Source organism: Chrysemys picta, chromosome 1 (genome assembly GCF_011386835.1).
Source record: "Chrysemys picta bellii isolate R12L10 chromosome 1, ASM1138683v2, whole genome shotgun sequence".
In the NCBI taxonomy this organism is placed as follows: domain Eukaryota; kingdom Metazoa; phylum Chordata; order Testudines; family Emydidae; genus Chrysemys; species Chrysemys picta.
In genome coordinates, this window is record NC_088791.1 from 201,210,435 (window position 1) to 201,354,613 (window position 144,179).

Here is a 144,179-nt window from a genome sequence, read left to right on the forward strand (position 1 = left end):
TCAATACAACAAGTGTCCATGAATAGTTATTATGAAATTGCACTAGTCCATTTAAGCTTTCCCTGTGGTTAACTTATGTAGTATGGGACGGGGGTCATCATAACTGCAAAAGAGACTGAACAGACAACTCTATTTTGCTCAGATATTTAAAAAAGTAGAAATAATTTCTCACCATGAATTGACAGTGAAATGTATTTGAAAGTAGAACTTTTAATTGGCTTCTCTGAGCCCATTTTTGATAGTGGCCCTCTTGCTTTCAAACAGGATTTATGATGCTGGATCTATGGAAGTGTAAAGAAGCTTCTATGCTAGTTCAATAAACACAAAAAGAACAGGAGCATATTGGCATGTAAGCTTTCCAAGATGCTTTGTGTCAATGTCCTCCAGACCCTCTCTTTCAAATGAAAGCTACTAACATTGAAAGTTTTGCTGCTTGAGTATACACAGTGTTTCCTGAGGACTATACAGATAAATAAAAGGTAAAGACACTTTAAAATGGATATAGAAGGTACATGTATCTCAGGGATGTTCTTAGAACTTCAGGGTTCAGAGTGGTAGCCATGTTAGTCTGTATCAGCAAAAAGAACGAGGAGTACTTGTGGCACCTTAGAGAAAGGGGTTAGTCATATGAGTGGTACAGGTGCTACATACACAGAATGGCCCCTTCAAAATGTGTACAGCTCTTTGCAAAACTTTTTTGAAACTAGAGGTGGTGACAAAACAGGTTATTTCCCCCAGGGAAAAATTCAACTTTTCTGCAAAAAATCAAAAACTGAAATATTTCTACCAACAACCAAAGTAATTTGATTAGGAAATGCTGCTGTGGGGAATGTTTGAATTGTTGTTTGGGTGCCTCATGTTCCCATTTTTCTCTATAGGCTGGGCTCCATGATCAGACAATGTCTCCTGTAATACCCCATGGTCTTCTTCCCTCCTGCTGAAGGAAGGCAGTGCATTATGGGAATCTCATGATTGTGGTGCACCATGGGAACTGCAGTCTCACCCATGGAGAATACAGATATGAAGCAACTGAACTACAGTGCCCATGAAGCACTGTGGTGGCAGCATATCAGAATAAAAAATATTTTTTTTTGGCTAAAATATTTCAGGTATTGGCCAAAAATCAAAATCTTTTTGGATTTAGGCTGTCCAGTTTTTTTTTATTAAAAATTGAAATCTGCTGTGGAAAGCAGAACTTTCTGCCAAAAAAAAAATTAGTCAAAAATCCAAATTTCTGTGGAAAAACAGCTTTGACGAAAAAGTTCTAGACCATCCATATGTGAAACACAAGGACAGACAGGCCGTTCAGCTGCTGCTTTTCTGGACTATGTTTTGGAGGTGCACTGGGCATCCAGAATGCCCTGAAGAGGGTGTCCTATTTACAGGGGGAAATTAAACCTTCCTTGGACACTATCAGCTTAGTTTGTGCTCAGAACCCTGCTCGCCACTACTTATAGTGAAGTTCCTGAGTAAAACATTATTATGATGTTTTTCTTTTTAATTTCAATGAAAACAGTTTAAAAATGAGGAGTCCTTGTGGCACCTTAGAGACTAACAAATTTATTTGGGCATAAGCTTTTGTGGGAGCTCCCTGGTCACTCAATTACAGACCTAAAAGTCGCAATACTCCAACAAAAAAACTTCAAAAACCGACTCCAACAAGAAACTGCTGAATTGAAATTAATTTGCAAACTGGACACCATTGAATTAGGCTTGAATAAAGTGGATTGATCATTACACAAAGTAAAACTATTTCCCCATGCTAATTTCTCCCCCTAGTGTTACTCACACCTTCTTGTCAACTGTTGGAAATGGGCCATCCTGATAATCACTACAAAAGTTTTTTTTCTCCTGCTGATAATAGCCCACCTTAATTGATTAGGCTCATTATAGCTGGTATGGCAATACCCATTTTTTCATGTTCTCTGTGTATATATATCTTTCGACTGTATTTTCCACTGCATGCATCTGATGAAGTGGGTTTTAGCTCATGAAAGCTTATGCCCAAATAAATTTGTTAGTCTCTAAGGTGCCACAAGGACGCCTTCTTTTTGCTGATACAGACTAACAGGGCTACCACTCTAAAAAAAGTTTTAAAATGTTTACATATTACCATGTAATCCTGGAAATGCAAATATCGGGGCATGGGACAAGTGCATGGGAAGCAGAAAGTGAAAACCACTGAGCTAAATTTCATGCACAAGTACTCCTGTTCTTTTTGCGGATACAGACTAACACGGCTGCTACTCTGAAAAATAGTCAGAACTGTGTAACATGCAAGATCAAACAAAAAAGTAGGAGATTCTCTCTTTAGGCCAGAGGGTGGGTTTTGCACCTTCCTAGGGACCACGTTTCCAAGCTTTTCTCCACAGTCACCGGGGAAAGACAGGCGGAAATGCCGCCCTGACCCCCTCACTCCAGGAGCTGGCGCTTTAAGGGAAGCACCCTGCCACCCGCTACAAACCCCGGGGAGTCCCCGGCCCGGGGAAACGAACAGCGGGAGCCCAAGCGGCTGAGCACCGGGTCCACATGGGCGGGGCAGCCCGCAGGCGCACGTGCAGTGACTGCCCCGAACCTGCAGGGGGCAGCCGAGAGCAGGCACTCATCGGCCGGGCCCCGCCCCGATGCCATGACACCTCCCCCTGTGATGTCAAACGCACGTCTCTAGGCAACAGAATCCCAAACAGCGCGTTCACGTTCCCTCTCCGCCTGGCAGCGCGCGGGGCGCGAGTGGCCCGTGTCCGGGCAGCAACACCAGCCCCGGAGCGGCGCCGGGCTCGAGACCGGCACGAGCATGGCGCTACCGCTCCTGCCCGGGAACTCCTTCAACCGCAGCGTGAGTGACAGCGGCAGCTCCGCGCCAGAGACCCCGCCCCCCGCCGCATCCTGTGCCCCCCGCCATCCGCACAGCCGCCTGCGCCCCCGCTCCTAGCCCCCCCGTCCTTTGCCATCCCCACCGGCCCCTGCTCCTAGCAACCCTGCATAGCCCCCCTCTGCACTCACCTCCCCTACAGCTAGCCCCCTTGCACCCCTCCCCCTCCCCATAGCAACCCTGTGCATCTCCCCAGCCACCCCCTGTGTCTCCCCAGTGCCCCTAGTACCTCCCACCCTGCACCCCTTGCATAGGTCTTTCACCAGCAACCCTGCATAGCCCCCTGGCAACCTCACATAGCCCCTCCCCTGCACCTACCACTCTGCAGAGGCCCTCTCCTGCACCACCTACCCCCTGTACCCCCTTGCACTTAGCAATGCCTGCCCCAGAGTTCCTTGTATCAGCAGTCCCACTCAGCCCCTTTACCTGTCACACCTACCCTTCACAGAGTCCCTACCCCTGTCCCAGCACACCTAGCAACCGCATAAGCTCCTTGGTCTGCACCAGAGCCCCGTCTGCACTGCTTCTACCTTCTGGTACCCTCACACACCTCCTTGTAGCTCCTGCACCTAGTGACCCACCCTGCAGCCCTCTCCTGGCACTTGCCCCATGAATCCAACAACCCCCAGATATTCTTTCTAATCACCCCCCACCTACCCACACACTCCCAGCTCCCCCCCCCCCGTTGTTCCCCTCTATATGCTCCTTAGGTATCTCCCCAGCATACTGCCCAATCTACCATGCAGGTGTCTGATGCCTTTGTTTTCTCATGTGCGGGGAAATAAGGATAATGATACTTGGCTCCCTTGGTAAAAAGCTTTTGAGATCTACTGACGAAAAATGCTATGAAAGAGCCAAGTGTTGTTGTTGCTCCCCTTCAACGTATCTCCCAAGTGCACCCTAATGAACCCCAGGCTTCCCCAATATCCTCCACAACATACCCTTCAGCATTATCACTTCCAGTATGCTCTCTCAATATACACAAGTATAGCTCTTGATTGAACTCAAGATGTGATTGCTTCACCCTATCTCTCTTATACTTATCATGTTCCTAGAAACCCATACATTTGAAATGACTGTGCTTATTCCAGGGGAGAAGGGAGGGTAGGTCTAATTTTCAGAAGATTGTTCAAAAATAAATGTTTATTGCCGACATCAGGCGTTGGCAGTGTTTGCACCTGATGAACTGCTGCTATGAACATGGTCTAGCAGCAAGTGTAGATGAGGACAAACACAACATGTGTCCTTGTCTATACTTGCAGGTAAATCATGTTTCAGCTGTACCTGTTGTCAGCAATAGTTATTTTTCTCTTGTGTATATGAGGCTTTGCTTCCAATACACTTATCTTCACTGGCATTGTCTGCACTGGAGAATTATATAGTGCGTGATTAAAATATTAGTCTTGGCCCACATGTAAGTGGTATACTAGTATCCACACTATCAATAATATTTCACTTGCACTTATCTCTGCATCCACACACAGCTGTAAAATAAGCACATTGCCCTCAGGGGTCAGTGATGGGAGGACTAATTGTCATATACAAACTAGTTTGAGTGCTTCTCATGTTCATGAACACTGTAATATTGAAAGCTAGCATTGACTAAGAATAACTCTATTCAGACTTGCTTATAGTAGAGCAAACAAAAAAGATATAAAGCATGCCTTTAAAACATTTGTAGCAAATCTGGGACTTTCTGGAGGGGGGAACTGACCTCTAGTGCATCAAAAAAATCTCCAATGTAGGTACATCATGGGTGCTTTTTTCTGCTTCCATTGAAGTCAATGGCAAGACTCCTATTGAATTATTTGGCAGCAGGATTGGGCTCCACAGTAGTTGTGACAAGCAGAGTTAACTTAAATTCTGGAGTTTGCCACCTCCCCATTACACATTTATTGAGCAAAAGTGAAATGGTGTTACATTTATAACATTTCTTCTTTTTGAGAGCTTAAGTCAAAAATGAATATATTTAGCAAGCAAGGAAGAACTGAGTAACCAACCAGTAGTTTTTAGGACAGTTTGAACTTTGTTTATTTATGTAACAAAGGAAAATGGAGAGACAAATACAGTTAAAAAAAAATCAAAACAAGGACACTTCAGGGATAAACAAAGTTAAGAACGATAATTCATCAGTCATAGCTGACAACAGCATTCTTTATATAGTTCCATAAGTATTCATGGCTGTTTGTAAATATGTAGAAGGACAAGGTTCTTACCATGAACTCTAAAATAAAAGAAAATAGAGTTTAGGCAGCCACCACTTTTTCAAATCTGCCCATTAAGGATGGGAAAATTTAAATAATATTTGTGCTATTCAGCTAATTTATTATCAAATATTTTTGAATATCAGTAGGTGAATACTTAGAAGTGAGTGTAACAAAATGAAGTTCAGGTTCAAAGGCTAGAGAAAGAGTTAAATCTTTATGAGAATATTCTACTCAGTCATGTGGCCTCATTCATCTATTTTGTAATCATTCTTCAGATATTTTGGGTGCTGGTTGTTATTTCTAGCTTGTGCTGTTCGCAGTGCCCTTTTCTCGGAGAAGACTAGGAGGTGGGACGGGGGTGGAAATCTCACTCTAAAATTTTTGTCATGAGCCACTTTATCTCAGCTGCTACAGTTGTTGGCCTATTGTGTTTAATTTTGTAATGAACTGGCTGATGTGTATATGATTCCTCAGATAGTCTGGTGATGAGTGCATTCAGAGGTGCTGGTGCACCCCGTGGCTTGAAGTGATTTCCATCAAATACAGGCTTTACAGTTTGTTTCAATGGCTCTCAGCACCCCTATGATGCAAATAGTTCCAGCAACCCTGGATGCATTAGAAATACCTACATAGATGTGTACCATCACGATCCACTGGACGGAAGCAGAACTGCTCAATTGTGTGCTATACCTTCTTTCTAACAGAGGAGCTCCTTTTAGCTTAATCGGTAGAGATCTCTGTTTTGGGGGGAGAAATGTTAGGAGTTGTCTCTATTGCTTCTGTGAAGTTTTGAACAGACTTTGAGAACCATGAAGGTTCTACTTTATCACAGATTAGATACAATACTTGGCTTTATATACTAGAGGTCCAGATAAGGAAAATAAATAAATAAATAAATATGACTTGCTTATAGTAGAAAAAATATATATATATCGTGTTTGTGTGAATATAATATATACATATGGTTAGAAGTTACTGAATTATATATGCATGTATACATGCACACATATATATAGTCCAGAGAGAGCTAATTATAGGCACCATTTTCAAAAATTAAGTCACAGTTAGTACAAGACAGTACAGAACACAACAGAGCCGGACTGTACCATGCTCATAGCACCAAGGTGGTCTTCCATTGCTATGCTTGCTGTAGTGTAGCAGTGATGTCCAGTTTTGCTGGGAGGCATGTTTGTGGAGGTTGCTGCTTTTATATACTTTATGCAGACTAACAAAAAGGTTTGGACCATTCCTGCCACAGCTGCCTTCCATTCTCTTATCTTCACCATGAGAACAACAGGTGCAGAGCAGCAGCAGCAGTGTTCTGGATGTTTGTGGAGGTCACTGCTTTTATATACTGGAAAAAACAAAAGCCACATTGGTTACCACTAGGAGCACTGCCACCAGTGTCTCATCTTTTGTGGAGAAATCTAGTTCCAGCAATAGCACCTACAAAGCAAGAAGGATTAGTGGCCTTGTCGTTGCTACTCCTGTTAGCACTTGGCTTATTTTCCCCCCTGCTGTTAATTCCATCATTGTGCTTCTTGTTGCTGTTGTAAACACTACTACAACCACCATTCTTTTCTGTTCCCACTGCTACCGATCTGTCAGTTACTATGCCTATGTGAAGGCCAAGAAGAAGTGTGGATGGAGAGGTGAAAGTACCCATTTTATTTCATTTGTACATGCCTAATCAGGAAATTTGCCTAACTGGGATGTCTCTCAGGGGTACTGGTTGAACTTTGTGATAATTTATGGCAATTATTCTAGCTTAGTGGAGATAATGATTTTGTTAAAATTGGGGCTTGTAAAATGATTTCATGATGCTTAGGTCTTTGTGTATGTCTCAGTCTCATTCTGGTTCTGTATTTGTCAACATTTATCTACCAGCAGCATTCAGTCCCTCCTTAGCTATGCTACATCCAGAAAGGTTTAATCTCTGCTTGTTTCCTCTTTCCATATCAACTGTACACAATAGACTGCTAAAATGGACATCTCGCAGCTGCCCCCGTTGCTGGCACTTGGTAGGTAGCAGTCTGTCTCTGTCTGTCCTACTGTACATAGTGCCTCCTCCCAACTTGGCAACTTCCTGGAAAACAGTATTACTACTGAAATGGCTTATTCTGTTAGTGGCCATTCTACTTAATTGGGACCAATGTCTAACTATTTGGGCATCCCAGTTAATTAGACTCAAGGATTATATATCTATACACTTTATAAATACCTAAAGATAGATTTTACTGTATCCTAATGCCCCCTTTTCACCGGATGAAACAGCAGAACTAATAGAAACAGTGCAAGTTTTGATGTTCCAGTTGCTGCAGAGAGTAGGATGATTTCTGGTAGAAATGGATCAGGAGGCATCGGAAGCTTGAAAAATTTACTGCTTGCAAAGGGAAAAGGGAGGAACTTTTCTCCCTGCCCCCTCCTTCTTCTCCTTTTTCTTTTAAGGCACTTATCATACCCCATTGAAAAACAGGGGAAAATATATTGTGCAATTCCATTTTCCTGATCCTACTAAGGAGGCCAGGATTAATTAAGAACCAATGGTGTCTTAGTAGTAGTTATAGCAACAGGACAAGCAAGCACAGCTTCAGGAGCAGGAAGTCTCAAAGGCCAACTAGCATTGCTATTGTTAATGTGGTGGTTGATTTTTAATCCATGTAGAATGGCAGCATTTTGAGCTTCATATAGTCAGTGCCACACAAGCTGTAGGCACACGCTTTAGGAATGTTGTTTGCTGGGACAGAAACTTGTGAAGCCTGACAACTATGATCCATCTGTTGAATCATCTCTGTAATGGATGTCCCAATTCAGAGCATGAGAGGTATGCCCAAGTACAGCAAAAAGAATGCACAAGCTGTTTCGAGTCCAGAATGGGTAAGGAAAGAGGTGCGGTGGCATGCCTGGCACTATCTCCCTCTTCCTTCTCTGTCATCCTACTCTCCTGCTATTGGTACTGTCCCATCTGCCTCCGCTCAAGGTAGCAGTACCATCACTTGTATTCTCTGTTCTCTTCTCCACTGGGGCTAAGGGCAAAAAAAACCCATCCGCAACCTAAATCGGTAGTAGCAACATGAATGCCTATTATTGTTCCAATCATGCAGTTCTTTAATACCAAGATCAAGCACAGTTCCTCTCACCCCACCATGCAGCAGATCACACAGCTGAGATGATGACAGTGGACATGCAGCCCTTTTAAATTAGTGGGGTGAGGGAGAGAATGCTGGCTTTTAGCTGACCAATGAATTTTTGTTCCAAAAGTTTGAGATCCTGTTGAGATGCACCTTTTCTCAAACAGTTCTGCCTGGTACTTCTCAGAAGATCTGAAAGTGAGTTTACAGACCTCAGAAGAAGGTGACTGTGGAGGAAGGTCTCATCTTCTGTGCCACTAATGTTTGGAGCAGCTGAAATTCCATGCATGCACCTCTGACTTCAACAGCTTACTGGAATTACCCTCAACGATGCCGAATGTTGCCAACCTCAAGAGATCAAAAGTTCCCCCCACCATCATGAAATTAAAAAAAAAAAAAGATTACATTGTGTAAGGGGCATTTTGGACTGTCTTGATTTTTGAGCACCCCCTGCCCATCTCCAGCGTGTCTGTGTGACAATTAGTGCTGCCCACTCTCCCACATGTACTGGGTAAGGGGATTTTGGCCCCTGCTGCAGGAGCTCTCACCTCCACATCTGCATATCCCGTACCCAGCGATTAATCCTGTCCCCCCCAGCCTCACCTCTGGTCCTTCTCTTCATCCCTCTTTTCCAGGCCTGCGGGGTGGGGACCCTCTCTCCCTTCCAGGCTGTTGGGGCAGGTCCAGGGACTCTTCCCACCCCTCTTCCCCTTCCCAAGCTGGGTGCTGCAGGGGGAGGGGGAGGATCAGAGGCGCTGTCCTGTCTGTGTTTCTCACAGTGGGAGGAGGGAGAGGAGCAGCATTGAGCTGCTAGGCTCTTTGTTCCCTCCTTCCTTCACCCCTCCTGAGAGTCCAGCGAGTGGAGGGGTGAGACCCTGCTGGCTTCCTGTAGGGCTGAACTTCACAAGGGGGCTGCAGCTTCTCACGTCATCGTGAGACAAGCGTTGGCAACACTGTAATCTCCAGTCAGTGCCACCAGAACTAGTGCATCACTGTTTCTTCATGTGATTCTCCCCAACAAATACCACACATCCCTAAACATAGTGGATAGTCTGCAGGAAGTTTTGGATGGTACATGGCTAGAAAATGGTCAACTTAAATTTGGCTTCTTTGTTATAGCTGTAAGGTCTAACATGGTGAGAGAAATTGCCAATAGATATTGTGGCAACTTCTGTTGCTTTGCTCATCCCTCAGTTTCTTGGTCATCCATTATTTCCAGAGAGAACCTGAATGTCAGAGTGACGTCATTGCCACAGTGTACACCATAGGTATTCACTTCCAGTGTTTGGTCAAAGCAACCAACAAACTATATGTGTAAAGAGATCTTTGTTCTTTTCTTCCTTTCTTACTTAAAGGAACTTGCTGGCACATACACACTGTTTGAAAAGTTTATTGTTCGCAGAACCTTTTAAGGTTAGTTTGCTTCTAATAATGATTCTGCATATAACCATTTTTAAGTGTTCTTTATGTAGAACCCTCTACGATTTTGCAGCAGATAGTGGAAGATTCTTGATGGAATTTAATTATTGGGCCATTTGGTTTTCATATAAAAAGTTACATTTCCGGAAGAATTCCTATGGGAGCAAATCTTGATCACTTAACTTAACAATTTAAGACACAACTAACCAAAATAAAAACCAGACAGAACAACAGGAAAGCTGTCTCAGGACAGGCTTGAGATACACAACACCTGGTTCTGAGAGCTGTTTTCCTTTACCTAGATAAAATACTTCCTTCACTTATTGGCCACGCTTTTGTCAACTGCCTTTTTCTCCCTAGCTATTGCTTCAGTAATAGATGGGGAAAAAATAAGAAATATTAGATGTGTCAAAACTGGTGCTATTCTGTAGAACCCTTTGGTATAAATCAGCCATTTCTGCCTGCAAATTTCTCTCTTTAAATTCAGCTTTATTATATTTATTTCCCATTTGAACTCAAATATAGGAAGTTTTCTCCTGCTCTGTATCCTCCACACCACCTTTCCCAGGTTGGTGAGGAGCTGCTAAGGTAATAAAATAAGGAAACGGAACAAGAGAGCAGTTAACCAGCATCAGAAAAAAAAGACGGAGAACAAAAGTAGGAACCCCCCAACCCCAAACCTTTTACAAATAAATTGTCACACTGGATCAGACCTGTGGTTTACCCGATCTAGTGTCCCATCTGTGAAGGTAACCAGCATCAGATGCATCAGAGGAAGATGCACTGTGTTATAAAGTAGTACTTCTTTAGTTGCTTTCATTCCTTGACCATAAACATGCTCCTTATACTCTTAAACAACACTTCACTTCTCACTGAACATATGGGCGTACATTCCTATTGCCAGAGGCAGGGACAGAATGGAAAGGAGACATCTATTCACCCTTCTACAGGCATAGGGGCAACTGCACACAAGAAGATGAGGGAGGACCAGTGGAGTAATTTTTGTCCAACAGTTGGACGGAACAAGGAGTTGGTTCCACAGATGAGCACAATTCCCCCTCTCCCCAAATCCCCTCACTAAACTATGTCCTACATTTATACCATAAAAGTTTGTGTGTGTGCGCTCAAGTATGTCAAGGATACAAACAACACAAATATCCCTATTTGTAAGATGGGCATTGAGAATTGACCAGATGGATTGGTTCACTCGACTGGCAGCATTCTGGTTATGATATATTTTTAGAATTTCCATTTATGTTAAAATTAATTTGAGGGAAGTTTTTAAGCTGTTGATTTAAATACATCTTTTTATGATTATTTAGCAATGCCTTATTCTCTTTTTTCCAATCTGTTTACAGCTAGGGAAAGAAAAGTTCCATAAGTCTCAGCATTGGGGTTACTGCAATAAAATTGCTATGTTGGTGGCAGAAGATAAACCTGGAATAGGAGGTGAACCTTTGCATGGACAAAAGCTGAAACCTAAATATAGTGTGTTTCCTAGAGGTGTGGGAATTGATGCTCCTTCATGGGTAGCATTTGATAAACGGGTATGTAGAAGTTGATCTCTGTTATAAAAGTGTTTTTACAAATGGTTAATTTATGCTAAAAAAGTATAAGATAGGTAGAACCCAGTTAAAGAAAAAGAAAATATTTTCTGTGAAGCAATGGTTAACATTTATTTTTCCATAGTATTAAGTATAGTTACATTGATCAATATACTAACTGCAACTGTCTAAATAGTCCACCACAAAGCTCCTAACTGGGGATTGGAGGGTATAGTGTGACTTCTGTAGGACATAAAGTATAAGGATGGACAATGATATATTTATTTTTAGTGAAATATATGGGGACCAAGAAATTATCTGGTTATTTTAAAAAACATCAGTGGAGCTCATATATGAAGAGTTACAAGATGTAATTGATAACTTCTATCCCTGTCCAGCGGTGAGCTGTGTGTGGCTCAGAGACCCACTGAAACAGAGTTGAGGCTCTGATTCTACAAAATAATCTGCCTATCTAGACCTTTATGCCTGTGCGAAGCCCCATTGGGACTCCAGATGGGTGTAAGGGTCTGGTTGGATTGATTCGCTTTGTAGGTTTTGGGATTTAAACTATTATTTTTGTTTTTGTTTTGTAACGGAGTAGTGACATCCTTCAAATTAGCAAGTTATTGAAAAACCATAATATTTGACAGTGTTACAAAATCAAACTGTCATTATGTTTGATGTTTAAAGTTGTTATGTTAAAGTTAGGTTCTAGTGACAAAGGTCATTTTGCAGCATTTTGCCTCTTTTTAAAACAAATGGCACAGAAATATTGTGTGACAAAACTATTGTGGTGGTTAAGTATTTGGAGGAATTTCTAATCTTTCAATTTCTGCTTTAAAATAAGTCATACAAGTAACTACAGTTAAAACACATATTCATCTTTTTGGTTAGCCTGCATCAATTATAAATTTATGCAGGGCCTCATCTGCAAACGCATACAAAAGCAACTTTATGCACGTTAGTTATTCCTTTGAAGTCAATAACACTGCTCACAAGTAAACGTACTAATATGTAGAAGTGTCTATTGGTCCCTTAGTTTGTGAAAGTACTAAGGCCTCAGTCAATCCTGCAAACACCTATGCACATACTTAACTTAGTGCATGTGAGTTGTCCAGATGATTTTACTGGTACACCTCTACCCCGATATAACGCTGTCCTCGGGAGCCAAAAAATCTTACCGCGTTATAGGTGAAACCGTGTTATATTGAACTTGCTTTGATCAGCCAGAGTGCGCAACCTCGCCCCTCCCGGAGCACTGCTTTACTGCGTTATATCAGAATTCGTGTTATATCGGGTCGTGTTATATCGGGATAGAGGTGTACTACACACGTGTGCATGTATGCAGGCTTGAGACCCAAGTTTATGAAATAAGGCTGTAAACTACATATTGCACTGTAGCTCACATGCAGGGTGAACACTGCACCATTTTCAGACTCATGGTTAAATAAACTAGATAAACTATTTAAATTTTGACTTTTAATTTTTTGGTTTAAAATTATTCCGCTTTTGCCCATTTCTTCTTGTTTAGTAGCTTTCCTCAAGATCTAATAATGCAATTAAAATGGAAAGAAGGGAATGTATAGTACTTCATTTAACCAATTTAATAGTGAAGAAACAGGTTTTTATGGTTTTCAACATTCAGTAGGAAGTAAGAGATTAAATGTTCACATAAATGAGGTAAGAGTTCACAAATGAGACATTTTGTGCTTGAAACATTACTCATAATTTGTCCATCTAACTATACTATCAGGTAGGCCAAACTAAATGATGTTTCCAGGTGCCCCACAGAGTTTGTTGAATCTCTGTTCCTGGTTGTTGTTGTTGTTTTTGGTATAAAACTTTTATTAGTTTTAATTAAAGAAAGAGGACAGATACTCACTAAATTCATATATTAAACAGGAGTCTGCTGTTATATTGCTATCAGGAATATAAAATTCCCCAAAGTTGAGGGATTTGGAAAGGCAGATGTGTATTATCCTCCCTTTTCCTTTGGTATTGTCACAGCCAGGTCATGCGCAGCCAGACCTAGTAGTCAGAGCCAGAGTCCACAGTCGTGAGACAGGAGTTAGCTGGGTCAGAATACCATAAGATCTGAGGTAGGAGACAAACTGGAGGTTAGAACCATAAGGCAGGAACTAAAGTCAGGCCGGGTCAGGATACCAGGGAGTTAGAGGCAGGAACCACAAGTCTGATACCAAGAGTCAAGCTGGGTCAGGATGCCAGGAAATCAAGCCAGGGTAGTAGGCGCAGAAGGCACACAGTCCAGAGAAAGGGGAACCCAGTTCAGACAGCTTCCTGTTCCTGCTGCTGACTTAGGGCCAGCGGGCCAATCGGCCTTCTGGGTTGGAGCCTCATAGTGGGGCTGGGCTTCATGGCTCCCAGGTAGGTTGTTGCCAGCAGGCTGCCAAGTGGAGGGTTAGAGCATGACTGCTCCCATAAACCTTGCAAAGCCCCGGGGGTCATGACCGATATTATCAGTTGTATGTTTCCATTTCTAAGTTACTGGCAGAATGCTTTGCTTAAGCACAGTACATTAAGTAAACTGAAACTGCATCCTAGTTAATGGGTAAAATAGCATACGTGTCACTGAGTATGAATTTCACGCTGCGACTGCAGATTTGTAGTTCACTTTTATAGCTATTGTGTGTATCACTGTGATAGATTGACTACCAAAATATTTTAAGACCTTTAATATCCAATAGAAAAAATTATTTGATTTGTCACCCTAAATTGTGTTTATTCTTAAAGCGCTTGTGATTTTTTTTTTTTATTAAAACATAACTTGTCATTTTTCAGTTTAAGGCAATCTCCTTTTCTCTTCCCCTCTACCCTCCTTTCTAAATGATTTTGCATTATTGAAATGGATGACTTAGCAATTACATATATTTCAGTCTTACAAAGCATAAGCATATTCATATACAAGGGTATAAAGAGAAACAATGTTTGTGGAACAAAAAGCTTAATTGATCAAACTATTTTAACAAAGTAAAAAAGCAATTGGGCTTATGAGTACAGTAATGAATCGTTATTTAGGACCTGATCTTGCATAGAGGTCCTTGCATGTGGGGTCTTCCATCTAGACAGATTCCCATGGGGGTCCGTGAGATTCCATTTGGGCATAAGGGACTAACTGCATGGATTCCTGTGCGGATCAGGGCATTAATGTGTAGAGGTGTGTCAGCACATAATGCATCCCATTATTATGGGGCCATGACTGTGCCCCAGAGGTAGGCTTGCAAATAGTCTTCTCATTATAAACCCTGTACTTAGCCTAATCACATCTGTTTAATCAAGAAGCTGAAAATCTGACATGCTTACTCTATGGCAAGAGGAGTTTATTTTGCCAAGTGTGAAGGGTCTAAAGAAAACAGGTTTTCAGTAAGAAGCAAGTAAAAATTCCCTCTACTTTTATAATATAACAAAAATAACTAATACTTTTTGGAGTGCCTATAACGGAAATATTAACTTAGTTTTGCTCCTCCCTGGAACAATGATGCTCCTGGGGGTTGGTAGTGGAATGTCTCCTTTGGGCACTTACAAGCTCTGAGAAGAAGGGCGCTCTGTAGAAATGTGCTGTCCAGACGGGGCGGAGGGGAGGGGATAAAATCTCTCGTCTGTTCTCCATGCTGATATGTCTGAAGCACCATGCCTCCAAAAGTCTCCTCATTTAAGAAGCAACTTTGTCTCAACAGGACCCCTCCCCAAAAGGCAGATAATTCTTTGTGTACCACTCCTGGAGGATTCAGCAAGTAAAGGCAGAATCTTTCTTTGCCTTATGCTATTACCAACCTTTCCTTCTTTAGCTGTAGTTAATGGAACATTGTATGACTTACAGGAAAAAATAGAAAATGATGGAACCATGACTTCAAAGAGTCCCATGACAGAAGTACTTTTCTACTAAATGTACGAGACAAGGGTTTTTCTGGCACACAGAACACTCTACTGTGTAAAGAACTGAATGGGATGGGAGGACATACCAGCCACTGGCAGCCTCATGGCCCAGGCGCCCTGCACAATCAACTTGGTTCCAGCTTTATTTAAGTGGAAGTACAAGCACTGGTTTTCTAGAGAAGCTTGAGTGGAGAATAACCGAGGTAGAGAGGCTTGAAGGCTTGGAAAGGGATAGGTTCTGGAGGGCTGTAGGGAATGGTCAGGAATGAAGCTGGGGATGACACTTCCTCCAGGGAGCGGAAAGAGAGGATGGGGGAATAGTATCTACCCAAACCATTGTCTGGTTCTTACCTCTACCTCTTCCATCCTTGGAGGAATTCTCATTCATCATTTAACATGCCTTCTTTGAGATGCTAGCTATACATATGTCAAGCAGCCCAGTCACCTCCCATGTTATTCTTGCTACAGAGATAAGATTTAAGCTTCTACAGAATTAAAAATACCATATATACTCGTTCATAAGCTGAATATTTTTGGTAAAAAAGTGACCCATCAAAGAGCTGAAGTCGGCTTATAAATGGGTCTACACCAAAATTTGATGATTTTAAACTCTATGGAATTGAATATCTAATACATTGTCGTTTTGTTTACCTGGAGCGTCTGCAGTCATGGAGCCCCTCAGCTCCCATTGGCTGGGAACGGCGAACCGCGGCCACAGGGAGCTGAGGGGCTCCATGCCTGCAGACACTCCAGGTAAACAAAACGTCCTGACCTGCCAGTGGCTTACCCTGACAGACCTGGAGCCAAAGTTTGCCGACCCATTTATTGATGTCAATACCACTGCCTTTTAAAGTTGCAAAGGCTTTGTTTAGTGGACTAGATTGGCTTGAAAGGAATACTGAAAGAGCAGTGCTGCAGATCTGCATGACATTTCATAGAATCATAGAATATCAGGGTTAGAAGGTCATCTAGTCCAACCCCCTGCTCAAAGCAGGATCAATCCCCAGACAGATTTTTACCCCAGTTCCTTAAATGGCCCCCTTAGGGATTCAACTCACAACCCTGGGTTTAGCAGGCCAAAGCTCAAACCGCTGAGCCATCCCTCCCCATGCATTTTGTCCCCATTTGACCCATGCATTTTACAAAATGCTATGCCTTACAAGACAATCAGAAAAATACAATGAACGATAGTACTATAGCACTGGTGTCAGTCCGCTACTGTGTAATTTGATCTCTTCATGCATTTCTACCAATGGACCTCATAAGTCTTGAGCCAATATGAAAATATAATGTGCAGAATAGATGGAATCTGTAATAAAATTGAAATAGTCTGTTATCCCCACAGACATGCCAATCTACAGGGATGCTTTGAAATAAAGAACAATAATAATTTGACAGTGATAAAGCAGGTGACATTCCTATATGAAGTCCTACAAAATCTAGAACTACAATAATAATCTATTTTCATACTAGTATTTAAAATGAACAACGGTGAAATCAAAAGAAAAAGGTCTGCTTATCATGCAGTGTTCAAACTTAAAGTTGTCCAATATGCAGAAGCAAACAATAATTGCACCGCTGCTCGTGAATTCTGTATCAATGAGAAGCAAGTAAGAGAATGGCGAAAAAATAAAACAACACTAAAAGACATGCCAAGAGGCAAGAAAAAATGTCCGAGAGGTGCACTTCATTTCCTGAGCTGGAGAAAGATCTCAATAATTGGGTTGTTGAATGTCGACAAAATGGGTACATTGTCATTAGAACTGGAATTTGTCTGCGTGCTCTGCAAATGTCGAAAGACGACAAATACAAGTCAGTAAAGCTGTCAATGTTTGTCGCATCAGAGGGTTGGTTGGTGTACTCACTTCATGAACCGTCATGGTCTCTGTCTTCGTCAGCGAACAAAGATAGCGCAAAAGCTGCTGAGAGAGCTGGAAGATACAATCGAATCTTTCCAAAGGTTTTTTATAAAATATCGAAAGGAATATGCATTTGAACTGTCACAAATAGGAAATATGGACGAAACACCGATGACATTCAATCTCTCGAGCAACAGAACGGTAACCAGTGTTGGTGAAAAAACAGTTTTAATTAAAACCACTGGCCATGGAAAAAAAACCATTTTATGGTAGTTTTATCCTGTTTGGCAAATGGATCAAAGCTCCCTCCTGTTGTTATTTTTAAAAGAAAAACCTTGCCTAAAAACATGAAATTTCCTGCTGGTGTCATTGTATGTGCACACGAAAAGGGATGGATGGATGAAAGTGGGACTATTGAATTGCTGGAAAAAGTGTGGAATAAGAGACCAGGAGCACTTTTCAAGAAACCTGCTATGCTTGTTTGGGACATGTTCAGGGCACACAAAATGGATGAGGTGAAAAATGTGACCAAAAATATGAAAACTACTTTGGCTGTAATGCCTGGAGGCTTAACTTCAGTTCTACAGCTGCTTGATGTCTGCCTGAACAAACCCTTTAAAGACAGGCTACGCAAAATGTGGTCTGAATGGATGTGCTCAGGCATGGCGAAGTTGATAAAAGGTAGGAATCTTATGAAGCCCGAAATCAATCTGGTCGCCCAGTGGATCAAGGACGCATGGGTGTCTATTCCTTCGGAAATGATAGAAAAATCATTTCGGAAAAGGTGTATCAGCAATGCATTCGATGGGTCAGAAGATGATGCCATATTTGATGATGACACAACAGAGGCTGATGATGAGAAGGAATCTGAGTCTGAAGACGACACTGCCGACATCTACGATGACAATGCAGGTGCAGCTGTGACTGAAGCCGAGTTTAATGAACTGTTTGGTGAATGAGAGACTGATTCGGACTTTGAAGGATTTAAAGACTCTTTAGTCTCATATTGTTCTAAGTTACTTGTTTTAAATATCCATTTACTGATTTTAAATATTGACTGTAATTTTGAAGGTGAATACATATTTGTTCAGTTATTATAACAACAACAGTTTTTTTGTTAGATTACATTAAAATAATTCTAGCAAAACTTTTGAGTGTTTCCTGTGATGCCAGCTTTTAAAATATAGCAGGGGTTGGCAAACTTTGGCTCCCGGCCTGTCAGGGTAAGCCTCTGGCGGGTCGGAATGTTTTGTTTACTTGGAGCGTCTGCAGGCACAGAGCCCCTCAGCTTCCAGTGGCCGCGGTTTGCCGTTCCCAGCCAATGGGAGCTGCGGGAAGTGGTGCCACTTTCCACAGCTCCCATTGGCTGGGAACGGCAAACCGCGGCCACTGGGAGCTGAGGGGCTCCGTGCCTGTGAACGGTCTAGGTAAACAAAATGTCCAGGCCCGCTAGTGGCTTACCCTGACGGGACGGGAGCCAAAGTTTGCCAACCCCTGAAATATAGGGTCAGCTTATGAAAGGGTCATATAGTTCTTGTTATTTTTACCTTTCCATCTTGGGGGGTTGGCTTATAAATGAACAGGCTAATGAACGAGTATATATGGTAAGTAATAATCAAATGGTGTTTATATAGCATTTGCATGAAAGCGCTTTACAAATGGGTGGGCATTAGTGTCCCCATATGGGAAAACTGAGGCACAGCGTTGAAGAAAGTTGTCTATGGGCACACAGCCAGTCAGCAGCAGAACCAGGAATGGAACAGGTCTCCTTGTCCATTGAAGCACAATACATCCAGTTTTATTAAGACTTAAGGAATTTCATCTGAAGTGGTTGATTGTTGAGGGGTGTTGGGCAAAGTTAAGATTGTTTATGTTGACTTCGCTGACCACCAAAAATTTTAGCCAGTATTTTCATATCTGGGTGCCTAAGGTTAGGCACTTAAATCCATGTTTAGAAAACTGTAAATGCCCAACTTAGGCACCAAGAGTGAGAATTTTGGCCTTATTTTTTAACTATATCAACTCTAAGTTGATTTGAGACTATATTGTACTATATAGACAATCTTAACTGATAACTTACAGATTTGTTGTGATTTTAACTCCTAATGTTATTGTACTGAAGCTTAAGTGTTAACTCACTTGTTAACTTGCAATCAAAGTTACTAAAGTTCTTAAGTTTTTTTGTTTTTTTGGGGCAAGGGAAGGGTGGAAGTTAGAAGGGCATTGCCATATACTGTTCAAGTGCTGAAAGCTGCCCAGGTCTTTGTTACTTCTGGGTAAATTTTAACCCCTTTTCTGCAGGGCTGCCCAGAGGATTCAGGGGGCCTGGGGCAAAGCAATTTCGGGGGCCCCTTCTATAAAAAAAGTTGCAATAGTATAGAATACTATATTCTCGTAGGGGCCTCTGCGGTGCCCAGGGCCTGAGGCAAATTGCCCCACTTGCCCCCCCTCTGGGCGGCCCTGCTTTTCTGTAAAGAGAGATTCTCCACTCTTGTAGTTACATCCTTCTTCAGCAGAGCAGGAAGGACAGCCCAATTAAGAAACAGGACTGGGAGCCAGGAGATCTGCCACAGAACTTCCTGTGTGATCTTAGACAGTGCACTTGGCCCTTCTCTGCCTCAATTTCCCCAGCTGTAAAGGTGGATATTGATACCTGCCCAGGGATGTGCTGAAGTCTACTTAATTACTATTTGTAAAAGTACTTTGAGAGTCTCTGATGGAAATGCTAAAGAAAGGCAAAGTATTAGCAACTATGTGTTATGTTACGTAGAGAATTTTGACATCTTTAAAAAATTTCCAAGCCTACTTCTGTCAGACACCCATCAGTACCTGTATGGCATGAAGAATGGATAGCTAGAGTCTTTCTTCCATGGTCAATTTTATCTATGGAATCCAGATTAAAAATACATTCTTTCATTATGTAAATCTTGAAAATATAATGATTATGAAAGAGGTACTAATTAGCACTGGTTTGAGCCGGACATGGTAGGGAAAAGTATGCAATTTTCCTTAGTGTTTTCTTGCCTGTTTGTCTATGCCTACTTTCCTGTTGGTTTATATACAAATATTTTTTACAATTTTCCCCAAGCTTGACCTCATGAATAAAGACAATAAATGGTGCCAAATTGTTTAGTAGTTTTGCTATCAGGGCCGCCCGGGGGGGAGGGGGGGGGATGGGAGAAGTGGGGCAATTTGCCCCAAGCCCTGGGCCCCACAGGGGCCCCCTGAGCCTGGCCCAGCGGCGGTCCGGTCTTCGGCGGCGGGAGGCCCTTCAGTGCTGCAGTGCTGCCGAAGACGTGGAGCGACTGAAGGGCCCCCCGCCGCTGAAATGCCGCCGAAGACCCAGACCACCGCCGGGTGAGTACAAGTGCTGCAGCTCCTCCGCTTTGCCCCAGGCCCCCTAAATCCTCTGGTCGGCCCTGTTTGCTATGTGCACAAATGAGTATTAGTATGCAAGAGCAAAACTCACTAGTACATGTCACCATATGGAAGATGTCAGGGTCTCTAGAGGTGAAAGCTGCTGTAGTAAACTACTGAGCAGTGCACCCACAAACATTTTTTTTTCTAGGATTACTACTACTGTAAGTTATAGTAAGGGGGGATCTAGATTTGTGTTTGGGGAGGCCAGGCGCAGCCTTACCTGGTGTTGTGTTTCAGTGAGTGTGTGAATCTCAGGGAAGTTTTGAAGTGATTATTTTGTATAGCCCTAAATAGCACCCAGTTATAGGAAGCTGATATTGGCCTTCTCTGTGACAGTAGCCCGCTGATAGCTTAATATTTGATTTTTTTTTTTTTTTTTAACTGGAGTCTTCTTTCTCTACTCAGATGTGGTGATAAAAAATGCCATCCAAAAGAATATAAAAATATGCAATTTCATTTGGATTCCTATTCTTATATTTCTGAAAAGTAAATCTACCTGCTGAAATCCACACATTTGTTATTTTTATAATTAATTGTGCATCTGTACAACTTTCCTTTATTGACATCTTTTGTATTGCAAACACACTGGATGAAGACTTTGCTTCTTTATATTTCTTTATTTATGCTTTTTTGTAGGTATTGTCTTTTGATGCCTATTTTGATGAAGAAGTGCCTGAAAAAAATCAAGAGCTATATAGAATAAGACATTGTAAAATATACTTCTATCTTGAAGATGACACAATTCAAGTGGTTGAACCCCAAGTCAAAAATAGTGGAATACCACAAGGTACCTATTTATAATAGACCTTCCTTTGTTTCTTCATCTCTGATCTTTTCCTCATTGAAGTCTTTCTCCATCTAAAAGGATACCTAAAGCATCTGCTTACATAGGCCTATTCTACACTACAAAGTTTTGCCAGCATAGTTATGTCCACTAGGAGTGTGAAAAAAAATCACATCCCCTAGCTGACATAGCTGTCCTGACAAAACCCTCCTGCTGTGCTGACAGCGGAGTGCTTCTGTCAGGATAGTTAATGTTTGTGTAGATGGTGCAACTATGCTGGGAGAAGAACTTGTGGTGGCTTACTCCACATCTGTACTAGGGGGCTCTGCTGGCATAGCTATGCTGGCCAAGTCTTTGTAATGTAGACAAGTCCATAGCGTAGCTAATTTTGAGTACAAATCTATGACAAAGAGTATAGATAGAATTCTATTTCTTGCCATGGCCATTAATGAGTACTTCCTCACAGGTTTCAGAGTAGCAGCCGTGTTAGTCTGTATCCGCAAAAAGAACAGGAGTACTTGTGGCACCTTAGAGACTAACAGATTTATTAGAGCATAAGCTTTCGTGGACTACAGCCCACTTCTTCGGATGCATACTTCCTCACAGGCTTCAGTTTAGAGGATCCAGGCCTAGGCGACGAACCTCCTGTTTTTGAAAGAACATTCTGTGACCAAACTGCTGGGCAAAGTCCCTATTTTTACACAGCTATGATTAAAATTACATGATTATGGGTCTGTCAGCACAGTCGGGTAAACTCTTAGTTTTCCAAAGGCAAGTTGTATATTATAGACTTCCACTCTTGTCTTGCTGCCGCTACCTTAGAACTGGTTGTTAATTTCTCTATAGAATTCTAACGTTGTTTATTGCCCACTCGGGCAGCATGTGCCTGCCTTTGGTGAGGAGGTACAGCAGCTTTTAGTGCCTCCAGCTGTCAGTTCCTTTATTACTAGAGCTTGTCTTAGCATTTTTTGATAGCGCCTGCTAAATAATTTGTCACTGACACCCCCAAATTAACTGACTCCTGTGCACTGTGTTGACACCAGTATGCACAGGGCCAGCGTTTTGGGGGAGGGCTAGTGAGTGGATTTTTTTTTTTTTTGGAATACCCTCTAAATCTAATGGAGTGGTTTTACATAAAAACTGTGTGATCTGCAGACCATTGCTCTGCAGCAGAAGTGTAGTGCAGCTGCAGGTCCTTGGCGTTTATGGGGCTAGCTATATACTTCCCAGTATTTGAAATGTTTGCAAAAGATAATAGTACAAATAAGCAAGAAGGCTGGGGACCACTATGTCTCCCCTACCACTGGAGCATTTTGTGTATATTCTGATGAATTTTAGTACGTACATCGATATGCACACATTAACTACTCAGTCACCACAGTCCCCTTTGAGGTAGATAAGTATTATTAATTTCCCCATCTATCAAACAGAGATAAAGCAGAAATGTTACCTAACTGGTCAGTAGAGCCCTGCAGATATCCGCTTTATATCCATGGATATCTGCATCTGCGGATGCAGAGGTGGTTGTATTGTTTACCATCTTAGATGCAGATCCCATTTTTTGTATCCATGCAGGGCTTTAACAGTGAGTTAGGGTGCTGATGCAGGTGCGGATACATATAAAAAGTGGAGTGCAGATCACGGGTTGGATACAAGTTATCACAGATGCGGATTCAAATTTTTATATCTGCACAGGGCTCTACTGATCAGTGTTAGAGGTGAATTAAGATCCAGGAGTCCCTTTTCCTTAAGACAGTGCTTTGTGTACTGAATGACCCTGCCTCTCTTGGTGTCAAATGGCCCCTCCTTGTGGTCAGAGGTCTCGCTGGCTGTTCAGTAGGCACTCCTAGTCCTACCTGGACAAATGCTCTATCAGGCTCTGGATGAAGGCTTGTCAAATCTCTGATTCTCTTAACCTTGGAAAATATGAAGAATTTAAACCCTCCATCTGTGATTGGAGATGGCAGCAGCTAAAGCTGTTCCTTGGTTTTTGTGATACAGAAATGAGAGAAGCTACTTCTGGGTTAGATGTTCACAGCCTTTCTTGGCTACTAGAATGATCTTCAGCAGCTGGTGCACCTGAAGCTTGAGAGCCTGCAATACAACATAGGGTGCCACTTTGGAGCTTGTTGCAGGCTTGTTTCACTAAAGCAAGATAGAGCAAGACCATTCTCCATTCCATGGATTTGGGTGTTGGACAAATATTTATCCCTATTGCCCGTGTAGTGGTAGGAGATGGAGAGGCTAGGCTGCTGGGCTTAGAGTCTCACACAGTTTGCTCAGGTTCCAGTGGAGACTGGAAGGTTCTGACTTATCTCTTACATACTTGATTGAAGCTAGTGCTGACGGCTATTGGAGTACTTTATTTTTTTTCTTTTGGTTCTAGATACTGAAACTTACCTTGGACATTATTGTAGAGAAGCAAAAATACTTTCAGTGCACTATACAGGTGTATCTGGAAGAACTTTATGGCTTATACAACTCTGTCCTGATTCTTTACTACAAAATTAGCAACTATTCTTGAGAGACAAGGTGGGTGAGGTAATATCTTTTATTGGTCCAACTTCTATTGGTGAGAGAGACGAGCTTTTGAAAGTTTGTCTCTCTCACCAATAGAAGTTGGCCCAATAAGAGATATTACCTCACCCACCTTGTCTTTCTAATATTCTGGGACTGACATGGCTACAACACTGCATACAACAACTCTTGAAGCATTAAAATTCATTCAAAAGGACTACTCTGAGATTTTTTTAAAAAACAATCCAACTCTCTGTTGCCACTTGGATTGTTGAAGAGGCTTTATAATTTCAATGTGTCTATAGCAGAGGTTTTCAGACTGTGGGGTGTGCCCCCATAGGGGGCCATGGAGAAATATTCAGGGGGGCTCAGGCCAGCCCTGTGTGGGTGGGGGTGTGTTGGGCATGAAGTGCCACCTCTACCCATGACTCACCTCAGTAGGCCACCTGGCCTGTAGGTCAGTGTCAACATATGCATGCCCAGTGCTGGCTCTACCCCCAGAGACCATTGTATGCGCCTTCCCCAACCCTGAAAACCCAAGAGGGGAGGGGTAGGTATCGGGGGGGGGGGGGGTGCAATCAAAAATTGTAACTCAAAGAGGGGGCTCAGCTCAAAAAGTTTGAAAACTGCTAATCTGTAGAGAGATGATATGGATAGAGACAGCCTCTTCAGCCAAGCAGATTACAGATTTCAGCCATGTCATTTGAATAAAATGGTCCATAAAGACAAAATGAAGATTTTAAGTGTTCTAAATTTCATGGCGGCCAGTGATCTTTCAGTTGCCTGATGTAGGTAAACTGTAAAATACAATGTGTTATAAGGAATTTATATTTTGTGTTAAATAAATACCCAGGAAAGGTAAGAAGTATGCATTAACTTGGCTTTTCTAAAAGCCAGGAAACTAGATTTTACAGAAGATTTTTAACTCTTTCACACAGTAAATGACAGTAAACTTCTATTACTGATATATATGAAAACGTCTATTGCGGGTGTATTGTTTAGCCTGAGCACATTAAAAGTACTCAAGCAAAGACAACATTTAAAAGCACTGTTTAAAAAAAAAATTCCAAAATCACTAGTTGCCAAGTACATTCAGTTGTAGATACAACAGTGGTCTAATGTTGTTAATATTATTTATATTCTAGTAACCCTCAGAAGTCCCATTCAGGACTAGGGCCACACTGCATTAGATACAGTATAGATATGAGAAAATGTAGTCCTCACTTAGAAGAGCTTAGTCTTGAAAAGGAGGAGGGTGGGAGAACAGACAAAGGGTGTGGGAAAGAATTACAGCAAATAAGTGAAGAGATCAGGGTAACAATGGCTCATATGTTTCACATAGTTATTTTTATACATTTATTTTTGTTCATACTTACATATTCTCTTTCGAGTGATTGTGCACTTATACTGCAGGTGTATGTGCACCCAGTGCACTCGAGTCAGAGACTTTAGCCAGTAGTATCACTAGGTGCTGCATGTGCCCTCTCTCATCTTGTGCACCGAGCCAAGGGCATAAAAAGGGCTGATCCACTGCCTCCCTCAGTTTCTTCTCGCAACCCGTGGCGAAAGTTGGAGCTCCCCATATCTTTAGCTTAGGTTTGCCAGCTTTCTAAATAATTGTATTGTATATAGTTATGTATAGTTAGTTCTAGTGTAGCTATAAGTTAGTGTAGTTACTTAGATCTAATTTAGGAAAAAACTGGTAATTTGGAATGAAGAAAAATCATCAGGATTCAGGCAGCGTACCACATGCAGAGCTATTTTCCTTGTGACAGGCAGGCATAAAAGCTTTTTGATTTGGCTTGGTGAGGGACACCTGCAGTATTTGCACTCCTTCCCTACCAGGACTAAGAGACTGAGGGATTTCCGCCTCAAAGCCCTGATGAAGCAGGGTGATGTGCCCCTTTTCCTAACTGGACCCCAACAACAAAATAATGAAATCAAGTCAACAAGAAGTGCTCCTACTGCTACCTGGGATCCCAAGCAGAAGTCGATGGGAAAACATCACTCTTCGCCCTCTTCCCCCAGCCACCTCAGAGCATTCCCAGCATTCTGACTCTTCATCTCATAAGAAGGCTTCCAGTAAGCACTCCAGTACTGGTTTGAGGCGTCACAAGCATAAGCACTCACTGGCACGATTTGAGGTGACACTGTCAATTTTGGCTCCTTTGGGGCTATTGAGAGCAGTGTCTTCATCCTTACTTGATACATGGTCAGTACAGCTGATTCAGACCCTATTGGCATTGCCAGTTCTCCAACTATCCTACTTGAAGACTTACCTGTCTCAGTCGTGTTGACTCCTCAGGCATTCCTGTCTGCAAGGGAATTTCTGTGCCTCCTCTTACCGGACTTTTCATTGTTATACCTGGCTCCAGTTGGGGCAACTCAGTGTCTTTGGCACAGTTGATACTATCAGCACCTTCAGCACAATCAGCACTGCCGGCATGCTCAGCAATGCCAGCGCCTGTGACGTAGTCTGGGCAGACAGCGTGTCTCTCTACATTATTATGCCAGCGCCATTGGTACTGCCAGCACCAATCACCTTGTTGGTACTCCGGCCACCTTTCCCCTTGGTTTCTTTGGATCTGCTGGTGTCTTCCATACCCTGACCACTGCAGACTCCAAGGGGGACTGCCCCTCCCGTTTCTGAAGAAAGCTACATTTCTTCTTCAGACTTTGAAAGGGAGGAACTTGTATCACTTCGAAGGTCTTTTAGATCACCTTATAGACCTCTTACCAGGGTTATGGGTCCTAAGAATCAGGACTGGTTTTCCACCCTGGGCTACTCAGACATTGCAGTATCCCTTCTAGCTTTACTAATCTTGGGCTGCTCTGAGGGATTCTAGACCTCCATCACAATCACAATCTAAGGGGAGGATTCCTCCCACTCCAGTACAGGAAACCTCTGGTCAGGCTCCTGCTACCATCCGTTCACTTACTGTATTCGACACAATCGGGAAAGGATAAATAATGGAGGAACCCCTAGATGTTCTCCTCCCTCCCCCAGTATCTCATCCTCTTCTCCTGATGAAGTCATCAGTCCAGATTCAACATCTCTCCCCAGAGGACTTCAAAGTTATTAACCTCAACATTTGTGAGGTGCTCAGATACTACCATGGTGGGGGCAAAACAGTTACTTACCAGTATGTTAACTGTTGTTCTTTGAAATGTGTAATGCACATATACATGCCACTGTGGTGTGTGTGCACCAAAAACACTTGAGTCAAAGACTTTTGCCAGCAGGACCATTATCTGGCACATGAGCCCCTGCTCTCCTCATGCACCCAGCTGAGGGCATAAAACAAGCTTGTCTGCTGCCTTCCTCTTCATTCCTCCTTGCTGCTGTCTAATGTCCAAAGTAGAGGGGAAGGTGGGAGGGTTGTGGAAAGCACATGTGTACAACGCATCTTGAAGCACAACACTTACTGCACAAGTAACCAACCTTTTTATCCTTCAAGTGATTGTGCACATGTACATTCCACTGCAGGTGACTCATCAGCAGCTCCCTTACAGATGGAACACATTCGGATCACCTGAACAGAGACTGTAATGCTGACTTGCTGGAGTTAGCATCATCACAAGAGTCTCTGGGCCCTGAGCTCTGGGACCCTCCCACCTTGCAGGGTCACAGAACTCCTCTCCAGTTCTACACCACAGTTAAACACTGCCTTAGCCTGAGCCCGAGTCGGTGGGCATGGGCCAGCTGCGGCTTTTTAATTGCAGTATAGACATACCCTACTTGGCCTTTAACTCTCACAGCATAGGCTACAAAAACCCTGGGAGAGGCTCATAAGGATCTAATATGGTCCAGGTAGAACGCCAAAGCTCTACAAACATCAAAGGTGTGGAGTCTTTCTTCAGCTTTGGAGAAGAAGAGGGTTTCGGAAAGAACAACAGAAGGTGAAGATTGGTTCGGGTGGAAAGCTGACACTATCTTTGGAATAAACTTGGGGTGTGGCCTAAGGGAAACTTTGGCTTTATGAAAGATCATGAAAGGAGGGTCAGCCAGAAGAGCTTGAAGTTCTGAAACTCTCCTTGCAGAAGTGATGGTAGCCAGAAATGCCATCTTCATAGACAGTAGAGGTAGTGAAGTTGTTGCCATAGGTTCGTAGGAGGATCCCATTAGTCTGGAGAGTACTAAATTGAGATCCCATACAGGTAGGGGATTAGGCACAGGCGGGTAAACATTCAGCATACCTTCTAGATATCTGGAAACCAAAAGGATGAGAGAAAATAGAAAATCCATCTATTGCCGGTTGTAGTGAGATATGGAAGACAGGTGGACTCTCCCAGAACTAACTGAAAGCCACATGATTTCAGGTGCAACAGATAGTCCAGTACATGCCTAAATTCTGTTTGATGGGGCAATAAATGTTGTGATTGCGCCCAAGTCATAAACCCAAACCTAAACTTTGCTACATACATGGATCTTTGCTGCATCTCTACTGGATTTTTCTGTTGTTTAACAAGATGGTTTGACTATCCTGGGAGCACGATCTCTCATGAGTGTTCAACCAGGGATCATCCATGAAGTGGGGAGACTGGAGGTTGGGATGTAGAGACTTGCCCTGGTTCTGAGAGTGGTGTGAAGTGGATAACAGATCCCTCCTTGACAGTGCTGAGCACCTACTTGTCTGATGTGATGTCTTTCCAAGCACAGTGAAAGAGAGAGAGGCGTCTTCTGAAGGAAGAAGATATGGTCAGTGTGCTGTCCTTGATCAAGCAGTCAAAATGAATGCTTGGAAGTTGATGTCTGGTGAGAAGGGCCAGCTGTAGACAACGTCGACTGGCAAAATCAAGCTGGTCTAGACCTTCTCTTCATGGAATCCCGTAATGTTCATGAATCTTATAGTACGGGTGATGTTGAAATTGTTTCCTCTGTCACTGGTGTGTAAACTCTTAGCGTAGGGAGCGTTACATGGGAGCCTTTCAGGCTGTGCATAGCACCATCTGTTTTTCGGGGGAAATAGCTTAGACCCTATGAAGGGCAAGTCCTTGATTGTATTTTGCAGCTCCTTTGGAATGCCAGAAGTCTACAGATAGGAAAAGCACTCATGGAGATGGAGGTGGCCATAGAACACAAGATCCCATAAGCGTCATCAAGTGGTGGTGATCAGGGTGTGAGATGTCCTTTTGAAACCAGAGCTAGGAACTGTTCCTTATGTTCTTGTGGCAACTTGTCATGAAATTTTGGAAAAAATAATAAAAAAAAATGTAGAGAAGAGAACTCGATAGTTGGCCACTCTCATTTATAGAGTAGTGGTAGAATAAGCCTTCTGGTCATATAAATCCAGTCTCTTGAACTGCTTGTCGTTGGGAATAGCTTTAAGATGGGACTGTCAAGAGCAGCCATGATCACCAAGGAATTGGGAACTGGTGGGGTAAAAAAGTAATTGAAGTCTGGATGAGGGACTTGACAACATTTGTCCACCCATTTGACTATAATTGGTATAGAGGTGAGGCTCTGCCAGATGGTTTTTGTCAGCTCCAACGAGGCTTCATTAATGGGAAAGGTAATTCTTTCTGAGGCAGGAGTTTGTAAAATATCAAGGAGGCTGTGTGTATTTTCTTGCACAAGCTCAGCGTGCACTCCTAAGGAAATGGCCACTCTTCTCTCAGGTTCTCCCTCCACCCCCAGAGACGTCCAGTGTTAATGGATTTAACCTCTCAATTCCTCTGTTAAGAAGGGAAGTAAAATTATCCTCATTATACAATTGGGGAATTGAGGCACAGAGATTAAGTGTCTTGTGCATAGTCACACAGGAAGTCTGGCAGAACCAGGAAGTGAACCCGGGTCTCTAAATCCCAGTCCAGTGTGTAAACTACAAGAGCATCCTTCTGGTGCTTTTTTTTAAAAAGGTATTTAATTATTACTGAAAATTTATGGATTTTTTGAGGGCGAGGGAGCTGCGCTCAAGGTTGAATTTCAGGAGAAGGGATTGTTGGAGTAAGGGGAGTGGATTAAGTGAGAGGACAGCTGAGCGGGGGGAAGTTGGAAGGGTGAGGGGAAAGAAAGTAGAGTGGGTGTAAGAAGGATAATAGTCATGGAGAACCAGGTTGGGTAGCTAAGGGGATGCAGTGGTAGGAAAGGGGCAGAATCAGGGAGAAACAGTGAACAATGACAGTAGAGGTAAATGAGGGGAAAGAAGTCCACGGGCCAAGTGTCAGGGTTGATAGAATGGTGGTAGAAGACTGAGAAGGCTCCTGCTGACTAATCCTATTTTTCATTTGGAGAGGATATAGGAGAGTGATCCAGTGGGTCTTTCTGGGTGTAGTACTGCTGAGGTGGCTGGAGGGCCTTGACTTATCCCCTACTCTTTCAGCTGCAGATGGTTGCTTCAGTGAAGAGGCTTGGGTTTTCTATTGTCCATTCCCTGTGAGATCTCTCCAGCTTCTGCTGTATCCCATGTAGTGTAGATAAGGGGTGATGTCCTGTGTGGGTCTCTCTGGGCATGGTGGGGTCATGAAAGCTTGTGAGTTACCCAGTGTGCTCTCTGTTGTGGCTAGTGCTGGCTGCTTTGGTGACAGAGTATTATATAGACTCACATACCGAGAGAATACTCCAAGGTAGACACAAATGAAAAAAAGTTTTTCTGAAGCAATATTGAGTTTACAAATGTAAAAGAATTAGCTTATAAACAAAATGAAAACAGCAGAAAATGTATGTTTACCAGTAATCAAAACCCCCTAAGAGTAAAGGATCTCCAGAAATGATTTTCAGAGACTTGAAAAAAGTTTCTGTGAAATTGGCAGCAATATAAGGATGTGAATATGTACAAAATATAAATAAGGCTGCTGTGAAGGAACTAAAATTGTAAACTACATTTAATGCTAGAAGATGAATTGCTAAAATTTGAACTTACAATACTAAAGGAGGAAAAAAACTTTTGGGCTTGTTTTACACAGTGGGGTAATGCGCTCTGTGGAGGTGTGATTTCTAAAGCTCACTAAAATGTTGCCCATTAAATGGTTCATATAGACCCTGCTGGTGCTCTTTAACATAGTGCTGTTTGAAGCAGAACTGCATTAAAGCACATTAGGGAACCTTTAGTGCACACCAGCAGAGTCTATGTGGACCAATTAATACACAACACATTAGTGCTTTGTAGAAATCTCACTCCTGTAGAGTGTTACCCCACGGCGTATACAAGCCCTTAGAAGTATTAGAAGAAAGCTCTCCAAGCAGAGAAACAAATACATTCATTCATGTTTTGCCAGGCCAATTTGAAACTGACTTTGGAGAAACTGGAACCAAAGCTAAAAAATACCAGGACAATCAAAATACACAAAATTAAGTAAGGCTATGGGGGAACAGAGTGAAGGAGAGATCAGTAACCTTGAAAACAGATAAAAACTCCACCTACATCTTTCCAGGGTCAGAGTGTTACTGCAGAACAAAAACAAGAAATCCTCCATGTGCAGAGGGGACAAGTTAGGGTGATTCTAATATCCATTTCCTAATCCCCAGCTAACTGAACCCTGGCTAGCCGACACTCTCTGTTATGAAAGTCATTTATGTCCCATGGGGTTAACTGTAGTTTCTAGTGCAGCCTAAGCCCCACAATCTAGAGCACAGTTAAGCAGCTGGCTGGCTTCCCCAAGGTCAGCCAGCTGAAAAGGAGAGCGGAGCTGCCTGCTGGCTGGCTTCCCCAAGGCCAGCTGGCTGAAGAGGAAAGTGCAATCAGGCAAGCGAGGTTACAGTTAGCTCCTCCAATTTAACTGACTCTGATTATCTAAAGTTTTATGATGTTTCCTGGAACATTTAGATAATCAGGATTCTATCATGTTTATTCAGGGCCAGATCATGCTCTCGCTGCATGCTCACACAGGTGAGTGGATATAAGGAGCCCTCTTACTCCTTCATGCTTGCTTTTTCTATTGTGGGGTGAGCAGAGGCTCCTGGGGTGTTCTGTGAATGTGGGCTTTGAATGAGTAGAGCAGGGGTAGGCAACCTATGGCACGTGCGCCAAAGGCGGCACGCAAGCTGATTTTCAGTGGCACTCACACTGCCCGCGTCCTGGCCATTGGTCCGGGGGGCTCTGCATTTTAATTTAATTTTAAATGAAGCTTCTTAAACATTTTAAAAACCTTATTTAGTTTACATACAACAATAGTTTAGTTATATATTATAGTTTTATAGACAGAGCCCTTCTAAAAACGTTAAAATGTATGACTGGCACACGAAACCTTAAATTTGAGTGAATAAATGAAGACTCGACACACCACTTCTGAAAGGTTGCCAACCCCTGGAGTAGAGTGAAGGCTTCACTCATTTCCCTCTGCCTCCCTTTACTCAATGCATGGGCCAACACAGCTCAGACATTGTGTACGGAAGGTAAGATATACCAGGAAGAGTGCTGGTGCTGTTTACTTTCCCTGTGGAATTAGGGAGGAAGTGGAGACTCAATTTTGACATAATTTGTTCCCTGGTCTGCTCAGCAAGATTACAATCTAACATTAAACCTTCCTTGCATCCCTTTTTGGTATTAAAGATATCTTGTAAGATGCCATTGGACTTGTCCAAATCAAAAATAAAAGCACACTTTAAAGAGACACAGGCAGGGGTGCTCTATAAATATATTAATAACTTCCTGTCGCCCAGACTCCAACGAGGATTGTGGAGAGTCAGTCCACCAGTCATGCCAGAAAAGATAACATGTTCTGGCTCCTGGAGTAAGCATATAGTGAAAATAAATGCCAGCACCACAGGCTGGTACAGAAGAGAAGCTATATTCCAGATAGCAAAATGAGTATAATGAAGAAGAGGGTTGGCCCTACTGAACAGAAGGAGATAAAAAAAAATCAGTAATGTAGTAGAATAGTCTGTTGGATGCTGCACTGTATGAAGTAACATCTACTTAACGAGGTGAAAGAGGTGTTAGAATGTTCACTCATTCTGAGTGATCTGATTAGCTGAGCATGCATACACAGGTCCTCTTATAATGGATTCTTATGGCAATTTTTTTAATGCGGAAATGGTCTCCCCCTGTCCCCCCCCCGACGAAAGTAGGATAATAAAAGCCTAAACTGTGCTGAACAATGTCTATTAAATCTCAAATTCACCAGTCTAAAGTTTATCATCTACATTACATTTGACGAAATGAACTTGATCAGGCATAACAATAACTCATTTTTTTTAAAAGGGTGCTTTTGACACCCTCTGCACAAGACATTTTCCATTGGCAAAGTAATTCTTACCTACCTAGCACCAAGATGAAATGTGTATCACAATCAGACACAGTATCCATGAAAAATTAGTTGAAACCGACTCTTGGGAGTTTTTGTCTACACTGGGAAGATGCATCATGTTACAAAACCATTAACTAATGTATTTTAACTAAAATGATAATTAAACATGATTTTGCCTCTTATATGGGTAAGGAAAGTTGTGTTTAAAAATATGTAGCAGGTCATGGTTAACCCAGGGGGAGACCTGTCAGCGCGATCACTGGGTGACTCAGTGAGGCTGAGGTGGAGCTGGTTAGGGCACGTGCAGGTGGATGCTGGTGTAGGGCCAGCTGGTGAGAGCAGGCTGGAAGCCTGAGGCAGGAGCGGTGCAGGCTGGAAGCCCAAGCAGTCAGTAACACCACAAGGCAGAGGGAGAGTTCCCAGCCAAGTGGTGACGTTGCACAGACTGGCTGACTGCTCTTTCTGTGGGATAAATAGCTGCCCATGGGGGTCATCTGACCTGGTCCTGGCTTCTGCGTTGGCTATTGCAGCATGCCCGAGGGATGAGTCATTTCAGGCTCTGGCTGAGGGATTACCTCACAAGACCCAGGTGTTAACCATGACCAGCTAACACGTTTTTAAACACCACCTGTGCCTGTGTACAGTTGGTGCTAAGTAGTGTTTTACATCATGTTAATTAGAATGTGTTATGATTTGTTGTCTTAGTGGAGACACGGTCTAAATGTGCACATAGATAGTACATTGATACATCATAAACCCTGAGGAGAATCTTTGCAACTCATTGTATGGGTCCATAGAGCAGGCTTTGTCTATCGTGGGTATCCAGACCTGGTGTTGGACTAGCCAGATAGTAGCTCATAATTATTTTCCAATGAGAGGTCAGTGACATAGATATGATATATGTGTGACTTAACTGGGTCTTAAATTGTAGCATGAAAGTAGAGGGCAAACACAGTGGGAAATGTATTTATTTATTTGGTTAACTACCCTGAAAATTAGAAGAAATTGGCATCTTTTCCGAACAGGAGTGAATATTTGACAAATAACTCTGAGAATACAGGGCTGGAATGTAACCCATCTAGAGCCATTCCCCAGGGAAATAAGATATCCAATAAAGAATTTCCATGGGTTAACTAAGAAACAAGGCAATTCACACTCCAAACAGGAATACATAAGAGGAATCCCAGCAAAATTACCACTTCTCAACATTGGAGAAATATCAAAAAGGGATTCAGGTGGTACCAAGTAGAGTGCAAGATGCACAGTTGAAAGATATTGGGAAGAGACCTCCTACTTGGGTGAAGAGTAGGGACAAGACCCCAAAGATATTGTATATGACACACACTTACACGGTACTCACTTAAGTACTAGAACTGTTTGAATATTGTTACATCTTTATTAGTATTGTATGGCACATTGGAAACCGTTAGTGGTAAAAGAACTATGTAGCTGTAAGTAGTGATTATAACAGTTTACAATTTTTGATTGGATGAGTTGGTGATATTATTCCAATCCTAGCCAATAGATGTCCTGATTGCAAAATTATTGCCACAAAGTGGTACCTTTGTTGGTAGGCTCCTCAGGGAGGCAAAGACTGAAAGGACATGAAGGCTGAACTACCTTCTCATTCCCTAGAGGTGGTTTCTCAGTAATGGGTTGAGAAACATTGGTGTGGGAAAGCTTTCCCTTTTACTGTTGCCCATGCTGGTGTTCCTACGTGAATAAATCCTTGGACTAAAGTCCTCTGTTGTCTTTTCACCACTTATTATAAACACTAAATTCACTCTGAAGAGAAAAATAATAATTGTAGGTCCTAATGTGTACATGCCTAACTACAGCACATTACTTGAGCAGTAGGCTACAAACTGCTTCTGAAGTACTGTGAGTAATATGTAATTTTAAGGCATTTATCACTACAATGCTCAGTGCCCAATTCAGCAACGTACTTAAGCATGTCTAACTTTAAACAGGTATAGTCCCATTGAAGACAATTTACGCCCACCTTAAAGTCCCTTTGTGCTGCTCACAGTGTAACAGTGCATTAGTATAAATGAGACTCGTATACCACAGGACACCATCTGCTGTTCATTCCACCCTTTCCCTGAGAGTCCGGTTTTCCAGGCAGACATATCAAAAGGAAAAAACAATATAAGACTTGCAGTGTGATGGATGTAAAGTTTGTCATTCTCAATGCTGGGAGTGCCTGTTGGGAATGATCAGCCCCAGAAGGACAAGTATCCAGTCAAGAGATGGAAGAAGGGCTACTAATTCATCAGTTCTCTTCCTAAAGTCAAATATGCAGACGTTTAAAAAATATTATCTGTGAGGGCTTGGAGGTGGCATTGTCTGTTATCAGTTGTGTCTGTTTTTTGACTTCCATGATTCAGCATGGAGAGCAACGGTTTCTAAGATAGATGCTTGCAGGCACCCATGGGTATAGCAAAAGGCTGAAATATGACAGAGTTTATTTTGGGGGGGTTAGACTTGTAAAAGCAAAACTAAGGCTGCTGTGGATGGGCCAGCTATTATTAGGCAGCTGGTGTGTTGTGACCACTGCTTATTGTTCTGTATTTAATTTGTCTCGTTACCTGGTGCTTCCCCCACCTGGTGGTTGTTTTTGCTTGTTATCGCTCATTTCATAGTTAGATTGTAAGATCACTGAGGCAGGGACCATTTCTTTGTGATGTATTTGTACAGTGCCTAACACAATGGGGTCCTGCTTCCTGATTAGGGCACCTGTGTACTACATAATATAAATAATAATGGGTAATTGGGCAATCAGCTGATTATGGCTGGCTCTGTGTAACAAGAAATAGGGCAACAAGCAGTTTGAAGGGTAATAGGATTTAATAATGTTCAGAACCTCTGGAAAGAGATTCCAATAGTTAGTAACCCCAGTCCTCCTGGCGTTGTATAAGTCAATGAATGCCCTTGTCTCCTTATCTTATGGCTGCAGCACAGGACGTGAACTCAGGAGTTCTGGGTTCTTGTCACAGACTATCTGTGGGAAAACTGAGGCCTCAGGAAAGGTTAAATTACTTTGTTTCAGTTGATGGATATTAATTCTGTCTACTTCATGGGTGGGGTGGTGTTTACAAATACTAGTGAATTAACCCGAAGTCTTTTGAGATGCTCAAAGTGCTATGATTGTGAATAATAGTAAAATGTAAGATATATACTGATCTCCCAGTGTCTGGCTGATAAAACAATAGTGGTTTCCTTTCTTAAGTGTGGATATTAGTAATAGATTATAAAGAATAAAATTAAAGCAAGTCCTAAATTTGTCTAGATTCAAAGTGAAGTTTCTTTTTTTTCTATTAGGGTTCTGGTCCCTGTCAGATTGGTGAGCCCTGAGCCTCTTCTCCAAGTCAGTGGTCTGCATTTCCACACTGGAAGCCAATATTGCCCCTGCTTTCGACTTACTACTTAGTGACCTTAAGATGAAGGCCCCTCCCTCCATGCTTGGAAGTTAAGGCAGTTTCTCCTGGGCAGGACAGTTGTCCTCTCTTATCACAGTGATGGATTACTGTTCTCACCCTGTAGAGTGTTGTATAGGGACATCCCATCTCTGCCATCCTTTGTTTCCCAAACTGTGTCATCCAGCTTTCCACCTCCGTAGAGTTTTAGCCATTTGGTTTTCGTGTGACTTTTCAACTTTCTCTTTAGAAAATAACTGGTGATAAAAGGCAGTAGGGGCTGCCATAGCTTCTCAATAGAAGTGGCAAAGACCGCCCTCCCCTTTGGATGGTCATCCAGTTTAGAATGCTGCTAAGAGAATACCTGCCAATCATGTTCTGAGATCTAAGGGCCCCAAGCTGGGAATCTGTTCCAATAACATACTTGTAAATCTTGGTCTCAGAAGGTAACGATTTTCTTTACTTGCGTCACAGAGGTGTGTTTGACCTCAGTATTTGGAGAGTGATTTGTGAACTTCTGAAGGTGATGAATGCCAAGTGTTGTTGTTGTTAGAAGAAGAAAAAAGATCCCTCTTTACATATAGTTATGTGCACGATCTTTGCTGAACAAAGGAATAGTTGTCTCACTTTTGCTGATTTTTTATTTTATGTTGGTTCTTCCATTTTTTAAAAATAAAACAAGCCTACTAGGTTAATGTGAAATTTGATCCTTGGAGCAAAAGATACTTACCTTATCTTTTTGATACAGGAACTATTGTCCGACGTCATCGGATTCCACTTCCGCCTCCTAACGAAGATCAGTTTTATACTGTAGATTATTTCAACATCAATACAGAAGTAATCTTTTATGCCCGAAGATATAAGATTGTAGATTGTGATCAATTCACAAAATGTTTTTTGAGGAAGCTGGGAGTCAGATTAAATCCTCCAGCTTATCATCCAGAAGACCCATACACCAGAGGCCGGCAAAAGGTAAGGCAAAACAGTGATGGTGAAAATCTAATTTTACAAACAAAAAAGCCTCTGTGAATTCATATGCAAAGAATATTACATAAGAACATTTCTCCTGCAGCAAATTAAAAATGTGTCCAAGTAACTATTTTAATATATGTCAATTAAATTTGGAATTAGTACAAAAAGAATAAAGCAGAAAAGAAAATACCCATTTGGTTTACTTTGACTCACTATCAAAAGCAATAGAACATAATATAGTCCCAGACAGGTCAATTTTCCTGTTGATGTGCACATCTACTTTGAAGCAGAGGGGAAGCATTTGGGGAATAGCTAGCATGAGAAATTCTTACGATAAAAGCAATATCTGTTGTGTGTATTTGCTTGATAAAACAGTTCTTATCTGTTACTAAAAATTGTAAGAACACAGAAGTGAAATTGTCTTCAATGTTTGTGTGCATGTAACTGCACAATATTACATTTAATATCTGTATGTATAAAATGAGTTATTTCCAGCCCTACATGTGGTGAATCAGATTTATTGAGACAAAGTATAAAAAACGAGGTTGTCTCTAATAAATCTGATTCACCACATGTAGGGCTGGAAGTTACTCTTTTAATATATATATTAACTGTAATACTTTGCTAGCTGTTCCCCAGATGCCTCCCCTCTGCTGCAAAGTAGCAAGAATTCCTTATGGTTGTTTCCCACATAAGAGCTCAAACGGGGAGAATTCAGTAGATGATTGGGGATCTTCTCAAATAGCAAACAACAGGGGAGGGATCAGATGAGCCGAGTGAAGCGGGCCCTCAGCAATAAACTTGAAAATCCTTTTCAGGGTCTGGTTGAATTGTTCAACCAGACCATCCATTGGTGGATGATAGACAGACATATATAGAGTCTTTCGATTTAGTAGATCACACTTCAGTAGCCAAGTCGTAAAGTTGGTGCCTTGATCAGTAAGGGTCTCCTTAGGTACTCCTTACTCTGGCAAAGATTTTTAGCAGTTCTGCTGTAATAATCTTTGCATTGGGGACATGCAGTGGGATTGCCTCAGGATAGCGGATGGCGTAATCAACTATAACTAGTACATGTTTGCACCCAGCTGCACTTTTTTCTAAAGGCCCTAGGAGTTCCATCCTGTGGCTTTCAAATGGGATGCTTACTGTGGGGAGTCAGACCAGAGGGGCTTTTGTCACTCCTTTAGGTCCTACTTGTTGGCATTTGGGGCAGGAGCCTTTAACTTCTTGGTGAATTCTGGGCCAAAAAAAGTGATCCAGAATCCTGACAGGGTCTTCTCATGATTGAGGTAACCCGCAGAGAGGGTATTGGGAGCCAGTCGCATAACCTTGCACCTATGAGGCCAGGGAATGAGGAGTTGCAACTGAACTTCACCTGTCAGTTGGTCTTTCTCCTACTGGTACAGTTGCTTTGCCTGGAGCTCAGACCAGGGGTACTGCTCTGCTTGTTGAGGGTCTATCACCTCCCTGTTCACCACTGGCAGTTGGTCATAAATAGGGCCCTACCAAATTCACAAGCCACTTTGGTCAATTTCACGGTTATAGGATTTTAAAAAATCCTAAATTTCATGATTTCAGATATTTAAATCTGAAATTTAATGGTGACGTTTTAGTCATGGGTATTTTTAGTAAAAGTCACGGATAGGTCATGGGCAGTAAACAAAAATTCACGGCCTGTGACCTGTCCATGACTTTTACTAAAAATACTAGTGAATAAAACTTGGCAGAAGGGACTGCCTGGGGGCCCCACGGGCGCTGGGGGAGGGCAGCCCGGATGCTTCGGAGGGGGGGACGGGACACGGCAGCACGTGGCCCAGGACCCCCGCTGGTGCTGGGGGGGAAGTTTGGTGGGACCAGCAGGCTCCCTACCTGGCTCCCCACATCCCCCCCACCAGCAGCAGCAGAGTTTGGGTATGGGAGGTGGCAGGGGGTTGGGGCACAGGATGGGGTGAGGTGGGCTCTGGGCGGCGCTTACCTGGGGGGCTCCCCGGAAGCAGCAACATCCCCCTCGCTCAGCTGCTGGGCGGAGGTGTGGCCAGGCAGCTCTGTGCGTTGCCTCCGCCTGCAGGCACCACCCCCGCAGCTCCCATTGTAGGGGACTCACAATATTGCCACCCTTACTTCTGCGCTGCTGCTGGTGGTTGCGCTGCCCTCAGAGCTAGGTGGCTGGAGAGCAGCAGCTGTTGGCTGGGAGCCCAGCTCTGAAGGCAGCGCTGCCATCAGCAGCAGTGCAGAAGTAAGGATGGCATGGTATGGTATTTTTGTGCTGCTGCTTTCAATGCTGGGCACCCGGACAGCAGCCAACCGCTCTCTGGCCACCCAGCTCTGAAGGCAGCGCAGAAGTAAGGGTGGCAATACTGCAACCCCCCCACAATAATCTTGTGACCCCCCCCCCGGTGGCCCCCTTTTGGGTTGGGACCCCTAGTTTGAGAAACGCTGGTCTTCCCTGTGAAATCTGTATATAGTATAGGGTAAAAGTACGCAAAAGATCAGATTTCATAGGGGAGATGAGATTTCATGGTCCGTGATGTGTTTTTCATGGCCATGGATTTGGTAGGGCCAGAAACCTTCCCTCTGATTCTTGGTGAGGTCAAGTCCCTCTAGTTAGAATGTCCCCTTCCTGTTAGGGGGACCAAGATCACTTTGTTGTTTGGTGGCCTTTCTCACTGAGATGGATCCCCCCTCTCCAGGGTCCTGCTCCCCACCTATACCTGCCAACTTTTCAGAGTTTGAGATCCCATCTCCCAAGGCACCCTTAATTAATTCCTCTGGGGCAGGTTTAGACTCCCTCAGTACCTCAGAGAAATGCTCCCAATCCCACCCTCAGATAATGGGGCAGGTTAGTGTCGAGGTGAGCCCCACACAAGGGACTTCATGTTTTCCTCTGTAGTCAACTGCACGTGTACATTAGAATAGGGATTAACGTCTCTGTGAACATACTGTAGAAAGATAGACTCCCTGGGTGCTCAGGATTTGGGACCAAGTCATCCTGGACCAGGGTCTGCCCACACTGGGAATCCATCAGACCCATCATCTCTGTACCGTTTATCCGAACAGAGACCATTACTTTAGCTGGTGTTTGCTTATGGGCACAGTTATCTGCCTTCCACAGCTATCCACAACCACACTCCATGTAGCGGCACTTGTGATACCGATGACCTGGGTGCCCACATGAAAAGCAAACTCCCACTGCTGGCTCAGTGGGCACTGGCCCTAAGCCTAATGTTTGAGATAGCCTTTCCTTATGTGGCTTGTCTGCTTCCATCCCCTGGCTTTCCTGCAGAGGAGTCCATGTGGCCCCCACTGACCTTTGTTGGGGCTGGGGCCTGAGATGCTGGGGTTTCCCAACAGGGACAGCCTGGGGCCCTTGGAGGCTGGTGCTTCTGAGACCATACTGCCTCATCGCCAATACCCCTGGTGAGTCGAGGGGCTCCCTTGGCGTCAGGCAGGTTCTTGTGTGATGCTGCCAGAGCCACTTCAGCAGCTAGATCATCTTCCATCAGCCATACAACATCGGCTAGGGACTCTGGCCGGTGTTTGAGTACCTAGTGTCTACCCTGAGCTGAAGGCATGTGGGCAAACTACTCCACCCATGATGAGCTCAGCCAACTGAACTCCTGTCCAAATCTCTGGCTTTAAACACCTTCAACATAAGTCTCAATTTCTGGGCAACCATGCAGGGTCAGGCTCCCTGGGGGAATTTCTCCCCATGGAACCTCTGTCAGAAAGTCTCCTCCATGATGTCAGGGTAGTCGAGTACAACTGCTTTCACTTGAACATCCAGCCCCCAGTATGTAGCCTATGCTGGTCCTGTCAGGTCAGGTGCCAACAGGGTAGCTCACTGGTCAGGTGGCTACTGGGCTGCTGTGGCTACTCACTCAGACATTACTAGGAAAGCCTCTGGGTCCATCCTCAAGTCTCCTCTTAGTGAGTTTCACTGACAGGTGAGGCCTATGGGGCCTGGGGGGGAAACCCCTGGGAGACCCTGGGCTGCATCAGGCCCTTAACTGTTGGACCAGCCTTTGCTGCTGTTGTGCCTCTAGGGGCTGGGCCAGCTGTTGCTATTGGGCTGCCACTTGCTGCAGGAGTTGCAGCTGCTGCAGATTCTCTGTCATGCACTTGAGAAGATTCTTGAGATCCATGTTGTCTGACCTACCAACTCAGACCTGTAGAAGTGTAGGGTGTTTGGCAATCTGGGTCAATCAGTCTTCACCCTCTCCAGGGGTGGGAAGAAGTCCTGCATTCTTCACCAGTTGTGAAGGGGTTGACTCACTGATGATGCCTCCTTGTGGTGAGGCATGGCATAGTAGCTCTCTCCCCGCTGGGTATCTCCTGGCAATGGTTGCTCCTCTGTGGTGATCTGCTTCTTCCTGTGACTTGGTTCTCCAGCCAGGTCACTTCACAGTCTCTTCACTTCTGGGGTGGTCCATGAGCAAAAAACGAAGAGAATTAATGCAAATAAACAGAATAAGAGACAGAGGGGATTGTCTCTATCTCAGAGTATGTCAGAGCCTGGCCCTCACTTCCCTCAGGGAAGGCTTCAGGCAGTGGTTGTCGGGGAAGCTCCTGCCGTCAGTCAGCCCTTTTCTCAGGGGCTGAGCGTTAACAGTCTGTCCTCTTCGCAGGTATGCCACTAGTGAGCTGCTGTTAAGCTCCTCCTTCAGCCTGTGCATGCTTTGCAAGTATAGCGGGCAGAGCTGCCTGAGCCCAGAGCATGTCTTTAACCCTTTGTTGTCCAGTGTGGGGTTTGTATACCCAATCACAACATCCTACTTATGATATTGCGTAGGCTGAATGAATACTAATAAACCTATTAGTCCTCATCCTCAAAGGAAACCTGCACAACACTTTCAAAAGACGAGCCTGGGAGCTTACATTCAGAACTCTGGTAGACACTAAGGAACATGGACTACATAGAAACATTGGATTTATGGCTTATTACAACAATCTGTAACCCACTAACAACCCACCCCCTCAGCTTCCTCCTCCTTCCCCTTCCACTTCACCTTTAATAGTCCCTTGAAAAGGTTAACTACTTGTTCTAAACAATCTGTTCCACTTTATATTTAACTGTGACTCTCGGAGTACATTTCCCAGACCTGAAGAAGAGCTCTGTGTAAGCTTGAAAGCTTGTCTCTCTCACCAATAGAAGTTGGTCCAATAAAAGATATTACCTCACCCACCTTGTCTCCCTAACATTTTTAAAGGTAGATTTAATTGGGCTCATGGGGGGTTACCAATACTTTGGAGGATAGAGCTAAAATTCAGAGGGATGTTGATAAATTGGAGAACGGGGCTATAGACGACAACATGAAATTCAACAAAGACAAATGTAAGGTGCTACATTTAGGGAAGAAAAATCAAATGCACGAATACAGAATGGGGGATAACTGGCTTGGCAGCAGCACTGCTGAGGAGGGTCTGGGAGTTGTGGTGGATCACAACCTCAACATGAGTCAGCTATGCGATACTGTTTCAGAAAAAGCAAATGCAGTTTTAGGTTGCATTAACAGAGGCATATCATGCAAGTCCCGGGAGGTGATAGTACCACTCTACTCGCCACTGGTTATATCTCCGCTGGAGTGCTGTGTCCAATTTTGGTCACCAGTGTATATAAAGGATGTAGAGAAACTGTAAAGGATCCAGATGCTAGCAACAAAGGTGATCAAAGGGATGGAACACAAGCCATGTGAGCAAAGGCTGAAGGAACTGGGTATGTTTAGTTTGGAAAAGAGGAGATTCAGAAGGGGACGTGATAATGGTCTTCAAGTACTTGAAAGGTTGCCAAAAAAAAAAAGATGGAGAAAAGTTGTTCTCTCTTTCTACAGAGGGCAGGACAAGACGCAGTGGGTTCAAACTACAGCATAGCAGATTTAGATTAAATCTCAGGAAAAATTTCCTAACTGTAAGAACAATATGGCAATTGAACAGACTGCCCAGGGAAGCTCCTTCACTTGAGGTTTTCAAAGGGAGTTTGGATAGGGATCGCCATCTGTCTTGGATGTTTTAGACACAACAAATCCTGCATCTTGGCAGGGGGTTAGACTAGATGACCCTTGCAGTCCCTTCTAACTCTATGATTCTATGGTCCAAGCACATGTGTGACTGTAGACTCATTCATTTGGGCACTTTTCTATGTCCTCATTAGTCCCTACACCCTCTGCTTATTAAAACTATGTTACATCAGTGGTTCCCAAACTTGTTTTGCTGCTTGTGCAGGGAAAGCCCCTGGTGGGCCGGGCCGGTTTGTTTACTTGCCGTGTCCGCAGGTTCGGCCGATCGTGGCTCTCAGTGCCCGCGGTTCGCTGCTCCAGGCCAATGGGAGCTGCTGGAAGTGGCGCGGGCCGAGGGACGTACTGGCTGCCACTTCCAGCAGCTCCCATTGGCCTGGAGCAGTGAACTGCGGCCAGTGGGAGCTGCGATCGGCCGAACCTGCAGTCGCGGCAGGTACACAAACCGGCCCGGACCGCCAGGGGCTTTCCCTGAACAAGCTGTGGAACAAGTTTGGGAACCACTGTGTTACATGAAACAAATTCTTGCATCCCCAAGGTCCCAGTCGCACCCTTGCCTGGCATCCACTCTGTCTCACAAGCTTCCAGTTTCATGTGCACATGCACACATCCCACCAAGTCTCCCTCCCTGTCAGTTCCTAAACACTGTATAGATTTTTGTTTTCTGCAGGGTTTGGGATCTGTCTCCCCACAAATCAGGGAAGAGCAGTGGGAGTAGCAACAAGAGATTTTTCCCTGGTCACTTTCTTGAGGGCCATGTCTCCTTTTCTTCCTCATCAGCATGGAGGAGAGGAGGCATTGTGCTTTTTTTCTGACCTGCCCTTAGTGGGAGTTGTGGTCAGGGGTTTGCAGACAGTTGTCAGGGGTCCAGCCAGCATCCATGGAAGCAGCAATTAGTACAGACCCCACATGTCTGTCTCTCCCTTCCTGTTGTTGAGGCTCCTCTGTGACAGTGACCAGCAGTGACAATGGGATTTAACACCCCATAAAGATCCATGGGGCAGCCTGCACATCTTGGAAGCTGTGTCAGGCTGTCTGCAGTCTCAGGCAGACATCTGTGCATTAGTTGTCCTTTGTTGATGTTTTCAAACTTTTCACCATAACTACAAGGGCTAGAAACTTCCTTTATTTTTTTTTGTCAAATGAAAACTGAAATTTTGAACTCATCACATGACTTCAGGTATTGGGCCTATCCCTTTGTTTTAATCTGACTCTATAGAATACACTTGTGTGAAAACACACCCAGGATGAATTTTCCTAATGTTGATGAGCTCTTAGTTGGTAATGGGTGTCTTTGCTCGATAGCTTTTATTGCTAAAGGTCAATCCTATTTTTTTTTTTTAAGAAATGCAAAATAAACTCACTCAAATGGGGAGAGAGAGAGAGAGAAGAATGAAAATGAAGCTTCTCTCTTTTGGTATTTGCAGTTCAACTACTGGAAAATCATACACACAGCTGTAGTGCAAATTCCAGCCGGTTTTGTGGCTCTTATTTTTCTGTGACTAGTCAGTGGAAGACAAATCTTTTATTTTACTATGATTGGGCTGCTCAGGACCACTTTGAACAAGGTGAAGCCTCTCTTGGTTGGCTAAACCAAGCTCTAAATAAGCACACGGCAAAAAGAGAAAGATGAGAGAGAAGCAGGAGGAATAAGGTGGGGGTGGAAAATGCTACACAAACAAGGTGCAGTAGGAACGTTAGATTCACATCTCTGCAGTTGCTCAGACACCGCCATGGAAAAAGTGATGTTGCCTAGTTCCCTCTTCTTGTTTAGTCTGGTCACAGCACCTTGGAGGTCTAGGGAAAAGAATGCCAAATTGTGTGATGGTAAATCCCTGCATTCCAACGTTGGGGGAGGGTGGTGACTATGATGGAAATGCTGGTGCTGGTTGGTTGTGACATGGATGTGCAAAGCTTAGGATCACATTCTAGAAAGTTTTCAAGTTCCCCTTAAGGAGAAGAAAATATCCAAAAGTTGTCCCATCTAAGTGCTATAAAGGTCAAAGGATGCGTCCACATGTAAACCATCAAAAATTTGTCTCGATTGATCAAGTTTAGTCTGTTTCTAAAACAATTATGTAAGCTCCGCAGAAGCCTTGAAAACTCCAAATCAACAGTTATTTTTTAATTTCAAACACCTTGGTTTATATCATCTCTTTGACTGCATCCTATGCTTTTTTTCAGCAACAATTTTATATATTTTTTGCCAGTTAAAATCACCATTCTGCCATCTTTCATCCTCTTTGGACAGTGCAAGTTCTCAATTAAGCAAAGCATACGTATTCAGGACAGCATTAAGCATGTGTTTAAAGTTAAACATATATAAAAGCTGTCCTAAATTGGGGCCTAAAACTTTAGCCCAGGGTAAGATATAATGCAATACTTCTCCATCCTGGAACTTCCTATGACTGGAAACTGCTGCTTTTCAGATCTTATACTAAATGGGATATATTTTCATTTTGAAGCATATGTGTAATTCCTATTTATACAAATGAGTGCATGCCAAGAAGGGAATATACCCCATTCAATAAGTGTAAACCACATAGATCACTTTGTAGCTCAAGGTTCCATATAACCAAATCATTATATGTTAAATCCTGTAAAAAATTTTTTTTAGTTTAAACTTTCTTCCACAATAATTAATTACTGATATAAAATATCTTCAAAGAAATCAAAGAGGGTGATTAATATCTTATCGTTAAAAACTTGCCAATTTTTTGATCAGAAGGACTGTTTATAGCAAGAGAAACAAGGATTTAAAAGTCTAAAATAATTGATCTTTTCAAAAATATACCGAGAGTATCTTCTTTTTTCAAATAGTGCTTTGGCTATGTTGTGTTTGATTTACTGTAGCTAAATTACATAATTTGAAACCCTTAAAACTAATCTGAGAACATGTCTTTACCCTGTTTTTTTTCTGCACTTGAGAACATGTAATTTTAAAACTCTCTTTCATTTCTCCTTGATCTTCAGATAGCAGATAGTATGAAGCCCTTGCGCCCTTATGAGCGCTTTGACACTCTGAAACAGTTTCTGGAGTACGATGGACACGTTTTACGTTTTTACTGTATGTGGGATGATACAGAATCCACGTTTGGGGACCCACGAGAACTTATTCTGCACTATTTTTTGGCTGATGATACTATTGAAATAAAAGAAGTGATACCAGTAAACTCAGGCCGCGATGCTGTTCCACTTTTCCTCAATAGGAAGAAGCTACCAAAGGTGAAGAATAAAAAATACAGCATATTTTAAGTTCTTTTGCCAACTAACAGCTTAAATGCATTATTTTGAAGTGCCTGTATTAGGAGTATAATGATAATTACAGTATATTATCAAAATGACTGAGAATAACCACAATTATGGGATTTTTTTCTTGCCTACGTATTTGATCACACAATAGGTACAAAAATTATAAAAAAATAATTAGGCTTGGGCATGCTATACTTAATCAAGAAGAGAGAAAATTCAGATGGGTGAAGTAATAGGTTTGTATTCTACAATTTCCTTTTCCTTATAATTTTATACCAATGCAGAAATTTAAGTTTAATAGTTTATTACTCCAGCACACCAGTGTAAATCAGTATAAGTCCATTGAAATTAGTGGAGTTACACCATCATAAAACTGATGTGCATTCAGAATTGGGCCATGATTTTTTCCTAAGTCCTTAAAAAAAGTCTAGTTTCAAGATTCAGCAATGTAAATTGTTGCTAGCAGCTACAGTATCATTGCTTTAACTTAATTCAAAGCCAGCTGAAGTCAATGGGAGTCATTCCACTGACTTCAATGGATATTAGATCAGGACCTTAGAGAGGGTCTACTAATTAGTTTAGTCCTCCATAACTTATTTACCATTTTAGAGTTTGAATACAATGTTTTTGTGTCATTCCATTTTTAAACTGGTGATAGACTTGAACCATTATAAGTCTGGAGTAATGCAGTGATGAATTATTTCCCCCCTCCTTTGCTTTTAATATTTGTTATAATATTTAATTTTGTAAGCCATAGGTGTTTATAGGCCAAGTTAAAAAATAAACAGATCCCTGCCTTAAAGAGCCAACAGTCTGGGACCCTGATCTTGCAATGAGCTCTGACTTAGCAGACCCTGTACCCATGCACTGCTCATTGAAGGACTGGGATTCAAGGGTCTATTTCTCTCTGAAGTCAATGGAAGTTAGAGAAAGGGGCAGCAAAGGATTACCCAAAATGGGGATGGTATACAGGAGAGACTGGGGTTACATTAAAGATAATGAGATCTGTTTTAGTTATACGCACATCTAGTTGATTCTTCATCTAAAAATGTTTTGTATTTTTTTTTTTTTTTGGTTATAACTAGAATAAATTACTAGTATAAATTAAAAACCTCCTATAGGAACATTCATCACAATAGAACAGGCTGATTAGCTCTTTTCTATATTTGTACAGAACCCAACACAATGGGGCCCCAATCCCGTTTGCAGCTTTTACATGCTACAATAATATAATAACTACCAGCAATAATAATAAGATATGCAATACTTTAGTTGTGCCAACCTTTGCTTTCCATTTGCTTCAGAGAAAGAGACTGTGCCCTTGGGTGCACAGTAGGACTCTGAATGTATAGTTTGAACAGCAGAGTGGCTTTGGAGGTCAGTAACATTAGCACACCTCAATATGGTCACTAAAAATGTTCACACAAAAACAGTCACATAAAAATTGTCTCATACAACTACTGGTTTTGTTTGGTAACTGAAGTCTCTGTTCTTAAGCGTCTGTTCTTTTTCCTTGCAGTATGCTCCAGCAGGGCTGTATCAGCCTGGTGCAATCACAGATCGCACAGTTCTCAATGTGTTTGGAGGCTTAGTAGGAAATAAAGGCCGTTACATTCTGGACAATCGTAAGGTCAGATATTTTTGAATACCTCAGGCCATCTAATGTAATTACAGTTGTTTTATCATTTCTAACATCCTGCTTATTTAAAACAAAGAAGGTTATTTGTAAGAATGTTGGTGTCACTGTAGAACTGCTTAAATGAGCAGTGTTGAAATTTAATATGCAGTGTTTGTGAAAATGTTTAGAAAAAGCTTTAGCTTGGAGTGGGAGTAAAAACATCTAAAATGTGAAATATGGAGGTTTTTTTGTTAAAGATCAAATATTTATGTAAAATTTCAACAGTTTTTTTTTTTTTTTTTTTTTTTAAGAAAGTTCCATAGAGGTGCTTCTTAAATGTTTTTTTCTTTTATTAGACAGGAACTGTGCATCAGGAATTTTACAAAGACTCTGACCTGACAATAGGGGCAGTGATCAATGTTTGGGGAAGGAGGGTAAAACTCTGTGACTGTGATGAATTTACTAAAGAATATTATATGACAAAGTATGGAATCAGTAAGTAGCTATATTTATCCTTTTCTGTGCCTGCTTTTAAACTTTGAATTTTTAAAAGGTTATTCTCTATTAATAGAAACACTTTTATTTATTTGAATTAGAAACCTGGAGCAATATATAATCTGCTTTAAGTAGCTAACAGCAAAATAGTAGTTTTGCAGGGGTCCCAGTGGAGTTGTTATAGAGTTAAGGCCAGAAAGGACCACCCGTCTGACCTCCTGCACATCACAGACCACTAAACACCACCCAACCACATCCAGACCAAGCCCAACAACCAGAATTAGACCAAAGTGTTACAGTCTTCAGGAAACTGAACTATTGTGTGCCAAAGTCAGTGAACAGGACTGAGGTGCACCAATGCAATGGCAGGGAATTGATTTAGTAAGATATACCCAGATGTTCCTAGCAAGTGACGTGTGATCCATGCTGCAGAAGAAGTCAAAAAATGCCCAATATCTGTGCCCATTTGACTTGTGGGAATATTGCTTCCCATCCTTGGATATGGTGGTCAGTTAGACCCTGAGCATATGAGTGAGACCCACCAGAAGCCCCTGAAGTGTGAGATTTTAGGAACATAAGGCATGAACTGTAAGAGCTGTCCAGAGGTGCCTAGCCCAGTCCTCTCTCAGTGCAGGCAACCCTGTCATACAGTCCTACTTCATAAATTATCTTAAAGCTAATTAGTTTGTTTGCCTCTACAGTTCCTGTTGGGAGGCTGTTCCAGATCCTCACCCCTCTGATGGTTAGAAACCTTCTTCAAATTTCCAACCTAAATTTATTCATGGTCAATTTATACCCATTTATTCTTGTGCCAACATTGTCCCATAGCTTAAATATCTCTTCACCCTCCCTGTATTGAGGGAGAGCAATTATATCCCCTCCCAGCCTTTGTTTTGCTAAACAAGCCAAGCTCTTTTAGCCTCCTCTTGTAAGGTAGGGCTCCATTCCCCTCATCATCCTAGTAACCCTTTTCTACACCTGTGCCTGTTTGAATTCATCTTTCTTGAACATGGGTCATCTATCGTGATCTATTTAAGACCAACCCAGATTTGCATGTTGTGCCCTTGACTGTTTTTATTTCAAAACCAGGACAATAAAATGATCCTACATAAAGGCTGTTGATTCTTCCACCTCCCTATTCCGATATCCCTATTCCGATATCCCTACCTTCAGTCAGAGTTTGAACAAGAATGTACATCTGAACATGTATGTACATTGGCTTCAAGACTAAGCTTGCTAAGTTTATGGAGGGGATGGTATGATGGGATAGCCTAATTTTGGCAATTAATTGATCTTTGACTATTAGCGGTAAATATGCCCAATGGCTTGTGATGGGATGTTAGATGGGGTGGGATCTGAGTTACTACAGAGAATTCTTTCCTGGGTGTCTGGCTGGTGAGTCTTGCCCACATGCTCAGGTTTTAGCTGATCACCATATTTGGGGTCAGGAAGGAATTTTCCCCCAGGGCAGATTGGCAGAGGCCCTGGGGTTTTTTTGCCTTCCTCTGTAGCGTGGGGCACGGGTCATGTGCTGGAGGATTCTTTGCACCTTGAAGTCTTTAAACCATGATTTGAGGACTTCAGTGGCTCAGATATAGGTTAAGGGTTTGTTACAGGAGTGAGTGGGTGAGATTCTGTGGTCTGCGTTGTGCAGAAGGTCGGACTAGATGATCATAATGGTCCCTTCTGACCTTAAAGTCTATGATTCTATGATTCATATTCTTCTCATCACAATGCATTTTGTAAAGATGTCAGATCTATTTTCTGAAAACTGTTGCTGAGTTTAGGTGTTTGAGATGATTCAGTGCATCCTCACAACAAATGCTGGCAAATCTACACTTAATGCTCTCTACTATACAGAATCTGTGCAGTTTGGATCATTACAGCAGGTATCCCATAGTGCCTCAAGAATTGCAAACTGGAGGACTGAATTTTGGAAAACAATCAGCATTTGTCTCCAAGATGGGAAAACATTCTGGGAGTATGGGATTTAGTTTAGCGATCCCAGAATTCCCCAGTCAGAATCAGAGCTGTTTTTAGTATGGGTGTCTCCTTGGAAGAGCAGTTTATCCTACCATCGATTTTAGTTATCCAGTGAATAGAAACTAGTGAGTATATGGACTGCTCAGAAGTGGTGAGAAAAGTACTGCTACAACCCTTTTCTGACATGTGAAACAAGATATCTGGGTAGACCTGTTTGTGACCCAGACTCATGACCAGATGGAACACAGAGTTTGGACCAAAGTCCAATTAACTCCTTGGTGGAATGAGGTACTGTAGCGCTATAGAATGAAAGCAATGAATGGCTGAAAAACATCAGAAGGAGGAAGGCCACCATTTTATTTCTCTGGAGGCCCAATGTTACGGTAGAAGCCTTTATTGAAGCTAACTACACATATTGAATACTGCTTCTTGTCTCACTTGTTGGCATTAGAAGAAAACAGTTGGAACAATACTGGTGCAAATATGCCAGGCATTAAAAAAGATCCTGTCAGAACATGTTGTTAAAGTTAAGAATGTCCATACTGTGATTACTGGAATGGTGAATGGGGCTTCCGTAATTGGGGTGGTGTGGTAAGTGGAACACACACAACCATTATCTGCCCACCAAGTAATACAGCTAAATATTACGACCGCAAAGGTTGTTTCTTTAGTGTAATAGTGGCTGGTTGACTGCGGGTACTAGTTTATGGATATTAACTTCAGCTAGTTGGGCAAGTTTATGAGAGGGCAGAATGGCACAGTGTTTCCCACACACACATCAGAAAAATAAATAGTGTGTAATAGGGTGGTAGGATCTATAATTCTATGTAGAAATGCAGGCATCTTGATGTGACCCACCTTGTTAACAGGGATTAGAACCTTGCATAAAGCTGCTAAGTTCTGCTGATTTACTGTGACATGTGTTAACCCCCTGGATACCCTATCAGGATATAAAAAGGCGTGACCTTTTAGTCAGAGAGGACTAAAGGTAGAGACAAGGAGGTCCTGTGGGTAACTCTTGGAACAAGTAGGGTTGGGGGAGAAAGCTCAAGGTTGGGGTTTATGTTTTGTTGTTTGTGAGTTACCTATAAATTCAACCCCCAGGAAAAGGGTATGTTTGTCCTCCATGGAGCTTGTGCACTCTTTATTTGGAGCGGGCAGAAATACCATGTACTCTCTGTGGGCTTGATCATGCAATGTGCTCAGCACTCTGTTCCTGAGCCAGCAAAGCACTTAAGCAGGTGCTTAGTTTTAACTTGTCTTCAGTAGGACTGTGCCCTTGGCAAAGATTAAGCACTTGCTTAAGGGCTTTGTTAAATTGGGACCAGAATGCTCAGCACCTTGCAGGACCGAGCTCACTGTTGCTGTTGTGATTTTGAGTTACTCATCTTACCCCCTGTTGTTCTTTGTACAAGCATTTATTTGACTATATGGCTTCAGCAGGAGTTGTATGCTGATAGAATTGCCTTTTAGGAGGACGAGGAGATTTCTCTTGAAGTGCAGTGGTTATGCTCATCAATAGGTTTCCAATGTTTCTGCCTGTTTTCCTCGGCATAATATTTGTGAAAGCAAAGGGAAATTTTTCAAAGGACAGCGGCTTTGTAAACGATAGCTCATGCCCTTCAGCAGGAAGCCTGACATTATTATGGATGAATGCAGCACTGATCTGAATGCAAGGGAAAGACACCTTAATGTGGGATATATTCTGCCTAAATTTTGCTAATGCAGCTGCACAGAAAGAGAAGGATGATCTGAATGCAGCAATGGCCACATATACATTATAAACAATGCATACCCAAATGAAATGGGAAATTTACTCATGAGTATGTCTCTGAGGAGAACTATATTTATCTCATCACAGCACAGAAGTAGAGTAAGAAGTGTCCTTTCTTAAATACCTTTCTATTATTTATTAATTAAATATTATGTGGAGGGGGAAGAGGGATTTCTTGTGAGCCAAAATACATAGGGTCACATTTTTGGCTGCACTGCCAACCATGTGACAAATAGGTGCTCTTGTAATATTCCTTTTGGAAGGCAGGAGAAAAGGAGGTGTTACCTCCTTGTTTTCCTTGGTAGGTGAACTGTGAAGCAGGATCCCATTTCACTAAAAAAATAAAGTTGGAAACTAGGGGAGGCCTCTTCTATACCTGTTGGTTGTTGGCAAACACATGAACCAAGCATTATGTCCAGCGCTAGTCATCTGTTTTCAGTCCAAGGGAATTGCAAGTACCCCTTCACTGGTACTTTTAAAATGCCATTGAAATTGGAAGCAAAAGATGAAATCTCAAATTTGAAAGCTGATTTCTTGCTAGCATAATGCTTTTGCTATGCCACCGAACTGGTCCTTATCACCATTTTTGCTACTGAGAAGACTACATAATATTCAAGTTTTTTTTTATTCTTAAGGGGGACTGGATGGCTCTGGGGATTAATAATGGGCTATAAAGTTTTTCGCCTTTATGTTGCTGGTTCAGATCTTGTTTTGTGATTGAAAGTGGTTAGAATGTAGTGACTATTCAGTGTGTTATGTGAAATGAATTTGATGGTGTCAGTGGACAGGTGTTCTGATCATAAAAAACAGCACCACAGTAAGGCTCCTTGAATTGCTCTGGAGACTGAACTGCTCTCTCATGCATAGAGTATATCTTCACTACACAGATAACTCCAGCTCTTACCTGGGTTTTAGCCCGAGTTCCCTAATATCTAGATAGAAAATCGTCTGACTCAGGTCTGAGGGTGCTTTAAGCCCAGGCTAGGTTACATTGCTCAGCTGGAGGTATGGGTTAGACCCCACTTTCACTTAGGCTAGAACCCACCCACTTTGCAGTGAAGATGTAGACAAAATCACTCATGTTCTAGTAGTCCTCCGATGCCCTTCCCACAGTCCTTCCAGACAGACAAATTCTCCCTCAACTGACTGGGAATGAATTCTACAGCAAAGGAGCATGGGATATACTTCCCTCCCATCCCCCCAGACATGCATGTCCGAAGGCAGAAACAGTGAGAACACATTAAATAGGGTAGGACTTTGCAGATGGGGCACTCACACTTGGGCACCTAACCCAGGTGCTCAGACCCAGATACCAATCACCCAGGTTAACTGTGGGGTGAAGACATACCCATAGAGATGATCCTTCAGTTTCAGGATTGAGGTGCATTGATGCAGCATTGTGGAGAAAACTGCCAGTGCCTATGGTGTACCTGTCCTGTCCATGAATAGGATTTCATTACCCACGGCTTTCAATACCACAGTAAATTCACATTAAAATGTTGGCAGGAATGGTAGAAGGTCATTGTAGTAGGGGGCGACCAGTGAGGAGATGGATAGATGTTGTGCAGCAGATCATTGGGAGATCAAGTGCTGTGTGCGAAAAGTTAGCTATGGATTGAGAAGGCTTCCGAAAATACTGCTATGGTATCACTAGTATTCAGACTTAAATAAATGAACTTCACTTACTTTATTTTCTGCATTGTTCCCTAATGATTTGCAAGATGTTTTTTGGGAAGAACATATAAGAACATTGGATTACTCTGCAGATTGTTACAGCAAGGGACATATTTATAAATGTTCAAAAAATACTTCTGCTTAACTGTTTTGTTACAGACTTTCAGGACTTTAATAGAGATAAAATATGAGTTCAGGGATAACACATCATTAAATTGTTAGGAATTGGTTCTGAGGGTCAAAGTTAAAGACCACACATAAATAGTACATAATTACACAGAGCCCAATCTAGATTGGCTTTATGTAATGGGGCCTGGGAAGACAAAAAATGGACACCTAAATACACAGCAATTGAAAGCTATGGTATTTTGTTGATATAATGACTTATTAGTGCTATATTAAGCATGGTTGATTATAGGTATGACTGACGCATTAAAACAAATGTACAAATGCTGAGTACCAAGAGAGTAAAACTAAATGGAGCAATTATCTTTGACTTGTCTACTAGACACACACTAGGTGGCACTGTTGGAGTGCAAGAAAGATCTTAATCAGTGTTCCATTTGTTATGTAAGCCCCACAAATTAAAGCTACCGTAGTTGAGAATAATCAATATTATAAATCTGATAGTTCTTTTTCAAATAGAGAATACATGTGTGATCACCTTGTGATTCAACATACAAACTCATAGGGATTCCTCCCCCTTCTCAGTATGCAGAGACTTATGTACACAGTGTTTGTTTTTTAACTAGAGTCGCACATGTAACTCCTCATGCACTATATTGAAATTGTTTAGAGGATCAGTATTGCCAGAAATAATGTTTGTTTTGTCATGTGTTTACTTATATGATGCTACTCTGTTACAGTGATGGTTTTTGGTGTAAAATTTGAAAATTTCCTAGCAGGAGACTTCTTTTTATTTATTGATTTAGTATTTGAGCCCTCCCAGACTAGTTGCGCTATATCATGGAAAGGGCATGTGTAACTTCTGAGGGAAATACATTGGCTGCTTTGTTTTTATAGAAACTCCTCTTGACTGGTTCAAGAGGAGGCATTAGCTTTTCCATGAAGAACTTATTCTCAACAGGATATGTTGCAGTAGAAGTAACTGCTGAAGGAAGGATGGAGAAGGTGCTTCTTGTGTTTAGGACTTTACTTAGGAGAAATTCTGACATCTGAATTCTTGCTGTACTTTTCAACAACAAACCTGTCTTAGATAAATCTGAATTTAAAAGAGTAGGTTGCTGTGATCTTCGTTTATTAGCGTGTTCTAAATCACCGGTTCTCAAACTCCATTGTGCTGCGACCCCATTCTGACAACAAATATTATTACATGACCCCAGGAGGGGGGACCAAAGCCTGAGCCCACCTGAGCTCCCCAAAGCCAAAGCCTGAGTCCCACTGCCCCAGGCAGGGGGCCTGTAACCTGATCTCCATTGCCCAGGGCTGAAACTCTCTGGCTTTGGCCCCAGAAAATCTAATGCCAGCCCTGGCGACCCCATTAAAATGGGGTTGTGACCCACTTTGGGGTCCCGACATAGTTTGAGAACCCCTATTTCAAATAGATATGTAGACTGAAAAAGCACTTCAGGAAAAGTTTGGATTGGCCCAAATTTCACTCTTTTCCTCTACATGGGCCGAAACCAAACCTACAGTACAATAATGTTGGGGATGTTTCAGATAAAAAATGCATTATTCATTCAATCAGTTTTTCTTCCTATAGAACTATGTGTAAATTTCACCATTTTCACTGGATACTTTTGTTTTGGTGATGAAAAGGGAAAAAATGGTGAATTAAATCTCTCCCACTCCAGGTAGAAGATACAATGGTTGGGAAGGAAAAAAACCCATTCTTCTTTGTGGCCATTGTTGTACACTGCCTTTCTGAGGCCCTCAGTTCTTTCATGGACCGTGGATGCTGTGACATCCTTCTGGCTGGTGCTTTGCCTAGTGTGTTGTACTTTTATTTTCCAGCATCTATCAGTGTTGCTTCCACGTTAATAAACTTTATTTTCAGGGAATATAATCATCAAGACTGTATCTATCTAGGTTCTTCTGTTGGCTGTAAGCCTCAATAGCTGATGCAAGTTGTAATACTGGGAAAAACAGGTTCAGGGGAGCAACTATGGCACACCAGAGCAGCAGCTGACACTGGGGCAGCAGGATTTTCGCTAGATATAGGGATCAGAGTGGACCTTATAACAGCTTGTTGAGTTGACAAGCATATGTGAAGAAAGGACAGATTGGTTATTGGTCATGTTCATATGGAGAAAGGGATCATAGTTGTGGAATAGTGCTGATGAGTGAGTCTGGAGCTCAGGCAATATTTAAGAGTAGGGTAGGGGAAAGACTATAAAAGTAAAGCTTCAGAAAAGGTGGATGTATTTGGGATAGGACTGAATTTATTGGCAACTTGCCAAGACTGACATAAACATTTGAGTTCTTCCAATACAAACATAGAAATTGACAAAAAGCAGATCAAAAAATATCACAAGCAAGGAATTTGAATTGTGGAATGATCCCAAGGGATAAGAGTTGAAAAGTGGTTTTAAAATTTGGTTCTTCTGTTTAGGAATAATATTTCCCTTACTATTGACTGATTTCTTCCAAACATTATAGGGCATGGGCAAAATCCTGGCCCCATCGAAATTATGATAGCAGTTTTGCCATTGATTTCAATAAGGCTTGCATTTCACCCTATAAATAGTGAAGCAAGCATGATTTAAAGCAGGGATCTCAAACTCAAATCACCACTAGGGCCACATGAAGACTAGTACTTTGGCCCGAGGACTGCATCACTGACACCTTTTTATACAACGATACAAAAGTATAGTCAAAAATTAAAAAAATGAAGAGTAATATAGTATGCTATTAAAAGTCAATGTATTGACTTTTTAAAAACTGTAATGCGAAGAAGGGTTTTAATAAAATATAAACACCTGTAACTATTCCTTATGTGGTCAGTAACACTGATGATGATCTACATGAACAGTCTATCAACATAGCTTTAATGGCAGTAACTTTTTAAAGTAACTATTCATACAAAATACGTTGCCACTTTTAACAAACATTTTTCCCAACTACTCATAGCAAAGAATCATACATGCTGAACTTTGTACCCCAGACTGCTCATCTAGTCCATGAGTCCCTGCCCCTGCCCCACCTCCTCCCATCCCTTCTCTGCCCCTATTCCAACCCCTTCCCCAAATCCCCGCTCCAGCTCCGCATCCTCCCCTGAGCACGCCGCGTCCCTGCTCCTCTCCCCTCCCTCCTGGAAAGTCCTAAGTGCTGCCAAACAGCTGTTTGGTGGCAGGAAGCGCTGGGAGGTAGGCAGAGGAGTGGGGAAGCAGCGTGCTTGGGAGGTGGGGGGTTGAGGATGGGGAGGGGGAGCTTGGCTGCCAGTGAGGTCGGCGCCTATGGCAGGCCGCAGGAATTAACTCCGCAGGCCACATGTTTGGGACCCCTGATTTAAAGGGAGAGGTTCTGCTCTGTTACACGAATATATTAATAGACATCTATACTGAAAATACAATATCTTTAATAAAATAGCATGATCTGAAAAAAAATCTTGCTGTCTTATTTTCTTATAGAGGATTTTACCCCAATTCCATTCAAGGCTCCACCTCCTTCAAAAATAGAAAAGAAGTTTCCACCGTACACTGGATTTGGTTCTGAAGAGGATTCTCTATGCTCCTGCTTGAGCCTTCTTCCTCAACCTCCCCAGAAAGATTTCAAGAAATTCATGGAGAAAGACAGGTATTTTAGTGAAAGATAATCCCAGTTAATTTTTTTAATTCCTGGTTGCAGGGGAGAGGGGTGCTAGGTGAAATGTCAAGGTTACCTTACTTAAGTGTCCGGGTATATTAGGACTTGGTTAGCAACATTGCATTCGGCATTTCTGTGAACGAGGCAAATACCGTCTTCTGTGAAGTTAGGGTCTAATCTGATTCCCATTAAAATAAATACAAGGACTCCGTTGACTTTATTTGGCGTTGGATCAGACTCTGAGGGTATGTCCACACTTGGAGCTAGGATGTGATTCCCATCTCTAGTAGACATACTTGCACTAGCTCTCATTGAGCTATCATACTAAAAAAAAGTAGTGTTGCTGTGGTAGTACATACATGCAGTGGTGAGAGGTGGTTGTGGCTAGCTGCCCCAACTATGACCCAACCAGACCCCATGGGTACATACTTGGGGTGGCTAGCCTGTACTGCTGCTGCTGCTCCCCGTGTTACCATTGCTCCACTACTATTTGTAGCATGCTAGATGGATGAGAGTTAGTGTGAGTATATCTACTTGAGCTGGCAATCACACCCCTGGCTCCAAGTGTAGACGACTAAAAAGAATTTCAGAAGATCCACAAATATGATATAACCCCCGTTTGTTTCTCTTGAGATTTCCTGACAGTTCCTTTCTTTGTTGGCTGGTTTTCATGCACAGTTGTACTATAGCAATATGAAAACATTAGCACCTTTTATTTCCATTGTGGGTTATATAGATTGTGCCATGATTTATGAATCCTGAGTAAAAAGCAAAGCTGCATTGCAGATCTGAGGTCCATTAACCCACATGTAGAGCCTTCAGAAAAGGAGAATGCTTTTAGAAGACTTTATTAAAATTGTAATAATTTATATAACCATGGTACATTTTGAAATAGTAACGTCTAAATCAATAGATTTACTATTGTTGAATTCATGCAGTTTTCACATTTTAAAAAATAGCCACGTGGAAAAAGAATCTGATTGGCCAAATTTCCTGGAGCGGGTCCTGACATGTATTTTGATTTGTATTTAGGTTTGAAATTAATACATCTAAAAAATGTTTTTCCCCCCAATGAAATTTCTGGAAATAAACTTTGAGCCTGATTTGCAATTGAGATTGAATACAAATGTAATCAGAATCTGTAATCAGAGAACCAATTGTGCCCGGAAAAATAATTCCTTTCTATCTGGCTGACCCTGCTTGGCTTTGTTAACCCCATCTGAAAATTATTTTTGAAAAAATAGGGAACTTCATTCCATTTCTTGTCCAGACCAAGAATATGCATTTTGTTTATTTCACAAAATACATCTCCAAGTAATGAAAAGTTTCATCATACTGTGTACTGAATTTCTTGCCACTTCTTCTGCCCTCATAGAAAAGGCCTCGAAAGTAACCTGCTGCGCTTTCTTGCAAAATTTATTACTGATAATCCCATTGACAAGGATCGGCAGTTCATTATTTCTTATTTTCTGAGTGATGACACAATTTCAGTGTTTGAGACCCCACAGCGAAATACAGGTAAGGGATAATAACCCTCTGGAAGTAATTCCAAGAGTTCTGCTGCTTTGATTAAACCCTATGGCCGAACTCAGTCCTAATGGAAGTCTGTGCAAATCCTTTTGAATTCAGTCAGATCTACATCTGTTTCTTTCAGGCTTGACTGAGGTCTACTGTTTTACCTTAATAGTAGTTTGCTGTGCTAATTTATAATCTGTGATACTCAGAATGAAACCATTTGTTGTAAGACAACACTTCACAACATTTAAAGTTATTGGCTCCTAAAGATGGTGGCACATATTCTATTTGCAAACCTTACCCAGGGGAGCTTGCTTTTGTTATAAATAACGTATAGAAACTGTATTGTTGTCATTGATGGTAAATAGAGATAAACCCATAGAAAACTTAACACATTGGAAATCCTACAGTAAGTTCTATGTTTTGCAGGATCAATATTATTATGCTAGCTACTGTATATGTTTTCCATTATGTAGAGGCACAGTATAAAAGCAAAATCATTGTAATCTATTTTAATATACGTAACAATATCTTAAACAATACACAGTTTATTGGCATTCGAAGGGTAAATTTGGTCTTGTGCCAGTAGCTGTCCTAGTGACTTGCTAGAGTGACATTGATTTGAATTCCAGGAGACAGCTCATCCAGGCTTTCTAGTGATGAACGGTCTGTGCTTCAAGTCCTTGTCCATATGTATTTCACTGTTGGTGAGCATGCATCCAATACAATTAAGTCCAGATACTTTGGGCCAGCAATGTTCTTTGGGGACCATGCCTGCGCCCTGAGTATTCCTGTGCCTCTGAGGGCAGAAAGGGCAGGGTGACCCTACCCTTCATTTCCTTCTCCCTTCCTCTGGGTATGGGTTGGAACTTGCAGTGTCCAAGCTTCTTAGCTCATTATGTGGCCCATTCTTTGTTAGGTAAATAGTTCTGGATAGTTAGGTACTTAGTAGTTAGTTAGTTAGTGTTATTGTTACAGATTTTTGATAGTAATTCCTTTCTTCCTTTTAGAAGGAAATTCACTTTTTTGTTTTCCCGTGAGTTAGCTCTGGAACTGAGATCAGTCATAATGGCTGAGCAGAAATCTCCAGGCTTCAAAAATTCCTCTTCCGGTGAGGCTGTAGTGCCTTCCAATGATGGGCACACTAGATGCTTACTGTGTTTGGGTGAGGTGCACATAACAGAATCATGTACCATGTGTAAATCAGTTTCTATGAGAACCCAAAGAGGTAGATTTCAGAGTAACAGCCGTGTTAGTCTGTATCCGCAAAAAGAAGAACAGGAGTACTTGTGGCACCTTAGAGACTAAGTCTCTAAGGTGCCACAAGTACTCCTGTTCTTCTTTTTTCAAAGAGGTAGAGAATCTCCTCTGAAAATATTCTCCCTGGAGAGGTCAGTGCATCCCTTTCCAAACCCCAAGACACCTGGAGCAGCAGTTTCTTAATACTCATCATCTAAAAGTGCTCTGGCTGCCTCCTTAACTCCTGGAGTCAAAGTGGGAGCAGAAGCAGCCAAACTAGGGAATGCTGCACTGGGGGTGGGAGAAAATGGGGCCTCATGGGCCATCTCTCACCCCAGCATCTCCTTGAACCCTGAACTGAGACTTCCCCCTACTCTGGACGCACTAGGACCCAGGTGGTGCCTCCCCTCTTCCTTTGCCATGTGGCCTAGCTGGTCAGAGTCTCCAGCTGGCTGGAGTTGAAATGGCCAAAACAGGGACCTCTGGACATTCAGAGAATTTTCTACAGTTTTAACTGGACTTTCACTGCCCTGTGTTTGATTGGCTGTTCGTTCCAACACACCCCTCTCCCTCCCTCCCATTTTTTCACCTCAGCTTCACTCCACACCTGCCCCTCTTACCCTGTCTCCCTCATGCCCTGCCCTTCAGTGTCCCCTCTCCATTCTCTTTTCTTTCCATTTAACCAATCCCTTCCTAAGTAAATCTACACCCTAAAACCCCCACAAAAAGTTAAAAACTTGTGGAATTAGTTTGTTAGCTGCTATCACACTTTTCACTCTGCTGTTGTTAGAGACTCCTCACACCCTCTGTCTGTCTTGTCTATTTAGACTGTAAGCTCTTTGGGGCTAGGACCACTTACTACTCTGGGTTTGTACAATGTCTCGCAAAGTGGGGTCCATTCTTTGTTGGCTATTAGACACTTCAATGTCGTATTTATTTATTTATTTATTTATTGTAATATATATATTTTTTAAATATATGGAGATATCCTATCTCCTAGAACTGGAACTGGAAGGGACCTTGAAAGATCATTGAGTCCAGCCCCCTGCCTTCACTAGCAGGACCAAGTACTGATGTTGCCCCAGATCCGTAAGTGGCCCCCTCAAGGATTGGACTCACAACCCTGGGTTTAGCAGGCCAATGCTCAAACCACTGAGCTGTCCCTCCCCCCCCATTTATTACTGTAGCACCTAGGAACCTCCGTCATAGACCAAGACCTGATTGTGATAGTCACTGTTCAAAATAAACATGATTAATAATTAATAATAGCAGCTGCTCCTAAAGATCCATCTTTCTAGTTTGGTAAAATCTCAGGGTACAGAGGAAGGAAAGAGCACTGGACCCACAAAGGAAAGAGATCTCTGTCCTCTTCCTCAAGGAACCATAAATCCTCTCAAACTTCAGAAGAAAAGGCACCCAGTCTGGCACCGTTCACAGTGCCTCCCTTGGTAACGCGTAAATCTCTCAGTACAGAGCTCTCAGCATTGAGGCCCTCATGTCTCTCATACTAATAACCCTGGCACTATGACCATCTACTCACCTGTCTTTGAAACCAACATAATTAGTATAGAAATCCTATATAGCATTGAAAGACCTACTGGTCTCTTCAGTGCTGGACTCTCCACTATTAGCAGTGATGGAACTGCCTCCTCCAGCACCGACTGCTGCTCTGACACTGGTACTAGGTACATTAGTGGTACCAACCAGGGCACAGACTAAAGGTGCTCCTAGCACACCAGCTGCTACAGCTCCTCCTCTCCAGGAGGACTATATATTCTCCTCCTCGGGCTCTGCAGGCAGTAGGGAAGTTGGCCCACTTTGTTCCCCGGGGTCTAGATATTCAGGCAGCATACCACGGAGAGGGAGTCAAGGGTTGATTTCTATTACCCTCACATAGAAGCTCAAAGAGGGATAGAATTCTCTGGTATCCTCTCCCTTGGCCACCTGTGTCTTGTGCTTAACAGTACTTTTATCTGTATTGGGCTGTGAGAGGAAAGCATCAGGCTAGAAGGCCAGTCTCTGCCTCCCAATCCAGGATTAGATCCCCTTCTTCACCTCCACCAACCCAATCTGCTCCACTCCCAGCTGAACAGACATTCATGGTTCCCGGTGAGGAATCCCAAGCAGAAGCCATCTTAACCCAGTTTCACATGTCCTCATCATCCCGGCATGAAACTGTTGTCCCTGAGTCATTTACCTCAACCCTAGAGGGCTATGAGTTGTTCCAGGACTTGTTATGCAGAATAGCTGACACGCTGGAGATTCCAGCTGAAGCAGTACAGGAAAAATCGCAGAAGCTTCTGGACATCCTACACAGGTCCATACTGGGATCTCTTGCAGTGCCCATCAAAGATGGACTTCTAGAATCAGCTAAATCGCTCTGGCAGACACCTGCCTCTTTGGTATGAGCATCAAAGAGCTCAGATCATCATTGCCACCTAGTGTCTTCCCAGGGTATTGAGCAATTTTATACACGGCTGGCATCATGGGTGGTTCTTGTGGTGAATGAGAGAGATCACGTGGAAGGCAACACAAAGCAACATCAAAAGACAAGGAACCCAAATAATTAGATTTATTTGGATGAGGAAAATTATTCCACATCGAGCCTGCAAATGAGTCATTAACTACCAAGCCTGGTTGGCAAAATACAATTATCTGAAGTGGGATTACATGGCTAAATGTGTAGGCAGGCTTTTTTAAGACAGTAGGGAAGAATTTAAGTTGCTCGTTGCTGAAGGTGAGGTGGTTATGCATATCACTCCAAGCAGCCTGTGATGCTGCCGGTATAGCTTCTAGATCTATGGTAACCTCATTTATATAAGTTTCAGAGGGGTAGCTGTGTTAGTCGGTATCATCAAAAACAACGAGGAGTCCTCATGGTCTCTTAGAGACTAACAAATTTATTTGGGCATACACATGCATCTGATGAAGTGGGTTATAGCCCAAATACATTTGTTAGTCTCTAAGGGCCACAAGGACTCCTCGTTGCTTTTCATTTCTATAAGGGATCCTCATGTCTCTGCTCTTTAGGGATCTCTAACGAAATTCAAATAACAATGGAGGATCTCCCATTCAAGGGATGCGAACTCCTCAGTGCTAAAGCAGATGAGGCCTTACACTCTCTGAAGGACTCACATACTACACTGAGATCCTTAGTGGTTCTATATTCCTGCACCATTGCATTTATCCTGAGTGTTCTCAGGACGTTCAGGCAAGATGCAGCCAGTATGATCATAGTTTCAGCATGGCCAAGACAATTCCGGTACTTTACGCCTAAAGAATCTCTCCATCCAACCTTCAATTCAATTGCCTCTCCAGCCAGATGTAATATTTCAGGCACTATGAGATTCTCCATCTGGATCCACATTCCCTGCACCTTAGGGCATGGGTGCTGGCTAGCTGACCTGAGTGGAAAGATCCTATTACCCTGAAGTACAAAACATCCTAATCTGCAGTAGAAAAGATTCTACAAGGCATACTTATGCTGCTAAATGGAAGAGATTCATAATCTGGGTGCAGCATCAGTTATTTCCATCCCTGGAACAGATTCCAGACATACTGGACTACTTTCTATCTTTAAAGGACTCTGGACTGTCAGTGAGTTCCCAGAGGGTTCACCTAGCAGCCATCTCAGTTTTCCACCCTCCACTTCAGTGATATTTTACATTTCCACACCCTACGGTAGCTAGGTTTATATATCCCCCCAGTCAGAGAACCTCTCCCTCTTCGGGATCTAAATATTGGACTGATTGGGGCTAATGGCCCCACCTTTTGAGCCAATGGCCATATGTTCTCTCTTTCCACTTTTTATTAAAACAGCTTTTCTGTGGCAGTAACACTGGCCCAAAGGGTTGAGGAGATACAAGCACTTGATGGCAAGGCCCCCTATAAAGACAGGGTGTCCGTAAGACCTCACCCTAAATTTTTACGGAAAATGGTCTCTGTCTTTCACTTAAGTCAGGTCATCCCTCTACCTGTTCCGCCCCCTCCCTCCCCCCAAAATTCACATTCAGATAAAGGTGAGGTGAAATGAACTTTACAGAAGTTCTTAGTCCTATCTACATAGAAGGAGAGCACGCTAAGTCATTCAGGATATCCCCAAGATTATTGATATTTTATGTAGACAGGGTTAAAGGACAAGCCCTTTCAACACAGATGTTCTAACTGGATTTCCGCTTGTATCAAGTGATGTGATGAATTAGCTAACATACTCTCATAGGTGGGTCTACATCTCAGTCTACCAGAGCACAAACAACATCTGTTGCTTCTTTGATAAATGTTCCCATACTTGGAGATACTAAGGTAGCTACTTTGGGCTCAATACACACATTCACCCAGCATTACTCCATAGTGGAAGCATCAAGATCTGATGCTAATTTTGGTAGGACTGTCCTACAATCATTGGTTAGGTAGACTCCTAGCATCCACCTCCTGTATCCTAGGTCATTGCTTGTGAGTTACCAACAGTGAAATGTTTATGGACAAGCTCTCAGAGAAGAAGAAATGGCTACTTGTACTTTACAGTAATTGGTTCTTCAAGATGTGTTGTCTATATATGTTCCATGACCTGCCACTGTCCCCTCCCCCCTGGAGTAGAGGCAAAAATTGAGTGTAGAAAGGCGCTTCACCTGTGTTCCATAGCTTCTAGCTTTCACACTTTTACTGTTCCATCCTACGTATTAGATCTATAACTAGTTATAATGGAACTGTCTATAGAAACAGTTGCTTCCATATATGTTCTATGAATAGAGAGAAGATGCTGGTACAAATCCAAAAGGTGGAACAATATATCAGTGTCTTTCCATTCCCTTGGATTTTGCTTATTTTAGATAGTATGCAATGCATAATGCATACACAAACCCTTTATCCATATTGATGCTTCCAGTTGCTGCTGTTATTGTTTATTCCTTATTTTATTATTAAATATTTGTGTATAGTGCTATAGTCATGTATGGCAATTCACATAGCAAATAAAGACATGATGTCCACCTCAGCCAGCTAAATTGACACGAGATGACACTGGAAAGAAAACAACAAGCAAGGGAAATGCAGGAAAGAAGAAATACACAGAATAAAGTTAAGGGTTTGTTTGGGTACTACATTACCTATTGTAGTAGTTCCTGGGTGGTCTTTTTTGTTTTGTTAATTACCTTTAATAATTGTTTTAATGGAATTTGTGGATTGTTGTTTGAGGGATTGTGAAAAGCAGTGGGTTTTGAGAAGATATATAGTAAGGGAGATTGCTTGGCCTACCAGACCAGTGAGACCATTTCAGGCTCGGAAGCCAGCACTCAGGAGTGCACGGACACTTGTGCGAGAAGGGAACAAAAGGGGATCAGTCATTGGCAGAGAGAGAGAGTCAGCATAATGGTAGTAGCTCAAATCGAGTGGATGAGGTTACCCAGGCATAAAGTGCAGAGGAAGAAGAGGAGGGGGCCAAAAGACAGAATTTGGGAGTAAAGAGGAGGTGGCGCCTCCAGAGGAGATACTGGACGGAGCACTCCAAATCAAGTTTCTGATAGTCAAATAAAAGTACATGAGTTCAGAAAGGCGAAGTAGAAGAGAGTTAAGGAGGATGATATGGTCAACAGTGTTGAAGGTAGTAGAAACGTCAAGCAGGGTGAGCCTGGAGAGGTCAAGGAGGATGAGACTGAAGAAGAGAGATTTGGACTTGGCCAAGAAAAGCTCATTGGAGACTGACTCAGTGAGAGAAGTCTCTGTGGAACAGAGGAGTGAAAGGAAGTACAAGCTGCTAGAATGTGAAAGGAGTTAGGGAGACAGGGTAGCAGTTGGAAAGGTGGGAGAAACTGAGGAAAATTTATTTTTTAAGATGCAGAGAAGTAGGTATGTTTGAAGGCAGAGAAAAAGGAGCTAGCTGAGAGAATCAAGATTAAGAATGAGAGAGGAGGGGTTGCGGAGGTCACAGATGGGAGGGTACAAGGGATAAGGGCAAAGGGACAGGGATTGGAGGAGGAGAGTGGGAGGGATACTTTGGCATAGGGAGCGAGGTGGGACTGGAATGGGTCTAAGTAGGGGGAAATAATGACCTCAGACCAGATGGGAGTCAGGCAGTAACAGTAAATTGTTTTTTTTTTTTTAAATGATCATCCTTCTTTTACTCAGATTCAAAATGTTTATGATTCCTATTTTAATTTTAGAAATTGATGTTAATAGGCAAATTAAACTATTTGGAGTTGCAAAACGAACACTACAACCTTAACATTGTTCTCATTTTTCTCAGTACAGCATCCTGAAAATCACAGGGGGAGAAGCAACTCATTATTAATATTTTGCAAATTAGATTAGAAATTTAAATTTTTGGACATTTTGAAGCTTCTGTTGAAAAGGGGAGCAAAATCTGAGACCTATGGCTCCCCATATAGGAGACTATAACCCATTTTTCACCTTGTGTTAATACTAATCTAGCAGCTGTACAAACACCTGCAAGGACTGATCTGATCTCAGTGGAAGACTTTTTTGTTGGTGTTTATTTTGAGTCTGCTTCTTGTAGATTTCCGTTGAAATTGCTCATCTGATCTCAACCTAAGGTCCTTAACCTAGCGGTGTTCCTTATTGTTATTTTAATTTTTCTTTGCAATACTAGAAAAGTGTTATTTTTAAACATTAGAAAAATACATGAAGGTAAATTTCTAATTTAAACACACAGAATGAGGGAAGTGCAGTCAGGGCTAAAATTCCAATCTCATGGTGGCCAGTTGTGCTTAAGTATTGCATACATCTTCTAAAACTGTATGATCTAAAGTATCATATGTGCTGCTATACCTAGGTGAAAAGGAATGTGTTAAGTTCAGAGTTCCATCCTTAACTTTGAATTTTCCTGCTTTTTTTGGGTTTAAACTAGACCCTGATCATTACCTTAATGTATTTTTTTCTATCACTTTTATGATGTTAGTGGAGCAATTAAGTAAGATATCTGATCCAAACTCTTGTTTAATAAGTAGTTGGGTTTCACATTCACTTACAGTTTTGACTATAAATGGCATTTTATTACACTGTCCATCAGCCTTTTATTGGATTTACATCACTACAGAATATGTAAGACATCATAAAAAGTTACAAAAGTATGCTTTTTGGCTTTTGGTTTGAAAGGTTAGATATAAACAGGAAATGAGGCCCAGGCACTACAGAATTGGCGTAGTGCACATTTAACATAGTAACATATCTTGATAAAACATAACACTTGACAAACTGTTTTCTAGAACTTGGTAAATGTGATGCAGATTTGCTGGGCATTGCAAAACTATAGTAAATCAATTCAAAAGAAAGCCTATTCCTTCTAGTATTTTACATGCTAGTCACTTTAGCTTTACAAACAATGGTACCCATTCTGCCCTACTTGCACTTGTACTTGGCACTTAAATGTCATTTACATTTTAAAATCCCCCTATAGTATAAATCACACACAGTGCCCTTCAACCACATGCTCAGTTCCCATGAGGTGAATGAAATCATTATATATGAAAATAAAATTACCACGAGGACATCAAGTTTACAAAGGAAAACCGATCAGAACTAAGTTGCATTGGAAGAGCTATCTGGGAAAGCTAGAGCTATCTAGGCCTATATTTTTCACATTCATAAGCTCTTAAAAAGAAGTTGGAATAATGGTAAACCAAAAATTCACTATATAGGACTAGGACTTTCTCCTTATCCAAAGCTGTATTTGGCTTTAGCTGTTCAAGTGCAATTGCTTGTGTTGTATCCCTCCCAAGGATCCCAGTGCTGATGTCTGGGTTGTGGAAACTGTGAGAAGAGGCAAACTTCTGTCACATTTTCATGAAAAAAGGAAGGTGTTTGGCAGGCATTAAAAGGATCACATGTCATGGAATGTGCACAGTGTAATTGTTGCTGTGGGCACTGATCTAGATGGCCCTTTTCAGGAATGAGGGGGGGAGGGGGGAGAGTCTGGGAGATGAAACTTGAAGATGAAAACTAATATTTAAAAACAAAATAGCAAAGTACAGCTAATTATTTACAATTCTGTTCCTCCAGGGATACTTGGTGGGAAGTTCCTGGAAAGAAGTCGTATTAAGAAGCCTGGGCAGGAGCTCTTTAAGAGTGAGATATCTGAGTACTTCAAAGCTCAGGATCTGTTTGTTGGAGCCAAAGTTTGTTTCCATGGTCACAACTTTCTTTTGGTGGATGCTGATGAGTATGCTTTCAACTATATGGAGAAGCATGCAGATGAGGTGAATTGGGCTTTTGCTATTTAATTTTGCCTTTCAGGACTGTGCATTGAGTATCTTATCTATATAATTTTCTCAGAACCAAGTTTACCATATTTCTTCATACTAAAATGTATACTGAACTATCATTATTTAATTATTTATCTTAACAATTTGATAATTTCACTACCCCCCTCTCTGTGTGTATATATACACCTCTAGCCCGATATAACGCTGTCCTCAGGAGCCAAAAAAATCTTACCACGTTATAGGTGAAACCGTGTTATATTGAACTTGCTTTGATCCGCCAGAGTGCGCAGCCCCACCCCTCCGGAGCACTGCTTTACTGCATTATATCTGAATTCGTGTGATATCAGGTTGCGTTATATCGGGGTAGAGTTGTATATAATCTCTGATCATGTGCTTCGTCACAAATATCACATATTCCCTTCACAGCTGGGGATTCAAGCTCTCAGTTGCATTGAGTTTTATGATCTGCTGACACTGGCATTGTTTTCAGAAAGGAAAGCAATAATTAGCAGAGGGAGGGGAAAAACTGATGACACATATTTTTATTGTGCCAGTTAATTTATACATGGTCCTGGTAACCGAGTCGATGTTAACCAAAGCCACACAGGTATCTCATAGTTGTTCTGGCTGCATCTTCCCACAGCAGTTGTCACATGAGGCACTGGCAGAAACAGTAACTTGGAGGAGAAGATAAAAACAAGCTGCTATAAAGAATTGCAGAGTATTATGGGTGGACTACTGGTCTGGGTATGTTGTGCAGAAGCATACACTTAGGGAGATTCTGATGAAATAATTATAACTGTAGGTGTACATATTTGGGAAGTCTTTTCTCTGAAGTGTTGAAAATATTATTCTGAAATTATTTTAAAATGCATTTGAAGAATATGTGAAATCAGGAACTCCTGAGTTCTAACCCCTGCTCTGCCATACTCACCGTGAGCAACTTGCTTAGGGCCAGATTGTGCTCTGAGGCACAGTTCTGTGCAGAGTATAAGTTGCATTGCTTGTGGTGGATCACCAGAAGGAAATATGTCTCAGACTCGGTGTGTCTGAGTCATAATTTCTCCAAAGCTGCCCTTTCCCACAGTGGCAGCTGGGGAAGGGCAAAGAATACACTGAATCAGTCCTTAACAAGAAAGGGGATTGCTCTCCAGCCCTGTGTCCTGCCATCTTGTGGGTGGGTGGGTGGAGTGTGCGGGGGCAGTGTTACTCTAGTCAGGTCTTTACCTATTCCCTGACCACCTGCTCACTGAAAAGGAATGGGGGCAAGAAGCAGCCATTCAAGGACTCTGCTGTGCTGAAGTTAGGGTGACCAGATCACCAAAGACAAATATCGGGACGCGCGGGGGGGGGGGGGTTGACGTGGGGGGGGGCATGGCGGGGGGCGGGGCCAAAAAAAAAAAAAAAAAAAACCTTCCTCCGCAAGTGCTGGAGGGAGGCCTGGGAGACTCAGGGGAAGCGCGGGGCCGGGGTGAGTAAGAGTCCGGCCTGGTCCCGAGCAGGCAGGACTCAGTCGGGTGGTAAGGAGAGGAGGGGGGCGGCCCGCGGGGCCAGGCGGCGGCTGTTCTCCCCCCCGGGCAGCGGGACTCGGGAGCAGCCGCTGCTGCAGCTCCCACTGCCGCGGGGGAGGAAGCGGCCATGGCGCTTGGCAGCTGCGGCTCTGGCGCCCCCGAACCCCCCGAGCCGGGGCCTGCTGCGGGGACCCAGCAGCGCGCACGCTGCGCCCAGCCCCTGGCCAGCGTCTGGGCTGCTGCCCAGCTGGTGCTATCGCGCGGCGGCCCCGGAGTGGGGGCAGCAGGCCCCAGCCCCCCCGTCCCGCAGGGGAACGAACGGGGCTGGGCGGCCGATGCCTCCGCCCCGGGGCCACCGCGCGATAGCACCAGCTGGGCAGCCCAGACGTGCCTAGCCAGGGGCTGGGCCCAGCGTACGCGCTGCTGCAGGCCCCGGCTCGGGGGGTTCGGGGGCGCCAGAGCCGCCGAGCGCCATGGCCGCTTCCTCCCCCGTCGCCTGGCCCCGCGGGTCGCCCCCCTCCTCTCCCAACCACCCAACTGAGTCCTGCCTGCACTGGGCCAGGCCGGACTGTTACTCACCCCGGCCCCGCGCTGCCTCTGAGTCTCCCGGGCCTCCCTCCAGCGCTTGCGGAGGGAGGGGGAATGGTGAGCCCGGGGAAGAGGCGGGGATTCGGGGAGGGAGCCAATCGGGGGAGGAGGGGGCGGAGTCGGGGCAGGGGGGGGGGCGCGAGCACTTCCGGGCTCGAGGCTCGGGGCATTTCCTTGTTTGTCCGGTTGTCCCGACCGCACGTCGGTCGGGACGCGGGACAAACAAGGAAATATCGGGACGGTCCCGATAAAATCGGGACGTCTGGTCACCCTAGCTGAAGTCCCAGATCCCAGGGGTGGGTAGGCCTAACACTGTTTCATGTGGGAGGGTGGAAATCCTTATTCCACTACCCAGTCATGGTAGAGTGTAGACAGTCTAGCCCTTAATGCCTTTGGGCCCCATGCACTACTCATCTGAGTGAGACAAACAGGTTTTCAGCCTCTGTTTCTTTGTAAAATAAGGATACTAACATTGTCTACTTCACTCGGTGAAGTAAGGATTATTTGTTTGTAGAGTGCTTGTTGATATAAAGTGTTTTAACTGTTATGTATTAATAAAAAGATAAAGCTATATACACCTCTTATTCCCTGCAATTTGTTTGTACTCCTAGTATCATAACCAAACCATGCTCCAAAATATACAGTGCACCATTAAACTACAAATGTTCTTTGGAGCTGCTGTTTGCATTTGATTAATCCCTAAGCAAATAAATGAGATCCTAGTTTTTCAGACTAAGTGAATGCATATATCAGCATTTATATTGGCAGAATGTGAACAAAAAACATTGAGAAAACAGTCCTTTAAAAATGAGTTTTGAAAACTATTATTCTTGCAGATAAGATTTTAAAACAGATGGTGAGAATAAGCTTTACTGTTGTATTGATGCCTAGGTGATTTATGCATAGTATCTGAATACTGAATATTAGGATTAAGTATACTAATTCGTCACAATGGTCCAGGGAGTCATGTACTTCACTTACCTGAGCAAATGTAAGGAACTTCAATAAAAGTTGGAGATAAACAGATGAAAAATAAATACATTCTAGAGGAAGAGAGTTTTAAGATTATTCTTAATCCTTTTATTTTTAAATTCAATATTTCTTTAACCTTTAGTTTTCTGTTTCCTTCCTTTGCCTTGATCACTTTCCTCATCAGTGTCTGTTTTTAGAGCTGGTCAAAAAAGTTCCAACTGACCATTTCTCCATTACAAAATGCCATTATGCCAAAACAGAAACTTTCTGCAGAAATGTGTTGATTTTTGATGCAATGTTGTTTAGATTTAAAAAAAAAAAAGGCATTTTGATAAAGTTCCATTTCTATATTTTTGGAACAGAGTATTTTAATTTTGAAATTTATTTCATTTTTATATTCTAAAAAAATGTAAAAAGTCATAATCAAAGGAAACATTTTGATTGATCCAAAATGAATTATTTTCAAAAATATCATTTTGTGGGAAATTTTGAAATTGTTTGGTTTTGTTCTGATTTGGAATGAAAACAAAGTTAGAAACTGAGGAATTTCCCATAAATTAGAAATTCCAGTTCCCACACCGCTCTACAGATTTTAGCCAAGTTGAAGAGACTAGATCAAAGCACATTAAGGAACTGTTAATGAGTGTCAGCAAGGTACACATGGATAGTTAGCCTGCCATGCACTAGTGCAGGGTAGATTCACACTCCAGCTTGCTGCAAAGTAAGTGTTCATGTAGACAAGTCCTAAGTGACAAAGTGTGCATGTCCTGTCTAGCAGGTAGGTTAATTCAAACTGGTGATTATTAATTACACTAAGGCCCCTTTGCGCTGCTCAGGCAATGTTATTAGGGTCTTAAGGTACACCCACCTTTAGGGCTCTTAACACAACCTGAGTTATGTAAAGATGCTTAAGAGATGCTGGGCCTGACTCGCGGTTATGCTAAGTGTAACTAAAAGTCAGGCCCAACCTCTCTTATGGTTAGATCCTTAATTGCCAGCCTTATCTAATTTCAATATTTGCTACTCAAAACAACATTGTGTATCGAATGGGAGAAAAGTGTTTTCAGTTTGTTTCATTATACTGTATGTTCTGCAGCAGAGCATGTCTGACTTTCTAGAAGTTGATTCATCATCTGTTAAATGACTCTTTATTCCAAAAAATAAAAATCAAAGTTTTATTCTTGTTGACTACACACTTTTAAGAGTATCAAGCAAATTATGTACAGGGTTTTAACATAGCAAAGCTGAATACTGAATTTGAAGCTTAAGTGCTCAAGTCTAATTGGAATGGCCCAATCGGGAAGAATGCCACTTGTTGAAATAAATGTTCATCTTACGTTCTGGGAAAAATTGGTTCCTAATAATACAATCTGTGCTGAACCCAGTGTGAATGACAAGTTTATATGACTGAGCATATGCATTGGAACTGTAGTGAGCTGTTCACCAAAGCGAAGGATGAAAAGATTTATTTTAAATTGATCATATGTATTAAATGAGGATTAAGTGGGATGCAGCTGTGGACAGTGAGGGCAAAAATAATTTTTAAACTTACGCTTTAAAAATGTACCTCTACCTGCTTTGATGTTGCATTGAAACAAGACTGGGCATCATTTTCAGTAATTAAAATTTAAGCTTTCTGAAGGTATAACAGATAAGTACATTTACATTTTAACATTTTCAGTAAAAAGCAAATTCTCATAGTTGGCTTTTTCTCAAACTCACATAGAAAATGCTGTGATATGTACTGCACATTTGAGATGAGACAATGAGGATGATAATACTTAGTAATTATACAGTGCCTTACATCTCCATAACACTGTGCATACATTAACTAAGTAATGCCTTTCTGAGTGTAATATGTATTTTCTGTTCTCCCCCCTCCATTAAGTTCCCAATGGCCAATATCAGCCTCATCCTGAACAAACTGAAGGCTATAGGAGAACCTAGTTCCAGAGAGATCAAGCAGATTTTTGCAGCCACTGACCCTGACCACACCAAGGTGATTGAATATAACCCTTTCCGGTAAGAACGAGGGATTCGCAGTTTTAACGTTTCCTTAGGGTGATTTTCAGGAAATGTACAGAGCATTGCTGTTTCTTGAAGCTCTTTGCACAGTTGTGTGTTAAGTGATAGATGACTTGTATTTGATTTCCACTAGTTTTAGGACTTTGTGTGAAATGCAATACAAAGGAAGGTTTTCAGGTGAATTTAAAGAAAAGGAAGTGATTCTGGCTTAGAACGAGATAATGTTTTGAATAGCTTGGACAGCACAAATTAATATGGCTGTTCTCTGTGGAGTTAGCCGTGCGGCCACAGGAGAATAAGATCAGAACTGCACAGGCAGGGGAGCAGGTGAACGTATGGGCAGACAGGTAAGGTCAGCCAAGTCAGCTGGAAGTTCTGAAAAGCACGAAGACAATTTTGAGTTGAATTCAGAGATGGATAGGAAACAATAACAGAGAATGGGGTTAATTGAGTCCTGATTCTTTGAGCAAGATGATAGCCTGGTTACTGAATCCAGGCCCCTTGAAGTATAGGAAACAAACTAGGAAGATCTTAAAAGAGGGGAATGTAGTAGTTCACTCAGGCAATGATTAAAGCATGAATAAGTATTTGAGCAGAGGCTGGGTTAATGGAAGTCTGGATTCTGGCAATGATCCATAGGTGGTAATGAACAAATTTATAGGCAAGTTATATATGGAAGGGGAAATTAAATTCAGGATCAAGGCCAGCTTCAAGATTTCTGGCTTTGGGGTAAAGGAGGGGTCTGAGCTAAGGAGAGTGGTAGTAAAGTCAAAGCTGTGGGACAAAGAAGATTATTTTACTCCGGACTTCAGTTTTTGAAACTTTGAGTAGTAGTATATGATGATATAATCAGGAGCTTCAGAGATAAGTTGAGTAGGTAAATGGGAAATAAAGAAATGTACCATGGGATGTCATCCATATAGAAATGTTAGCTCAGATAGAAACTACTGATGAAATATATTAGAAGAGATATAGGTGAGAAGAAAAGGGCCAAAGACAGGTCTTTGTAACACTTTATAGTAGAAGTATCAACGAAAGAAAGAAACCCCATCTTCAGTAATGAAAAATGAGTAGCTAGAGAGGTAAGATTCATACCAGGAGAAGTCAGTGCCACGGGCACCTTCGTTTTGCTCAAGGTACTCAAGGATCAGTGTTAGAAGTTTTATTGAGATCAAATAGGTGTTAGTCCATGATCAAAGTCAAGATATTAGACCCTTAAATGCATTGAGATGGTTAGTCTTACTACTACAGTAAGAAAGGGCAAAACACCAAGTTGATGATGATATGTTGAGAAACCTTACTGTTTGAGTAAGGAGTTTATTTCACATGCCTAGTAATCTGTTTAAAAACCAAATCACTTGATCATTAAATATTTGCTTTGGTCCAAATTATGAACTAATTATCTGAAGTATTTTGTTGTTTTCTGCCATGCATTAATAAGGTGTCAAAGTCTCTCGCACTTGTATTACCAAATTGGAGTGGCAGACTTGAGAAGGACTGACTGCACTTATGTATAGTGGGAAAAGTTTTTATTTTGGGAGGTGTAGCTTTTGTTACATGTAAGCTTGCTATGTATTCTTTGAAGCCCGAATTCTGCGCAGCTGTGAACAGCCTGCGTGCTAAGCCGTGTGCAGGGCAGTGTGAGAGGGGTGTGGAATGAGATGAATTCTCTCCCTAAGGCTGTGGAGCCAATCCGTGGTCTACTCTTTAAACAGCGAGGCTTCAATAGCCTCCTCCACGAATGTGAGAGGAGAGGAGGACTCACAAAGCAGTAGATCTTCTAGCCTCATCTCTCACATGGATCACCACAGGCCTACCTCTTCATATCTCATGTGTGCTGAGGTTCAGGGCTCCTGTAGGGATGAGCTGTATCTCATAAGGTGTGCCCATCACCTGCAACTGCAGGCCTTCTGAACCCCCTTGTGGAGTGGGATCCCACCAATTCTGACAGGGGAGTATCCACAGATTTGAAATATCTTAACCATGTCTTCCTGATCCATTTTGCAATATATGCATTACTATAGAACTGCCTGGAAATATTTCTACCATTCGGGGGGGAAATATTTTTATGCCAAAGCAAACAGAAAACCTCTCTGCTTCTATAAAAAGTCAATTTTGTTGAGGAAACATGTGTCTTTTATTTTCTCATATGTTACTATTGCTTTTAATCTTTCACAGCATTTCACACTTAGAGGCCTTTACAAAATGCATATTTTTAATGCATGCACACACCTGCATGACAGCCTGAAGCTGTAAGGGACACTTAAGGTTATGCTCCAGTACTCCAGTCTTCCTGACTTGTCTTAGAATGAGACAAGAATTTCACTATGCTCTGAAGTTTACAGTTCAAATATACTCCTGTCTGCCTAGTTAATGAGTCAAAATAGCTTTCTCCATAATGCACAGATCCTCTCTTGTGTAATTTTCCTCAAGTTACACTGAGAAAATACACCCTTAGATATGATGCAGTGAAGCAGAATTATAATTATAGCATTTATTTATTCTGTTTACAAACCCCAAATCATACAGCATAGAAAACAGGAAATATATAAATAGAATATGCAGAAAGTATCTGCAGAGGTATTGTTCATGCTATTGAGAAGCTTTGTTAAAGAGACCAGGACAGTGATAGTGACTATGAAATGCTAAGGGAAATGAGAGGCTACCAAAATAAAGAACTCAATAGTAGTGGGGGATTTCAGTTATCCCCATGTTGACTGGGTTCATGTCACCTCAGGATGAAATGCAGAGACAAAATTTCTCAATACTTTAAATGACTGCTTCTTGGAGCAGCTGGTACAGGAACCCACAAGGGGAGAGGCAATTCTCTATTTAGTCCTGAGTGGAGCGCAGGATCTGGTCCAAGAGGTAACTATAACAGGACAGCTTGGAAATAGTGATCAGAATATAATAACATTTAACATTCCCGTGGTGGGAAGAACACCTCAGCAGCCCAACACTGTGGCATTTAATTTCAGAAAGGGGAACTATGCAAAAATAAGGAGGTTAGTTAAACAGAAATTAAAAGGTACAGTGACTAGAGTGAAATCCCTGCAAGCTGCATGGACACTTTTCAAAGACACCATAATAGAGGCCCAACTTCAATGTATACCCCAAATTAAAAAACACAGTAAAAGAACTAAAAAAGAGCCACTGTGGCTTAACAACCATGTAAAAGAAGCAGTGAGAGATAAAAAGGCATCTTTTAAAAAGTGAAAGTCAAATCTTAGTGAGGTAAATAGAAAGGAGCATAAACTCTGCCAAATTAAGTGTAAAAATGTAATAAGAAAAGCCAAAAAGGAGTTTGAAGAACAGCTAGCCAAAAAATCAGAAGATACAGTAATAACAAAATGTTTTTTAAGTACATCAGAAGCAGGAAGCCTGCTAACCAACCAGTGGGGCCTCTGGACGATCAAGATACAAAAGGAGCACTTAAAGACAATAAAGTCATTGCGGAGAAACTAAATGAATTCTTTGCTTCAGTCTTCACAGCTGAGGATGTTAGGGAGATTCCCAAACCTGAGCCATCCTTTGTAGGTGACAAATCTGAGGAATTGTCACAGATTGAAGTGTCACTAGAGGAGGTTTTGGAATTAACTGATAAATTTAACAGTAACAAGTCACCGGGACCAGATGGCATTCACCCAAGAGTTCTGAAAGAACTCAAATATGAAATTGTGGAACTATTAACCATGGTTTGTAACCTGTCCTTTAAATCAGCTTCTGTACCCAATGACTGGAAGATAGCTAATGTAATGCCAATATTTAAAAAGGGCTCTTGAGGTGATCCCGGCAATTACAGACTGGTAAGTCTAAATTCAGTACCGGGCAAATTAGTTGAAACAATAGTAAAGAATAAAATTGTCAGACACATAAAAGAACATCAATTGTTGGGCAAAAGTCAACATGGTTTCTGTAAAGGGAAATCATGTCTTACTAATCTATTAGAGTTCTTTGAAGGGGTCAACAAACATGTGGATAAGGGGGATCCAGTGGACATAGTGTGTTTAGATTTCCAGAAAGCCTTTGACAAGGTCCCTCACCAAAGGCTCTTATGTAAATTAAGTTGTCATGGGATAAGAGGGAAGATTCTTTCACGGATTGAGAACTGGTTAGGAATAAATGGTAAATTTTCAGAATGGAGAGGAGTAACTAGTGGTGTTCCCCAAGGGTCAGTCCTCGGACCAATTCTATTCAACTTATTCATAAATGATCTGGAGAAAGGGGTAAACAGTGAGGTGGCAAAGTTTGCAGACAATACTAAACTGTTCAAGATAGTTAAGACCAAAGCAGACTGTGAAAAACTTCTCACAAAACTAAGTGATTGGGCAACAAAATGGCAAATGAAATTTAATGTGGATAAATGTAAAGTAAATGCGCATTGGAAAAAATAACCCCAACTATACATACAATATGATGGGGGCTAATTTAGCTACAACTAATCAGGAAAGAGATCTTGGAGTCATCGTGGATAGTTCTCTGAAGACATCCATGCAGTGCGCAGTGGCAGTCAAAAAAGCAAACAGGATGTTCGGAATCATTAAAAAAGGGATAGAGAATAAGACGAAGAATATCTTATTGCCCTTATATAAATCCATGGTACGCCCACATCTTGAATACTGCATATGGATGTGGTCTCCTCATCTCAAAAAAGATATACTGGAATTAGAAGAGGTTCAGAGAAGGGCAACTAAAATTATTAGGGGTTTGGAATGGGTGCCATATGAGGAGTGATTAAAAAGGCTAGGACTTTTCAGCTTGGAAAAAAGGAGACTAAGGGGGATATGATAGAGGTATATAAAATCATGAGTGCTGTGGAAAAAGTGAATAAGGAAAAGTTATTTACTTGTTCCCATAATATAAGAACTAGGGGCCACCAAATAAAGTTAATGGGCAGCAGGTTTAAAACAAATAAAAGAAAGTTCTTCTTCTTCACACAGAGCACAGTCAACCTGTGGAACTCCTTGCCTGAGGAGGTTGTGAAGGTTAGGACTATAACAGTGTTTAAAAGAGAACTAGATAAATTCATGGAAGTTAAGTCCATTAATGGCTATTAGCCAGGATGGGTAAAGAATGGTGTCCCTAGCCTCTTTTTGTCAGAGGGTGGAGATGGATGGCAGGAGAGAGATCACTTGATCATTACCTGTTAGCATCACTTCCTCTGGGACACCTGGCATTAGCCACTGTCAGCAGACAGGATATTGGGCTGGATGGACCTTTGACCTGACCCAGTATGGCCATTCTTATATTCTTAGAGCAAAGACCAGTCTGGAAACTTAAACACCCAGTCTTAGTCCTGTCCTGACCTCTGGTTTTCAGAAGGTGATATGCAGGGCCATTCACAGTGAGAGAGATAGCAGAATCACATGGGTTTAATGAAGATGCTGCTCTTTCATTTATCTTGTGAAAGTTTTCTTGAGCAGTTAATTATAATTTCTTCTCTGCCCCTCCTAATCTCCGATTGCAATCTGCTTCATTCTTATAGAATAAAAAAATTAAAAGAAAAGAAAACTAAGTTACAGGGAAAAATTATGAGACAAGGTGGGTGAGGTAACATCTTTTATTGGACCAACTTCTGTTTGGTGGGAGAGACAAGCTTTTGAGCCACACAGAGCTCTGTGTGGCTTGAAAGCTTGTCCCTGTCACCAATAGAATTTGATCTAATAAAAGATGCTACTTCACCTACCTTGTCTCTCTAATTTCCTGGGACCCACACAACTACAACTATACTGCATAGGGAAGATTTGTGTTACTTGACATTGTTTCCTGGCAGGAGAAGTCAATAAAATTCTGAGTTGGAATTTTGGGTCTTCAGCACGCTTCAGATCATAGTAACCCTAGGAAGTCCCTTAAATCCCAAAAGAGAAATCGGAGGAAATCTTTGGTGCTTTTATTGTCATTGTCTGAGTTGAGAAAACATATGGACGGACTTATTTAGATCCTAATCCTGCAAAGACTTAACCGTGGTTGTAAAGTTGTGCATGTGAAAAGACCCACTGAAGTCAGTGTGACTACTCATATGTGTAAGGTTATGCATATGCTTTTAAAGGATCCGGGTCTTAGTTGTAAGCCGTTTGGGGTGTGGATAGTCTTCTATGGTGGTAATATAGTGCCCAGCACAAAGGGCTTTAATTTTGATTGGGGCCTCTGAGCGTTACCGTAAAACACATAATAACAAGGGCAGGACCAAGCTTTGGTATAGTGTTGTATTTCATGCACTCATTTAAAATGCAAATGCTCAGTTTGCCTGTGTCTGGAAATAAGATTTATCTGGAGCCCTGTACACCTTGTCCTCTCCTGATAGTCATCTCCAGTCATTGTACATAAAGGGTCTTTCTGTGTTACTTAGTACAAGTCCAGCTCACAGCGAATCAGCTGAATCAAAGCAGATAGTACGTTGTGTTCAGTATCCTTTAGTGAATAGCTCTGAGAATTTAGACTTTATAGGCCCTGGATTGACACTTTTATTTGGGCTGGCTCCCCAAAAAGCGAATCATTTAAAAGAAACAGATACAAAAATCATTACATTTGTGGTAGAGTTGTGTGTGTGTGTGGGGGCGCATATAGCCGAGAGGACTCACCCCGCTGTGCCTCCTGCTGGTCTCTCAGGGAATTAGCTCGATTTCCAGCCCAGAGCACCCTCTGCAGGCCAGTGATCCACTACCGCTTGGCCCCCGTGTCCCTCCGTGGACTCCGGTGCCCTGTTAGCTGGGGTGCTGCCCCCTGGCAGTACCCCCACAATTCTGGGTCTCCTCCTCCCAAGGCAACCCTCACCCACTATCCCCACTTCGCCTCAGAATATGGCTACTGCTAGTCACCATCTAGCCCTCGCTCACTGGGGCAGACTGCAGTGTACACACCATTCATCACTGGCAAAGGGGGGAGTTTGGACCTGCTGCCTTTGCCCACCCCTGGCTACCCCTCTGTAGCCCCCGTACCTGTCCTGGCCTTTATCAAGGCCTGCAGCCTGGGGGGTTCTCTAGGCTGGAGCTCCCCAGCTCCTCTCGCCTTTCCCCAGCCCTGCTCCACTCTAGGTACCTTTCCTAGCTTCTAAGCAGCCGGGCCCTTCTCCCTCAACAAGCAGAGGGAGACTTTTTGGGCTCCTGGCTCACAGCCTCTTTATACAGGCCAGCTGTGGCCTGATTGGGGTGTGGCCCAGCTGCAGCCACTTCCCAGTCAGCCCAGTTTAGCAGCTCCCAGCCACAACCTTCTCCCAGGGCTATTGTAAGCCCTTCAGGGCAGGAGCGGGGTAATCACCCCGCTACAGGGCAGTATGTATTTGTGCTATGAATTAATTGTTGCCTATTAAGGGCTACATTATCAGAGAACAGTGCAAGGTTTAGCCATGAACCATGCTCCTGACATCTCTCTGCCCAGCTCCTTGTTTTTTCATCCCTCTGCCAGTCAGCGCTCCTGGGTTGGGGCCAGCTTTCACAGCACTTCCTCTGTGCTGGGGAGTGGAACTTCACCCCTCTGCCCCATTTGCATGGCTAGCTCTATCACTCTGTCCTTTTGGCAGTATCCTGGCCTGTTTCCCTATTTTATGTATTTTCTGCGTATGTGACATAAGTCCGGTTGCGTTGCTAGCTCATAGTTCTACAAATATCTGATCAAGTAGGGTAGAAGGTAGTTTATAATTGATAAGATAAAATAAGATCATGTATAGTAGTTGGACATAGACAGTGATGCAATAAATCCTATCTTCAGTATGACTCCAATAAGACAAGGCTGTGGAAAGGTATTTCAGAGATTACAAAGATTTGTATAGTACCAGCATTGTGCTAGGTATTCTGCAGAAACGGTAGGAAGAAAAAATTTATGCAATTTCTAAAACAGTTTCTTGAGTAGTGTTGAGTTCATGTTAAACTGTATGGACTTAATATCAGCATCACAATTTGAGTACTATAGTACATCACCTAATTTCACAGAACTCTTAATTACATTGAATACTCAGCTTTTAATTGACTGTTTTGCTTTATTTTTCTATTTAATTTATTTGTTTCTTGCTAACAGAAATTTGATGGTGAATATCACTGGTGGAAAATTGTCAGAACATGAAATTATGACTATTGGACGTCATTACAGCGAGCAAAATGAGTTTGAAATGGACATCAATTTCCTTCTTGCTGTGGCTCAAGAACAGCTAAAGAAAAATAGCGTTGAGAATTTCGGACAACTGTCTGCTACCTTTGTATACAATGACCGTGAAAAGTAAGATTTCTGTATTTAATTCAAGCTAATAATTGACTTTTTTTTTTTTTTTTTTTAGCTGGTTCACGATTTGATAAAATTCTATTTGGAGACCCAGGTTCTGTCTCTCTCTTGCCTAGCATATCATGAATGCATTCAAAGGATCTGGTTTCTGGTAGGAGCCACTTGAGGATGGATGAGAACTAGACTGCTTCTCTGTCCTCTTTTTTTCTTTCTGATTTGCTGATGGAGTCTCCATCATTTCAAATGTATTGAGTAGCCTGTGAAATAGTTATGTTCCTGGCCCTGCCACCATAGAAAAACATTTTTTTTAATATAGGAGGAAAAATAGACATTTAACAAAAAATAAAAAATCTGGGATTTTTATTGAATTCAAAATAATCACTTACATAAATTGTTTGTCCTTCTGGTTTTGTGGGATCGTAGATTTAGAATTAGAAATCTGTAAACGTATACCTTCCACCTGTGAAAGTCCATACATGTGACTTAGCCCTCTTCCCCTGAAGTATTTGTGTGTAAAGTGTCGATGTTTTTCCTATTATGCAAAAGTGGAGTTTTGTGAAATACGATTTTCCTTTTTACCTTTAGATTTTCAACAAGTTTTATATTTGAAATATACATTTTGCTTCCATGTTGTTAAACCTGTGAAGATAGACAACATGAAGGACATTTTTTCACTTCATTTTATATTTGTGCAGATGTGGGTTGCTGCCCCATGAGAAATGCAGGACTATTTGCAAGTCCTTCAGATTGCCATTGGCTGATGATCTTCTGCGAGCTTTGCTGACCATGTAAGTCAAGACCAGATAAAATGTTGTGTGTGAGTACAAGTCACTTGCACTATAATGTAATGTATGTTTAATGGTAGGTGGGTATTTAACATAAATTGTAGAAATATTTCCTAAGAATTTCAGCAGTTCACACAATTGGGTATGTGCTATGGTGCTGATTCTTTCCGTGCACTTCTTTGAGTCTTCATACTGGTAAGCATTTGCAATTAACAAGGAAGAGAATTGCAGCATTTTTGTCATTTTTGGTTGGCAGAAAAAATCACGTCGGGGGTGAAAGTAAAAATAGGGACTTACTGGTACGGGGCTGGGTTGGGGCCAGCTCTGGCCTCGGGCGGAAGGGGCGGAGATGGGGGGTCAGAGCCAGCCCCGGCCCACCCTGTACCGGTAAGTGCCTTCCCCCTCCCCCGCCGGGGTAGCAGCGGCAGCTGGGGGCTCCGGCAGCAGTTTAAAGGGCCCAGGGCTCAGCTGCCGCTACTGCCCCGGGCCCTTTAAACCGCTGCTGGAGCCCCCAGCTGCTGCTGCTACCCCAGGGCTCCGGCAGCAGGGCTCCGGCGGCTATTTAAAGGGCCCAGGACTCCCCTGCTTCTACCGCCCCGGCCCTTTAAATAGCCCCTGGAGCCCTGGGGTAGTGGTGGCGGGGCTCTGACAGCTATTTAAAGGGCCAGGGCTGTAGAGGCAGCAGGAGCCCCGGCCCTTTAAATAACCCCCGGAGCCCTGCTGCTGCTACCCCAGGGCTCCAGCAGCAGGGCTCTGGCAGCAATTTAAAGGGCCTGGGGCTCCAGCCACTGGGGAAGCCAGGCCGCCCCGGTATGGCGCACTGGCTCTTGCCAGTACGCTGTACCGGGGCGTACTGGCTTACTTTCACCTCTGAATCACCTAGGCTAAGCATGTACGCTGTGATTGAATAAGCTTACAGGAATTAACCACTAATGTTTATTGTCTGGGATAAATGGGTAGAGAATTCCCATTTTTACATTCACTTTCTCCGTGTATTGGTTTGGTGAAAAAACATAGTATCTCAAGAAAGTACACTATATATGATCTCAGAAAGATGCCATGATGAATAATGTGGAAAAGTTAATGAATCAAATAGATGGTATTACTGTAGATACAACAGTCCTTCTTTGTTACCCCTATATTACTGTTGTTGTTCTTACCTGAAATATATATTTTAAGTTTTTTAGAAAAGGGAGAGAAATTATTGGCAAAAGCAGAATTTACATAATAGTTTCAGTATTTTTTCTTGGAGTGTGTAATTTGGTTGTACATATATTCTTTGAGGTAAGATCCTTGATCAGCCACACTGATCAGGACAAGAACAGAAAAGCACAAATGTTCAGTGCCCTTGTGTCAAGACTCTAGAGGGCAGAGTTCACAATAAAAACAGGTTTACCAGATGGTGATCTGAACACTCATCACAGATTGCTAGGCCTCCACAGAATCATAGAAATGTTGGGCTGGAAGGGACCTTGAGAAGTCATCAAATCCAGCCCCCTGCTCTGAAGCAGGGCTAAGCCAACTGGCCAACAGTCTACTTTATGAGTTTTAGAATATGGTCTTTGGTCCCTTCTTTTCTCCTACTAGAAGTCATTAAGAAAATTATTTTGAGGATATAGAGACCTCTTAACATCATGTAAAAAGCAGAAGGAGGTCTTATTTCTTGTCAGGAATAGATGCTTTCATGCATGCAAGCTTCTAGCTTTTAGCAGAATTTCAATGTATGCTTCAGGGATTTACCATTGAATGACAGGATTCTCTACAAACAGGAAGGTGAGGGAAAGTTTGACCACCTTTAAATCCTTAATGCCCAAATCTAGCCCTCCACACTTCACCAAGCTCACAGGACACTGCTTTGGGGAGAAACCTTTTAAAGTCACTCTTTACCTGCAAGTCTGCCTTAAGAAACCTAAGGCACCATTGTTTTCAAGCCCAGTTTGTCTATGGACCAAAAGCATTCAGAGGAGTTCCCTGTGGTAGCCAGATGGATGACTTCTACAAATTGCTGCCATTCATCACTTCTGACAGTTGAGTCACAAGCATCAGTCAAAAGACGTATAAAATTCATTGTTTTAGAATTCCCACAAAGCTGTCCAGCACAAAAAGTGCATCGGGACAATTGGCATTTAGAGCTAGAATTCTCATAGTCTCAAAGGCTGTGATTGAATAGATGCAACTTAGAGGAGGGATGAAGTGGAGTTTTCCTTTATTTACTAACTAACACCGAAGAAGAACTGACAGACCTGATACATTATAGGCTTCAAAAATAAATATATCTTGTTTGGTATTAGGGAAAGCTTTTGAAAGTTGACAACCTCTCTTATAAGGGGAGGGGGGGTTGAATGGAGTCAGCTTCAAAAAAAATAAAATCCACCAAACCCCTTTCATTTAAAATTATTATTAAAATAATCACAGGTTTCAGAGTAGCAGCCGTGTTAGTCTGTATCCGCAAAAAGAACAGGAGTACTTGTGGCACCTTAGAGACTAACAAATTTATTAGAGCATAAGCTTTCCTGGGCTACAGCCCACTTCTTGGAAAGCTTATGCTCTAATAAATTTGTTAGTCTCTAAGGTGCCATAAGTACTCCTGTTCTTTTTATTAAAATAATATACAAGCTTAGAAGACAAGGAGGATGCTTAATATCTATTGGAAGATCATTTCATTCTAAAAATTGCTTTATATGATAAAGGACTGTGAGTAATTTTAGTGATAAGATAAAGATTCATTGCATTGAAAGATCTCAGTGTATACAGTGAGTCCTTACATTACAGATAAGAGAAAAGTATTTAAATTTTTAAACAAAGGCTTGTGCAGTTGGTACCACTTAAGTAAGGATGTGTATTTAATAGTGACTTGTGTTTATTTGGGGTTTGTGGTCTGGAAGATGTTTCCTGTAGTGGATTTAATTGGAATTAATTTCCAGTTTATTGGGAGGCTTCAAAATCTACCTTGCAGGTAATAGGAGAGGTTGAAGGATATTTAGTATCTTGCCCTCCATCCTCCCGTTTCTCATGAAGGTTGAAAAGTCATGAAACATCTAACACAGCAGCATTGCTGCTTATAAGCCAGTTTTGCTTCTGGAAAGTCCACTGTTTAATCTAAAGCAGTGCCGCTTATCACTGATGGCCCTTCACCTGTTTTTATGGATGAGGAATAATTTGATTTTTGTTTCCATGGGTATTTGTAATGAACATTTCTGAATTTATTAAATGTAGTAAGGAGGAAAATGAGGCAAATCCCACAACACCAGCAGCTTTAGCTAATGCATTAGCTGGGGGTATATATCCTACAGCTTGCAGTTTTTTTCCTGAGGTTAAACGATAAATAACTTATTGTTAACTTTTTAAATAGAAAATTAAAAGTTAATACCCATAAATATCTATTATTTAACATTTGTATATAATACCACAGGTGTCCATGGCACTTATCAAACAGAGTAAGGATTTAGGCCACATTGAAGTAAATAGGAGTTTTGCTATTGGCTTCAATGAGCCCAAGATTTCTGTCCCAAAGAGCATCGCAATCTAAGCAAGTGAAGAGAGAATCCTGGCCAATAATGTGAAGTTACAGTGCATTGAAAGTACTAAGGCAATTCTTAGTGTCTCATTGGTATAAATATATTTTTTAAAATTACAGAGCAGATGCAGATTTTTTACTATGATGTATTAAGATATGAAAAGGCTTCCTATTTGTTTCTACTAGTAAAATGCAACATTTATTATAGCATTTCTTTAAGTTTATGCAAACATACAAGGAACAATGAGCTTGTTTAATACACAAGCACAATTAAAATGCTTGAAAAATAAAATTTTGCATTTTGAAATTGTTGGTATTTTCTTTTGATCCTATTTTTATTCACTGTGAACCTAAACAGTGCACTAATTGACAATTAAAAAGGGCTTACAAACTAGAGACATGGTGAATGAGGAAAGATAAAATGGAGGAAAGGAAGCAGGTAGAGGGAATGTATGACACAGGTTTCAAATATAAGATCACGAGTTAATTCATCCGTACTGCACGCATCTTGTGGCTTTTTAAAAAACATATTGTAAGTTTTATGCTAAATAATTGCTATGGACACATCAGGGTGGTTTCTCTCAGCCCTGCTGCTGTGAGGTAGTTGTGGTGGGCTTCTAGGGCAGATGGAGGCTTGGCAGCTGTGACTCAGGAAAGCCTGTGGGGGCAACTGCCAGGCTGGGGAGGGCAGGAGTGGGTGTGCCTCTGGAACCCAATATCCCAAGTGGTTGCTCCTTGTGCCAGGAGGCCCACTCACTGTAACTCCAAAATTTACTGTAATTCCTATATGGTATGAAGTGATGAACAAGACAGTAGAAGAGTGCATGCATCAAAGACGATCTTTATGCAAATAGATGCATTTTGAGTAGAACTGTGGAAAATGCAGCAACTTCAGTTTGCAGCTATTTGCTGGATGTTTTTTAGTTCCATTGTATAGCCCCCAAGTTTCCATGTGTGTATGAGCCAACACACAACGAAACCATTGCGTTTTGCTTCAATTTTAATTTGAACAATGCAACACTGATAATTTGTTTTTATATGGTACCACCCCGAGGGTCACACATTCCTCTGAGCACCCCACCTCCCCTGGCTTAACAGAAAGAGGGAGAAGACCTACAGGCATCTTTGATCCTCAGAAGGGCCAGAGCAATGAGATTTGGGCCAGAATAATTCTCCCCCTAGAACTTCCCTCCCACAACAGGCCAGGATCTCTCTGCTTTTTTGCTGTCTCTTGGTGCCTGTGCCCTGGTGACTTTTACCCAGCAACCTACCCTCAAATCTCTGTATATTTTGGGGGTGCTATGCTCCCTCCAGTAGGGTAGACATAATTCCCCATCCACAACAAAAAAGATCTTGAGGCAGACAGACAAACATTTTTTTGGTTTTTCAGTACCCTATGACAGACAGGTAGTGCAGTATACATTTATTGGGTACATGGTAATCAATATATTTACCACAGGTTAGCCACCAACATTACTTAGCTCATACTGACCAGTTGTACAAACCAGCTTGTGTTAGTCCTTTAATCTTTTCCTGTAACCAACTTAAACACTTATTCATACCCAGAATATACAGAAGCTATCAAACAAACTGAAGTAGCAGCACAGCATACTCGACAAATATTCCGTTAAATCTAAGTGACATAGTACTTTCTATGGCTATCAGATTAACATTTTAATAAAGTGTTTTTCAAAACAAAGGAACTTAAGCTCTGTAAATATTGCTATCTAGAAAAAGAACACTTGGGTTGCAACTTTCCTGGCTGGGGAAAAAAAAATTTGTAAACAGGTTGGGTCACTCAGCACTACATTCTTACAAATTGATAAAGCAGGCTTCTACACGTTGGGGTAATCCAAGGTGAACACATTTTGCAGAGGCCACAAACAAGAGCTATCTGTCTTCTGCCAAAGAAAAGAAAATTGTTCTCCAAGTGTTGTGGGGGGAATGAATCTTATAACATATTCTAACCTCAAATGCTTTGATGACATTCTAGAGCTAAACTAAAGAGGGACAAGGTGGCAAGTGATCTTAGTTGTCTCCTTTTGGAAGAGGCAAATCTAACTTCCTTTATTACTGAAAAGCATTATAGTAGCTACTCATATTAACTCTGATCATTCAAATGTAGGGCATCTCTTTCCAGTCCATCTAGTACCTTTGGCTCCAAACTCATAACTCAAAAATAAGGCATCGCCTTATTCAAATTCACCTGTGTAAGCAGGTGCAGTCCATGGGAGTCAAGCGATTTGTATCCCCCTACTATATACCAGTATGAATTTGGAATATTTTACATAGCTGCCTAAATATGGATTTAGGAGCCTAATTTTCAGCACCCAGGCTTGAAAATTTTCACTCTAGTTAAGGGTATTAATTCAGAGACAGCATTCCTAGCTGTTCAGGGTGCTTTCACAGTCAGATCAAAGGACTTTGGCCCCAATCCAATGCTTGCTGAAGTCAGTGGGAGTCACTGGATTGCACCTATACAGTCTTAGATGAAAGTGGTCCAGTACAGGTTTAAGTAATTATATTCTTTCACTTTGCCTATATAAAAAAAACTGCTCGGTTAACTTGTACAACTCTGAGTCTGTGCTGTGGATTATATCTTGACTTTCCACAAACCAGCAAAAGGGCAACCTATATACTGAGAACATACAACTTCAAAGGTTCTAATTAATTAAGTTTTAGGATGTCAATATAATGTAGGTTTCAGAGTAGCAGATAATGTAGTACTCTAACTTTTTCTTCAGAGGGTTGAAAGCAATACTACAGGTTCGTAATAAAAACAAAAACAAATCACATGTCATAAGGCTTATGAAATTCAATGCATGTGCACCATAGATCAGATTAAGATATATGTGCAATCAAAGGTTAATGCCAGTCAACTTTTATGGCACATGCTTGCTTCTTAATCAAAAAGTAGGAAGTATTTGTCCTGCTCGACACAGCACTGGTGATCACAAAATGGGTGCGCTAAGCATTTTGGATGGGTGCTTATTTTTATGAAAGGAATATAAATCAAAGTAGCAAAAGAAACCAGATCAGCTGTATTCTCTTGTGTCTATAGCACCAGCAAGTTCTCGTCTAATCATAAAGACAGGATTTTGCAGGGTGCCTCCAAGAACATTTTCACTCTTTATCCCAGAACGATAAGGCTTCCACTGATCATAACATTCGTGTGTTAAAGAAAAATTGGTTAATAGTCATATTTAAAAAATGAAATGAGTTGAACTCTAATAGACTTTAAAGACAATGAAAAGTCCTATGTGACAGACAATAATGAAGAGTAAAGTTTTATATGAATTGTAATATATAGTACAATAGAGAGACATATTCTGCAGAGTCTTCTTCTTGGCCTGTTGTCCATTTTCTATATTTTTGAAATTAATTATCAAAAATGCAATTGTTGTATGATGTAAAATATGGCAAAGTATATTAAAATATGTCACAATTGAATCAAAATATATATAAATATTCTGCTTTTAGGTTTGAAGATGGCAAGGAACAAGTAGATTATAAGAAGTTTGTCAATGGGCTGAATTGGAGAGAGAATCCAGTTCCGACTTTCCAGACAATAAAGGTTCCTATAAAGGTAAAGTTAAGACGTTTAAAACAAAAAAGCAGTGCACAAAACCTGAAATCCCCTTTCATGCTGCCGCTGATGTCGTTCAGTCAAAACATATTAACATCATTATTTATCCAACAAAGAATAACTGGGACTCAATCTTTATGGATCTTGTCTGGGTTTTTCGAGCAGTTTGTTTCTGTTGTGAAGGATTGGGCGAAGCAGAGAACCAGTGTAAGGCACGGGAACTCTGTAACTCTGTTGTGCACAGTGGATGCCACATCTCTAATGGATTTCTAGGGAAATATAGGAAGGAAAAGGGCTGTGCTGTCCTGTGAACAAGGGCATGACTATCAGGTGCTCACCCTTTCTATTACACAAACCTTATGTTCAGAAGTCACAATTATCAGGAAAGTCTACAAACTCCACTGACACTGCAAAATGTACCTACAATTTTCTATAACTCGGTGGAAACTCGCACAGAATACACCACTTCCTTGGTAGGTAGTGGGAGTAGCACGGAGAAATCAACTAATATGTCTCTGTCAGCCTAGTACTTAGAGTAAGTAAAAATGTCATTTCGGGAAACGGCAAAGATTAAGCTGACCTGGCTGTCCTGTGCTGGTGTGAGAATAGAATGGTTTAAAATAGCATTGTGCATAATCCAATCAAATTGATTTTTTAAAAATGTCATAGCAAAGAAATCCAAAGCATCTTAGCACGCATATAACATCGCTCTTCTGATCCAGCCCTTGACTGCTGATATTGAATGTGTTTCATTTAGTCTCCTCTGCTTCTACTGGTTTAGAAGCATAGGGTTCAGTGCATTTTAAATTCAGCAGCTGCATATTTTCACCAGTTATATGCAAGTGCTTTGTTTTCATCCTGACAGCATAGTGGCATCACTACTTGCTCACTGTTCTGGAGCCTATAAAACTGTCTATAGGGGCTAGTGAGGGCACAGTGCTGCTGAGTTGCTAAGCTTTCCTTGGTGTCATTTTCTTGGACTCCTTAATTAGGAAAAAATTTCTTGTATGCATATAATTAAGATCCTGTACATATTTTTACAACATCCACCTTATACTGGATGTGTTTCAGATTTAAAAAGTGTGTGCTCCATGTTTCGATGAGGGCACTTTTCGAACAGGGAGTTCGGAATTCTACTCAAAGATATTATTCAATGATTATGTTGTGATAGCATCCAGTGATGCTTGTCAGGATTAGGGCACTGTTGTACTAGGTGCTGTGCAAACAGAGGTAGATGCAGTTTCCGACCCAAAGCACTTACAAAACTAAGAGGATGAGCACCATATGAAGGGGTGGTGATAAAAGAGGCAGAAAAATATACAAATATGTTGGCTTGTTATTTATTTCATATTTTTCTCCTAGCTGTATTGGCTGCTTGCCCAACTGCCTCAGACTAGCCATAGAGGACTGACTTATTTCTTGTAGGTGGTATGCCTGAAGTGAACCTTGAATAGGGGGTGGAGGACCTGAGTGGTAGTGAGGAGAGGCAGTGTGTTCAGTTTGTAGTCGTAATAAGCCAATCAGTGGTTGTGATCACAGCTTGCCAATTTGCCTCACTGTTATCAGATTATAGTGTTTTGTAGGCATCATGGCAGAGGGGATTTGAGGGAGGATTGGTTTTATGGATTTTGGCAGGGAATTTTTCCAGTGTACATGGGACAGCAAGGGAGAAAAGACAAAGGCATTTGTGAACCAAGAAGTCAGTCAGGGTTGGCATCTTTAGTGGAACAAAGGCTGTGATCAATATAATAAAATATCAGGGATAATTTGGGCAGGGTTACACTGTAAAGGTCAGGAAAAGACATTTGTGTTTGCACTGGAGCCAGTGGAGGGGCTTGCAGAAAGTGAGCTGACAGAGCTACAGGCTAGGAAGACCATCTTAGTGGCAGCACAGTGAACGGACTTGAGCGGAGCAAGGTTGCAGACAAGGTCAAAAAGATGGAAGTTGTTGGTTGTATTCTCATTTTATTATTTGCAGTACCATAGTGCCTTAGAGTCTCAGTCCTGGACCAGGACCCCATTGTGCTAAGCACTTTGCAAACACAGAACAAAAAAACCCAACAACAATCCCTGCCCCAAGCCACAGAGGTGTATTCAGTTATCTGCTAGATAGGAGAATCACTTCTGTATTAATTGTGTAAAAAAAAAAAAGGCTGTAAATTACATAACATACTGAGATATCCTGAACTATAGTACATTAACAAACAAGTTAGTAAATTATGACCAAATTGGCTGTGGTGGCATTATTTATTCAATTTATTATTTTGTTGGTTAGCTATAATATATAATAATGAATTTATTTTAGATGAGTACATTTTAATGAAAAGATGAGTAACAAAAGAAGAAAGAGAAGATACCAAAGGGAATGTAAATCCTTTTATTGATTCTTTGACTTTCTCAGCTGAATCTTTATCCGAGCTGTGATTTAATATGCACTACAGTAATTTTGTCTAGGTGTTAAATGATTATATTTGACAAACGAAAATTTCAGTTTGTATTCTTACTCAGTGATTTCGTCTTGAAGTTTTGATCTTCTAACTTCCCTTTCTTTTTCGTTTTGTCTACTAGTTTGAAAGCTGACAATTCCTACAGTGTCTTGTTCTCTTAGCTGACCTACATATCTTTTGAAGTATAGGTGTCTAACTGAACAAAACAGTACACTAGTCTTTAATTTTTTTAAAAATTGGGCAGAAGTGGAGATGGAGGGATATTTTTAATTAAAACTTCAGCAGCATTGATCAAAATCGATAATACCATATTCTTTAGGAAGATATGCTTTACAAATTTGTTTTTTTTCCACAGGTGATTTGCATGTAGAAATGAAATAACTTGCTTAACATTATTTTGTGACATTTCTAGTTATTTTTGTTTTCAAAATGGAGTTCTAAGTTTGTCCTCTTGTTTATCACTTTCAGTATGAAGATGACTGGAGTGGGCAGCCACCATCCCTTCCAGTGAAAAGGATCAAATATTTACCCCTTATACAGGATGTTTTTGGCATTGAAGAATAATCTGGTCTATGCAGGTCACTTCTTTTGAATTACTGTTGCAACTTCACCAAGCGTATCTGGACAGATACTGTAAACTTTCCTTAAAAAATAAAAGAATCACAGATGTAGATTTTATTGAATGTAAATGTCTTACTCCAATGTAGAAATATAGTTCATGTAGTTTTGTAATTCTTTCAAAATACAAAGTACTGTACTGTAAGTACATGAGCACAAATAAAAATATCCTTTAAACTGATCTTCATGTTTGGTTATATGTAGAATGCACAAATATTCAGAAGTCTTACAGTGAGAATCAAATATAGCAAAGTGTGACTGACCCTAAACCATTCTCATCTGCAAACAAACAAAAATTATCATTGACGACATTAAGTCAGACTATATCGGCACAATAATTTAATATTCTCTTCCATTTTTTTTCATGCTGCTTAGTTTTATGTTGATGTATCCCTGCTAAATCTAAAGTGTTGTTTATGTCAAAGCCAGTTAGTTTATGAAGGGGTTCTAGCAAAGCATAACATTTCCTGGTATCAGAGATAATTGCAGCCTACCCAATATAGAAGTAAATATCTTGCAAGTGTAACACAGAAACTCTAAGCTCTTGATTTTTGCTTTACATACAACCTAAATCGATCGATGTCAAAACTTATTTGGGGAATCTGTGTGAAATGAATTGGTGGTTTTATTCCAGTCTTAGTGAACGGGTGTCCTCAGTGTAAAACAGCAATTTCTCATCTGAAACGAATTGATACCCTGCTCATTGGTCAAGATTGTGATGATTAAGTGGAGTTCCTGTCAGTACTTTGCACGTATATAGCACTGTACGAGTTCAAAGCCATGTTTAGACATGACTTCCTTCATTATCACTGCAACCCTGTGAGCTGGTAAGTATTATTTCAGTTTAAGAAGGGTGGGGAAGCTGAGGCAGAGACGTGGAGGGACTTGCCTGAGGCAATAGTGAGTCAGTAGAAGAACCGGGATTAGAACTCAGGAGGTCTGACTCTCAGCTCTGCACTAGTATTTTCTGGTTACTTTTGTGAAATTATCAAATTCTTTGACTGAGGATCACAGGTTTTTATCTCAAATTGCAATTCAAGGAGAAGGACAAGTGCTTAATTTAGAAAGACAAATACTTAGCTTATCTTATGATTCTGTATTATAAACAAGTTTAATAGATTATTTAAATCTGATTTGTTTTGTGGTCATACATTTAAAACATAGATTAGACTCCATAATGTCATCGATTCCAAGGCCAAAAGGGGCCATTGTGATCATCCAGTCCAATGTCCTACAGGCCACAGAGCTTCCCAGAATTAATTCCTGTTTGAACTAAAGCATATTTTACAGAAAAAACATCTCATTTTGATTTAAATATTGCCAGTGATGGAAAATCCACCACACCTCTTAGTAAGTTGTTCCAAAAGTTAATTACCCTGATCATTAAAAATGTGTGCCTTATTTCCAGTCTGAATTTGTCTAACTTCAGTGTCCAGGGACTGGATCTTGTTATACCTTTATCTGATAGATTGAGGAGCCCTCTATTACCACATTTTTGTTCCCTGGATAGGTACTTATAAATTGTGATCAAGTCACTCCTTAAGCTATTTTAGACTTGAAAATGCCTTCTCACATGTCTGACATGATCTCTGTGTAGATAAGTAACAAGACTTGTTTTTCTTGGAAAGAAAGTTTGAGAACTACCATCTTTCTGTCTTTTGACTATTTTGTAATGCTGTTCTGTGTATTTTTAGTAATACTCACTGAATTTCCCCTCCCCCACTTCTGTCTGTGCCTTCTTTTCTTTCTCATGGCCTAGGCAACATGGATAGCCACAGAAAAATCTACTAGGAATGGTGCAGAGCAGGTTCATGTAAGGATTTTCATTTCTTGCCACCATGTTCACAATGCGCCTGGCAAAGTTGTGTGGAACTACATAGTACAAATAATTTTCACCAGATCTTCTGTTCACAAGTGGCAATGAAGAGGCCCCAGCCAATCATCAGCCAGCCTTATTGTTTGTATAATGTAACATAAAGCATACAACCCCCCTGACTATTTCAACCCCTTAATCCTGCCACCAGCTTCCTCTCTCTCTTCACATTGCTAATGAGATGCCTGAATGAAGACCATATCATAAGATTATATTTCCAGATGGCATAAGGCCACAACTTTAAAGCACTTATCTCATAAAGTGGGAGGCAGTCCTTGCCATTGATCTTAACGAACAGTCTCTGGAGAAGAGCCTCCCTCATATCCTAAATATAACTTTTGTCCACAGACATCCCAGCTTTACATGACAGTAGCTGAGATGCACACTGAGGTACTGCCTCACCCCACTATGCTGACTGGATTTTGTAAAGTACCCAATGTTGACTTACTAGCTCAACCCAGTACCTGAGAATGTGTCAGGGGCCATAGTGGGGCAGCATCAGAAGCCAAGACAGGGTTAGAGTCAGGAGCCAAACCAAGGGTCAGGGCCAAGGTGGAGTCGGTAGCCATGCCAAGGATTAAGCCAGAATCAGAATCAGAATTCACACCAAGGGTCAGGCCAGAGTCAGTCACTGGAATTAAGGTGAGGAAGCAGGAGCAAGGAGCAGAACCAGCTGAGGAGGCAGGAACTAGGACCAAGGTATGGTAACAGGGACAAGGGTCAGGAACTTGATATCAGGAGTCTGGTCAGCAGCAGACCTGGCAACTAGTTGCTGAGACAAAAGGTCAGACAGGAACGGGAAACTTTATGCTTGGTGGTGTCCAATCAGCAGTCTGCTGCTAGTCTCCTGACCCAGCTGAGTCAGTGAGAGTAGTCTGTGGTGGTGAGGCATTAGCTGCACTTCCCTCATGTAAGCTTGTGGCACAGAGACAGGCTTTTGCTTGGCACGTCTCCCTTTGCCCCCTCCCTGCCCCGGCCTGGGTTCAAGAGCCGCGGTACCTGACAGAATGGGAATTCTACATATTCCTCAAAAAAGCTGCTTCAGCCAAATAACTTGTCATATGAGAGCAAGGGCTACCTGCCACCAGGTGCAGCTAATGCATTGCTAAGCTGCTGTCTCCACAACGTCTTCAATCCATATCTGTATGTCTGCACTAAAGATGTCTGTACATCAGACGCAGGCACCCATAAACAGTGTCGTCATGAACCAGCATCAACATACCATGAACATGAGTAATGTTCCTCATCTTATAATATTTTTCCATGCCCTGCTCAGTATACCAGCTCTCCTGGACAGCAGTGCCAACTGTATCACCCTCACGTACATCCAGATAAGTGCCAATGACTGCCTGTGCAATTCACTCTCCTTCATGCTACCACATCATTTTTGCCCAGATGAGTGAAGATAGCGTTGAGCTCACTCTTCTTCATTATTACATCAGGTGTCAATAGAAGGAGCTGATTCCATCTCATGCCAAGGAGGGCCTCCCCCGCACCAAAACAAACTGATAGACCCTCTCTTTGGTCTGTCTTTTAGCTCAATAGGCAATTGAGTATCCCCAGGTACAAACTTCCCATGGTGGATCTACAAAGATCTTAATACCATGATGTCTGAAGCTTCAGAAGATTTAGTCACTCAACTATAATAGGAGAGAAATGTCCCTCTTTCAGCAATAGCAACTTGCCAGCTTATTTCTGGTTAAACATCATCAGATGCTCCCATGGTTCCTGATAAGGAATTACAGAGCCATTAGAATAACTTTTCTCATCTGGTTGATCCAGCAGTCGGGAGAATAAAACTAGTATCTTGACGGGAAGGAAGAAAGAGGAAGACATTTCATCCAGGTATAGCATATTAAGGTTATATATTATATAGGCTGTTACTGTATACAGCTGGATGGTCTGAAACATCTGGCAGTTTTTGTTTGGTTTTGGAATGTGTTATCAATAAATAAATTGGCTGTCCTCAACTGCCCTTCAGCTGAGCCATCTGTCCGCTTCCTCTTCCCCTTCTTTAGCTAATAGTTTTACACTGAGAATTAGCTTTAGTAAAAATTGGAGAAGCCAGTTCAGAGTCAGCCCCTTCTCAGGCCCATGGTGTAAGCCAATGGTTAGCAACTTGGTAGAAATACCCTTTCACAGTACAAGTTCATAGTGTTAACTACGGTAGTTTAGAAAATTTCCTCATTGAAAGGGAAAACTGTTAGAAGAATGACGTTGTCTTGGACACAAATCTGACATCAGGAATCAAAATACTCAAAAACCGGTGGGAGAACACTTTAACCTGTCTGGTCATTCAGTGACAGACCTGCGGGTGGCTATATTACAACAGAAAAACTTCAAAAACAGACTCCAACGAGAGACTGCTGAGCTAGAATTGATATGCAAACTAGACACAATCAACTCCGGTTTGAATAAGGACTGGGAATGGCTGAGCCATTACAAACATTGAATCTATCTCCCCTTGTAAGTATTCTCACACTTCTTATCAAACTGTCTGAACTGGGCTAGCTTGAATATCACTTCAAAAGTTTTATTTCTCTTAATTAATTGGCCTCTCAGAGTTGGTAAGACAACTCCCACCTGTTTATGCTCTCTGTATGTGTGTATATATATCTCCTCAATATATGTTCCATTCTATATGCATCCGAAGAAGTGGGCTGTAGTCCACGAAAGCTTATGCTCTAATAAATTTGTTAGTCTCTAAGGTGCCACAAGTACTCCTGTTCTTTTTTTTGAAGGTTCAGTGGTACAAACTTTCCACTTGCATGTAATAGTGGAAACTCAGGGCTCTCAGTTTGGTCACCATGATCCATAAGCTCACTGAAGTCAATAGAAATACACCCATTGTCTTCAGTGAGCTTTGAATCAGTTTCCAGCTGTAGTATCCATAGATAAAATTCTTGCTCTAGTGAAGTCAACAGCAAAGTCAGATTGACTTCAGTGGAGTCAGGTTTTCTCCTTAACTGTGTTGTGCTTCTAGACCCCAGTTCATCAGAGCATTTAAGTGTGACCTTAAGCCCATCACTATTTACCAAAGCAATTTAAGCATGTTTTAAAAATCTCATTGAACGCAGTGCAGCAGACACACGTGCTTAAATGCTTTGTTGAACTGGGATGGGCTGCTGAATCGAGGCCCTGATGAATTTAGTCACTGTAATAAAAATACATTATATTAGAAGATAGGATAGAAAGGAGGTATTATAGAAGTGTGTGCGTGCCTGTGTGTGTGTTTGTGTCTGCACTCATGTGCATGTGTTATATGTCATAAGTTATTACTGTATTTTTTTCATAGTATAAGCCAACAATTAGCAATTAAATTCCCATTATGGGATCATGTTGGTAATTGTGATAAATTGAAACTATGTAACTGCTTTAAACTGTTCTCTCAACTAACCCAAATACTGTAATACTTCTATAATTTAGAGATAATATCCCCATTAGTACTGTTTATGACTCAATAAACAGCTCCCAAAAGTTAATAAATGCCAAAGCTGTAAACACCAAGACTATTAATGCAGTAGAATTTCTGTGCCTCCCTCTTTTGTTGGTGGTCTAGATACAGCAAAGGAAATGCTATCTCAGGAAAAACATTTATTCTGGCTATATAAATATAAATGAATTGTCTTAAAACCCATCTGGAAAGCTCCCATCCTCCCTATGTCCCAGGTGGTCTGGCAACAGTGATGAATTCTGAATTTGTCTGCAGGCAATAGGAAAACCTTCCTTTTTAAATAAAAGAAAGAGGCTTAGTTTTAAAAGCTCTGATGACGTCTTCACCTTGTCTTTCCCCTCTGTGGAAAGTGGGAACAAAAATCCCCTCCACTGCAATTATTCAAGAATGTTCATTTAAAAACAAACAAACAAAAACCCACCACCAGTAGTGTCTGGATTTTTACATCTCTTTAACCATTTTGATGCCAGCATTCTTGATGGACAGATGGATTGGATGGAAGAGAGTTTGTGGGCGTCGATGGCAGCCTGAAGGTTAACACGGGCAAAGCTTTTCTGTAGTAGGAACTCCTTTGGATTCAGAGCTGAGGGAGTGATTAATGCAGTCATTTGCAAACAACACCAACCCTCTGCTTTATCTAAAAAACAAATGCATTGAAATATGTTTTGCAAGATGCCAAGACTCTATTTAATTAAATAATCAGTTGTTCAATAATCAGCCAACTGTACCAAGGGAGTTTTTTGCTGAAGTACATTAATTTTGTGTATATGTTTGAATTCATCAAAATAGCTGAATGTTTTGGCCTCTGCAGCTGAATTAATCCATTTCTGCATGAAAAGCCAGAGTGTATGCAATGGATCAATTTCTCTCCATCCCCCCTCTCCCACATACTGCTTGTCCTGCTTATGTAACCACTGTTTTAATTTAATTTCTCCCCCATCATTTCATAGCTTCTATTCTGTTACTTTTTGTGAGAGTCTGTTTCAGAGTGGGATTGTGTCTCAAATGGCTATTGAGATACATGCTTTTGACCTCTGTGCTATTGCATTTGTCACCTTTACGCCTATGGGGTGGGGTCGGTGTTGAAGGCTTCCAAAGAGCCAGTTATCATGCAGACAGAACCTCCACAAATATCGCCATCAAATATTTTTCTTTGCAAGTGCAATTACCCGGAAGCAAATGTATTCTCTGTTGGCTTTAGATCTGTTCTAATGTAACTATCCTCTTTCTTTTGCTCTTAGGTTATGTTTCAGGAATAACTGTAGCTAACAGTGGTGTAATCCCTAAGCAAACATGCAAATGCATTTCAACACTTTCCATATGGCACACGCACTGATATTTTATGGCCACTCAGCAGATCCAGAGATGCACCCATTGATTCCCTGTAGGAAAGCACAAAATGAAGAAAAGAAAACCCACTGAGGCAAAATCAGTTTTTCAGATTAGAAAAACAAGAGACCCGGCACCCTAGTGGAGCAGAGGGCTTTGGCTGAAGAGGCAATCCTAATGGTCATTAAGTCAGTGGCAGTTTTATTATTGATTTCAGTGTGAACAGGATCTGACCTTAATTCAGCATAAATGGGTCTTATTTTGCTGCCTCCTTTAACTCACAGCATCATACACTGTACATGATATAAAAATGGATTGTGACTCCAATGAAAGCCAGAGCTCACAACTGACAGAGGGTTCTTAAGTAACTTTAAGAAAACTAGCCCGGGATAGTAAAAGCAATAATTCCTATCCATCAGAGAACATTCTTAAAATGCTCTGCATATATATTGGTGAGTGGTACAGTGCATCACACACATCATCCTAAGAATAGTCTATACATTGGTCTGTAAAGCCTATTATACCTGCAGGTCTGCAACAACAGCACTGAAGTATAGGGAAATGGTAAAGTGACAGACAAATGTTTATATATAAAAACCTCCAGTGGGAGCAGAACCGAAGACTAGAATCAGTTCATTATTTTAAAATAGTCCTTAATTTAAGCAGGCAGGCATGATGTTACATGAGTTACAGAGAAGAAGAATACTGGACTCATCAGGGTTATGCGTTTTTTAACAAAATATATACATTTAGGCACTGCTCCAGGGCCCGTTGAAGTCATTGGAAAGATTCCTGTTGACTTAGCCAGCTTTGGATCAGGGCCTTTACTCACATCGGTTATCATTTAGTTGAGGTTTAAAATTAGGATTGTGGTGACCTCAATGCCCTGTTCTTTAAGTCATTGAGCACTTTTTGGAAAGCCTAAACTGCCAACTGGTTTCTTGGAGTGACAGGTCCACGCTTTTCTGTATTTCTTTTCCTTCCATTATCAATAAGCACTTTTGCATGAAAACACATGTGTGAGGGGGTGCATCCTCTGTTGTGAAGCAGGGTTACAAATCAAAGGCAATTGTCTGTTACCTTCTGGATTATCAGTAAAATGGTATTATGATATTTTTGGAATATTTACTCTCCTCTGGAAAGCCTCCTGGGTAAGCTTTTCCATGCTAGTGGGGTACATAGAGCTGTACATGGATTTATAGTGTTGATGTTAATGCCACACATGTTGGAAAGCAGAATCAAGCCTTCAGCATGTAGCTGTCAAGTAACTGATACCCTCCTCTTGAGGGCCTTGCTGTTGGTGAATTCAATTTTGTTTTTATGTAATGCTTCTATCATGGGGTGACTGGACCCTTTAAGGGAATCAGGTTCAGTTCCCCTGTGATGGAGTAGGTGGCCCTGATGAGGGACAAATGATAATATCAGGAAGGGCAGCTAAGGGAGTGAGGAGGGGGAGCCCAAAGGGGCGAGAGAATGAAGATGTTGCAGATATAGAAAGCTCTTCAGGTCCTCCCTGTGAACAAGGAGGAAGGGGTTGTCTAGAGTGGAGTGGCTTGGGCAGGGATCCCAGGATGTGCTGGTGAAAGGAGACTGTAGGAAGCCCTTAGCCTCTAGTAGGGATCCCCGGATCTAGGCATAGAACATGAAAGGAAGGAACTCTAAACATTCAGCAGAAAGCTATGGTGTGTGAACTAAGAAAAGTAACCTCTGGATCAGTGGGGTCCTGGCTGAATGCCTTGAACAAAAGGGGAATAACTCAAGAAGGTCTGGACCCACTGAATAACTGTCTATACTACAAGCCTTTTACAACATGTAAAAGCCTATACGAATCATTGGACCTTTGTTTATTTATCTTTTTTTTGTTTTTGTTTTGTTCCAAAAAACAGTGATAGCCTGAGGAAAAGGCGTCAAACTGGACTTGAGACTTGGTGTTGGTTCTTCTGGTTTGGTGTGACAGGACAAACCCATGGGAAGAGGAGAACCTAAGGGTGGATTCACTTGCATCATTGTGACCGGCCTGAGATGGGCGCTCCAGGATGGTGAGCTGGTGACAGTTGTATTGGTTAAACATTTAGGATTACTCTATCTGTTGTCAAAAGGCTTTCACATGCTCCATTGTCGCATGCACAGCATAAGTTAGAGAACAATATAGAACTTCTTTTTATTTAATATTGCTCTTGTTCACATCAACTCTTTAACTGGTTCCACATTTGCTGCACTGAGTTGATATCACTTAAGGATAGCAAGCAGCCTGCCATCGTTCTGGAAGCAGACTGTGTATTTTCATAACCAAAGCATGAAAACCAAACTTAAACAGTGTCTGCAGTTTACAGCACAATGTACAATGTAAGTCGTTCTTGGACCTACTTTTTATAATGTTGCATTTATTTTTGTAGCACCGATAATAAGTTGAATACTACACCAATTCAAATGGATTTACATTTCAACATTGTAGCATCCAATCCTTGTGCAGCCCAGAACATTCTGTACAGTACAGTGGTTTAAAAGTGCCAGTGTTGCCACGGTGAGATTTCAAAAATGGAACGTTACCGGACATTAACAAAGTGAAATACAGGGGCTTAAAATACATTACGGTCCTACACTGAAGACAGGATCCCACTTGTTCACAATGAGCCAGATTTCACCAAGGACTTTGCCTGACTTCTCAGCAAGGACATCACCAATTAAAACGCTAGTTAATGCAAGCCAGGCATTAACTGAACATTCTTAAATAAAACTAACAGGGAGTCCATGGTCCAATACAAAGTGTTTCTGCAGGTGCTGGAACTGGGGAGCTAGAATTGCATTGCCGTGAAGCTGTGCAGTGTGCTGTAAAAGTGTAAAGAAACCCCCTCCAGCCCTGCCCAGGTGTCAGCTGCATGAATCACCCACAGTGATTCAAGTCAGGCTTGTGTGCTTCAGAAGTGATGGCAGAGGTAGTGTTAATATTCTGGTGACCTTTATAGCGAGCAGTGAAGTCCCTTGTTTTGTGAATGAGGCTGAACACAGTGTATTGGTGGGCTCAGTCATGAAAGAAAATGTGACAGGAGTTATTTACACATTATTCAGCCTTGATCAAAAAGTTGTTCCTTTAAAGAGGAACTCAAGTGATGCAGTCTTTTATTATTGTTTGACCTTGAGGTGCATTGTATTCATCCTTTATCGGCTAGGCAGCAGAAGGAATTGTTCAAGTTGCATACACCAAACTTGTGAACAAAGGAAAGCCTAGAGATGTACAGGTCTCCCAAACACGTGTACATGTGAACTTTCACTCATGGGAGAAATGACATTGATCTAGTGAAAAGTCAGGCATACGCCTCTCTGAACTGAGCCGTAGTGTTCTGACACCAGTTCTGAGAACATACTTTGCACAAAGACAGAAGTGGCAGTTTTGTTATGCTTTACTACATGTATTCTAGTAGCACTGAGGGGGTCTCGCAAGCTTCTAGGTGCTTTACAGCTACACAGTGAGAAACAATCCACATCCCAAAGATCTCACAATCTAAATAGACAAGACAAAGGAACCAGAGAGGTGAAGTTATTTGCATGAGGTCATAGTGATAGTGCTGGGAATTGAACCCAGGTCACCTGAATCCTCGTCCAGGGCCCAAGCCACTGGGTCATACGGCCTCTGGAGTTAACGTGGCATCCTCAGAAATGATCGGAGTGTGTTGTGCAACAGGCCATTTTCTCTCCCAACTGATATGTTGTGTCAGGCATCAGGAGTTGTTTTGGTTTTAAGGTCATCTCACTTCCTCTGTGTCCTTGCTGCACGGACAGTCTGCCACATCTTGCAAAAGGGGGTTGGGTGGGGGTCGTCACCTGCATTCCAGAGTGGGCAATGAGCCTGGGTCTCCCAATCCACAGAGTGCTTGAGAGCCCCAGTGGAGTCCCCACAAATCTCAGGGCCTCAGTGGTACTCACTGCATCTCGTAGAACCTGTCGGCCATGCTGGAGCCTCGCTGGCACAGGCTCCCCTGTTGCACCTGAGCCATTAGTGAGGGCAAACAGTGCTGAGAAGTTATGTGCATAAGATAATACTGATCTTTGTGGGCTGATCCTTATAAATTTGAGGGATGATGCCACAGCGAGTCTCTGTAATCAGGCTTGACTCACCTCTCCCTGCCCTGGCACCTCCCTTTGAAGCTACAGATTGGCAAATACATGGTGTTTTATGGGGTGAGGTGGGGGTCTGTGAGATTGGAGAGAAGAGAGCTGAGGCCACAATGGCTCTTCCCCCCCGTCCCTTTGACAGAAAGTTGGCCAATGGTTTAGTGTTATTTTACTTCTGTTCCTTTTTTCCTGTCAAAGGAAAATAATTGGGACCAACTCATCATCATATACTCTCTACTCGGCAGTGCTTCTGGGATCGGGCCTTTAAAAAACAAGCCATGCTTAAGACTTCAAGCAAGCCAAGTGTGTATTTTAAATCACATCTATATTCATAAGCTGCGGAGACATGAATTTTCAGATCTTCATTCAAAATGAATGACGTCCCTCTTGGGCAAAGAATGCAACACACCTTTCTTACAGAAATATAATCCAAAGGGACTCGTCTTAATTAAATTGACCAGTGAGAAAGAAATAAAGGTGCAGGATAAATATTTGTACCATGCACAGTCTAATTTATCACAGCTTTAAAAGGGTCCTTAAGGCTTGTTTTTCTTTGCTGAAATGTGATCTATGTAGCTATAGTTCTCATTTATAATTTAATTTATCGCAACTGGGAAGTGGTGTAAATGAGGGGGAGTAAATATCCCCACACCCCCAAGATATTTGCACTTGCGCAAAGTTTCCTAGGTCACAGAGCTGGGGTTGCAGGGAGGGGCATGGCCCGACCACTTTGAAGCAGTCGTCCCATAGTAAATCAGTAGGGCTGCTGCTGGAGTGGTCTTGAAGCATCACTCTGGCTGTGTGGTCACAAAGCCACTGAAATTTGACCTAGCCACCCCTCCATACAGGCGTAGTGGTATCTGGGCCAAATTTCAATGAGCGGCATTGAGATCTGGCACACGGGGTCACAACGCCACTCAAATTTGGCCCGGCTGCCCACCCTCCAGACAGAGGGTTGGCTGGGCCAAATGATGGTGTGACTTGGTACAGGGGGAGTTGTGCCCGAACAGCAGAGTGCAGGGGAGTCTGCCAAGAGCATGATTCCCTGGTGGCACCAGCTCATGCACTGTGTGGGTAAGAGAGGAGAAGGCTCCCTGGCTGAGGGTGATCCAAGGTCCCTGCAGGAGGACAGGGATGAGCGGGGACGAGAACAGGGTCCCTCCTGGGGAGCCTGGAACAGAATTTTCCCCCAAGAAATATCTGAATTGGCACCACTGCCTCCTGAGATTCCCCCGTTATGGGAATTTTCTAATGAGTGAGATGCGGCAGCTGAGAAAACCGCAAAGCAATGATGAGCAGTCCTGAAAACCAAACCATAAATGAACCTTTGCCTCCGCGGTATCTGTGGTGATGTCTGTTAAAGCCCCAATTCTGCAAGGCATAGAAGCAAGTGCCTAACTTAAAGCACAAGACTGGTTGCGTTGATTTCAAGGGTACTGCTCTAGTGCTTAAAGTTAGGCATGTGCTTAAGCACCTTGACGGAATGAGGCCTTTATTGTTAGCACCAATTCCTATTTTTTACATTTCATATTTTTTGAAATTGAAGACATTTTTACACGTGTTTACTGACTTATTTGTCTACCTAGCTAGTCTTGTGTCTGTCTGTCTGTCTCTCTCTCTGTATTGTATATCAGGTCAAATTTTAAAAAGGGTCTGAATCGAGATACCAATTTTGTGACTGTAGATAATTAAAATTGTGAACAGTTATGCTCAAGCAACATAAACTAAGCCAAATAAAGGCCCTGTCATTCCAAAAAAGAGAGCCCACTCAAGGAGTTATAACTGCATAATTATAGCATTATAATTGTACTGGTATAGTAATGCCAGTAAATTTCCATGTGTAGACAAGTTCTTAATTGTGGGCTCAAACCACATCGTTTACTGCAGATGCTTAACTATGTAATAACTTCTGCAGATTTAGTCCAAATACTGTCATTTGCATCCACTAAGTTTTGCCCAAAAGAGATTGCAAAAGCAAAATTCTGAGTGCAAAATTAGAGACTGTTTAAATGTCCAATTAAAAATGCAAAGACCTAAGTTAATGGAAACATTAAGGGAGCAAAGGAAATGTAGGAAATGCAACTTCTAAATGTTTTAGGTGAATTGAATTTGGTTCACTTGATATAAGAAGTTATGCTTTCAACAGCAAAGTGAGTTATCAGAACTTCAACCCGTCCACAGTGCATACTTGTAGTCATTTTGATTACTAATTACATCTCAGATTTAAACCATATTTTTTCAAACGTAACAAGTTGAGTATTTTTCATTGAGAACTATGGACGTACCATGCTGATAACTAAATAAAAAAAACCCTAATTCTAAATAAACAAAATGTTCCCCTTGAACTAAAAAAACCAAAACCGAGATAATGTTGATACTGGGAAATGTGCATTTGTTCCCCTCCTGGATAATTCTAAAACAGCTGTAGGGGTTTTGTTCAACTTCCCCCCAAAAGTTCATATTTAGGCTGAGACAAAAGTTTTGCTCCATAGAAGACATGTTTACAGAAAACTGGAAGAGGGAGAAGATGGATTTATAATGGAAATTACATTTTGCTGCTACCTTACCTAGCCATCTTGCAATTTACAGTAATTTTTCTAACATTTGTTTGTCTTTAAGGAGAGCAGCTCTGATTTAGTGGAATCTGTGTTCTGCTGGGGGATAAACAAAATTCTTATTGACTACTCAGGATTTCCCAATGTCCTGAAAGCTTCATGAGACAACAGGCTGAGTATGTCTACAATGCTGCTGGGACTGTTTCCCAATGTGGATAGACAGATATGTACTAGCTCTATCATGCTAAAAATAGCAATGTAGCCAGGGGTTGCGTGGGTGGCAGCTTGGGCTATCTACCAGAGTATGTACCCTGGGGTCTGGGTGGGTTTACAATCAGGAGGCTAGCCTGAGCTGCCCCCCATGCTACCGCTGCCTCCACTGCTATTTTAGTGCAGACATAGTCCTAGAGTTAAAAGTTGCCTAAAATTTTCCTCTTTAAAGAATTGCTCTTAGTTTCTGAACCTCTTTGGGGGGCAAAAGTCCCCCACAACATAGTTAAGGTAACTTTTTTCTCAGTACTGGATGAAGGTGCTGCTTACAGTGGCTTATAACTTTGTCAACTTTAACTGTTTGGGCGGAAATTCTCCATGCTAGACGTCTGCTTCTGGATGAATAATTTAGGAAAATGTCAGTGGAAAATGGTGAAGCCATTTCTGAGAATGCAGTAAGGAAAATAGGGATGGTTAAAATCTCCCTCCCCCACCTCCAGTCATGTCTTCAAAGAACTCTGATATCTCCAGGGGTTAAAGCAGAGACTTGAAAAGAGGCTGGAGGAGTAGTCCTGGCTCAGAGAGATGCATTTTTCTTGTCACCATAAAAAATCCACCGTCATTCGGCCAAGTTTTGAGCCTCTGAAAATGGCCATTTGTGACTGTCCAGAGCTTGTTAGTGACATGATGCTACATTACTGGAACATTCCATCAGCACTAATCATGCGCCTGCTCCAGAGCTTCCTATGGGCCATTGTAACCCACACACCTCCTGGGTGTGGTGTTCTGTCCCCTCTAATGGCACCAAGACCACTTTGAGATTAATGAGTCTGCCACAGCCTTAGCGAACAGCTATGGGGCTTTTAGCTCATGCAGTAGAGACTCATGGATTTAGCTACAGAGGTCCCAGGTTCAATTCTGCCCACCAACAACTGGTGTCTGTTGGTGTTACACCATCAGCGCTGAGTATGCTTCTAGCCCGCCATTAAAATGCCTACTTGGTGGGCACAAAGCTAGAGTGATAAATCAAGTGAATTATGGTGAATTTTGCTGCTGTTCTCACCACTGCTTTCCTCCTCTGGCAGAAGGAAATGGGTACTGGCTTTGGAGCCAGAGGCAATCATGGGTTCTAAGTTCAGCTCTTCCATGTATTGTTTTTAATAAGGAGGATATTATATTAGATTACAAGAACATAAGAGTGGCCATACTGGTCAGACCAAAGGTCCATCTCTCCCAGTATCCTGTCTTTTGACACTGGCTATTAAGAATGCAAAGTTAAGCATTCAGAAGTTAGGAAATACCAAAATTAAGGTTGTCCGTGCAATGTTAATTTGGCTAGTCTTTAACTAAACAATGATGTAGTATTTGTTCCAGAGGGGCCTTGCCTCAATTAGGGCTTGACCCTACACTCCTTAAAGTCAGTGGTAAAGCTCCAATTCACTTCAATGGTGCAGCTTCAGAGCCACAGTGGACAAGACGGACAGTGAATGAGGCAGAAGATCGCACGAAGGAAAAGGTTGTTATGTGTTAAAGACTCTGGACTGGAACCTAGGACAGCTGAGATCTTCTAGTCCTGGCACTGTGACAGACTCCCATGTTGTTGGGCAAGACTTTCATAATGCATATGCATGCAAAAGGAGGTCAAATTAAGTTGTTTTTGTATGTAATTAGTGACATAACTATTCCAAGAGCATTAAGGAAAACAAGAACAGGAGAAACTCTTGCTACCCTTGAGAAGATTTGTGTGGTCTGTAACAAAAGTAGATCTTCACGTTAGCACTAGCCCTATCTTTCTTGAAGGGTACTTAGAAGAGACCTTTTGTACTTTGTCGATCTGTAGCTTACAACTTGCTTTGCATTGACTTGACCTTTTTTATTATATAATACAACCTTGAAGAAAGAAAAGCAAGCCTGAATCCTATGATTTATAGCTGGATATTTAGTTATTCTATCCGGGAGCAAGACCTAGTCCAAGAAACAAAATGATATTGTGTGCCCAGAACAAAAGACACACACTTAAGCACTAAATGTGTTTTTCTTGGAGCTCTCTCCCCACTGGCTTTAATTGGAAAACTGACCGTTTGCTCACCCCGTGGGTGTTTCCAAGCTCGCGTGCTTTTACTTTTAAATTTCTCTCTTGGAAAGTTATTCCCACTTTTATTCAATGGAGCTAAATCACTGTCCCTGCTGCTCCGTGCCTAGTGAGAACCACACTGCTTCCATTTATGCTGAATAAAGAAACACCTCTTCAATAAATTAAGACAGAACTATGTGATGCAGGAGCATCTGGTGTTCCCTGGTCTGATTTATTTCTGCAGCAACACACACAACCCCAAGTGATAAATGATTCAAGGTAGATGGGCCCTTGGAGAGCAGGGCCATGATGAATAGTCAACAGTTGGCATCCTACATAACACTGTCTCCCTGTGGGCTCCCTAGGGGAGGCAATAGGGGAAAAGAAGGAGCAAAGCTTTTGAAGGAAACAGCTGGTTGGAAAGTCTCCCTTTGAGTGAAAGATTACTTTGATTTTTAATGCCTTATTTCAGTAATGAGAAATTGGATGAGTAATCAGTTTGTGATAAATAGTGAATACTAAACTCACTTTCACCTGCAGGCTAGTCTGAGATGGGATGGCAACAAAGCAGAAAATTGACACATTTTTCACTAAAAAGGCTGGTAGCGTCCTTAAGGGATATCTCTGTTATCAGACCAATGTACTGTGGTTTCCAGGACATGGACATTTACAATATGTCCTTCCCCAGAACATAAAATATAGAATATGCTTTGTTATTTTCCTTAAGAAAGTCAGAAGTCCTGGTGAAGTATTTTAAGAATTGATGTTTGATGACATTGGGAACGCAGCTCAGAAAGGGCAAATGTGAACACAGCCCCTCAATTATTCTGGCTACTTAGGATTTTCACTGCTCGTATTTTGGATGCCCAATAAATGAATGGCAAAATATAGTGGCGACAAGCCACTCAAATGTAAGTTCTTTAATTGATTCTGAAGCTTGTAGTGATGGTGAAGAACTTGCACTTAGTGAATCTGATAGTCATATTCATTACTGTTGGCATCCCAGTTCTGGGTGTGGAGGATAGGTCCATCAATGGCTATTAGCCAGGACTGGCAGGGATGCAACCCCATACGCTGAGTGTCCCTAGCCTCTGTTTGCCAGAGGCTGGGAGTGGATAACAGGGGATGGATTATTCGCTGATTGCCTGTTATGTTCATTCCCTCTGAAGCACCTGGCACTGGTCACTGTCAGAAGACAGGATACTGGGTTGGGGGAATATTGGTCTGACCCAGGATGGCCGTTCTTATGTATTGAATTCTTAGTGCGAGCACGACATATAATCTTGCTTTGTATATCTTCAAGTATGAAACAACTTGGGAGGAGGTGGGAAGTAAAAGATGCAAGATGTAGAATATGTGGTGGATGTATGCTTTGAAATAGTAGTTTCACTGAGGGCTTAGAATGTCACAAAGTTTGCTGTAAATCAAACACATTATTGTAGCAGTTTTTTCTAAGTCTGCATTTACAGTGAAATTTTCAGCAGCAGCCTGTGAGGCCATGTATTCCTATATCCTGCATACAGCAGTGTGGGAGCTAAAATGAAACCTGCATCTCCAGAAGTGACAAACTAGGGCCAATATGGATGCCCAAAGTTAGGCTCCTGAGTCGGTCCTTCTGCACCCAAATAGAAATAACCTGATTTTGAAAAGTCCACATGCAGGTGTTTTCATTTTTATTATAAATGGCTCAAGAAGCCACTTTTGGCCACTTGAGTTTGTTTTGAAAATAATGGTGGAAATAGCAAAACTTTCTGTGTGAAATGGGACTAGCTGACTGCAGGGATTGGGAATAGCATATGGTGCCTATCACCTCTATGTCACTGCTTCAGATCAAGCCCAGATCAGTATGACTTAAAGTTGTCACAAGGTGATGGCTGTTCAATTGGCTATATGGTTCCTGGGATATTCTCAGCAGTGAGGCCAAGGACTGGATGGATTATCAAAATGGAACTATCTTCTTTGCCTTAGAGGTAAGTCTGCCAGGACAGCTTTATGGTATATTCATAGATTGGAAGGTGTTGTTATAGTCATCGAGTCTGATCTCCTTCATAACACAGGCCACAGAACCTCAGCCAGTCATAGGAGAACTTTGCCCGGTGGTTATTATGGCAGGCAGTGGGGAGAAGATGGCACAGCAGTTGTACCTGCTCTGATGATGGAGGACTTCAGAGTTAAGGATGCCACTCTAACATCTTCACTACTGCAGTCCATTTTAGCCCCATGCCACCCTCCCACATGTGATTTACAAACATCTAATTTCAGATACATCTCATGCGGAGCCATATAAATATCAGCTTTGTTGTACGGTGTGAATCAAACATTTGGTCTTTTTAATTGCATTTTATTCCCCCTCTTGGTAAGAACAGTGGCTTCTTATTGCCATTTCCACTCCTGACGTGCTTCATGTTCCCTGTGTGGTTCCCAGTCAGACCTCTAGTTTATTTCATCTCCTGCCCTGCTGGGGTCAGTTTAATGTATCAAAAATTGACCTGACTTACATCTGTTTTGCAGATCATCAGTGGCATACTTTTAAAATGGTTCTATGTCTATAACGACTTCTTCCTTGCCTCCCCCCACCCAATAATGGCAAGATTTATTGAATCTGAAAGTCCACCAGTGACCTTGGCTCTCACTCACTAAATCTGAAGCTTTTGGGTCTACAAATCTTTGTGCATGGTTCAATTCAGAGATGCAAACATCTGCTTATCATACAATATTTAGGTTGCAGGTGTATTCCGCTAGTAAAATAAACACATGAATTCACAACCATGTAGGCTGCAGAACATTAAACAGATGTTAAAGAGAACACAATGGTATCATCGGTGAGAAAACACTTAAGATGTTTAGATGAACACACGCCATCAACAAAGCTGATGTGCAGTGGTGGGAGGGGGGTATTGTGGGATGCACAGTACCAAGAAACCAAAGCAGCACAGCATTATCCCAAGGCCACAGACTAACCATCTCACTGCGTGGAGATTGGTTGCTCGTTGAGTGATACACAAACAATTTAAATGAAAAACACCATGCCCTTCTCCTCAGACATCCTGAATTTTGTTTGGAAAACTGTTGTATGTGTGATGAATATTTACTACCTCCATAATAAGGTCAATAAGACACACAAGCTTAAGCCGACTCCGGTTATTTACTTACATGCTAAGAAATACAGCATGTGAGATAACTCTGGTCACCCAGATTCAGAAAAGAGTTACTACTCAGGGAAATGTGTGAGAGGCAATAAGGAAGAAATCAGCCAATGAAGCAGCTCAAGAGGAAGGCATTCCTGGGGGATTGACACATTCAACTACAGATTCTCTACTTGGACTGGTGAATTGGTGAATGACTGAAAATGAGAGCTGGTTGGTGGGCTGTGTGTTTCTAGGGTGATGTATTTCCTGTTTGGGGGATGAGAAAGCAACCAGAGGCTCTAAATGAAGAAGTCAGAATGATATGGATTTTTGATATCAGTTACCATGTGCGATTTGAACTCCACATAGAAAGGAATGGAGTAGTTGAAAGATGACACTTCAGGAGGACAAGCGTCAGCAAATTAAGAAATGTACTGTGATGAATGTGGTGCAGTGGGAAAGAGAGGGCATTCAGATACTGTGGTGATGGGCACAATATAAGAACCTAAATATATATTTTGTGACCTTGTGCAAATCCCTTAATTTCTCTGTCTCTTGAGTCTCCATCTGTAAAATGGTGATAATACTTCCTGTCTTCCACTCTGACTCTGTTTTGTCTATTTAGATAGTCCATGCACTAAGGGTTTACAATCTCTTACTATGTGCAGTGCGTAGCCCAATGGGACATTGTTCTCAGCTGGGGGCTCTAATCACTACCAGAGTACATATAACAATAGTAAAAATAGCTGTTGATAAAAAGTGGGCAAAGGAGTACTTGGAAAATGTGAACATATTCTGATAAGTTTATCTAGGTACCTTGCATCTTATGGCATTGAGGAACTAGATAATTATTGTTCAAAGCCACCAACCATTATTTTTTAAGAAGCCTAGAGAACTGGAGAGGTGCTAGAGGGGTAAGGAAGAGCAGTGATGACACTGATGTTCCAAAAAAGGAAAGGAGTGTGATACTGACAAATATTGTCAAATTGCAATCTCTAATGAAATAATGAAACAAATATTGAAAAACACCATACCTCTCCAGCGCTATCTACAGAGGATCATGGAATCATAGACAATAAATAGCCTGGGTTATTATACAACAGGTCAGATGTCTGCTGTTTCTAGCTTCTACTGTAGTAAATATTGCCAGACAAACAATGCATTTTTCAAAGAGAATTAGAAAATTAGGCCCTAATCCTGCAAGCATTTATGCATGAGTGTTTGCAGAGTTGGGTTTTATTTGACAAAAGGAAAGAAGTCAATGTCTTATAGCTGTACCTCACACAAGGATTTGTCACTGTTAGATCTGGGTGAAAATTTTTGCCTGAAACTTTTTTTGGTGAAAAATGCAGATTTCGTGATGCCAAAATGTTTTGTGATTTTGTTTCTTTCACCCCCAAATCGTTAAATCGTTCATGTTGAAATCAAAGAAAGAAACAAACAAAATTCTGAAAAAGTCCAAATGTTTCATTCTGATATTTTCAAAACAAATTTTTTTTATTATTTGATTCAAAATGACTTTTTGTTTTAAAATGGCCTTAATATTTTTTAAAGTAAACAGCATTAAATGTTCTAAATTGAAACAAAATATTTTGTTTTGGGTCAAACTAAATGAAACATTTGACTCAAAACAATTTTTTTTAACTTTTCAATTCACAAAAAATTTCAAAAATTTCATTTTCAGTTTAACCAAAAATAATTTTTTTTCTCAATTTTTCAGAACCAAAAAAGAGGAAAAAGAAAAAAAATCTTGTTATTCCTAGTTCCATTGCATGCAATAATTTGCACTTCATATGTGTGGAAAATTGGTTTCAGTCTATCTAGCCACATCATGAAAGACTGTCCCTCTGACACAGAAGCTACCTATCTTATAGAACTGAAAGGTCATTAAGTCCAGCCCCCTGCCTTCACTAGCAGGACCAAGTACTGATTTTTGGCCCAGATCCCTAAGTGGCCCCCTCAAGGATTGAACTCACAACCCTGGGTTTAGCAGGCCAATGCTCAAACCACTGAGCTATCCCTCCCCTCAAACTCAAGTTAGCAGAGGATGGTTTCAATCCATTGACTGCTGGGTTATGGGCCCAGCACGCTTCCGCTGCGCTACATGAGAGGTGTGATCAGCAGGGGAATTTTTGCAACAGTGTCCAGATTTTAACATCTGGGGACTGCTGGCAAGACCTTTGGCCTTGTCTACATTAGAAAGTTGCACCACTTTAACTATTCTGGTATAGTTAAAGCAGTACACCTCCCCAGGTGTAAACATAGTTGTATCTGTATAAAGGTGCTTTATACTGATATAGCTATTTCTGTACAGGAAGGGTAATAAATTATACCAGAATAAATCACCTTTACATTGGTATAACTATGTTCACATTTAGGGTACATCTTCACTACCCGCCGGATCGGTGGATCGATTTATTGCGTCTCGTCTAGACGCGATAAATCGATCCCCAAACACATTCCCCGACGACTCTGGAACTCCACCAGGGCGAGAGGCGGAAGTGGAGTTGACGGGGGTGCCGTGGCCATCAATCCCGCGCCGTGAGGATGCGAGGTAAGTTGATCTAAGATACATCAACTTCAGCTACCCTATTCTCGTAGCTGAAGTTGCGTATCTTAGATCGATCCCCTCCCTCCCAGTGTAGACCAGCCCTAGGAGTTGAACCAGTATAACTCTATTGGTAATCCCTCCAGACACCTAATTGAAATAGTTATGCTAGTACAACTTTCAAAAGGAGACCAGGCCTTAGTGATGGGGTTTTGGCATTGGAATTTGCTTCCCCTGTTGGTCTGACAGATGCCTTGTTTGTTGACTTCCATGTTGTGATTTAATGTCCATTGCCTGTGGGTGTGATGTGTGGTTTCCACTGAAAGGTATGTGAGGTTGATTGTCAGTAAGCTGTGCATCTTGGTTTTAAATGAATGCCGGTCTGCTTAGAGAATGTCCGGTAGGATAATTTTCTCATTGTAAAATTAAATGCTGAACAAATAAAAGAAAGTCTTTTAAAAATTGAATGGTGCAATGCCAGTGCCAGTGCATTGCTGGTGAGAGACTGACACAGGGACGTCCTGGAGATTGCTCTCCTGGTGAGACTGGTGACCCAACTTGCCCAGTTAGACTTCAGCTGGGGCACATGTCATTAGCAATAAGTGATGCTCCAGGCAGAGCTGTAGGAAGCAGAGCTTTATTAAATATGCTGAGAGGCCTGTGTTACATGCTGAGGCTGTAGAGTTTCTGAGGTAGCTTGCTCCAGTTCCACTCATCATACTACCGGGTTCTTTAATTTGCCTTAGCTCTACTCTTGCTGATTAAATAAATGAAAGTGCCTCTCAGCACTTCACAGTACCTGAGACACTGTTCTGTAAAGATCTACTGCTGCTGTGAAGCCCCCTACAGGAGTGTGCTCATTGCGTATGGATGCCCCTCAGTGCTCTCTGGAGCTGTTAGGACTGGCCAGTTAGACCCAACGGCTCTTGGTTTAACACCCCACCCCACTGCACTGCCAGAGTGTGCACATGTTCACTGGGTAGTTGGTGACACCAGCACAGCTGCCCCCCAATCATTTATTTGGGAGGGCAATTCTGGTCAGTGGAACAGCTGTGTATGCTGCAAAGCTTCTGGATGTATAACAGGGCACGGCTTCACTCCTGTCGTCCTTCAGAAACTGCGCAGGCTCCGCTAGTTGTGCATTCACAGGGCCATTTATTTTGACTTCCCTCCACCAATACCACTAGTGCCTTCAGGCAACAGTCTATTTACAATGTCTTCTGTGCTTTTGGTCCTCTCATCAGGAGCTGAGGACCAACAGAGGTCTCCCTTCCCAGACGCCTCTGTGTGAGTGGGCTCAGCCAACCCTTTCCCTTTGTTTCTTTTTTTCTCTCTCCCGCAGCCAGCACTTTCTTGCTGTGACTCTTTACCAGACGTGGGCTGTTGGGCTAATTGGCTCTTTCTCCCACCCAACCCACTGGTCTGATTGTCTAATTACCTCGGCCAGTTTTCTCTGGGGAACGAATTGGCATCTAAGTGATCAGAGTGCAGGCTCATCTATCCACTCCCTGCACTCTGTGTCACAATGTGCATGTTATTTTACTTGAATTTTATTTTCACATTTGTCTGCATCGGGCAGTGTCCATATGGTAAAGCTCTCTCGCTCTCCCCAATGAATTTGTCTCCAGTATTTTGGAGGAAAGGCTACTGCATTCTCAGACCACTTCACAGATTGGAAAAGAATGGGGGAGCCTAAATTTATATAATTGGATGTGCCTGAAAAAAGGGGTGTGAGAGTTTATGGCTTTACTTCTTTTGTAACATCCATTAACTTCCATAGTCACTTCTCCCTCTCCCTCCAGGTTAGCCATCCCCAGCCATGATTTAGCATGAGGCATGAACATCCTCACTTATTTTATCCATAAAAGAAGAAAATTGGGAATTTGTTCAGATTGCCAGGAATCTGGAATTTGTTGATGAATGGACATTTGGCTGAACACAGTGAATTCCCAGCTAATTGAAAGCAGATAACAAAAGTAATGCATCCACCTCGAAAAACATTACTTTCCTAATAAATAATTGAAAATAGCCATTTTCTGACATATGAACTAGGAAAAAAAAAAACTAAATAAATTCAGGACTAATTCCTGTCATATATATTATACTGTACTTAACAGTTGTAGTACATGAGAAGATTAAAAGCCATAAATCTTTTTGCAGCATAGCCTAGACACCACTGCAAATCCAGAAAGGGCAAGGAGCTATAGTGGTGTCTGGCTTCAAAGATCTTCAGTCTGCTTTTATATCTCCACTTACTGTATCTATGCAAAGTAATATAGGCTTAAGGGGAAAATACTAGTTAAGTAACATGAGTTGTAAATGAAGAATATAAATGGGTCTGAAGAAAAACACTGATCCACATAGTGTGAATTTTTGTGCTTGGAATTTGAGGGGACATTAGGTCCTGACCTTAGCATCTGGTCCCTCCTGTCTTTATAGTTGGCGAAAATAAAACTCCAGATCTGAGCCTCACTGAAGGTTAGCGTTTTCAGAACGGAGTTTTATGGCATGGGCCCATCTCTAATGAAACATTTTGGGCAAATTAATTCACTATTAGAGCCGAGCCAAATGTTCACAATTAGATTTGAAACCTGAGAAAATTTTTTACTCTGTCTAAACCTCAAATTTGGCCACATTCACTGGAAGGGTTGTCAATCCCATTTAATTTCTGATCAAGTTTTGAATGAATTTGGAGCAAATTATGATTTTGAGTAGACACTATGGGAGACTTGTTTCACACAGTTTTAATGAGAAAACAGCAAATACTTGGCCATTTTGGATGAGTTAGGATTTAAGCTTTTGGGCTTGTTCAACTTCAAAGAGAAATTCATGGGTTGCAAAGCCATGTGAATTACAATGGAACAGTCACTGAAACTCTGCAAATGAAAGCTACGCGATTGCAGTCAGATATGTTCCCAATCAGTTCTGTATCCATTAACCCTGAAGAGGTACAATCGACTTCTTCATAAAATCATCTTGCAAGAAATATACACAGGGTCACCACAGGGAACTAAACAGTGAGAAGAGCCTTGATGAAAGGCTTGTTGTCTGTGGCCCCTTCACTGTTAAACTCGCATCAATGCATACAATCCATAACTGCCACTAGAGCTGAGGAATTGAGATGTGCTCAAAGTAGAGGTGAATTAAATGAACGGATAAAGATTTAATAATGATTGAAAAGGTATAGCACAGACATATATTGCATATTTGCATTAATCCCTCCTAGCAGTGTCAGTCTAGACCAGGGATGGGCAAACTTTTTGGCCCGAGGGCCACATCGGGATGGGGAAATTGCTTGCAGGACCATGAATGTAGGGCTGGGGCAGGGGTTGGGGTGCAGGAGGGAGTGTAGACTGTGGAAGGTGGTGTGGTGTGCAGGAAGGGGCTCAGGGCAAGGGGTTGGGGCATGGGAGGGGTGCGGGGTGTATGAGGGGGCTCAGGGAAGCGGGTTGGGGTGTAGGAGGGGGTACACAGTGTGGGAGGGGGCTCAGGGCAGGGGCTTGGGGTGCAGGAGGGGTGCGGGGTGCAGCAGGGGGCTCAGGGCAGGGGGCTCAGGGCAGGGAGTTGGGGTTCAGGAGGGGTGCAGGGTGCAACAGGGGGTTGGGGTGCAGGTAGGGGGCTCAGGGCAGGGACTTGGGAGGCGGGGTTCAGGAGGGGTTTGGGCTCTGGCCTGGTGCTGCTTACCTGGAGCTGCTCCGGGGTGGCAGTGGCGTGCACTGGGGCCAGGGCAGGCTCCCTGCCTGCCTGCCCTGGCCCTGCGCCACTCTGGGAAGCGGCCGGCACCATGCCCCTGTGGCCCCTGGGGAAAGGGGCGCAGAGGGCTCTGCTTGCCTGTGGGTACCTCCCTCAAAGCTCCCATTGGCTGTGGTTCCCCGTTCCCGGCCAATGAGAGCTTCTGGGGAGGTATCCACGGGCAAGAGCAGCGCGCGGAGCCCTCTGCCCCCCCTTCCATAGGGGCCACAGGGATGTGGTGCTGGCTGCTTCACAGAGCGGCGTGGGGCTCGCGGCACCACAGGGGTGGCAATCCTTCGGGCCAGATCCAAAGCCCTAAGGGGCCGGATCCGGCCCGTGGACCGTAGTTTGCCCACCCCTGGTCTAGACCATGCAAACTAATGATAACATGTGGGAATGTTACAGTGTCCTTTGTGTGCACAGATGTCCTGTTGAGCTTCTTGGATTGAGAGGCAAAGTTGTGACTTATGTGAGAAACAAATGGCTAAAACGGTACTTTGTACCTGGTTCTCTTTTTCATAGATTTTAAGGTCAGAAGGCACCATTGTGATAATCTAATCTGACCTCCTTCATAACACAGGCTATAGGATTTCCCTGAATTATTTCCTGTTTCAAGTCCAATAGCTATGGTTAATCAAGGATATTTTCTAGAAGAAACATCCAATCTTGATTTTAAAATTTCCAGTGATGGAGAATCCACCACAATCCTTGGTAAATTGTTGCAATAGTTAATTATCCTCCCTATTCAAAAATTCTTCCTTATTTTTAGTCTGAATTTGTCTAGCTTCAACTTCAAGACACTGGAACTTGTTATACCTTTGACTGCTAGATTGAAGAGCCCTCTCTTACCAAAATTTTGCTTCCCAAGTAGGTATTTATGGACTGTGATCAAATTACTCCTTATCATTCTCTTTGATAAAGAGATTCTTAGGGCATGTTTTCAAACTTTTAATCATTCTTGTGGCTCTTCTCTGATTTCCTTCTCCAATTTCTCAACATCCTTCTTGAACTGTGGACACCAGAACTGGAGACAGTATTCCAGTAGCAGTTACACTAGTGCCAAATACAAAGCTACTATAACCTTCCTACTCCTACTCAATATTCCCATTTATGAATCCATGATTCTCATTAGTCTTTTAAGTCACAGCATTGTACCAGGAGCTAATGTTCAACTGATTATTCACCATGATCCCAAATCTTTTTCAGAGTCACTGTTTCCCAAGAAAGAGTCCCCCATCCTGTAAGTATGGCCTGCATTCTTTGTCCCTAAATCATGACCTACCATTTGGTCATATTGAAATGGATATTGTTCGCTTCAGCCCAGTTTACAAAGTGATCCAGTTTGTTTTTTATCAGTGACCTGTCCTCTTTGTTATTTATCACTCCCCCAATATTTGTGTCATCTGCAAACATTATCAGTAGTGATTTTATGTTTTCTAACAGATCGTTAATAAAAATAGCTTAGGGCCAAGAAACAATTCCTGTGGGATCTCACTAGATGCAAACTACTCAATGATGATTCCCCATTTACAATTACATTTTGAAACCTAAATACACAAGGTGGGTGAGGTAATATCTTTATTGGATCAACTTCTGGTGGTGAGAGAGACAAGTTTTTGAGCTACACAGAGCTCTTCCTTGGCTCGGGGAAAGGTACTCAGAGTGTCACAGCGAATACAAGGTTGAACAGATAGTATAGCAAATGTAGTTAGCACATATTTATTCAAGGTGCTTGTCTCTCTCACCAACAGAAGTTGGTCCAATAAAAGATATAACATCACCCACCTTGTCTCTCTAATATCCTTGGACCGACACAGCTACACCAACATGGCATACATTTTGAGACCTATCAGTTAGCTAGCTTTTAATCTATTTACTATGTGCCATGTTGATTTTGTATCATTGTAGTTTCTTGAGCAAAATGGCCTGTGGTACCAAGTCAAATGCCTTAAGTCTACCAGTACCTCTCTCAACACCAGTACCTTTATTAACCAAATGTGTAATGCCATAGAAAGATGATATCAAGTTAGTTTGACAAGATCTATTTTCCATAAGCCCATGTTGATTGGCATGAATTATATTAACCTCTGTATCAGCTGTTCCATTATTTTATCCAGGGTCAGTGTCAGCCTGACAGACCTATAATTATTTGGGTTGTTCGATCTACCCTTTTAAAATATTGGCACAACATTAGCTTTCTTCTAGTCCTTTGGCACTTCCCCAGTTTTCCTACACATTAAAACAGGTGCATAAGAAATTGGTCATCCTATTCTCTAGTGTTATTTGGTGGTCTGTAGCAGACACCCACTAATGCCCCATCCTATACTGTATCTGTTAGAACATTGGTCCATAAACATTCAAGACCATTTGCTTCCAAGTTGTCAGTGACCTGGAAAGAAGGAATGCCATTTTTGACACACACTGGCACTCTCCCACTTTTTTGCCCACTTGATTATTTCTAAATAGAGTGTAACCTGTGATTTCACATTCCAAACAGCTTCCCAGCAGGTTTCAGTAATTCCAATTAGGTCAAACTTATTTTTGTAAATGGGCAATTCCAATTCCTCCAATTGGTGTATAGGCAATTAAAGACTTCTTCTCTTTGTGTCTCTTGGTGCCTTGATTAATTTTGTTCTTGACATCTTGATTTATTGCTAAATGAATGCTCCTTTGTTCCACCCTTTTACTCCACTTCATCCCTAATTTTTTTTTTTTTTTTTAGTTTAACACTCTCTGGACTAGTCTAGTCAGCCTGTCCCTAGAAGATTGGTTTCCCCTACTGAGATGGAGGTCATGTTGTATACAGAACCCTCTCTCCATAGAAGGTGGCCTGCGTTCCACAATCTGTGGATTATTACAGTTGACATTTTAAATAGTAAGTGGTATTGCCGCCAATAAAACAAATCATCTCTTTGCTTTCCATATTATAAATCAATTCATTAGCAAATTACTATAAGACAGTGATCATTGTTTTACCACTTATAAAAATCAGCCCATAATATAAACCAAACCAAATGATAAACATAGCCATTTGCAAGTAAAACTAAGATACAACACCCTTTCCTTCAAAAAACATTAAGGTCATGAGTCTTACCACAGCCATATGGAAATAGAGTGCTTTGAAAATGTACGATAAAATAGCCAAACAAAGTCATTCCTACTTCTTTGGATGTCTAATTCACGCATTTGATTTATTGTGCTAGCCTGGCTGATTTTCATGAGCATTTAATAGAAATATTTCCAGTGAAGTTCAGATTCTTATGCCAAGATGGTGCAATGCTTATATCCTTGTTGATATTTATTTCTATTAAAAAAAGTGAATTATATTACCCTCCATATCAGCTGCTCCATTATTTTACCCAGCATCTATGTTGGACTGCTTTACCAGTTTCTTTATATTACCAAGTTTGAGAGAGATACTAAACCTCTGGCAGCTGTTTCCCTCAAGCTGTCCTGATTGATTGGAATGTTCTTCAGCCCTATGCACTATACACTAACAATGAGATCATTGAGAGAACCAGCCTACAGTCTATGCAGACTATTCTGGATGCTCACAGGCTTCACTGGCTGGGACATGTGGAGCTAGGTTGACCAGATGTCCCGATTTTATAGGGACAGTCCCGATATTTGGGAATTTTTCTTATAGGGGCACCTATTACCCCCCCACCCCAGTCCCGATTTTTCATACTTTCTATTTGGTCACCCTATGTGGAGCATTTGCTTGAAGATTGTCTGCCAAAGACTGTGCTCTGTGGCCAACTCAAGGACTGCCTGTGACACAGAGGAAGGCCAAAGCTCCGATACAGCGACAAGATCAAGCAAGGTTTCAAGAAATTCAGCATTCCCACTGACAACTGGGAGAATCCTGCCCATAACTACTCAGTCTAGAGAAGCCAGGTCAAGGCTGCTGCAGTCATCACGGAGAGCCATCAGAGAGTCCAGGCTGAGGCCTGCAGGTGAGGTAGGAAGCAGAGTGTGCTCCAACCTCCATAAGGTGAGTGGACCTGTAGCCACCATAAGAAGGTTTGCCGCTCATACATCTGGCTCTTTCCCCACACTACTGTCAAGCACCATTGACAGACTGACTTCGTCATGTTTCCTTTCATCTGTGATGATGTTGGATGGCCATAGACAAAAAAGTGCAGAAGAAATAAGTTAACTGAAAACTATATAGTGATCTAATGGGTGAAGAGGGTGCTCTGTCCACAGCTTTCATCCACACCATTTATATACTACACATATATTTGTTTGTCCAATACTTACATAGTGGAATTCATCACTATTTTTCTTATCCATAATGTGCCATCAATACTCTGCTGATTGCCAGGATCCTGATTCAGTTGCCTTGCAGAAGTGTATCCATAGTAGGCCCAATCTTTAGTCCTTTGAAATCAGTGGTAAAACTCCCTTTCCATAACCAAAACCAGGACCAGGCTCATAATGTGCTTCTAGTTCCCATTTGCCCAGAGGCATGCTCAGCTCACTCAAGGGTTTGCATAACAAGAGGCCATTGAAAACACTGGTCTACAATTTTTGAGAAGTCGTCTGCTTCAGAGATAAAATGTGCTATTTATTATGTATTTTGATGTGCTGAATTCAAATATGACAATTAAAACAACTGATTGGCTACTGTTTCTAAGATATTTAAGTTTTTACATTTTATGTCTATGTATATTGTGTAGATAGTAGAGTTTTAATCATAAATTGTAAACCTAGGTCTTTTCATGTGTTTATGGTTGCTTTACATGATAATATTTCACCTGTCCTGTTTATGTAACACTTTAAAAATCAGCAAAAGGGTTATATAAATAAAATTTATTATGAAACAAAAGGCAAAAAACTATTCTGTACATAGTTTAGTCCTATTCAGTGTCTACTCGGCGCTTCTTGGCTTGTCTCTTGTATTCATTAAATGGAGCATCTCTTGTCACTGTCCAGCAATAGTCTGCAAGCATTGATGGGCTCCATTTGCCCTGATAGCGTTTCTCCATTGTTGCAATGTCCTAGTGAAATCGCTCGCCGTGCTCGTCGCTCACTGCTCCGCAGTTCGGTGGAAAAAAATCTAGATGAGAGTGCAAAAAATGTCTCTTTAGTGACATGTTGCAACCAAGGCTTTTGTATGCCTTGAGGAGGTTTTCCACCAACAACCTGTAGTTGTCTGCCTTGTTGTTTCCGAGAAAATTTATTGCCACTAACTGGAAGGCTTTCCATGCCGTCTTTTCCTTGCCACGCAGTGCATGGTCAAATGCATCATCTCAAAGAAGTTCACGAATCTGAGGACCAACAAAGACACCTTCCTTTATCTTAGCTTCACTTAACCTTGGAAATTTTCCACGGAGGTACTTGAAAGCTGCTTGTGTTTTGTCAATGGCCTTGACAAAGTTCTTTATCAGACCCAGCTTGATGTGTAAGGGTGGTAACAAAATCTTCCTTGATTCAACAAATGGTGGATGCTGAACACTTTTCCTCCCAGGCTCCAGTGACTGTCGGAGTGGCCAATCTTTCTTGATGTAGTGGGAATCTCTTGCATGACTATCCCATTCGCAGAGAAAACAGCAGTACTTTGTGTATCTAGTCTGCAGACCAAGCAAGAGAACAACAGCCTTCAAATCGCCACAAAGCTGCCACTGATGTTGGTCATAGTTTATGCACCTCAAAAGTTGTTTCATGTTGTCATAGGTTTCCTTCATATGGACTGCATGACCCAACTGGAATTGATGGCAAAACATTGCCATTATGCAGTAAAACAGCTTTAAGACTCGTCTCCACTCATCTGGATCGTGAACGATGTTGAGGGCTGCCATCACACCATCGATGTTGTTGCAGGCTACAAGATCACCTTCCATGAAGAAGAATGGGACAAGATCCTTTTGACGGTCACGGAACATGGAAACCCTAACATCACCTGCCAGGAGATTCCACTGCTGTAGTCTGAAGCCCAACAGCTCTGCCTTACTCTTGGGTAATTCCAAATCCCTGACAAGGTCATTCAGTTCACCTTGTGTTATGAGGTGTGGTTCAGAGGAGGAGGATGGGTGAAAATGTGGGTCCTGTGACATTGATGGTTCAGGACCAGAAGTTTCATCCTCTTCCTCTTCCTCGTCTGACTCAAATGAGAATGATTCTGGTGTATCAGGAACCGGCAGTCCTTCTCTGTGGGGTACTGGACGTATAGCTAATGGAATGTTTGGATAATGCACAGTCCACTTTTTCCTCTTTGACACACCTTTCCCAACTGGAGGCACCATGCAGAAGTAACAATGGCTGGTATGATCTGTTGGCTCTCTCCAAATCATTGGCACTGCAAAAGGCATAGATTTCCTTTTCCTGTTCAACCACTGGCGAAGATTTGTTGCACAAGTGTTGCAGCATATGTGTGGGGCCCCCCTCTTGTCCTGATCTCCAATTTTGCAGCCAAAATAAAGGTAATAGGTTTTCTTAACCATAGTGGTTATACTGCGCTTTTGTGATGCAAACGTCACTTCACCACAAACATGGCAGAAGTTATCTGCATTGTTCACACAAGTACGAGGCATCTCTGCTCACTTTGGCTACACAGAAATGTGTCCCTTTGCAAAATCAAACACTGACAAATAAGAGAGCACGACACTGTATGATTTCTAGAGCTGATATAGGGCAATTTGTTCAGCAGAGTGATGTAAGCTTCATTATGATTGCTAGAAGTCATCCATGACTTCTAGGAATAACATGATGCAATTCATATCATGTATGATGCAAGACCAGCTTCAGATTGCATCATTCATTGTTTTGCCTAAAAAGCAAGTACTGTCCAAACCCAGTCATAGATTTATTCATAGATCCAGTCAAAGATGTATTTTAGTCATTTCTGGTATAAATTGAGATCCCTTCCCTTTATAACTCACTTATCCTCTGCCATTCCCAAGTCAAGGGTCATATATACTGACCCAATAGCATATCTTGAAAACTAGAGCCAATCAACAATTTTAAGCATCATTTTCATTCTCAGTGACCCAGAATTAGTAAAGTTTGACTACATTTATTTCAGAAGCATTTTGGCTGTAGAGCAGTGAAATCAGATTGACAGAAGGCCAAGAGGAACTTAGCAGGCTCAAGGCCTGGCTTATGCAGCACGCTTGGTGTATTAACTCTTGTTGTTCCATGCTCTAGGTGCAGCTGGTTGTGTGGGCAATCTTCCAAGAGCTACCCATAAGACTAATGGCCTGATTCTGATCTCACTAATACCATTGTAAAACTGGTGTAACTCTGTTAACTTCCATGGTTTTACTCCTAATTTACACCAGCATCGGTGAGATTAGGATCAGGCTATGAGGAGGACTGGGTGCTGCTCCCTCCACAGTCTGTTAACACTGCTCAGGCTGTCTGCCAAAAGGCAATTGCCAGAGAGTGAAAGGAAATGCTCCAACTCCTACTTGCCTAGGGAATGAAGCACTGGAGAAGACACACAGACTTGAATCCCTCATGTGTGGCCATTAGGCTATTCTGATTTCACATAATCTTACTGTTTAGGGACCCATCCTTACTCATGTTGAGTAGCACCATACTCTGTGAGTAGTGCCATCATTTTAATGAGACTGCTAATGGAACAAGGTCCTATTTGAGGTAGCAGAATGTAGCCCTAACCTGGCATATTTCAGAAAGAGTGCAAGGTTGCTTTACCTGTTTCTTTATATTACCAGGTTTGAGAGAGAATAATAAAACTCTGGCAGCTATTGCCCTCAAGCTGTCCGGATTGAATGGAATGTTCTTCAGCCATTTGGGAACCTGTTATTCTGAAATTAAAACATTTATTACTTTGACTTTGGCATTCTGGTTAGGGCCCTCACTGAAAATCTGCACTATTATCACAGCTGGGTTTACCTTCCCTTAAATGTTGCTGATAAGTGAAGTGTTAGATGGGTCTTTTGTAAAGCACATTCTCTTATTAAAACACATTTAAAGGGCCTTGTAAACCCTGGAGATTAACCCCAACGTTTATAGAGAATTTGAGGATACTAATTCTTGCATACTTGTCATTCCAGAGCATAGCCTGGTGGTGAACAATACTTTTCTTCACAAGAGCAAGTACATCAGCCGGATCTGTCCATGCTCTGATGTCTTAGGGGAGTGAAATGAAATGGTGGGAGGGTGAGGAACGTAGGAATTGCCTTTCTGGGTTGAACCAGTGATCCATTTAGTCCAGAATCCTGTCTCTGACAGTGGCCAGGACTAGATGCTTTAAAGGAAGGAGCAGGTAACTTCATAACAAACAGTTATGGAATAATCTTCCATGTGGTAAATTTCTGGTTAAAACCTGTCAGAGGTTGGCTTATGCCTAGAAGCAAGTGGGGTTTTATTCTTTCAGAACAATTTAAAAAATATTATTTAATGTAACTGTGGATGTTCTTATCCATGCATATTCATATCTCATCTTTACTCCCAATCCTACTAAATACTTGGCCTCAGTGATATCTGGTGGCACTGAGTTCCACATACCCTCAGCTTCCTCATCAACTAAACATCTATTACTTCACAGGCTCTATTGCCATTTTTTTCTCCTCCAGGATTAGTAGATTGTATCATCTGTTAGAATACTTTTGTTTATACCTCAGAGAAATATAAATCTTGGCCAATGCACTTTGTAGGTCTCTGCAGAGTCAGTCCTGCCAATTTTCAGAAGAGGTGTGAGAAACGCCTCTTGGAGCAGCACTTCATTGGTAAAGGGCAGATATACTAATTAAAATGCCCAACAGACATACACAAAACTGCCCCACTCTTGATCATACACACCAGAACCTTCTATCACCTCACATCACCCTCTCTACCATGAATACATCTCAATCTCCTCCACTACCCAGTTACATTCACACAAGCCTCAGTTTTCGCTGCTTTTTCTTCTTCTTACAGGTTGCTGGTGCTATTGCTGCCCAGGTCTCCTTTAGCTTTCTCCATGTGATGTTCCTCACTGCTGTGCCTCTCTTTCCTCAGGCGCTAGGTGGCTTCTGCTGCTCCTCACGGCCCACTCTGAGCCTCCACTCTGCCAGTGGTTACCAGTCCGGGGATATCCTTTTCTGTTTTCTCCTCGCTTCTGTAAGTCTGGGTGCAGCAACAGCACCGGCTACTCCAGACCTCCCTGTGGCTCAGGTTGTGCTGTGCCACTTGTGGCCTTCACTGTCCTGTCCTATTCATGCTCACATCCCTGTCTCCTGGCTCTCCTTCAGAATCTGCACACAGCGCGTGACCTGTGTGGGGCACCAAAAGCAGGACTGGCTCTGGGTCTATGACTTAAGCTATTAGATACTTGGTCGCGCTTTTTGGGGAAAACTTACAACTTCTGAGAGTACCTTTTAATTTTTTTCCACAGCAAAGATTTATATGTCATCTTCCTCCAGCTCCTCCTAGATGCAGTAAGTCATGTCACGATCACGGTAGTGGGGAATGAAGTAGATGTCTCACAGGAGTATCTAGAATGTGAAAGGCTGAAAGGCCATTCATTTACATGAAAAGCCAGCTAAATCTTCTGCCCTGAGCTGACCTGGCAAGGCACTGTGGCCCAGTGGGATCTCTCTATTATATCTGGATCCTGCTTCCTGGCTCCTCAGGTCTGCAAGCAACAGGGAGTCAGGAACAATCATGGCGCAGAGATGCTGAATGAGAGGGGATGCTAATAACACTTTGCTGACCTGAACTAGACAATTTCAGTTGTAAGCAGTGCTGTTGTGCCTGATACAGGAAACAGGTACAGAGGGTTGTGCTTTGCCAAGCTGCAGCGATCCCTGGTAGAAGGGGATGAAAAAGGCAGGACAATTATGGACTGTCTGGAATCTGCAAGGAGCCTTGGCCTGATCTCTGTTGTCTAGAGCATGGAATCTTGATCTAGCCTAGAGAAACTCAGCTGCAGAGACATGAAAAACAGTACAGACAGCTTTTGGCTCCTTCTGTGGCTACAGAAGGTCCTCTGCCCTGCTCACAATGCTGCTGTTTCCTCTTCTAGGGACAGAGGGATCAAAGGCTACCAGCCCTCTGCACTTCCTGCGGTCAGCATGCCACTGTGGAGGCAAAGGAAGAGAGGTAATGGTGCCCCCAAAGTCATAGCACCCTATAATGCCTGTCTGAAAAAGAAGTTTTCCTGTGGGCAGTTATTTCAGAAAATGGAAGGGTATCTTGCCAACTGGCCTAATTCCACCAGGCAGTCGGCAGTGGCTCATGGTCTTCTCAGCTCTTTTAGGAGCATAGAGGAGAAAAGTACAAACCAAGAACACTGAATAATTTAATTGTTTAATGAGTAACAACTATAGGACTGGACTATAATTCTGGGTATATGACCTACAGGAAAATACAAAGGCAAGACTCATAGTACTTTTTTCTTATATGCCGGATAATTGGTCGATAGATCCTTTTTGGTCATGTAGATACTTAATAGAAGTGAGAATAATTTGTAACAAAGAATTAATTTGATAAATTTTACCTCTGTTTCTGCTTTTAAATTGTCCTCAGATAGATCATGATGTTTTTGAATTTATTCATTAATCAAAATTATTTGCTGGATAATTTAATCTCGGAGCACTATGGAGTTGCATATGGGGCTCCTCCTTAGTGGGAGAACAGGAAAAGCTGTCAGTTCATTGAGTCACTTCATGCCTGTCTTGGCATGCCCGATTGTTTTTAAATGACACAACCATCCATTCTATTTGCTTATTGTTAGGGCTGAACTTTTACTTGCTGTTCCTACTGTACAGTGGCGGCCACCACAGCTGTTTGCATTTGCAGTGGCTGTGCCATTGTTACAAAGTGCCATGGCAAAGGGACAGGTTGGTCTTGGGGAATTTCAAAACAAAAGCAAAGCATGGATAAAATGCACCATAGTCTGACCAAAGGAGGACTGGCAGATGGGTGACATTTCGCTAAACTGAATGGAGAAGCTTTCAAAAATAAGGGAATACATTTGCAGGAATGGGGCATTAAAGCCGTGCAAAGTGCCATATCAGAATGGCAGCTTTTCACATCCAATTTTTGCACTAACTCTGCACGGGTATAATGGACTGACTGAGATGACAGACAGCAGAGACTTGGGCTCTCAGCATCCAGGGAAAATAATGAGGCTTCTCAATTTAATCATAATAATAAAATAAGTCACATCGGGTTCTCAGGGACAATATTTTCCAGCTGAAATCTCCCCCCCACACACACCACTAAGAAGGAGAAAAGCACTCACCGTTCATAGATAAGGTCTGACTTATTTCCCCCTAGTTGAAAAAATAAAAGATAGCGATAACTGGCTATAAAAAGTATGTGAAGCCAAAAGGAATCAGTAGCTCCCAGCAACACAAAAGATGAAGTAACAAAATGCTGTTGAGTTTGGCTTGGTTGATTTTAATGTAGTTACTGGAAAACATGTGGCCAGCGTAGCTCACTGGTAGTGCAGGTGGCTCATCACAATGTCATGGGAGACATTGGATTTTAGGGAATGATAGGCTCTCTCACTTCTGTGGTTGGCTGCTCAGCGTCCTGGGAAGCGTGAGGGAATGCAGCACCCACTTACCGGTTTAGGGGATTTACGCTGCCTTCTGTGCGGTACTGGGACTCTTTTCAGATAAGTGAAGCAAAACAGCCATGGAAATCATCTCAGCTGATTAAACCCCAAATGACATTTTTCTGTTTGGATGAATACTAGACAACAAAGAAGGACACGGATCATGAGAAAACAAAGTGAGCCTCCCAGAATGAGCAAATTACTCTGATTTCCCTCTTTGATTGTGTCAGGTTCCTCCAAACTTCAGTGTATGCAATTAGCAGCCTAATTTTAAGCCATATGTTTGAAGGCTTCCCACAATATCACACTTTAGCTGTAGTTTCCCTTTCATTTTCCTGCCATGTTTGACACTTGTTTTTAAGCAAGCACAACTCTTCCCCTTGGGTATTCTTCCAATGAAACGTTAATGTGCAATTCTGCTCTGAAAAGTGACTGCTCCCTGTTTTCGTTCAAAGTCATGCAGACTGACGTTAGAGACAAATAGAGGTTTTTACCACTTTTTCCTCCTGTTAACTCTGAAATGCCAGCACAGCTCTGTGAGAGTGAGCTGGAGTCTATTCTGGTTTGTACATCATCCAAATAATTGTTAACAAAATTCCATTTGCAGAACCAGCTGTACAACCCCATTGAAGATGATGGCTTTCCACAGGTGTAAGTGAGAGCACAATTTGGCTTATAGAATCTTGTACTGTTGATGATGACTAAGCCAGAAAGAACCCAGCTTGATTTTCAAGTGAAGTTGCGTAGGAGGCAGTTAGGAAATACGCACAGGGTGAGATCTTGGTACTACTAAAGTCAGTGGGAGATTTGCCATTGATGCTAATGGAACCAGGATTTCACCCACCTTCTTTTATATATAAACCAAGCAAATTATGGGCCTGATCCAATTTCCAGTGATTTTATTGGGAATTGGATTGGGCCCTTGATCTGTGAGACTATAAACAAACACAGATCCCTACCGTGCCACTTTCAGAGAGTCACTTTTCAGAGTGGAATCACACTTACATCATTTCCAATGCAAAATTATCAAGACACAAATAATGGATTCTTACTTTACTGTAGGATCAAATTGAAGGAGGAACTGGATTATGAAAGAACAAATTCTAGTGCTACTTACAACATCTGAAGCAATAGCAAAGGGAATGCAAATTGTTTGTATGCTGTGCAACATTTTTAAGAGTTTGCAAGAAAACAGAAATCTTCCATGAAAACAAAAATTTGTGAAAAGATAAGAAAGAAAATGATATACATAACCGTTGCACACCCATCACATTTTAAAACAGTCCTTTACTCTTCCTAAATTCAGTCTGTGTTACATGAGATGTGACTGGAATATCTGACACACACAACTGCAGATATTTCTCATGTGATAATCACCATTTGTTTGATATGGTAATATTTTTCAGCACCATTAGCTGTGAGTAACAGTGAATTAGTTGAATGAGAATAGAGACAGGCTTTGAAGAATTAGAAATAAATATACAAGGAGCCTGACAAATCTCTCTTAGGATGCACATGCCATAGATACCACTCTCTTTTAGGGTGATGTTAGCCAGCAACACTTTACAATTGTATATATTAAACCTTTTACCCCCATGTTCTTGTTTTACCATATACAAAATGTGCTGCACATGGTATACAGCGCTGAGAGGTTAATAGGTTAATTGAGGAACAATCATAGTTCCTATCTCTTTTAACCATCCCCTTCCACAAAATCTGCTGCCCTCTTTTCTAAAGTGTAGTGTCTGACTTTGCTTGTAATGTATGGCTTTTGATGTGGCATGGTTTACAGCTCTCAGGACTAAAAGGCCCAGTTGGTTTCCTCTTTGGGCCACTAAGCTAGGTGTGCGAAGGGGACAGTGGGAGGGGCTGCAGAAGGTGCGTGAAGCTGCTCTGACCAAACATCTGTGTTCCGTGGTATTCTGACACTATAGGGCAGGCGGGCAGGAAGCCTCAGGAGACACTGGGGAATATACCCTGCATTGCGTGCCTTTCAGCTGCATTTGAAAAGAGCCAGCTTAGCTCCTATCAGTGCCTGCTGCTAGCAGGTGTGCAGGTAGTGGGCATCAAAACCTGGCCAGGCCTTCAATCTGGAGTGATATCCTCCTCACCCCCTCCATTGTCAGGTATAGGTAACAGCTCCACTGCGGGTGGGAAAGGAAGAAGCTCCCTATACTACTCTTCTCTCCAACCCCTCACCTGTAAGGCGCTCTGATAAGATGACTGGAGATGTAGTGAAATCTCACAACAACCAAGAGAGTGACAGCTGAGGGACTGAGACAGGAAGGGATGCCTCATTAGAATATTTAAAATTCTTTGGGCCATATTTTCTGTGGGTATAAATGGGTGCTACTCCATGAATTTATACTTTTCACTCATTTACAACAGCAGAGAATTTAGCTTTTTGTTTTTAATTAACATATATTGAACTTCAATGATTACTTAATATTTTGGACAAAAGTAGCCACTGTAAAAGAGCCAATTTTCACCCTTTCCAATAAGGTGTTAGAGTTCACAAAAAACATTCCTATTCTCCAAGACCTTGAGGGTCTTCCAACAAAACCAAGGAAAACCAGATCTAACGTTTCTGATATTTCTAAGGTAAGAAATAAGCAGAAAAAAAATCTTCAAACTTTGACCTTCCTTATCCATCAAAAGTTAAAGGGGATAAAAGCCCAATTTAAAAAATAATCCTTTGCAGGTCACCTTGACTTTGGTCATAACTGTATTTCAGTCAGGTCCTAGAGAAGAAAAAAAAAAAAAGAATGCACCAAGTCCTAAGACCTCAGAAATCAAATGGATTTTCCCATCAGCTTGAGGCTGTGTGCCAGATTTTATTTTGCAGTTAAGTTCTGCTTGCACTACATCCAATAGGCTAATCAACACTGAATACAAATAGGCTTTGAAGAACTAGAGATAAAAACACAGAGCCTTTTGAATCTTGCCAGGGTAGTTACCATGATATGTTAAAAGAACAGGAGTACTTGTGACACCTTAGAGACTAACAAATTTATTTGAGCATAAGCTTTCCTGGGCTGCATCCCACTTCTTCGGATGCATAGAATGGAACATATAGTGAGGAGATATATATACACACACATACAGAGAGCATGAACAGGTGGGAGTTGTCTTACCAACTCTGAGAGGCCAATTAAGTAAGAGGAAAAAAACAAAAAACAAAAAAAACCTTTTGAAGTGATAATCAAGATAGCCCAGTACAGAGAGGTTGATAAGAAGTGTGACAATACTTACATGGGGAGATAGATTCAATGTTTGTAATGGCTCAGCCATTCCCAGTCTTTATTCAAACCTAAATTGATTGTGTCTAATTTGCTTATCAATTCGAGTTCAGCAGTTTCTCGTTGGAGTCTGTTTTTGAAGCTTTTCTGTTGTAAAATAGCCACCCGCAAGTCTGTCATTGAATGACCAGTGTTCTCCCACTGGTTTTTGAGTATTATGATTCCTGATGTCAGATTTATGTCCATTAATTCTTTTGCGGAGAGACTGTCCGGTTTGGCCAATGTACATGGCAGAGGGGCATTGCTGGCACACGATGGCATATATCAGATTGGTAGATGTGCAGGTGAACGAGCCCCTGATGGTGTGGCTGATGTGATTAGGTCCTATGATGATGTCACTTGAATAGATATGTGGACAGAATTGGCATCGGGCTTTGTTGCAAGGATAGGTTCCTGGGTCAGTGTTTTTGTTCAGTGATGTGTGATGGCTGGTGAGTATTTGCTTTAGGTTGGGGGGTTGTCTGTAAGCGAGGACAGGTCTGTCTCCCAAGATCTGTGAGAGTGAGGGATCATCTTTCAGGATAGGCTGTAGATCTTTGATGATGCGCTGGAGAGGTTTTAGTTGGGGGCTGAAGGTGACAGCTAGTGGTGTTCTGTTATTTTCTTTGTTGGGCCTGTCTTGTAGGAGGCAACTTCTGGGTACTTGTCTGGCTCTGTCAATCTGTTTTTTCACTTCACCAGGTGGGTATTGTAGTTAAGACAAGTTGGTAAGACAACTCCCACCTGTTCATGCTCTCTGTATGTGTGTGTGTATATATATCTCCTCAATATATGTTCCATTCTATGCATCCGAAGAAGTGGGACGTAGCCCACGAAAGTTTATGCTCAAATAAATTTGTTAGTCTCTAAGGTGCCACAAGTACTCCTGTTCTTTTTGCGGATACAGACTAACACGGCTGCTACTCTGAAACCATGATATGTTAGTTACCCGCTCCCATTGTGTTATGACTTAATTCACTCACAAGATCTTAGTATCAAGAGGAAATTCCAGGGGTCAAGTGTACTAACAGGTTTGCAGGTCTTCAGAATTATGGTGCAATTAATTAGAATAGAATAGATTGGCCACCGACATTAATTTGGGGAATTGGAAAAAAACCATGTTTTTCTACATACCGTTAGCTTCCATGAATTATTGTATCTAGAGGACCTACAGGGCACAAACAAGTCTGGAGAGCCCAAGTTAACCAATGCTTGAATATTACTATTGAATAGCATTAGCATTTCCTGTAATTGAAAATACTTAAGTAAACTTACACCTATGACTATGCCTTTAAATGAAATGTGATATGCAATGGATTGTTACCATACAGTTCTGGGTTTTTAATGAAAATTAATCAATTGGTTATTAAAAATGTATAATGCATATTGTTTTACACAATACATATTTTATTATATAATGCATATTGTACTGTAATATTTTATATATATTGTCAGGAAAAGAGCTGTGGTAGAAGGAGAAGGAAAAGATGACCTAATAGGATTTTTTATCTGCAATTTATATTATTCGTTGATTAAAAACTAATGGCCTGACTTACAGTTTGCACAAAGATATCCGTGACACCATTTGATTTAAGCCCTTTCCACAGATATGTAATATGGAGACAGAAGGATACCTACACTAGAGGATTAATTATCTGTCGCTTCATATTTCCTTTTGGTACATCAGTACATTGCACAAGCCCAGACCCTCAGCTGGTGTCCATCAATACAGCTCCACTGACTTCAATGGAATGACTCCGGTATACAGTGAGGATCTCTGCCCTAATGTGTTTTCTCTGGGCAGCATTAAATGAAGCACAAAAGCTGCACAATACCACAACAAAACAACCACACAAAAATGAGAGCAAGGAACAGTTGTTACATAATCCTGACTATGAAATCCACCACTGGAGCACAGAGATGTTGCCAGGAATGTAAAAGGAATTCTGCTGTACCCCAAAGAGAGTTTTATATAGCACCTTAATCAACTGGATGAAAGGACTTTATTAGAAACAGCATCTGTGTTAATTGAGACTCCTGAGATGTTTGGCTAACCTTACTGATCTGTATCATCCATGTATGCTTTTGCTCAATCCAGAGTGTATCCATGGACTGTGAGGTCCACAATGCTTTCTGTATATTGGTTCTGTCCTGTGGTAGTAGTACCTACACACAGTGGAACAGGATTCTGAGAATGCTACTCAAATCTTTGTCTTGGTCTGAAATGGTGGACAGCTACAAGAAACAAACACATAAGATGGGCGGTAAAATAAACAGATATTGTGCAATATCACATACCTCTCTTCTGTTTTGAAAAATCCTGGTAATATTTTTTATTTGGGCCTCATCGCAGGGGATGTCTTGTTCCCGAGGAAGAAAAAAGTGGAGGGTATTTCAATTAATTGAGGATAGTTTTGCTACTTATGAGTAGAAACTGTTTAAAGGGATCCAAAGAGATGCACAACCCCAGAATTGTGTATTAGTGGCAATATATGATGCTTTACATAGCTTAAAAGTGCAGATGATCTATGCAGCCAGTCATTTCCTTTGATGGGAATGACATGTTCATCCAATGTAGGGTCACATCTTTGGCCATACAGATTTACAGCAGAACCCTGGTGGCTTCTAGGAAAAACGATGAACTTGGTGACACGTGAAACACTACAGTGGTACAGCTGCAGTAGCACTTCAATGTAGTCACTACCTACGTCGATGAGAGAAGTTCTTCTGTTGGCATAGGTAATCCACCTCCCCGAGAGCTGGTAGTTAGTTCGATGGAAGAATTTTTCCATTGACCTAGCGCTGTCTACACCAGGGGTTGGGGCAGCTTTTTTCACACCTGTGAGTGATGTAGCTGGATCGACCTAACTTTCTAGTGTAGGCCAGTCTTGAGAATTCTTATGTAAGATGTATAATGCACGGACCAGAAGGTCTGCACTTGCCTCAGGCTATAGCAATATGTGAGTGAGATGATATTCTGCAGTCTGACTCCATTCTAGAATAAAGAATAGAGCTGCTCAGAAAATGGCAATGAAAACAACATTTTGATGTAAATCAGAAACAAAACAAATGCCATTTCTTTTCCATTTTCAGACCAACTGTTCAGAGAGCCTGCTGAAGCTTAGTCCTTCTACATTATTATTTCTATGACAGTAGCATCCAGACACCCCACTTTGGGATCAGAGGTCCATTGTCCGAGGCAAATCTCATGAAAAGACAGTTCCTGCTCCCAAAAGCTTACAGTCTAAAAAGACAAGAGACGACAGAAGGATACATCAAACAGATGCAGAGAGCACATGGTATCAGTAAGACAGTTAGGATTAGAGTAATCAGCTGCAGTCCCAGTTATATTAAGTTCCTACTACCCCATCGTAAAATAGAACTTTAGTTCATGGTACATAGCTGTAGTCTGTGCCTTAAGTCTGGAGATTGGATAAGGAAGACAGACATTCTCACAATAGGACATAGGAAAACTGTTTACCCTTTCATGGTGTAGTGAAGTGAGACTCACCGGTGTGGTGCCTCCTGCTGGTTGTCCTGGGAATTAGCTCTTTTCCAGCTCCAGAGCACCCTCTGCCAGCTGATGTCTCGCCTGCCTCAGGCCCCGTGTCCCTCCCGGACCCCGGTGCCCTTTTCCTCAGGGTTCTGCCCCAGCAGTACCCCCACACTCTGGGTTTCCCCTCCCAGGGGAACCCCCAACCCTCTAAACCCTCCTTGCCTCAGTGGCTACTGCCAGTCATCATCTAGCCCCCGCTCACTGGGGCAGACTGCAGTGTGTAATGGCTACTCATCATCGCAAGGGGTTAGGACCAACTGTCTCTGCCTAACCCTGGGCTGCAGCCCCAGTACCTGTTTTGGCCTTTTCCTTGCCAGGCCGGAGCTCCCCAGCTCCTCTTGCCTTCCCCCAGCCCTGCTCGGTTCCCTGTACCCTGAGCTCTCAGGCAGCTAGGTCCTTCTCTCTCCAGAGCAAGAGAGAGAGTGACGCAGCCCCTGGCTCACAGCCCTTTTATAGGGCTCGCTGTGGCCTGATTGGGGCATGGCCCCAGCTGTGGTTGCTTCCCCAAACAGCCTATACAGGATCCTTTCTTGTGGGCAGACCTCAGACAACTGTGTGTTCCTAAACTGGACTATGTTTCCCTTCAACACACAGCAAATAGGCTCTCTTAGAAAGGAGGACTGCTACTGAATCTTATTCTTTCTTCCTCGCTTGCACCTCCAGATTCATAGGACATCCACCAGTTTCTGCCATTTATTTCGGTTTTGTGTTTGGATGTTCAGACGTTGAGTGTCATGTTGATGGATTTGGCCTCTTTCTCTATTGTTCTACATAAAGTTTCTCTAGGTTTTCTCTTTCAAGGTGCTGTCTATATTACCACTTGCCACAGAAGTCATGTTGGCCGCAGCCTTCAAGCATATCCTAAATATGTTGTTCATCATCTTCTTACCATACTTAATATTTTAGATTGGTTTGCTCTACTTAGAATTTCTGATGTTACAAGAAACTCTTTTCAATGGACTCTGAAGATCTTCCAAAGGCATTTACTTTGGAATGAGTTCATCTTCTTACCAATTTCTATTGTAGTTTTCCATTACTCTGCTCCATAAATAAGAATAGACATGATGCTGGGTTAAAAAGTCATATTTTTAAGTCAGGGCCAATCATGCTGCTTTTCCAATTCTTTTCAAGTTTATTAAAGTTGTTTGCTGCTTTTGATATTAATTGCTTGACATCTAGCATGGTGTCACCATTGTTGCACATCTCACTGTCTAGACAGGTAAAATGATTGACTTCTGCTAATGTTTCTCTGTCCATGCTAATGGTTACTTTGGGGCTATTGATAGCCATATATTTTGTCTTCCTCTTGTTGATGAACAAACCAGAATATTGCTACAGAATATTGGAGTCAAGTTCCACTACATAAATCTGAGTGCTGAATTTTTCTAATTAGGGCTGGATCAGTACGGGATAAAGTGTAATGCTTTGATATTTGAATAATTTCCATGATGATCAGTCAAACTGCAGGAGAATGCTATACTCTGTCGAAAAATGTCACAGGGACTTGACTCTTCTAAAATGTTTATGCAATATCCTTCCATTCACTATTGGTGGAATTAGCCTGGTTCACTTGAAACTCATTTCTGAATTTGAGAGGGTGTAATTTACTGGATGTTATCCTGGTTCCCTCAGCTTCCTAATCCATCTCTACTTGCACTCACTCACCTTACTATATTTTCATGTGCTATATCGATAAAACTGCTATTTTAAAAGACAAACATATGTTATAATAATAATAAAACACCACATTACTCTCAAAGGCATTCCCACTCCTTAACACTCATCTGGATCTATGCAAACTCATTTTATACCTATAATTTGATTTCCAAAAATGCCAAATTCTTACCTGTGCTCTGGGACTTACCCACAGATACAGTTTTTCTGTATGAATTGGACCATTGCTGTACTTACCATAGTGCATAATACAAAGTGCAACAGAAACATTTTTTCTCAGGGCTATTTGCTAAAAATATACAGTCCTGACATAATGCCCTAGTCCTATGCAATGACACAACTGATAAACTAATATTAGGTCACAGAATAAATATTGACTATGGGTTGTGTCCATTTCTATGGTAATTTAAAATTTTATTCTATCAATTAGTTTTTTAAAAAAGTGATTAAATGACTGTAATGTAATGTGAATTTGATGCTTCTGAAATTTGCTGCATTGGCAGTACTTAAAACTGAATTCTCTGTTTTTCTTAAGAGAAAGTAGAGTATGGACACCTATGGTGCCAGGCTCTCTGCATAGGCTTCTGTCATAAATTATTTGTTTAGCATTAATAAAGAAGAATGATCATTTCCCTTCTCAGTCCATTAATGCCTGTATTTATTTAACCCCAAATTACTGTTATTGCCAGATAACATTTGTTATTTTTGTTGAGGCATACCATTGTCAGTTCATAGCTATAGGAAAGTGCTCGATAGACAATCACAGAGGGACAAGTGGTCATTGGAGATAAGAAGCTCCTGAAAACTCACTCTTCTGAGGGAGTGTTCTAAATGCAGTGAAGGAGGGTGCTTTTCACCCATTAATGGGAAGATTGTTCTAGGGGCAAGCCTGTTCCAGCATGACAGAAGTTATGAAATTCTGAGGGGGTGAAAATGATGAAGGTGAGAGGTTGGGGCAGGCATGTCAAAGCTGAAAAGGCATAGGATGAGACAAGGGCCAAGTCTAACCTGATTTTTAATGTCTGTGGCAATAATGCTGTGGTCACTTCCCTTAACACTCCCGAGCTTGAACGTTCAGTGAAAAACATTTTCATAGCTTCTCATCTATGTTTCCTTTCTTAACCATTGTTCTTTGTTGTGCCACTTTCAGAGACGGAAGTATTCCTTTTCTGCGTGTATGTTTCCTGAAGGTATGTATAGATTCAGATCAAATCCCCATTGCACCTTACCTTTCCTAGGTTATAAACGTTTAGTTCCCTCAGGCTCTTATTGTTTGTCTTACATTCTAATCACCGTATCATTTTGAGCAACCCTTCTTCATAATTTCTCAACATTTTCTATATCCTTATTAAACTGTAGGGACCAGAACTGTGTATGGTATTGCCTGTGCTGTTGCACAAGAGCCATATAGAGTGGTACTATTATAATGTCTATCTATATTCAAATAGCATTGTTTGCAATGGCATTGTACTGCACATTCATGGCTATCTTCTATCACACCCCAATCTATCTTGAACTCACTGCATGAGGGCATTTGCCGGGCAGAATTGAAAAAAGTCCAGCATTGTCAGCTCATTAAAGAGAGAAACTGCGTCTTTAGTGAATTTTAGTATTCGCCTGGGGCATGCTCATCTTCTCTGTGGGTGTCTGTCGGCACCCCAAAGGGTTACATTTCTCATTGTCTGGTCCTGGCCCATAGTTCTTGGTCTAGTCTCTCTCAGAGAGGCAGCCTTTAACCATTCTCTGTGTGTGGAGACTTAAAAGCTGGCTCACTGCCCACAGCTTTTTGTTAGAAACCGGAATCTTTTCTCCTTTCTGAAAGCATCAGTAGAAGAGCAGCAAGTGTGCCTTGCCTGACAATGTACCAGCTGGATGGTGGTGTATCTGCTGTTAAGAAATGTTTCTGGTCCGGTAACTTGCTGCTTATCTGGTGAAAGCACTCAAGAGCCAAGATATGACATTTTTTATTGGAGTCCAAGCAGATACTAATCTTTTACCAGTGGCTCATTAAGTAAAATGTGTTCTTAACTAAGAAGTGATTCCCCACAGATCTACTTACAGAGTTTGAGAGCATGTAACCTATCTCCAAGTGGTTTGTATATCTAAACACAGCTCTTTTGATTGTGATTTATAAACCTGTGCACTTTCTGGGCCAAATTCTCTGCTGGCATAATTCTATTATCTACCATAGACCTAGTCACGTTCAAAATAGCTGTAAGCTTGCAAGCGAGTGCAACACATCGCAGGCTAGTCAGAGAATTTGGCCGTCTCTGTCCGCCCCCTTTTCCCATTCTCCACAGGGGAAAGTGAAAATGAGTCCTTCAAGCTTACAGATTTGCTTTGAACTTGGCAGGTCTAGTATTGGCATACAGACAGGTTAGAGGCAGGCATGCCTATGCAAACATTAATACAGATGCAAATTCAGATTACTTTTTCTTTTTTTGCTTCCTCCGGGATAGAGGCTCATTCCTAAGAGTAACTGGAGCACCACATTCTCCATACATTTCAATCAATCTACTACAATCAGACTGTGTGGATGCAAAAATGTCATCTCCCAAAAGGGAATGTGCCCCCCAAATACTGATTATTATTACTATGTTGCTGTATTCCTTATATAATGTTGAGATGTGTCTGATGCTTTCAGTACAGATTATAGACCTTATTCACCACTGCATTACTCCAGCTTTCAGCCAGTGAAACTCTACTGAAATCAACACCGTGGTGAATCAGGCCCAATGTTTGGTGCAGCTCCAGGACATTAATCGTTCACATATCTAGACTTAGCAACACCAGGTTTTTCTTACGGACAGGCCTGTGGACCCTTCTATGAAAACTGCATTGTTCTTGGCTAATCCACTTAGAAAACTGAGATCTGTTGACAAAAGTTAGGCAATTGACTTGTTTTTCAATCCCTTACGTGCGAGGGAATTGTTGAGAGTTGGTATTTCACTGACCACAATACTAAATCATGGGGACAGTGAGGATTGTTGCTATTTGCCATTCTTCCACAGTTAGAATAGGCTTTTTTTTTTTTTTAACAGGTCATGAGCCACCTAAGGCACCAGTGCAGGGGAGTTCAGAGACCCCCTGTGCCTGGAGTTGGCAGAGAGAGCAGTCACTGCTGGCAAGCTCCCTTCCTTCCTGTGCAGGTGGCAGGGCCGGCTCCAGCTTTTTTGCCACCCCAAGTGGCGAAGCCAAAAAATAAAAAATAAATAAAAGATAAAGCCGCGATCGGCGGCACTTTGGCGGCAGCTCTACCACACCGCTTCATTCTTCGGCGGCAATTCAGCCGTGAGTCCTTCCCTACAAGAGGGAGTGAGGGACCCGCTGCCGAATTGCCGCCGAAGACCTGGACGTGCCGCCCTTTCCATTGGCCGCCCCATGCGCCTGCTTCCAGGTGGGAAGGCAGGTGTGGGGAATGGGTGGAATTTTGGATGTGTTCCCATCTGCACCAGCCAGCACTGCTTGGCCAGCAGGAGCGGGGGAGAATGCAGTGTCAGGAAAAGGGCTGGGCCAGGTTCTATCCCCTGGAGCCAGGGCTGGAAGCAGGGACTAGATTCACAATCTGGTCCTTGTTCTGCTCTGGGAGGAGCGTAACTAATTTTTTTTTTTGCAAGGTGCCCATTCATCCCTATAAGATTAAATCACACGCCTTTTCTACAGAACATTACACTGTTTATCCACAGCTGCTCAGTTTGACACTAGGCCTCGTAGCAAAGCTCATGCGTGGCTGAGTTTTTCAGCAACAGGCCAAGATGCGCTGTCATGGTATGAAGGGTATATACACAAAGGGTGTGAAGTACAGTATTCCAAATACATTACTGTATTGGTATTTTTTGTGTCAGGGCAAACCTCATTGATTATATGGCTTCCATAACTCTGTGCAACTGAGTAGCTAGCTATCGTCTTTCAGGAACCAAAATTTAGGAACTAAGCAGCGTGTGTGTGTGCGTGCACATGCATAGAACTGGGTGTCGGGTCTTTGGCCTTGCAGCTTCATTTGACATGCTGCATTTTTCCTTCTTTACACTCATCCTCCGCCTCCTCCAGGGAAAGTCTCCTGAGGGCTTCCTGCCCAGCAGTGGTGCCAAAAAAATGTCCTTCAGCTGAAAGGAGGAACCTTTTCGAGCACAGCTTCCGACTAACTTGGTTAGGAGATGCCATCATGGTAGTGGACAAAGGTCTCTCCTCTCCACCCACCTAGGAGAGAGGGTAACCTTTGCCATGTTGAAATCCTCATGGCACTGGAAGTAAAAATAACGTGTTTCCATCAACTGAACGTTATTACGCTCGCTATGCCTGCCGCAGTGAGAAGTGCAAATGAACCACTGATTTGCACCAGGCAATCTAGAACTTACTTGAAAGGGCAGCACTTGTTCTCATTTATTTAAGAGCAACCAAAGAAAGCTTCAGTGCGTTAAGTGTCTTGGCACAATTAAGCTGCAAGTAGTGCACCTGGGCCTCCCTTGCAGCATAGCAGATCTGTGCTGTAAGCCTGATGGGGGAGATATTTCCAATGATCAGACTCTGGGGTGTGGACAGAGTCCATATATCACAGAATACACGCAATGGCTTTGCAAACACCCCTAGAGTTACTCTGAAAAACTCTTGGAAGAAGCTGCTGCTGGGTGTTATTGATTACTGACTATTGTGGAGTTTCTGTTTGTGTGCCCCTTTACTTCCAGAAGCTCCCCTAAAACAAAGTGTATTCCTTTATAATCCAGTGACTGAGAGGTGATTGCTGACACACAGACAGAGGATGTTATGCTTGAATCTGCTATTTAAAATCCCATTTAGTTAATTGTTGCTGTAAACAAGGAATGCATCTGTTAATTAATGAGACCCAAGGGTAAGATGATTAAACACTGTATCAGCCATTATACAAAACTAACCAATCTGCCCTGGTTCATTGAGTCACCTCCACCCACTGCTGACTTGTGATTTGTTTTCCTTTTGTCCAGCATTTGTATCTGCCCAGGGAGGAGCTGCACTCATCTTTCCTATAGCATCTGGACGAAGTGGAGAAATGGTCAGAAGGAAATAGTATGAAATTCAATAAGGACAAATGCAAAGTACTTCACTTAGGAAGGAACACTCAGGCCAGGTCTACACTACCCCCCTAATTCGAACTAAGGTACGGAACTTCAGCTACGTGAATAACGTAGCTGAAGTTCGAAGTACCTTAGTTCGAACTTACCTTGGTCCACACTCGGCAGGCAGGCTCCCCCGTCGACTCCGCGGTACTCCTCTCGCCGAGCTGAAGTACCGCAGTCGACGGCGAGCACTTCCGGGTTCGACTTATCGCGTCCAGACTAGACGCGATAAGTCGAACCCAGAAGTTCGATCGCTCGCCGCCGAACTACCGGGTAAGTGTAGCCAAGGCCTCAGTTGCACAAGTACAAAATGGGAAATGACTGCCTAGGAAGAAGTACTGCAGAAAGGGATCTGGGGGTCATAGTGGATCACAAGCTAAATATGAGTCAACAGTGTAATACTGTTGCAAAAAAGCGAACATCATTCTAGGATATATTAGCAGGAGTGTTGTAAGCAAGATACAAGAAGTAATTCTTCCGCTCTACTCCACGCTGATTAGGCCTCAACTGGAGTATTGTGTTCAGTTCTGGGTGCCACATTTCAGGAAAGATGTAGGCAAATTGGAGAAAGTCCAGAGAAGAGCAACAAAAATGATTAAAGGTCTAGAAAACATGACCTATGAGGGAAGACTGAAAAAATTGGGTTCATTTAGTCTGGAAAAGAGAAGACTGAGAGGGGACATAACAGTTTTCAAGTACTTAAAAGGTAGTTACAAGGAAGAGGGTGAAAAATTGTTCTCCTTAATTTCTGAGGTTAAGACAAGAAACAATGGGCTTACACTGCACCGAGGGTGGTTTAGGCTGGACATTAGGAAAACCTTCCTAACTGTCAAGGTGGTTAAGCACTGGAGTAAATTGCCTAGGGAGGTTCTGGAATCTCTATCATTGGGGTTTTTAAAGAGCAGGTTAGACAAACAGCTGTCAGGGATGGCCTAGCTAATACTAGCCACGAGTGCAGGGGACTGGATTAGATGACCTCTCGAGGTCCCTTCCAGTTCTATGATTCTATGATGAATGGAAC

The 144,179-nt window shown here is 42.0% G+C and overlaps 1 protein-coding gene across 3 annotated transcripts; it reads left to right on the forward strand.

Annotated features, from left to right (window-relative positions):
- Window positions 1–2,654: 2,654 nt before the first annotated feature.
- Window positions 2,655–93,210, forward strand: EFHC2 (EF-hand domain containing 2). Of its 3 annotated transcripts, XM_005301778.4 has the most exons (15): window positions 2,655–2,836; window positions 10,988–11,176; window positions 20,983–21,133; window positions 37,001–37,224; window positions 46,209–46,460; window positions 48,007–48,117; window positions 48,462–48,600; window positions 57,622–57,787; window positions 59,172–59,314; window positions 68,564–68,760; window positions 73,726–73,859; window positions 81,876–82,073; window positions 82,772–82,864; window positions 89,859–89,964; window positions 92,880–93,210. In XM_005301778.4, exons 1-15 carry the CDS (start codon window positions 2,795–2,797, stop codon window positions 92,973–92,975), a joined length of 2,241 nt encoding a protein of 746 aa, XP_005301835.2. In that variant the 5' UTR covers window positions 2,655–2,794; the 3' UTR covers window positions 92,976–93,210. The 3 variants fall into 3 exon arrangements, with proteins under 3 accessions (XP_005301835.2, XP_065434611.1, XP_042715124.1); XM_065578539.1 differs by lacking the exon at window positions 10,988–11,176; XM_042859190.2 differs by lacking the exons at window positions 10,988–11,176; window positions 20,983–21,133 and having other exon boundaries at window positions 2,663–2,836.
- Window positions 93,211–144,179: the final 50,969 nt, after the last annotated feature.

Excerpts from the sequence above, each read along its gene's own strand:
- EFHC2 (XM_005301778.4), top strand. The coding sequence starts at position 2,795 with ATGGCGCTACCGCTCCTGCCCGGGAACTCCTTCAACCGCAGC. Across the intron at positions 59,315-68,563 it reads GACCCCACAGCGAAATACAG|GGATACTTGGTGGGAAGTTC; the intron begins GTAAGGGATAAT and ends CTGTTCCTCCAG. Across the intron at positions 73,860-81,875 it reads ATTGAATATAACCCTTTCCG|AAATTTGATGGTGAATATCA; the intron begins GTAAGAACGAGG and ends TCTTGCTAACAG.